We start from the raw sequence: 137728 nt of genomic DNA, 5'->3' as shown, positions 1-137728 counted from the left end.
CTAAAATTAATTCCCGCCTTTGCTAATATACGGACTGCCTCTTTCCTCCCCTTTTTGCCTCTCTTTTCTACCTTTCAGGGGACAGAGAGAGACCTGGGGAACAACAACCACTTCTTGTGTTTCCAGAGAAGAGGGAGCAGCCACAGTTATGCGTCTTTCTCCCCAGTGGAACAGCCCAAAATGGTCGGCTTACCCTGTGCCTTAGCTCCGCACTGAGGTTATCGGGCTCAGTGTGGGATCATACAAGCCTTTGCAGGCAGTGGCAGAGCAAGCCGATTGGGCACCTGGGGTGGTGCTCATGCCCTGCACACAGGGGTGGGGCCAGCTGCCCATGGGACTGGGCGAGCCAGGGCAGGATGTTCCATGGGGCCTCCGATGAATCTGTCAGACTTGCGTTCGGCTGAGCTATTCCTCCGGTCGAGCCCTCCGACGTTGATTAACGACCTGAGCCTTTGATGAGGCTCCAGGCACGTTCTCCCATTACGCAGAGTATACAGCAGCATGTGGAAGGACGAGAAATATGAGCTACATGCTAAGAGTTTTATTTTCTAACTACGCAGACAGAAAAGAAAAATACATCCTCTCTCTGTGAGAGCAGAGAGGCAACTGGGACAAAGGAACAGGAAACCAGTAATATAAACATCCGTCTCCCGTGAGACTTCCAACAGCCTGGAGTCTCTGGAATGTAAACAGAGTCTTGTGACTCCAAGCACTGCACAGTGGCAATAAGTAGAAACCTATCAGAATCTGCCTGCCTCCTCCCATTCAGCAGCCCTACAGCTGAGGGGGAGGCAGTGGGCGGACCGTTTGGGGCAGCACGGAGCCCGTGGGTGCCCAAGCCACCATGTCACTCCCAGGAGAGATGTGTGGCTCAGGCGCACTGCAAGCCCTCCGGTGAGTGCCGCATGCCATTTTGTCACCCCCCTCAGTGGTGACACCTGGGGCGGACTGCCCCCACCGCCCCCCTTCATCCTCCCCTGCTTGCAGGGATTCAGTCTTTGTGTTTCAACCTTTTTTTTGCCACCCCCAAGCCCTGCCCAGTGATGCCGGAGAACTCTGCCCAATACAGAAAAGGAATCGGAAATTGCTTCAGCTCCTGAGATCATCTGTGGTCAGGAACAGCAACCAGTAAAGCAAATGTGATCGATATTAGTCCACATCGCAGTAAATTTTTTTAAGTTCACAAATGATATGAAACGATGTTTGTGAGGTTTTCCTTTTTTCCTTTTACATTGTTTTGATGTTTCCTTTACATTGGCATGGATATAAGTTGCATAAATAGTTACACAGCTGACGCTAAACAGCGGACAGCAAGAGGTACGACAAATACTGAGACGGAACTGCAGCAGAATGGAAACAAGTCTGCTTGCAAGGAATGCAGGCTGTAATGGAAATCGCTGCTATCTTACATTCCCAGTCCTGCCCCGTTCCTGCTGGCCCAGAAGGGGTGCCCTTTCCCTTATTGGCTTGCTCTTCCTTCCAGTAAAATACATTCTAGGCCAGTGGAGAATCCTTTTCTCCCCAGAGTCTGTGGCGGTGCTGACCTGTTTTCTCGAACCGTTTCTCTGCTAGGAAACGCAAGACTGTTTTGAGGGTTGCAAAGGCAAAGGGATAGATGGGTCTCACCTGCGTCCTTCTCTCCTACTGTCTTGCTGTGGCTGATTTGGAGTCGAGGGCGATTCTTGCAGCCTGTGCAAGGTGCTGTCCACCCCTGAGCATATTTATAGGACCAGGACAATGCAGTAGGGAGACAAAGGTGAAGCCAACAAACCCTACACAACTGACCACAAAGCAAACAGGGTTGGGTGATGAGCCATTGGGTGTCTTTTCATGAGCCTGACAGATGATAAATGAAGGTGTCAAGAGGTCATTAGCCCAGGGAGATAGGGTGGGGTTCAATTCATTTATTTGATTTGATTGCATAGACTTTTTTCTAATAACCCTTGGCAACCCAACCACCACAGCCCAGGGATAACGAGAATCAAGAAGTCATTGCCTTGTTCCTTGTGTTGGAGGAACAACACAGTACTTTGTGCTGTTGCTGGCTTTGTGGTGGTTTTCTTCTTCTACTTCACTATTGAGACCTCTGACCAGATATTTGCACTGGGGCTCTGTCTATGTTTCCATGGCATAACCATTCAAGACATGACAGTTCTGGACACCCAAGTTACGAGAAGTAGCAGGCAAGCAACAGAGGCAATACAGTAAATCAAAATTAATGAGCCGTGCCTTCAGCAACAACACTTGCCTTTGTCTGCCTTTGGTCTTCCAACATTCGGTTTTGTTTGATACCAGGCATTCTAGTTTTAGTAGAAAGGCAGAAAAGCTGTTCTCTATCCACTTTCTCTTTAGCATTCATAGTTTTACAAATTTCTATCCTGTTACCTCTTATTTGCCTTTTTTTCCAAACTAGAAATTCTCATATGCACAACCTTTGTTATTTATTATTTATACCCCGCCCATCTGGGGGTTGTATTAAAATACAATAAAACATCAGACATTAAAAACTTCCCTAAATAGGGCTGCCTTCAGATGTCTTCTAAAAGTCAGATAGTTGTCTATTTCTTTGACATCTGATGGGAGGGTGTTCCACAGGGCAGGCACCACTACCGAGAAGGCCCTCTGCCTGGTTCCCTGCAACCTCACTTCTCACAGGGAGGAAACTGCCAGAAGGCCCTTGGAGCTGGACCTTGGTGTCCGGGCTGAACGATGGGGGTGGAGACGCTCCTTCAGGTATACTGTGCCGAGTGGTTGTGGAACAACTCCAGGCATGGACCTGGAGAATGTGGACCATTTGAATCCCTTCCAGTCGGGATTCAGGCCTCACCATGGGACTGAAACTGCCTTGGTCGCACTGGTCAATGATCTCTGGTGGGCTAAGGACAAAGATGAAAGCTGTTTCCTAGTTCTGCTGGATCTCTCAGTGGCCTTTGATACCATAAACCATGACATCCTTCTGGACTGTCTAGAGGAGCTGGGGGCACTGTTATACAGTGGTTCCGCTCCTTCCTCCTGGGCTGTGTCCAGAAAGTGGTGTTGGGGGGATGAGTGTTCGGACCCCTGGGCTCTCACTTGTGGGGTGCCTCAGGGCTCCATCCTCTCGCCCATGCTTTTTAACATCTATATGAAGCTGCTGGGAGAGATCATCAGGGGGTTTGGGCTGGGTGTTCATCAGTATGCAGATGATACCCAGCTCTATCTCTCCTTTAAATCGGAACCAGTGAAGGCGGGGAAGGTCCTGTGTGAGTGTCTGGAGGTGGTTGGAGGATGGATGGAGGCTAACAGATTGATGCTGAATCACGACAAGACAGAAGTACTGTTTCTGGGGGGGGGACAGGGGACTGGAGTGTGGGGGTGACTCCCTGGTCCTGAATGGGGTAACTGTGCCCCTAAATGTCCAGGTGCCCCTGAAGAACCAGATCTGCAGCCTGGGAGTCCACCAGGGAAGTGATAGCATGGATGTTAAAATCCCCTAGGACAACCAAACTAGGTGTTTCCAGGAGCACATCCTCCACGACCTGAAGCAGCTTGGCCAGGAAATCCTTGGTGCAATGGGGAGGTCGGTACACCAGAAGGCATCCTGTACTGCTTCTATTGCCCAACTTCCAGAACATGCAATCTGAAAACTGGGTCTTCCCAATAGGATGCCCGGTATAAACTTGTTGTTTTTGTTGTTGTTTAGTCCTTTAGTCGTGTCCGACCCAATGGACCAGAGCACGCCAGGTACTCCTGTCTTCCACTGCCTCCTGCAGTTTGGTCAAACTCATGCTGGTAGCTTCAAGAACACTGTCCCACCATCTCGTCCTCTGTCGTCCCCTTCTCCTTGTGCCCTCCATCTTTCCCAACATCAGGGTCTTTTCCAGGGAGTCTTCTCTTCTCATGAGGTGGCCAAAGTCTTGGAGCCTCAGCTTCACGATCTGTCCTTCCAGTGAGCACTCAGGGCTGATTTCCTTAAGAATGGAGAGGTTTGATCTTCTTGCAGTCCATAGGACTCTTAAGTCTCCAGCACCAGAATTCAAAAGCATCCATTCTTCGGCGATCAGCCTTCTTTATGGTCCAGCTCTCACTTCCATACATCACTACTGGGAAAACCATAGCTTTAACTATAAACTAGTGACTTCCTGAAAATCACTGTAACCCCCCCCCTTCCCCGCCCGTATGACCTGGGCTGCTGTGCGTATGAGAAACCCGGTGGACAAGCAGTGGCAAGGGCAGGCCCATCTGCTTCATCCAACCCCGTTTCCATCACACATGTCATAAGGGAGTCTTTCGATCATTTTGTAGATAACATGCACGGCACAATCTCAATTCTCAATCACCTAGGTACTGGTCATTTCTATAGGTTTTTTTTATAGAAGCTACATTGGAGAATGCAAAAGGGGATTGGGAAGGAATGATGCTACTTCTTGTATGCCATTTGACTGTTCACAATATCTATGAATTCATTTTATCATCCTGTTGTATTAGCATTCCACACAGCCATCTCCACAGAAACGTGTTTTAAGCCATGTACCTGAACTAATAATCTTCATTAGCATCTGGTATCTGCACAAGTTAATCCCTAGCATTAGCTGAAAATACATACTTTGTCATAAAGTTAACCATAAGTCTGGGCATGGAATGTTTCCCCATTTTAAGGGTCAACACCTAATACAGTGAGGGGGGAAATGTATTTGATCCCCTGCTAAACTTGTCTGTTTGCCCTCTGGGGGGTTTCTGGGGGTGGGGGTTTCCTGTTGTTATTCTGTCTCTCACAGCTACAGTAAACCTACCATTAAAATTATGGACTGGTCATTTCTTCGTCAGAGGGCAAACAGGCAAATTTAGCAGGGGATCAAATACTTTCCCCCCTCACTGTGTATACAAGTAGAAAGCATTTCTGTTGCTCCAGCAATCCAAGACATAACCCAGACTCTGACTCACAGATGGATTCACTGACTGACTAATGAGCAGATTTGCCTTAATCATTTATATAGCAACTGGCTTGGCTGATCTTGAACAGGTTGGCTTATATCAGACACAGGGTGATTTGTGCCCAGGAAAGCGATTATCCACTTCCTCTGTGTTCAGTTCCTCCAAAATAATAATAATAATAATAATAATAATAATAATAATAATAATAATAATAATAATGAATTGTTATTATTTATTATTTATACCCCACCCATCTGGCTGGGCCTCCCCAGCCACTCTGGGCAGCTTCCAACAAAACACTAAAATACAAAGATATAGAGCGCATTGCAGTAGCCCAAGCGAGAGATAACTAGAGCATGCACCACTCTGGCGAGACAGTCCATGGACAGGTAGGGTCTCAGCCTGCGTACCAGATGGAGCTGATAAACAGCTGCCCTGTACACAGAATTGACCTGCACCTCCATGGACAGCTGTGAGTCCAGAATGACTCCCAGGCTGCGCACCTGGTTCTTTAGGGGCACAGTTACCCCATTCAGGACCAGGGAGTCCTCCACACCCGCCCGCCTCCCGTCCCCCAGAAACAGTACTTCTGTCTTGTCAGTATTCAGCCTCCAACATAAAAATAAGAATCAAGCACAGAAGCCTCCAAGATCAGCTGACTCCTCCATGCCCTTTTCTAACAACCAGGGTGAGCTCAAAACCACTCATCAGAGCAACAAAGGATTAACAAATTAAAACACTTCCTGGTATAAAATAAATATATAAGAGAGGGGATGTTGGGAGCTGTAGCGCAGAGCTCAGGTCTCCAAGAGGGGTGGGGTGAGGGTGCTGCTGACTGGTGATGGGGTTGGGGGGCAGGCTTGGTAAGAAGAGCCGGCTGGATCAAGCCAACGTCCCATCAGGTTCTGAGCACCAGAGCAACGCTCTCTCCTCCTGTGGTTTCCAGCAGCTGGGATTTGGAAGGAGCTGTGGGGCAGAACATAGTCTTCATGGCTAGTAGCCATCAATACCCCTTCCAAGATTCAGCTCTGTTGGACGCTCATGAGTTCTAATGTCATGAGAGAGGGGGGAAACTTTCCCCGATTCGCTCTCTCAATGCCCTGTGTAATTTCATGAACTTCGATCACATCATTACTCGCCTGTTCTCTAAAGTGAAAAGTCCTGAATATTTCTCCCTTTTGTCATAGGGGATCTGGAAGCTGAGCCTTATGAGGAATGGTCGAAGGAGCTGGGTATGTTTTGTGTGGGAAAGGGCTGTCGTGTGGAAAAGGGAACAAGCTTGTTTTCTCCTGCTCTGGAAGGGAGGACTTGATCCAATGGCTTCCAGTTACAAGAAAGGAGATTCCAATGACAGTGGTACCTCTGGTTACAAACGCTTCACCTTACGATTGTAACCCGGAAGTAAGTTGTCCAAGCTCTCAGAGGCTGCCGCCGCCTGGCAGCAAACCCGGACATCCACAGGGCCTACTGAGCTCTCTGAGGCCTCCGTGAATGCTGGGAACCAAGCCGATTGTGATTGTAGAAGAGGACCCTGAGTCCCCTCCAAACAATGAGTGCATGTAAGAAAAGAAATAAATGTTATTTTTTTCATGTAAAATACTGTCTTATTTATTTTATAGTACAGCACATTGATTATTGCCTTCATTTTATGGGTCAATGAAGAAGAAGAAGAAGAGTTTGGATTTGATATCCCGCCTTTCACTCCCTTTAAGGAGTCTCCAAGCGGCTCACATTCTCCTTTCCCTTCCTCCCCCACAACAAACACTCTGTGAGGTGAGTGGGGCTGAGAGACTTCACAGAAGTGTGACTGGCCCAAGGTCACCCAGCAGCTGCATGTGGAGGAGCGGAGACACGAACCCGGTTTCCCAGATTACGTGACTACCACTCTTAACCACTACACCACACTGGCACTACACCACAATGGTCTCATTGGGCATTAAATTAGTGTTAAATTGCTGTTTTTTTTGGGGGGGGGTTCATTATCTGGAACGGATCAACCCACTTTCCATTACTTTCGATGGGAAAGTCCGCTTCAGGTTAAGAACAGACTTCCGGAACCAATTAAGTACTTAACCTGAGGTACCACTGTAAACATCAGGAATAATTTTCTGACAGTAAGAGCCGTTCAGCAGTGGAACAGACTCCCATGAGAGCTGGTGAACTCTCCTTCCTTGGAGGTTTTGAAGCAGAGGCTGGATGGCCAGTTGTCCTGGATGCTTTAGCTGAGATTCCTGCATTGCAGGGGGTTGGACTAGATGACCCCTTCTGACTCTACAATTCTGTGATTCTATGATAGGGGAGTTGCTACATGCCCTAAGGATTTATTGGTTTGTTTATTTGCCTCTTTCTGCAGGCTGGGGTTCAGCTTGCTTACTTCAGTGATCTGGTGTGGGCATCAGAGAACAGTGAGAATTAAGGTGAGTGGTCTCTCCTCTCCTCTCCCTCTTTCTCTTGGTGAGGCATGTTTGAATAGTCTGGTATGTTTTCAGGGAAAGCCCCAGGTAAAATTTTATTAGGCAAATTATTTCAACGGGACTTTGATGTGAGTGGTTGGGACAAGTCTGAGTCATCCACTCACTCAGTTAATTGCCTACCATTGAGACGAACCAAAGGTTTTTCAGGCCACATTTCAGGAAACTATGAGTAATAATAATAATAATAATAATAATAATAATAATAATAATAATAATAATTAATTATCTGTCTGGGTTTCCCGAGCCACTCTGGGCGGTTTCCAACAAAAGATTAAAAATACATTAAAACATCAGTCATTAAAAACTTCCCTAAACAGGGAACGTTATTCATACACTCGTGTTTGTACAACATAAAACTCGTTTGAAGCACACTATTGTTCCACTACAAGCAAAATGTTTCTTTATTTCTGGGTCATGTTTGCCCTTAAACAAAAGACAATTGTGTCCTTTTGTGCTCCCTCCTATCTATGCAAATGCAAACCCACTAGACTCTCACTAAACTCTCGAGGGGATATAAGTGACTCAGAACTGTTTGTTTTTGTCTCAGGAGAAGCGTGAGTTGCCACACCAGCAGATACATCATCCATTCATCCAGGTGGACAGGTGAGTAGCCAATCTGGTCCCTTTGTCCAGGGTTCAACAGGAGCCAAATCCCTGGAGAAGAATCCTACTGCCCTGTGCAAGTGAATTCTCTCAACATGGGTATGACTTTTGGGGACACCTCAATGCCCTAAGATCAATGGTTTTCAACCAGTGTGCTGTGGCACCCTGGGGTGCCTTGAAGGATGGTCGGGTTTCCCGGGCAACACTGGGCTCTGTCTATCTGTCCTTCTCTTCCTCCTCGGATGCCCTCTCGCATCTCTGCCTCCCAAAGGCTTGCATAGCTGTTTGTTGCAGCAGCCGTGGCTACAAGATCCACAGGCTAATGGTGCCTCTGGGGCTGGCCAGGGGGTGCTGGGAGCCAGGAGCTGAGGTGGCCTCAGAGTAAGCAAGCAAGTGGGTGAGGGAGCCCAACCAGCCAGTCCACCAGCCCTTGCTGTTGTGAATGGATACAGAAGTCCCAGGCCCCTGTGGGGCAGTGTGAGGAGGCACCTCTCCTTGGGGCAGGTGGGGCAGCTCAGAGACCAGGGATGGCAGCAGCAGCACACAAACGCTGGCTCCCTCAGCCTGAAAGCGAGATGAGAGCAGCAACCCATAGTCACCTTTGTCTGGACTTAACTGTCCAGGGGTCCTTTACCTTTACCCTTTTTCTCCCTGTAGCAGGAACCCCCCCACCCCAATCATTCTGTTTGCACAAACTTCACACACACTCACACTCACACACTACATAAGCCACATTTCTGTTATAAATTCATAGAAAATCAACCATACATCGGATTTGCACTGTTCCATTTTTTACTCCATGTGACAAAGACTATCAAAGGATCAAAGGGGGGTGCTTGGTTTCTGGTCAGCCATAATCTCTTCAGCATACCAGCACATCCACAGGAGCCCTGCCCAGTTGCTATGTCAACCCTGATAATCCCAGACAGAAGACAATCAAAAATCACAAAGAACAGTGGATTCACCACAGGCTGAAACAAAGGACAATGATCAGATTTTCCCTCTGGGGGCAGGAAACTGCAAACTCCCCATTGTCACCTGGAAAGTACTCATGGGGAGGGGGAAAGGAGGAACCAGCCAGGTGACTGGACACTCAGGTTACCACCACAACTCCTCCCTCAACCCCTCCTTTCTGTAATGTATGCATGATGTCAACCCCTTCTGTAATGTATGCATGATGTCAACCCCTCCTTTCTGTAATGTATGCATGATGTTTCTGGGGGTGGGCTTGACCTGGAGGAGGGGAATTTCAAAAGTTTTTATAAGGTCTTGCAGGCCATTGTTCTGGGTCTTTCCTCTCTCTTGCTAGTGAGGGAAACACCCTGTTGCAACAGATCAATAAAGGCCAAGCCTACAGGCTGCTGTTTTGCTCCAAGTTATCCTGGTTGGTGTCTTTACTTTTTGTCCAAGAGAGCCCTCAGATTTTTCCGTTAACAGTTGGCGACCGCGACTCAGGGACGCTTGGTTCTCCTGTAAAGGTGAGAGGGGAGATAGAAGGGATCGGGCGCCACTGGGCAACCTTAGCCCAGGGATCCTTCTTCCTCTCCCTGCCTCCTCTTTGCGGGCGGTAATCAATCGTCACCAAAAGCTCAACCAGGGGAGCAAAGGCGAGGTCAAGCCGGCTAAAAAGAAAAGGATCCTGAGATTCGCGGGGGACATCTTCGAACGTGAGTATGGTTTGAAGTAAATACATTGGGAGGGGGGTGGAAAATAACGTCTCCACAACAGCCAGATCTTTCTCCTTTATTTCCAACGTTACACCTACAAATCTTGCCTCTCCTTTTCTCTTTCTCTCCCCGTTTTCCCTTTCGGAAGTGTGGCCAGGAAAACGTGGTGCTTATTGTTTCTCTGGCGTCCTTTTTCGGAGTCGGCCAAAGGCGTCCCCTACAAATCTCTCTCTCTCCTTTTCTCCCCCGTTTTCCCTTTCGGAAGTGTGGCCAGGAAAACGTGGTGCTTATTGTTTCTCTGACGTCCCTTTCGGAGTCGTCCAGGGGCATCCTTACAAACCTCTCTCTACTTTCTCTGCTTATGCAAATGAAGCCGCCCCTCCTGCCCGGCGACCTTTGTTAGGGATGACCCGGGTACGTGAGAACGCAAGGTCATTTGCTTCCTTTCAAAACTTTGTTTTTCTCGGAGCCCGATCTGGCACTGCACTGTGCAGGCGTTCAGTAGGGAATCCGAACTTAGTCTAAAGGTTAGGCAGGAGGCTGTTGTGGAGGTAGAGGGAAGGTTCACAATTGGGGCCCCACACTAGGGTTAGTCTTGAAACAGTACTGTGGTTTAGGTTTCCAGGCAGAGACCCGTGGTTTAGGTTTCCGGGCAGAGACCCGTGGTTTAGGTTTCCGGGCAGAGACCCGTGGTTTAGGTTTCCGGGCAGCGACCCGTGGTTTAGGTTTCCGGGCAGAGACCCGTGGTTTAGGTTTCCGGGCAGAGACCCGTGGTTTAGGTTTCCGGGCAGAGACCCGTGGTTTAGGTTTCCGGGCAGAGACCCGTGGTTTAGGTTTCCGGGCAGCGACCCGTGGTTTAGGTTTCCGGGCAGAGACCCGTGGTTTAGGTTTCCGGGCAGAGACCCGTGGTTTAGGTTTCCGGGCAGAGACCCGTGGTTTAGGTTTCCGGGCAGCGACCCGTGGTTTAGGCTTCCGTTCAGGCTTGAGGTTTTTAGCAAATAGCTCGTGGTTAAGAAACAAGTAGGGATTGCGCTAAGTCAAGGATATTCCAAATACTGAAAGAATCTTTCTTCTACCCCTTTCTTTCCCATTGCCCCTCCTCCCTTGTGTGTGTGTTTCCACTCTTTCTGTCTTTAGCGTACTTCGTTAACGAAAAAAAAAAAAAAACCCCAATAATAACATATGAGAGAATGGGAGCTCACTAAACACCCTAGCTGGACTCCTCCTGGCAACAAAGCTTCCATGAAGCCTTTTGCCCCAGAGAGGACTCTAATATGCCCCTCCAGCTTGTCATCTCCAATTAGAGAAAAAAATAGAAATAAAATAAAGGGGCAAAATGGTCTTTCCAAGTACAAAGTACGAGACCGTTGTAACTTTTAGTGGGTGGCTTAGGCCCACCACCTAGAACCCAGGGCACAGTGGCCACCTCAGGGATCCTTCAACAAAATCAGGGTGTGAACTCTTAGGGAGAGCTGAACACATCAAATTTGTGTTGTTAAACTATAATCTAAAGCTAGAACATGAAACTGTAAACTTAATGGTGCTCAGAGGCAAAAAAAAAAAATGAATAAGAGATGTATTCAAAGATTTAGAAATATTTCAAGGGTTTGTATTTACATTGGCCTTGGCATCCACAGACTGTTCTTAAATGCACATAGTTTTAAATTGCAAGCTTGCTTCAAAATTTTAAATCTAAGGAAGCCATGTTGTGCCTATCGATCTTAAAACAAAACAAAATGGAGAATGGAGTGTGCAAATGTTTGTTATTTGAGAGAGGCTCTAAAAGAGAGTTTCCCTCCCAAGTGGTGAAATCCTGTATACGTGCTACTTGTGTTCTGAAAGGGGGATTACCCCACCTCTTTCTTCTAGTTTTAAGTGAGGATGGTGATTTTAAGTCTAATGGTAAATGTTTTGTTGTAACTTTTGAGTTTGTGAGTACACCTCTGCTCCAGTCTATTCTGGAAGGAGAAGTTAACCAAATGTTTCTGCTGCAAAAGCCTAGTTGAGCCAACTGCTCTCTCAAGCTAAAATGCAGTGTATGTACTTCATTAAGTATATGCCTATGAAAGTATGGTGTTCCTTCTAAGAAAAATATGTGAGTCCAGTTTTAACTTTGATCTGGTTGGACAGAAGAGTTATTGTAAGGCTCCTGATATCAGTCTCTATAAGACGTCCTGGCCTCTTTTCTTAGAAAATGCCCCCCCCTTATTTCATTCTGTCTCTTTCAGGTTTTTTTTCCTTCTCCTTCTTATTCTGTGCCAGGTAAATTTATTCCCGAGTAAGCTTCCTTTAAAGGAAACTGCAAAGGTGGGGGGGCATAGATTAGGCTTACTATTCCTCTGCAAGTTCAGAAAAAAATTGTTCACTCTTGTATTCCTTTTAAATCAAATCTATGGCTGTTTTAACTATGCTTTATAAGAGATCCTCTCCCTATCTTAGGAAAAATGTTCACTTCAGTCTTTAAAGATAATTTATCTAGGAACTTTCACTCTTTAGTCTAAGGAAGTAAAAAACTCTCACTCAAACTAGCTTCAAGATCTGCTAAAAGGGTTGGGTACTTTTATTTTCCTCTTCCTTAGTACATGATAGGCGCATGGTTCGTGATAGGCGCATGGCTTGTGATCTCTTCCCCAGTTGTGTCTGTGTACATAAGTATGTGTGTGTTTCTGGTAGTACAAATCTTGCTATGAACCCTGTATTTTAGGGTTGGACTAGATGACCCCAGGTCCCTTTCAACTTTCCCAATTTGTGGCTGATGAGTTGAAATCCAGCCCAGATTGCTCTTTGTTTTTAAAGGTGAGAGGTGAATGTGTGTGTTTCTGGTAGTACAAATCTTGCTGCGAAATCTTGCTGTGAACCCTATATTTTGGAGGGTTGGACTAGATGACCCCAGGGTCCCTTTCAACTCTCCCAATTTGTGGCTGTGTGGAAGACCATGTGTCTGCAAGCATTGGAGGGTAATTCTTAAATTCTGGTGTGGTAATGGAGTTGAAATTCAGCCTAGCTTTGCTTTTTAGTTTTAAAAGGTGAGAGGTAAAAGCCATGATGTTTTGAAGCACAACTGGTAATATCAAGCATTTGAGTGATTACAGTATTTATCATTTTGTCTACTATTTTTTTTAAATCAAACTTAAAAGTCAATTCAAAGTTTAAGCACATACAAATGAATAATCAAGTACAATTAGCCTTGGCCATTCCTGTAAATTAAGGCGCAGAAAATAATAATATTAATAATAATAATAATAATTTTTTGTCTGCAAATGGTAAGGCTGAAATGACTGAGAATGTTAAAAAAATCCTATGAATTCTAACGCTCTGGCCATTTTTACTCATAAATAAGAGAGCGGTTGACTGTTCCGCGAATGGCCAGAGGGATATTAGCCCTTTCCTGTACATAAAGGAAGCTTGGGCTGAATGGTGAATACTTGAATTGCTGAGTTTCTCTTTTTTGTTTTAAAATCTAAGCCTATTTTAAAAAACCACTCCTTACCTGGCCATTTTTACTCATAAATAAGAGAGCGGTTGATTGTTCCGCGAATGACCAGATAAAATGACCAATAATGATAGCCCTTTCCTGTACATAAAGGAAGCTTGGGCTGAAATTGCTAGCTTTGGTGAATACTTAAATTGCTGAGTTTCTCTTTTTTGTTGTTTTAAAATCTAACCCTATTTTTAAAATCTACTCCTTACCTTTCCCTTCCTTATTCTAATTGAGCCAAAAGATGCAACATTTTCAATGGTATAAAAGGTTTGCTGAGACATGAACTCTGCACATGCACAGAGGCTAGATCAGCTAAAGAAGAGAGAGAGAGGAAGGGGGGAACTGTAAGGGGGGAGAGGAGGTTTCTTCCAAATGTAAAAGAAAACTTGGAACCATTGAGGAACCATTGAGGGAAATCACCCTTAATCTGTCTTTGCCCCAGGGGCTAACAAAAGGTTCGCCTCCCAATGGAATTTAAATTTTATAAGTTTTTGTTTTTGTTTTTGTTTTTTTTGGTGTGTGTGTGTGTATATGCCTATGCATTTTAGGAACAGCACTTCCTGACAGACCTCTCACATGAAATAATTTTCCCTTTTAACAGAGTGTCCTTTCTTTTCTCCCACAGCACAAATGATAATGAGGGGATGCAAACAGTGATTTAAATACTCTATAAAAAGTAATTGCATTTGTTTCTCTTTTGTCTTTCTTCCCTAAAAGCCAAACAGCAACTTTCTTTCTGTTCTGTGAAACAAGTCTGAATCCCTGCTGTATTAGTGACCTCTATCTCTTTGTGCCTTTGACATTTTTTTTAAAGTTACAAATAATCTGTTTTCATTTATTTAATCAGTTTCTCCATGATGTCTATGAAGTTAATCGAAGCACAACCAAACATTGTTTGTGGAATGGTATTTGTTTACCTTTTTGCCTGAGCATTTCTTATTAATTCTGTCATCTTGGCTAGTGCAAGGTACTTGCACAACTTTAAATTGCCATTCATTTTTTTCCTTGGTATTAAGTCATTTTCCAGTATTGTCCTATAGCCGATGTTGTCACTTCAAGAAACACTCTTTTATTTTCATTGTTACTTCAGATTTCTTAAAATTGTGTGTCTTAGCATTTATTTATTTTTCGTTCCTCATAAGTCATTGTGTGTGTTTCATTATTATTTTAACCTTGTATTTTTTACAGTTCTCTTTCTCTCCAAAGTGAAGGAAAGCAAACGAACTTGGCAGATAATAACAGTAGTTATAGGAAAATGTGATAATAATATTGGAATGAATGAAACGCTTAATGTGCTAAGATTTTTTATTATTTGCAGCTTCCCATGAAAACTGGAGGACATCCTTCTTGTCTAACTGTGTTTTTAAGTCGCCCCAAAACCCTGCCCCTTACAGGATATCACTTCTACAGATGTGCAATGATGAAAAGCAGCAACAACCCAACCCCTTCGCCATCACAAGACCTGCAACGCCAGAGTTTTCAAAGTGCCCACAGCTATCTCTTTCAAAGGATATAGACTGATGGGGAGTGGGCCTGACAAAGGGGAGTGGAGTTGACTTGCAAGGACATCTTTTCACTTGAACCTCAAGCCTCTGTGCTCCAGGATTCAAAAGATACATGCGTAAAAGATCACAATTGTGTCAAGATATGCAACTGATATTTAATTAGTTTGTTTTGTATTAAGTGTTATTATGTAGGAATGTTGAAATGTGTCTGACAGTGTGTTACTTCCACAAGGGGGGTATTTTTGTGTGTAATTTTTATGTTTAATGTCTTATTGCTTGCACACCAATTCTCATGCATTTTATACTTTCTGATAGCTCACACTATTGTGTAGTCCAATGTTTAGATAACCACATTTCATTGACCCACCTGGCACTCTGCCAACTTTCCCTATCCATTTTAAAATGTGCAAAAACTTGCTTTACCAAGGAGAAGCTTATAAGATACATGAAGGTGCACATGCTTTGGTTTAGCAGGAATGATCCCTTATAGAGTTAAATTGACTTATTTGGACAAAGTGCCCTTTTAAGAACGGTTTTCCTTTACAGACTGGTTTGAAAGGTTGAGAACCATGGGCACATAAATTCAAATTGGACTCAGTTTGAATTGGGCAAGTGTATCCAGGCTGCAATTAGCTCTCTGATCCTTAAAGTGCAAGTGAGCAACTCCCATGACTGCAAGACCAGAGCCTGTAATAATAATCAGAAATCCCATGGATTTTGGCCAAGGCAAAGACATTTCTCTCAGGACGTGTCCGAAACCTGTGCCAGCTGTGGTGGGTACCAGGCTACATGATAAATATGAAAGCCCTAAGTGGATTCACCAGGGATTGCCACTACTGCGACACCATGCCGATGTGAGACCACAGAAGAGCTACCTTGACACCTGAGAACACACAAATGGCGGGGGGGAAGCAAACTGCACTTTTCAGTCATTAGTGGACCTTCCTGCCTAAATGTAAAGCATAGATCACTATTGAGAAAATATTTCTTCCAAGGTGCTAGAATACCACAAGTAACTGAGCAACAAATTATTAATTTACGTGATATCCTATGTCTAACTATGTGCACTGTTACACCATTATATTTCTATGCAAATATCCTTAAAGTAGCATGATATCCAAGTCCCTTTCAGGTTCACATGGACACACACATCTGGGACGGAGAATACCAGGTTATTATTTACCACCTTAAATTGTGCGGAGAAAAGGATTGCAAAGTAGCCACCTTTGCAATCTTATCTCCGAAGGGGGGAACTGTAGCAGGAACCCCCCCACCCCAATCATTCTGTTTGCACAAACTTCACACACACTCACACTCACACACTACATAAGCCACATTTCTGTTATAAATTCATAGAAAATCAACCATACATCGGATTTGCACTGTTCCATTTTTTACTCCATGTGACAAAGACTATCAAAGGATCAAAGGGGGGTGCTTGGTTTCTGGTCAGCCATAATCTCTTCAGCATACCAGCACATCCACAGGAGCCCTGCCCAGTTGCTATGTCAACCCTGATAATCCCAGACAGAAGACAATCAAAAATCACAAAGAACAGTGGATTCACCACAGGCTGAAACAAAGGACAATGATCAGATTTTCCCTCTGGGGGCAGGAAACTGCAAACTCCCCATTGTCACCTGGAAAGTACTCATGGGGAGGGGGAAAGGAGGAACCAGCCAGGTGACTGGACACTCAGGTTACCACCACAACTCCTCCCTCAACCCCTCCTTTCTGTAATGTATGCATGATGTCAACCCCTTCTGTAATGTATGCATGATGTCAACCCCTCCTTTCTGTAATGTATGCATGATGTTTCTGGGGGTGGGCTTGACCTGGAGGAGGGGAATTTCAAAAGTTTTTATAAGGTCTTGCAGGCCATTGTTCTGGGTCTTTCCTCTCTCTTGCTAGTGAGGGAAACACCCTGTTGCAACAGATCAATAAAGGCCAAGCCTACAGGCTGCTGTTTTGCTCCAAGTTATCCTGGTTGGTGTCTTTACTTTTTGTCCAAGAGAGCCCTCAGATTTTTCCGTTAACATCCCCACAGAAAAGGCAGGAAAACTAAAGATGGGGTGTTTGGCTTTCTTTGGTCTCAGCTTCCTAATTGCTGCTCCTTTTTTGAGAGGTGAGTTCCTTCCTTCCAGACAGAGCTAAGAGGAACCTTAGGCTCCTTGAGGAAAAGGTGGGATAGAAACGCAACAAACAAACAAGCATTTCTGCTCCTGCCCACCTAGCAGTTTGAAAGCACATCAAAGTGCAAGTAGATAAATAGGTACCACTCCGGTGGGAAGGTAAACGGCGTTTCCGTGTGCTGCTCTGGTTTGCCAGAAGTGGCTTAGTCATGCTGGCCACATGACCCGGAAGCTGTCCGCGGACGAACGCCGGCTCCCTCGGCCTACAGAGTGAGATGAGTGCGCAACCCCGGAGTCGTCCACAACTGGACCTAACAGTCAGGGCTACCTTTACCTTTATAGGCATCCTTACATCAGCCTGATGATTCTGGGAAAGTCCAAGAAGGAAGATTTTGCCATCTCCCAAATGATTCACAAGATTATTCCAGAAAATCTCGTGCTGTTGAACTGTCTCTGCACAGCCACCACCAACTATGTGCTGCCACAGAAAGAATTCTGTGGGCACAGGCATCTGCAGGGATTTGCCTCTCAAAACATGGAGAGGGGGGAGCAGGCCAGTTTCTCACACAAAAAATGAGAATAATGGCGCCTGAAACTTTTGCCTCATATCTGAGGTGGCCCCATCCCCGCCAAGGATAATTTCTTTTGAAAGGGCAAGTTTCTAGCATTCCTAAAACATTGCTCTCTCTTCAAACATCCATGTCCTTGGATGAAATTATTAAACTGGAAGAAATTCTTCTGTCCCCACAAGATCACAGGATTCTTCGCTGGTTTCCCTGCACCACTTTCCCGTCTCCTCCACCTGCTTCTGTGCAAACCTGGGTGTCATTCCACGGACAGCCCTCCCTCCCGTATTACGCCAACATCGCAACCCTCAAGAACTGATTCCTTATGTTTCGCTTCAATCTGTGGGGTCCTTTGATGATTCTGGTGATTCCCCATGTGGCCTTTGAGGTTCAGTCGACCTTCACTGGCTGACTGGGTATTTGGTGTGGCAAATCCTGCCCTGTGGAACTCCCTGCCGTTAGAGGCTTGACAGGAACCACCCCTGCTTTCGTCTGAAAACTTTCCCAACACCAGGGTCTTTCCCAACACCAGGGTCTTTTCCAGGGAGTCTTCTCTTCTCCTGAGGTGGCCAAAGTCTTGGAGCCTCAGCTTCAGGATCTGTCCTTCCAGTGAGCACTCAGGGCTGATTTCCTTCAGAATGGATCGGTTTGATATTCTTGCAGTCCAAGACATCTCTTCTTAATCCTTCTCTTGATATTAGACCATTCTTGCAGCTGACCATAATTCTTTCCTTACATACAGCACCTCTGTTATTTCTCATAAATATAAAACCCATTTCACCTGTGTAGTCCTTCATAGATGTTGTTCTCAGACCTTGTCTGCTGAGCCATGTAATTGCTATCTTACTTTGTTCAGTTCACCACAGTGTTTACAAGGTCAGTTCACGTTCCATTCCCTCAGCTGTTTCTCATTTTTAACCAACTGCTATCTGCAGATGTTTCCTTTATGTTTTTAGTTACATTTTATGGATATTTAGGGACTGATTTCATTCCGCTTTGTGTGTCGTGAGCTGCCTAGATACAGATGAGAAAGTGAGGATTGCAAATACCAAGAGAGATAAATGAAAATCAACCCCAGACCAGGTTCTGACTGGGCTTTTCCTTTGACTTCCTGAGCAGGTGCTGAGGCTGCCTGCTGCCACATGGAGTGGTTGCCGTACGGTTCCTATTGCTACAAACTCTTCAGCGATAAAGTGAGCTGGGCTGAGGCAGAGGTAAGTGTGGCCTCTTGGCTTTGGTCAAGAGCTGATGGATTGATTGATCAGTTTACTTATATGCCAGTTTTGCACAACAAGCCCATAATGTCCTGCAGCAAACCTTAAAAACATCCAAACACAGAGCAGTATAAATACAAATATCTTCTTCATAATAATACCTTTATTGTCAATGTACAGTGGTGCCCCGCAAGACGAATGCCTCGCAAGATGGAAAACCCGCTATACGAAAGGGTTTTCCGTTTTTGAGTTGCTTCGCAGGACGAATTTCCCTATGGGCTTGCTTCGCAAGACGAAAATGTCTTGCGAGTCTTGAGATTTTTTTCCGCTCCCCCCCTTTTTGTAAGCTGCTAATAGCCTTTTAGCAGCTAAGCCGCTAAGCCGCTAAGCCTTTAATTGCCACTAAACCACTAATAGCGCTAATCCGCTAAGCCGCTAATAGGGTTGCTTCGCAGGACGAAAAAACCGCTAGACGAAGACACTCGCGGAACGGATTAATTTCGTCTTGCGAGGCACCACTATACAACCTGTGTACAATAAAATTAACTGAGCCCCACCACACAAACACTCCATCTCATGGCACTATGTTTCCTGCTTGGCAGGGGGTTGGACTGGATGGCCCTTGTGGTCTCTTCCAACTCTATGATTCTATGATTCTATGAACACACCAACCCTAAAAGTCAGTTGCACTATATTATTATTTTCTTTTCAGCAGCCTAACAGCCCATGGATAGAAACAGTTTTTTAAAAATAATAATAATAATAATAATAATAATAATAATATTTATTAAAAGTTTAAGAATTAAAGAAAGAAGTAAAAAATAAAAAGAAAAAATAAACAATACAAATCAATACATTACAGTACATATAAAAAAGCAAAAGACACAATACATCAAAACAAAAGCAAAAACAATTAAAAACCCATCCAAAATTTTCATATTTGTATCTTTCATTAACTTGTTTCATCGACCTCCTCATACCTCCCTTTTTGTGTTCTAGTTATTAATTGTTTCAGCAAATCCTTTCCATCTTTCACTGTTTTCTGTCATTTAATTATCTTAATTTATTTTAACCTTATCTTACCATTAAAACCCTAAAACCTATTTGTACTTAACTCCTTATAACATTTCTACTAAAGCCATATAATTTCATTCCAACATTTTTCTAACACTCATTAATTTTGCAACAAGTGTCATTTAACGTTGTTCTTTTGTAAGACCCTGAGGAAATGGAGTCTCTGTTGGGCCTTCCTAACCACCTGAGTTATTACTATTATTGGCAGGGGGGGGGCGGGTCACGTGACGTCAGTGCCCCAGTTAGGTATACGCGCAATTTTAGACAAAGGGCAGGGAAACAAGCTCTGCCGCCAGCATTCAGGGCTTACTCTGAGTTTTGGGGTGGCACGAAAGTGCCCAAGATCCTCTTTCCCACCTGTAAACGCTTTGGGCTTCCATGCATGTTCCCTCATCCCTGCCCTTTACTGAATCCTCCCTGATTTCCTGCTCTTTGGGTAAAAATGACGTTTCTCTTGCCCTCTCTCAGATTGCCTGCCAATATTACTTCCTCGGCGGCCACCTGGCCTCCATCCACAGCGCGGAACAATCTGCCGAGCTGGCCAAGTACATCATTAAATACCGCAAAGATAGAAGTGGTGTCTGGATTGGACTGCGTGACCCCCTGAAGGTGGGTTTGCTGGCTTATTTTAGCTTCTAAGGTGCTTTTGGACTCCAATGCAGGTTGCGGGGGGGGGGGGCTTGTAGAAAGATGCTGAACTTAATAAGAGGGCAGGGTGCCCCCACCCCCAGAATGTCGGTATTTTTCACTCCATAAGATGCACGTGACCATAAGATGCACCTAGTTTTTAGAGGGGGGATGCAAGAAAAATATGTTCTTTAAAGGGCGCACTGAGCATAGTCTGTATGCTTCCCAGGCTCTGCTCAGCACTCCCTTTCACGAGCCGCGTGGAGCATGTGTGTGGCGCTTGCAGGCTTTTCCCTGAGGGAGAAGGACAGCCTGTCGCTGATGGTTTGCCCTTCTCCCTCCTCAGGGAAAAGCCCCCAAGAGCCCCCCACACGCTCTGCGCGCTCCTTAAAGGGAGTGTGGCTCTTGCTGGCTTTTGCGGGAGGTGGTGGAAGGGAGAGAGTGTGACTAAGCCAGAAGCTAGAACAGTGAGAGGGAGTGCTGCGCAGCGTTCCCTCTCACTGTTCTGGCTTCTGGGATAGCTGTGCAGCCTCTTCAGGGCAGCGGGATGAAGACTCCCCCTATCCTGAAGAGGCTGCCCCCGGCTAAGCCAGAAGCTAGAACAGCGAGAGGGAGCGCTGCACAGCGATCCCTCTCATTGTTCTGGCTTCTAGGATAGCTGGGCAGCCTGCATTCACTCCATAAGACGCAAACACATTTCCCCTTACTTTTTAGGAATGAAAAAGTGTGTCTTATAGAGTGAAAAGTACGGTATTTGGAAATTCATTGGGATTCTTCATTGTTGTGAACCATTTTCATATCTATTTATTAGTAGCAGAATAATTTAACTTTTACAAATACAATGCACTGTGGCCACAATGGCCGAGTGGTTACTATTTAATTTATTGCATTTGTATTCCACCTCTCCTCCAAGGAGTGGAAAGTGGTCCCAACTAAAGAATAATGGGAACTTAAGTTGACAGAATATGCGCAGCTTGCAGACTTAACGTATAGAATAAGAGAACAAGAAGGACATACATTTAGAGAAGATTGGAAAACGTTGATTGAATATATGGGAAATAACTGTGTACAGCTGAAAACACTGGCAGCATTAAGATAAATTCAACAGTGAAACAAGTTTTGATGGATGCAATAATGGAATACTGAATGGTACAGTTTCTGTAAAATATGCAGGGCTTTATGATTTGCAGAATGAACCGTGGAAAGAGAAGAAGGGAAGCCATTGACGTCTTAAGGATGTAAACATGAGTATTTTAAATTGTAAAACAGAAAATTTAATTATATATATGTATATGTAAAAAAGAGTGTGAGCAGCTGCTACAAGGAGACTCCAGGTCTCCCATCTGCCTAACGAGAGCCTCGTCTGGGCATCTTTGCTCTCTTCCCTGACAACCAAACTGCTTTTCTGTCCACACAGAACCGGCAGTGGCAGTGGATGGATCGGTCTTCAAACAGCTACAAGAACTGGAATGCTGGAGAACCCAACAACCAAAATAACAACGAGAACTGCGTCGAGCTTTGGGCTGACACAGGTGAGCCCAGAGGGAGAGCTTCCTGCTCTGGCACCCAGAGCAGCGCACATGCAGGGATGTGGCTTGTGCGCGTCTCAGGGGGCGTGGCGCACGTGGGGGGGCGTGGTGAGTGGCATGTATTCCAGGGGCAGCGAGTGATGTCACGCCCCCCCCGAATGACACCCGGGGCAAACCTCACCCCCTGCACACCCCTTCCTCCACCAGTGGGTGAGCCCAGGTGACGTGGGCATGTTGGTGAGAGCAGGGGGAGGGCAATGAACTGAGCAGCCCAGTTGTGGGACCTCCTAGGAATGGAGGGTGTGCTTGCAGAATGAAAGATTTATTTGAATCTTATTAACCATCAAGGTAAAGGTAAAGGTATTCCTGACCATTAGGCCCAGTCGTGGACAACTCTGGAGTTGTGCACTCATCTCGCTCTATAGGCTGATTGGAGCCGGCGTTTTTCCGCAGACAGCTTCTGGGTCCTGTGACCAGCATGACTAAGCTGCTTCTGGCAAACCAGAGCAGAGCACAGAAATGGCGTTTACCTTCACACTGGACTTGGAAGCAGCAGCAGCAGCAGCAAAAACTGGCCACGTTTTTGCTTGAGTTCTCCGATATCCCTAGCAATATTTTAGTGACATCCATTACAATATTAAACCTTGGAAAAATCTCAGAGTGGAGCATGATACACAGGTTCTCTTTTGCTTTCCAGGATACATGAAGTGGAACGATGAGAACTGCAACTTTGCTCGTCGTTCGTACCTCTGTCAGTACAAACTCTAGGATGGAGTCCCCATTTCTCATCACCTGAGAAGGCAGGGTCAGGAAGACACACCCTTCAGATAAAGGAAAGGGGATATTCCTGCAAGGACCCCATCTCTACATCCTTTTATGATCTCTCCTTGTTGATTGGTGGTTAGTTTGCTTGCTTACATCTCCTGGTTGTCGATCAGAAAAATGTAACATCCAATAAACTTCATCTTTATCTCTTTGTTCATTGAATAAGATTTTACTTACTACTTTTTCTGTATTTCAAAGGAGTTGTGTAAGACTTAATCCTTCATGACTTCTAACGTACATACCTCTTATGTATATTTACGTAAAATATAAAATGCTCATTAAAAATACTGAAGGCAAGCCAATTTATCAAATTTATCAAAACAGAAGCAAAACTTGCATAATATATGAAAATGCGTGTTAAAATGACACGTGTGGTTGGCAAATCAAAAGAAGTCTTCAGCCCGGTGAGCAAATGTTGAAAGCCCACGTGGGTCCCCAATAAACCCCCCTTTGAAGGCAGAGGCATTAGCATGCAGCCAGATAACTGTTGCACTGACACCACAAATAATCACCCTTAAGCACTTAAGCCTTAAGGACCCTTAAGTGGGTGGCGCTGTGGGTTAAACCTCAGAGCCTAGGACTTGCTGATCAGAGGGTCATAGAATCATAGAATCCTAGAGTTGGAAGAGACCACAAGGGCCATCGAGTCCAACCCCCTGCCAAGCAGGAAACGCCATCAGAGCACTCCTGACATATGGTTGTCAAGCCTCTGCTTAAAGACCTCCAAAGAAGGAGACTACACTGACTGTTGTTTTAATGTATTTTTAATCTTTTGTTGGAAGCCGCCCAGAGTGGCTGGTGAGACCCAGTCAGATGGGCAGGGTATAAATAGATTATTATTATTATTATTATTATTATTATTATTATTATTATTCATAGCCTTTGGTTTGTCTCAATGGTAGGCAATTAACTGAGTGAGTGGATGACTCAGACTTGTCCCAACCACTCACATCAAAGTCCCGTTGAAATAATTTGCCTAATAAAATTTTACCTGGGGCTTTCCCTGAAAACATACCAGACTATTCAAACATGCCTCACCAAGAGAAAGAGGGAGAGGAGAGGAGAGACCACTCACCTTAATTCTCACTGCTCTCTGATGCCCACACCAGATCACTGAAGTAAGCAAGCCAAACCCAGCCTGCAGAAAGAGGCAAATAAATAAACCAATAAATCCTTAGGGCATGTAGCAACTCCCCTATCATAGAATCACAGAATTGTAGAGTCAGAAGGGGTCATCTAGTCCAACCCCCTGCAATGCAGGAATCTCAGCTAAAGCATCCAGGACAACTGGCCATCCAGCCTCTGCTTCAAAACCTCCAAGGAAGGAGAGTTCACCAGCTCTCATGGGAGTCTGTTCCACTGCTGAACGGCTCTTACTGTCAGAAAATTCTTCCTGATGTTTACAGTGGTACCTCAGGTTAAGTACTTAATTGGTTCCGGAAGTCTGTTCTTAACCTGAAGCGGACTTTTCCATTGAAAGTAATGGAAAGTGGGTTGATCCGTTCCAGATGATGAAAAACACCCCCTAAAACAGCAATTTAACACTAATTTAATGTCCAATGAGACCATTGACCCATAAAATGAAGGCAATAATCAATGTGCTGTACTATAAAATAAATAAGGCAGTATTTCAGATGAAAAAAATTAACATTTATTTCTTTTCTTACATTCACTTACTGTTTGGAGGGGACTCAGGGTCCTCTTCCACAATCACAATCGGCTTGGTTCCCAGCATTCGCGGAGGCCTCAGAGAGCTCCGTAGGCCCTGTGGATGTCCGGGTTTGCTGCCAGGCGGCGGCAGCCTCTGAGAGCTTGGACAACTTACTTCCGGGTTACAATCGTAAGGTGAAGCGCTTGTAACCCGAGGTACCACTGTCGTTGGAATCTCCTTTCTTGTAACTGGAAGCCATTGGATCGAGTCCTCCCTTCCAGAGCAGGAGAAAACAAGCTTGTTCCCTTTCCCACACGACAGCCCTTTCCCACACTAAACATACCCAGCTCCTTCGACCATTCCTCATAAGGCTCAGCTTCCAGATCCCCTATGACAAAAGGGAGAAATATTCAGGACTTTTCACTTTAGAGAACAGGCGAGTAATGATGTGATCGAAGTTCATGAAATTACACAGGGCATTGAGAGAGCGAATCGGGGAAAGTTTCCCCCCTCTCTCATGACATTAGAACTCATGAGCGTCCAACAGAGCTGAATCTTGGAAGGGGTATTGATGGCTACTAGCCATGAAGACTATGTTCTGCCCCACAGCTCCTTCCAAATCCCAGCTGCTGGAAACCACAGGAGGGGAGAGCGTTGCTCTGGTGCTCGGATCCTGATGGGGCATTGGCCTGATCCAGCAGGGTTTTCTTACCAAGCCTGCCCCCCAACCCCATCATCCGTCAGCAGCACCCTCACCCCACCCTCTTGAAGGCCTGAGCTCTCCACTGCAGCTCCCAACATCTTCTCTCTTATATATTTATTTTGTACCATGAAGTGTTTTAATTTGTTAATCCTTTGTTGCTCTAATGAGCGGTTTTGAGCTCACCCTGGTTGTTAGAAAAGGGCATGGAGGAGTCAGCTGATCTCGGAGGCTTCTGTGCTTGATTCTTATTTTTATGTTTGAGGTTGAATCCTGACAAGACAGAAGTACTGTTTCTGGGGGACGGGAGGCGGGCAGGTGTGGAGGACTCCCTGGTCCTGAATGGGGCAACTGTGCCCCTAAAGAACCAGGTGCGCAGCCTGGGAGTCATTCTGGACTCACAGCTGTCCATGGAGGTGCAGGTCAATTCTGTGTACAGGGCAGCTGTTTATCAGCTCCATCTGGTACGCAGGATGAGACCCTACCTGCCCATGGACTGTCTCGCCAGAGTGGTGCATGCTCTAGTTATCTCTCGTGTGGACTACTGCAATGCACTCTATACATTCGTATTTTAGTGTTTTGTTGGAAGCCGCTGGGGAGGCCCAGCCAGATGGGTGGGGTATAAATAAATTATTATTATTATTATTATTATTATTATTATTATTATTATTGAACTGGACACAGAGGAAGGGGATAATCTCTTTCCTGGGCACAAATCACCCTGTGTCTGATATAAGCCAACCGGTTCAAGATCAGCCAAGCCAGTTCCTATATAAATGATCAAGGCAAATCTGCTCATTAGTCAGTCAGTGAATCCATCTGTGAGTCAGAGTCTGGGTTATGTCTTGGATTGCTGGAGCAACAGAAATGTTTTCTACTTGTATACACAGTGAGGGGGGAAAGTAAATTTGCCTGTTTGCCCTCTGACGAAGAAATGACCAGTCCATAATTTTAATGGTAGGTTTACTGTAGCTGTGAGAGACAGAATAACAACAGGAAAAACCCCCAGAAACCCCCCAGAGGGCAAACAGGCAAATTTAGCAGGGGATCAGTTACGTTTCCCCCCTCACTGTATCTGTATCTGCAAAGCTGTATGTATAGATCAACGTCCGGAACTGTATTACTGAAGCCTTATCTTCTGCAGCAGTACACATTTTTGAACCTTAAGCTGCCTCTGTGAGGCGACTGGAAGTGGGGGCAAATTTCTGCTACTTTAGATTCCCAGCACCTTAGGGCTTCTGTTTCATGCACAGTGCTATACAGCAGTGTTTCCCAACCCAGACGTTGCCTGGTGTGCCGTGGGAGGGAGGCGGGCGAGTCGGGCGGCGAGAGGCGGGGCGGCGGCGGCGAGGAGAGGCCGCCCAGTGCGGGGCTCTCGCCGTCTGCCTGCCTGGCTGCCTGCGTGGCGCTGACGTCATGGGGCTGTAACGTGCCCCACATAGGCACACGCGGGGCGGCGAGCTCCCTCCCTCCCACATCCCATCGCCGCTCGCTTCGGCCGGCCTACTGGGCTGTCGCAGGCGGAAGGCCTGCGCATGCGCGAGGTTTTCGCGCCTTCGGGATTCCCTTCATGCCTTCTTCCTCCCGGGTCCTTGAGAGCGCGGGAAGCGGCAGCGCGAGACCTGCGTTGAGCCTCGTAGGTATTGCGCTTGCCAAGGCAGTCATTTGGGAAATGAAAACTTGCAAAGCAAGCAACCAGTTCAATCTGAAGTACGTGTATGCTTAATATCCTGTATTTGAAACCTGTTCTGCCCCCTCTCCCACACTTGGTGCCATTTTCATCTACACATGCAGCAGAGTAAGTTGACCCAGAATAGTACCAATTCAGATGGCAGATGGGAGAATGACAGTGCTGAATGCTTTCCCATGTAGAACAGTCCCTGCAAATAAAAACCTAGCATATTTGGAAGAGGGATGCTAGCCTAACCATTACCTTCTATGCTGTTACTATTTTTTTATTTTTTTTTACATAATGTAAGTAAAAAGTGACCTTTCCCCATCTGGCATGATACAAGCCCATTCTTACAACTCAGAATTTTTTCGACTATTTCAGCTACATATGTCGAATATGCCTTCATTGATTCCTATTAAAGAGAGTTACTTTATATATAGTCAATATAGGCACAGAGTTAATTTTTTAAACATTTTCTAATGGTGGTGTGCCTCGAGATTTTTTTCATGAAACAAGTGTGCCTTTGCCCAAAAAAGGTTGGGAAACACTGCTATACAGAACTGGTTCACCTGACAACATTAATGTCAGGTGAGTGGAAGGTGGGTGCCCTGCCTGTAGGGGCAGGGAAGGTAAAGTTGAAGCCATTTCCAGGTCCCCCTGCACCTAAGAAGAGCCTGGCTGCTGGATCAGGCCAAAGGGGGCCCATCTGGTCCAGCAATCTGTTCTCCACAGTGGCCAACCAGATGCCCGTTATGGCAAATCTGCAAGCAGAACACATGTGCAACATGCCTCAGTTTCTTTAAGGATGGGTAAAACTTTCTACAATGAAAATAGGCGAAATACCTTACATAAGTGCTGTGCAAATAGGTGTGCAATGCTATGATTAGGAATACACAATGCAAAACTCAGGCTGCTGTAAAAAGAGACCTGGGCACTCCTTGGACACCTGCCAGCTTTCCAATCTGAATAGAGGATGCAAAGAACCAACATGCAGAATTGGAGGAGGAAGAAGGAAGTGGCAGTCCCCAAACTCACCAGGGCTTCCCCCACAGGCTTGGTGGCAAGTCCTAATCTCCTGGTCACATTCCTGGTACTCTGCCAATCCTCCCTGAGGCTTGGCATGGTCTTCAGGTGACTTTGCCTGAAAAAGGACACTGTAGAGTTGGAAAAAGTTCAGATATTTATGATCAAAATGATGTGCTCCAGGATCACATTCTTGTAGCACTGCCACTTTTGAAAGACAATCATAATTTTTTCAATCTTCATAAAAAAATTAGGTGTTGACCCTTAAAATGGGGAAACATTCCATTCCCAGACTTGTGGTTAACTTTATGACAAAGTATGTATTTTCGGTTAATGCTAGGGATTAACTTGTGCAGATACCAGATGCTAATGAAGATTATTAGTTCAGGTACATGGCTTAAAACACGTTTCTATGGAGGTGGCTATGTGGAATGCTAATATAACAGGATGATAAAATGAATTCATAGATATTGTGAACAGTCAAATGGCATACAAGAAGTAGCATCATTCCTTCCCAATCCCCTTTTGCATTCTCCAATGTAGCTTCTATAAAAAAAAACCTATAGAAATGAACAGTACCTAGCTGAATGAGAAATGAGATTGTGCTGTGCATTTTATCTACAAAATGATCGAAAGACTCCCTTATGACATGTGTGATGGAAACGGGGTTGGATGAAGCAGATGGGCCTGTCCTTGCCACTGCTTGTCCACCAGGTTTCTCATACGCACAGCAGCCCAGGTCATACGGGCGGGGAAGGGGGGGTTGCAGTGATTTTCAGGAAGTCACTAGTTTATAGTTAAAGCTATGGTTTTACCAGTAGTGATGTATGGAAGTGAGAGCTGGACTATAAAGAAGGCTGATCGCCGAAGAATGGATGCTTTTGAATTCCGGTGCTGGAGGAGACTCTTGAGAGTCCCATGGACTGCAAGAAGATCCAACCTCTCCATTCTTAGGGAAATCAGCCCTGAGTGCTCACTGGAAGGATAGATCCTGAAGCTGAGGCTCCAAGACTTTGGCCACCTCATGAGAAGAGAAGACTCCCTGGAAAGGACCCTGATGTTGGGAAAGGTGGAGGGCACAAGGAGAAGGGGATGACAGAAAACAAGATGGTGGGACAGTGTTCTCGAAGCTACCAGCATGAGTTTGACCAAACTGCAGGAGGCAGTGGAAGACAGGAGTACCTTGCATGCTCTGGTCCATGGGGTCACGAAGAGTCAGACATGACTAAACAACTAAACAACAACAAAAACAAAAACAAGTTTATACCAGACATCCTATTGGGGAGACCCAGTTTTCGGAGTGCATGTTCTGGAAGTTGGGCAATAGAAGCAGTACAGGATGCCTTCTGGTGTACCGACCTCCCCACTGCACCAAGGATTTCCAAGCTGCTTCAGGTCGTGGAGGATGTGCTCCTGGAGACACCTAGTTTGGTTGTCCTAGGGGATTTTAACATCCATGCTATCACTTCCCTGGTGGACTCCCAGGCTGCAGATCTGGTCCTTCAGGGGCACCTGGACCTTTAGGGGCACAGGTACCCCATTCAGGACCAGGGAGTCACCCCCACACCCCTGCCCCCTGTCCCCCCAGAAACAGTACTCCTGTCTTGTCGTGATTCAGCATCAATCTGTTAGCCTCCATCCATCCTCCAACCACCTCCAGACACTCACACAGGACCTTCCCCGCCTTCACTGGTTCCGATTTAAAGGAGAGATAGAGCTGGGTATCATCTGCATACTGATGAACACCCAGCCCAAACCCCCTGATTATCTCTCCCAGCAGCTTCATATAGATGTTAAAAAGTATGGGGTAGAGGATGGAGCCCTGAGGCACCCCACAAGTGAGAGCCCATGGGTCCGAACACTCATCCCCCCAACACCACTTTCTGGACACAGCCCAGGAGGAAGGAGCGGAACCACTGTATAACAGTGCCCCCAGCTCCCAGCTCCTCTAGACAGTCCAGAAGGATGTCATGGTTTATGGTATCAAAGGCCACTGAGAGATCCAGCAGAACTAGGAAACAGCTTTCATCTTTGTCCCTAGCCAACTGGAGATCATCGACCAGTGCGACCAAGGCAGTTTCAGTCCCATGGTGAGGCCTGAATCCCGACTGGAAGGGATTCAAATGGTCCACATTCTCCAGGTCCATGCCTGGAGTTGTTCCACAACCACTCGGCACAGTATACCTGAAGGAGCGTCTCCACCCCCATCGTTCAGCCCGGACACCAAGGTCCAGCTCCGAGGGCCTTCTAGCAGTTCCCTCCCTGCAAGAAGTGAGGTTGCAGGGAACCAGGCAGAGGGCCTTCTCGGTAGTGGCGCCCACCCTGTGGAACACCCTCCCATCAGATGTCAAAGAAACAGACAACTATCTGACTTTTAGAAGACATCTGAAGGCAGCCCTGTTTAGGGAAGTTTTTAATGTCTGGTGTTTTATTGTATTTTAATACAACCCCCAGATGGGCGGGGTATAAATAATAAATAACAAAGGTTGTGCATATGAGAATTTCTAGTTTGGAAAAAAGGCAGATAAGAGGTAACAGGATAGAAATTTGTAAAACTATGAATGGTAAAGAGAAAGTGGATAGAGAACAGCTTTTCTGCCTTTCTACTAAAACTAGAATGCCTGGTATCCAATGAAACCGAATATTGGAAGACCCAAGGCAGACAAAGGCAAGTGTTGTTGCTGAAGGCGCCGCTGATTAATTTTGATTCATTGCCACTGTTGCTTGCCTGCTCCTTCTCGTAACTTGGGAGTCCAAAAATGTCATGTCTTGTGTGGTTATGCCATGGGAACATAGACAGAGCCCCAGTGCAAATATCTGGTCAGAGGTCTCAATAGCGAAGCAGCAGAAGAAAACCACCACAAATCCAGGAACAGCACAAAGTACTGTTTTGTTCCTCCAACACAAGGAACAAGGAAATGATTTGTTCCTGGGCTGTGGTGGATGATCTGCCAAGAGTTATTAGAAAAAAGGCTATGCAATCAAATCAAATAAATGAATTGAAACCCACCCTTTCTCCCTGTGCTAATGACTACCTTCACTTATCATCTGTCAGGTTCATGAAAAGACACCCAATGGCTCATCACCCAACCCTTTTTGCTTTGTGGTCAGTTGTGTAGAGATTGTTGGCTTCACCTTTGTCTCCCTACTGCATTGTCCTCTTCCTATAAATATGCCATGGGGTGGACAGCACCTGGCACAGGCTGCAAGAATCACCCTCGACTCCAGATCAGCCACAGCAAGACAGTAGGAGAGAAGGACGCAGGTGAGACCCACCTACCTCTTTGCCTTTGCAACCGTCAGAACAGTCTTGCAGAACAGTCTTCTCCTAGCAGAGAAACGGTTCGTGAAAACAGGTCAGCAGTGCCACAGACTCTGGGGAGAAAAGGATTCTCCACTGGCCTAGAATGTATTTTACTGGAAGGAAGAGCAAGCCAATAAGGGAATGGGCACCCCTTCTGGGCCAGCAGGAACGGGGCAGGACTGGGAATGTAAGATGGTAGCGATTTCCATTACAACCCGCATTCCTTGCAAGCAGACCTGTTTCCATTCTGCTGCAGTTCCGTCTCAGTTTTTGTCATTCCTCTCGCCGTCCGCTGTTTAGCGTCAGCTGTGTAACTATTTATGCAATTTACATCCATGCCAGTGTGAAGGAAACATCAAAACAATGTAAAAGAAAAACAAACAAAAACCTCACAAACATCGTTTCATATCGTTTTTGAACTTAAAAAAAAATTACTGCGATGTGGACTAATATCGATCACATTTGCTTTACTGGTTGCTGTTCCTGACCACAAACCATCTCAGGAGCTGTAGCAATTTCCGATTCCTTTTCTGTATTTGGCAAAGTTCTCCGGCATCACTGGGCAGGGCTTGGGGGTGGCAAAAAAAAGGTTGAAACACAAAGACTGAATCCCTGCAAGCAGGGGAGGAGGAAGGGGGGCGGTGGGGGCAGCCCGCCCCAGGTGTCACCACTGAGGGGGGTGACAAAATGGCATGCGGCACTCACCAGAGGGCTTGCAGTGTGCCTGAGCCACGCATCTCTCCTGGGAGTGACATGGTGGCTTGGGCACCCACGGGCTCCATGCTGCCCCAAACGGTCCGCCCGCTGCCTCCCCCTCAGCTGTAGGGGAGGAGGCAGGCAGCTTCTGATAGGTTTCTATTTATTGCCACTGTGCAGTGCTTGGAGTCACAAGACTCTGTTTACATTCCAGAGACTCCAGGCTGTTGGAAGTCTCATGGGAGACGGATGTTTATATTACTGGTTTCCTGTTCCTTTGTCCCAGTTGCCTCTCTGCTCTCACAGAGAGAGGATGTATTTTTCTTTTCTGTCTGCCTAGTTAGAAAATAAAACTCTTAGCATGGAGCTCATATTTCTTGTCCTTCCACATGCTGCTGTATACTCTGCGTAATGGGGGAACGTACCTGGAGCCTCATCAAAGGCTCAGGTCATTAATCAATGTCGGAGGGCTCGACGGGTGGAAAAGTGCGGCCGAACGCAAGTCCAACAGATTCCTCAGAGGCCCCATGGAGCACCCTGGCTCGCCCATCCCATGGGCCGCTGACCCCGCCCCTGGGCCCCAGGTCCCCAATCGGTTTGCTCCACCGCTGCCTGCAAAGGCTTGTATGATCCCACACTGAGCCCCATAACCTCAGTGCAGAGCCAAGGCACAGGGTAAGCCGACCATTTTGGGCTGTTCCACTGGGGAGAAAGACGCATAACTGTGGCTGCTCCCCCTTCTCTGGAAACACAAGAAGTGGTTGTTGTTCCCCAGGTCTCTCTCTGTCCCCTGAAAGGTAGAAAAGAGAGGCAAAAAGGGGAGGAAAGAGGCAGTCCGTATATTAGCAAAGGTGGAAATTAATTTTAGGTGTTCCAGAAACAGAAACCAAACTGGGTGACTTTTCCCAGTAGATGTTCTCTTGTGGAATAAAGTACCATATTCAGGGGGTGTAAAAGCCTCTTCTTCCAGTTTAGGGTCCTGGTGTTCAAAATGGTATTGCCCCCAAAAGCATCTGGAGATTTTTCTTACAAACCGCAACACAACTAACTTTGCTTTCCGTATGACTTGGAAAATACTGAACCTGGCTGCTGTGCTGCAGCAATATTTGATGTTGTCAAAGCAGATGAGATAGTTTGGGTCTTATAAGCAACTTAGCATTGCCTGTTTTTTGAATTTTGAATGATCACAAGCTCAAAGCCCAAAAAATACACATACACACCCTGCGCCACACTATGGACCCATCATTTCTGGAAATGCCAGGCCCTTAGCTGGGATGAATGTTGCTGACACTTTCTTTTCCCAGGAGAACCAGAAGATGGGACAAATGGTCTACCTTGGACTCTGCCTGTTGGGCTGCCTGATCCTGAACCCTTTGGCAGAAGGTGAGCATTAGTAGAAGGGGAAGAAGTGTTGGTGCTGACCTTGAAAGCCCTCGGTCCAGTATACCTGAAGGAGCGTCTCCACCCCCATCGTTGAGCCCGGACACTGAGGTCCAGCTCCGAGAGCCTTCTGGTGGTTTCCTCGCTGCGAAAAGCCACGTTACAGGGAACCAGGCAGAGGGCCTTCTCAGTGGTGGTGCCCGCCCTGTGGAACGCCCTCCCACCAGATGTTAAAGAGAAAAATAACTACCAAACTTTTAGAAGACATCTGAAGGCAGTGCTGTTTAGGGAAGCTTTTAATGTTTGACGCACTATTGTATTTTAATATTTTGTTGGAAGCCTCCCAGAGTGGCTGGGGAAACCCAGCCAGATGGGCGGGGTATAAATATATTATTATTATTATTATTATGCAGCTGGAGCTGCATAGACAACACTGTGCTGCAACCATTTTGGCAATAACGTCTGGGTTCCCATAAAGAGGGGTGTCAGCAGGTGGCAGGTCAAGGGGGAAAGATTAGTTTGGAAAGAGCCAGAAGTTACCTCCCGATTCCTAACGCCAGGGCTTCCTCGAGGGGCTCCATCTGTCAAGGAAAGGCTTGGTGGTCTGGGGGATCTATTCCACTCTCAATCCAATTCCTCAAAGGTGCCGCCAATCGCACCCAGAGCGCTCGCGCTCCCTGCCCTGCAGGAGCCCTCTTCTACAGAATGTACTGCTATGAGTATTTTAGCTCCAGCCGCTCGTGGGATGATGCCAACGTAAGTTGGGGGAATGAGAAGAAATGAGAAAGTTACTAGGAACTTCACATAACTAAAGACCAGAAATATACCTTTTGGAAATATTGAATAGTGATATTTCTAGAGAAAATACTAAATTCTTTCAGCGGCGAGAATCCTGGTGGCTAAGTACTGGAAGGGTAACCAGGTACCGACCAAAGAGGAATGGTTATGTAAATTATGTGAATATTTGGAACTGGCCAAATTGACGGATGTAACAAGACTAAAGCCAGTGATTACAGTCAAGAAGGAATGGAAGTGCTTGAATGATTATTTAGAAAGACAAGGTTCTAATGTAAAAATTTGGCTGTGTCTAGAATGACCTCATGAATGTAAAAGGGGAAACATACATATATGCATATCTATATATTAAGATGAAACTAATACTGAAATACAGATAAAATATTAAATGTGAAAGGAAATGTTGTGAGAGTGATAGAAGTCTATTACTACTATTATTTTGTAAAATAGTGTTTATTGCATTGAAATATTATACTTTTCTTTATTCTTTTACTGTTGTCAGGGGTTCAGGAGCAGAGGCAAGGGCAAGGGAGGAAACAGAGAGCGAGGGGGAGGAGGCAGAAGAAAAGATGAGTGATGACGACGACCCAAGATCTCCGAGTCTTTCCAGTGAATCAGAAGATTCACAGAAAGGAGCACCAGTGGCCAGGGCAAGGGGGGAGCCTAGGGGGACACCCCAGGAAGATAGAGCCAGAGGGGACTCAGAGGAGAGCAGTTGGAAATCGGGACCAGCGTCACCGCCAGAGAGCAGGGAAGAGGAAGAGCGCCAGAGATCAAGTGCTGGCAGCTCACAACAGGGGGGAGGGCACGAGTCAGGAGTGGCCACACCTCCATCGGGGAGCGAAGAAACGGTCAGACGGAAAGTGGAAGGTTGGGCGCGCGCGCCAAGTTCAAATGCACAGGAAAGTGACGCAGTAGGCAGCCAGGAAAGGGAGCCAGGTCCTAAAGCCCGGCGCAAGAAGACAGGGAGTTCCGGGGGGTCGGCGTCAGAAGAATCCCGGAAGGAAGAGACCCCGGGGGGCAGAGGGACCCAGAGGAGAACAGTCAGGCGGAAAAGGTGGAGCAGGGCTAGGATATTAAGTTGGTGCACAAGGGGCGGAGACTCAGACGGAGCTTCGCCGATCTAGCCACTAGACGTAGAGTTGCACGCAGCAGCTTGAGAATGGAAACTGTAACTCAATAAAGACTTTTACTTAATGACCGCTGGCTAGCGTGATCCTCTGTGAGCTAGGATCTTGAAGCAGCTCTGACAGTAAGCTCCGTCCCCTAAATTGTGGGCATCTACAGCCTCAAGGAGAGGAGAGAAGCAGGTGCCTACTAGCTAGCTCACGAACGGCAGACAACATGACGGCTGAGCAGCAGATAGAGGAACTCAGAAAAGCAGTGTCACAACTGAATGCCGAGGCTCTCGCATCCAGGAAGAGAGAGGAGGAGGCAGCTGCCGCCTGCAGGGATCTCCAGGTCAGGTTGGACATGCTTACTAAGCAAGGGCAACTGACACCCAAACAGGAGGGAATTGGGTTGGCGAGACGAACAGGCGGTCTGGTCTCTCACTTCGATGGGAACCTGCAGCAGTACCCCAACTTTAGAGCAGATGTAATGTGCGCACTGGAACTGCTGAAAAAAGACTTTAGAGATGAGCAAGAGAGAGTGGGATTCATCATGTCCCATTTGCATGGGGAAGCTAAAGCATGGCTGCGCAATTTGTGGAGGGATAAGGATCCGGCGCTCCAAAATGCGGATGCTTTTATTAAAGCGATGGATGGGTGTTTTTTATCAAACATTGACGTGGATCTTGCTCGGCAGCAGATACATGGACTGAAACAAGGGAGGGCCAGCGTAAGGCAATATCATGCCCGCTTTTTCGCTTTGGTCAGTGCTCTGGAATGGGACAGGGATTCGGCTCCTGTAAGAGACCTGTTTTGGGAGGGATTGCACGGCTCTGTTAAAGATGAAATTGCGAGGGGGGAGAGACCCCGGACCACGCAGGAGATCGTTCAGAGGGCGCTAGCGGTGGGGGTGCGGCTGGAAGAACGTCCGTGGAGCAGAGACGAAGGGCGTGGAGGGCGCGAACCAGCCAGGGGCTCCTCCTTCTTTCCCAGAGAAGCAGCGCGTGCGCAATCCACGCCTCCGTCAGGAGGAGGGGCGGAACCTATGGAGGTTGGAAGTGCAAGGGCTCAGTCAGCAGCCAGAGCCCTAGCACTGACAACAGTGAAAGCGAAGCCTCCTAGAGGGAACAGGAAGTGTTACATCTGCGAGGAGCCAGGGCATATGGCGAAAGAGTGTCCCCGGAGGCTCCACAAGCACACTGCAGCCTCAGCAATGGTAACTGCAGCAATGCAGCAAGGAGGACCACAGCAGGGAAACGACGATGTCTGGCTGGAGGAAGAGGCACTGGGGCCCAGCCAGACGTGTCAATGAAGAAGTCCCCGGAGATTTCACAGCCCATGGACCCCCTCCCGCCCAAACCAGTAGTGAGGCTCACCGCATCGCTCCAGCTGCCCAATGGAATCACCATGGACGTGCCGCTCACCATTGACTCGGGAAGCAATGCGGACTTTATAGGGCAGGACTTTGTAGACCGGCACACTATACAGTTGCTGCCGGCCACGCTGCCCCTGCAGGTGGTCACGGTGGATGGCAGGGAGCTGCTAGGGGGGCAAGTGGTGAAGCAGACGCCACCAATGGTGATGCGCCTTGGGAATCACAGGGAAATCATCAGCTTCAACGTCACTCAACTATCGGACACGCCCATTGTATTGGGCATGAGTTGGCTGGACAAGCACAGCCCGACGCTGGCTTGGTACCAGAGGCAGCTGACCTTCGGCTCTTCCTTTTGTGCTGAACACTGCATTGTGCCCCGGCAGGAAGGAGAGGAAGAGGAGTCACAGCTGCTGCTAGGCACGCTGCAAGCGATTCCCCACAAGTACGCAGAATTTTTGGAGGTTTTCTGCGAGAAGGAGGCAGACAGGCTACCCCCCCACAGACCATATGACTGCAAAATTGACCTGCTGCCGGGGGCGGCGCTGCCTAAAGGGAAGCTGTATTCCATGTCTGAGGACGAACTGCAGGAACTCAAAGAGTTCATAGATCATAATTTGGAGCGCGGTTTCATCCGGGAGTCCAAGGCAGCGGGGGGCAGTCCTGTATTCTTTGTTAAGAAGCGGGACACGCCCCAAAAAAGACTTGTGGTGGACTATCGCGTCTTAAACAGTGTGACCAAGCCATCGGACTTCCCCATGCCCCGAATCGACGACCTCCTCGCAAAGGTACGGAAGGGCAGCGTGTTCACCAAGTTAGACCTGCGAGGGGCGTACAACCTCATTCGCATGCGGGAGGGAGATGAGTGGAAGACAGCCATGTTCACGCCTCTGGGCACCTACGAATATAGAGTTATGACTTTTGGATTGCAAAATGGCTCCCACGTTTTTCAAGCGTTCATGCATCACGTGTTGGCGGGGCTCCTCTACAAGACGTGCGTCTGTTTCTTAGATGACATCCTGATCTTTTCGGAATCGCAGCAGGAGCATGACAGACACGTCAAAGAAGTGCTAAGCAGGCTACAGCAGCATAGGCTCTACGCCAAGCTGGAGAAGTGCCAATTCGACGTGACGGAGGTGGATTTTCTGGGCTACAAGTTGTCTGACAAGGGGCTCGCCATGGACAGCGCCAAGGTTCGAGCGGTGTTGGACTGGAAGAGCCCACGCAACCGGAAGGAGGTCCAAAGGTTTGTCGGCTTCGCGAACTTCTATCGCAAGTTTATCAAAGGCTTCGCTATGCAGACAGTGGCCATCACGGACACGCTTAGCTCCAAGAAAAAGAAGTTCATTTGGACAGAGCAGGCGGAGCAGTCCTTTCAGGCACTCAAGCGTCTCTTCGCGTCGGAAGAGCAGCTGCTTCATGTCAACCCCAGCAAGCCGATGAGGGTGGAGACAGACGCTTCGGACAGAGCCGTGGGGGCGGTCCTGCTGCAGAAAGACCCGCAGGGGGTGTGGCGACCGGGAGCGTTTTACTCCAGGAAGCTCAGCAAGTCCGAGCAGAACTACACCATATGGGACAGGGAGTTGCTGGCCATTCATGCAGCGTTCAAAGCATGGAGGCACTTCCTGATCGGCGCCAAGCACACGGTGCAGGTCTGCACGGACCACAAGAATCTGGAGCACTGGCGCACGGCACAGTTCCTGAACCAAAGGCAGATACGTTGGGCTGAGTTCTTTGCGAACTTCAACTTCCGAATAGAGTATGTCCCGGGGGACACCAACATCATGGCGGACGCTCTCTCTCGTAAGCCACAATATTTGGAGGACGCCAAGCCAGCGGCCGCCATGCACATCTTCGCACCAACAGTGTGGGCGTGCGCTGCGGCAACAGTGGACCTGGAGGCGGTGCGACGAGCGTTGCAGGATGACTCCTTCGCACAAGCAAAGATGGCAGAGGTGCACAGGGGCACGGCAGCGACCGACGAGTTCCAGCTGAGAGATGGATTGCTCATTCGTAAAGGGGCCATCTACGTGCCGGGAGACGAACTTCGCGCCAAGGTTCTGCAGCAGCTGCACGACGCGCCCACTGCCGGGCACTTTGGCAAGGAGAAGACGGTGGAATTAGTCGCCAGGGACTTCTGGTGGCCCGGAATGAGAGGGGAGGTCGCGGACTACGTGGCGAGGTGTGACACCTGCCAGAGGGCCAAACCGGTGCACAGACCGCCGGCCGGACTGTTGGAACTGCTGCAAACTCTGGTCGAACCATGGGAGAGAGTGGCCCTGGACTTTGTCACGGATCTGCCCAGCTTGAGGGGCAAGATGGCCGTGCTGGTGGTGGTGGACTTGTTCTCCAAGATGGCACATTTCATTCCGTGTGCCAAGGTGGCCACGGCGGAGCAAGCCGCCAAACTGTTCACAGACCACGTGTTCAAGGTTCACGGTCTGCCACGGTCTATTCTGTCCGACCGGGGGCGGCAGTTCATCTCGAATTTCTGGCAGAAGCTGATGGGCTTCCTGAACGTCAAGATCAACCTGGCGTCGGCGAGACACCCGCAGACCAACGGGCAGGCGGAGCGGGTCAATGCCATCATGCAGCAGTACCTGAGATGTTATGCGAATCAACAGCCTGCGACGTGGGTGGATTACCTGCCGCTCGCCGAGTTCGCCTACAACAACACGAAGCACGTGTCCACGGGGGTCACGCCGTTCTTCGCCAACAACGGGAGGCACCCCAGGACCTTTCCGGGACTGGAAAGGATGGGGGAGGGGGAGCCGCAGACAGCAGATGCGTTCGCGTCGGAGTTGCAGGAGGTCCACGATCAGCTGCGGCGGCACCTGGAGCTGGCCAAACATGCATACAAGGTGCAAGCGGACAAACACAGAAGGGTTGGCGAAGAGATCCATGTGGGAGACTGGGTCTGGTTAGCAGCCCACGCAGTGCCGGCCAGGTCGTTGGCCAAGAAGAAACTAGGGCATAAGCAACTGGGGCCCTACCAAGTCGAAGAGCAGGTCAACCCGGTGGCTTTCAGGCTGGCGCTTCCGGAGGGTTCCAGAATGCATCCGGTGTTCCACAGATCGGTGCTCACTCCCTACAAGGCACCACACAGGTTTCAGGAACCCGGAACGGCACCGAGTCCGCTCAGAGAAAGAACCGGGCACGCGGGAGTGGCACAGGAGGGACGCATCAACGAAGTCACGGAGATTTTGGACTCCAGATGGGGGGAAGAAGGGGTAGAATACCTTCTCGCCAAGGAGGGCACCCCGGCCAGTGCGAACAGCTGGGTACCGGGCTACGCCTTGGACGAACCTCTGCTCAAAGACGAGTTTCATGCCCTCTTCCCACATAGACCAATGCCAGCAGACTTTTTCGACGACTGGCTTTTCACGCCCACGCTTTCTGCCAGCACGTTCCGGGGGTTCGACTCGGACGAGGACCCGATACGAGACGCCCGTTCCCCGGAGGGGTCACCCTCGGGATCTGCCTCAGAACCTTCGTATTGGTGGGACGATAGACCAGAGGAGCAGTGGCGCAGGAAGTGGCAGGAAGGTCCAGGACGAGCAACGCCGCCAGGGGGAAGTGAGGGAGAGACGGACATGGACGTTTTCGGGGACGACCCTGGTTTCGAGCACGGCGGCACGGAGATGGAAGCGGAGGTGACCGTCGTCGACGAGAGCAGGGAGGAAGAACCGGGAGACTTCAGATGGAGGCCCGCCACGGGCAGCGAACTGTATCCGACGTTCGTCCCTCTGACACAGCAGCACCCAGTTCCCGCACCGGAAGGAGGGGAGGGGGGAACGGGGGGCTTCGAGGGGGGATGGATGTCAGGGGTTAAGGAGCAGAGGCAAGGGCAAGGGAGGAAACAGAGAGCGAGGGGGAGGAGGCAGAAGAAAAGATGAGTGATGACGACGACCCGAGATCTCCGAGTCTTTCCAGTGAATCAGAAGATTCACAGAAAGGAGCACCAGTGGCCAGGGCAAGGGGGGAGCCTAGGGGGACACCCCAGGAAGATAGAGCCAGAGGGGACTCAGAGGAGAGCAGTTGGAAATCGGGACCAGCGTCACCGCCAGAGAGCAGGGAAGAGGAAGAGCGCCAGAGATCAAGTGCTGGCAGCTCACAACAGGGGGGAGGGCACGAGTCAGGAGTGGCCACACCTCCATCGGGGAGCGAAGAAACGGTCAGACGGAAAGTGGAAGGTTGGGCGCGCGTGCCAAGTTCGAATGCACAGGAAAGTGACGCAGTAGGCAGCCAGGAAAGGGAGCCAGGTCCTAAAGCCCGGCGCAAGGAGACAGGGAGTTCCGGGGGGTCGGCGTCAGAAGAATCCCGGAAGGAAGAGACCCGGGGGGCAGAGGGACCCAGAGGAGAACAGTCAGGCGGAAAAGGTGGAGCAGGGCTAGGATATTAAGTTGGTGCACAAGGGGCGGAGACTCAGACGGAGCTTCGCCGATCTAGCCACTAGACGTAGAGTTGCACGCAGCAGCTTGAGAATGGAAACTGTAACTCAATAAAGACTTTTACTTAATGACCGCTGGCTAGCGTGATCCTCTGTGAGCTAGGATCTTGAAGCAGCTCTGACAACTGTCTACTTTTCTTTGCATTTCCCCCCTTTATTTCCCCCCTTTATATTGTTCTTTATGGTTTGGTATTGATGTATTTACTTTGCAATAATAAAAAGGAGCTGTGAAAAGAGAGAAAGAGAGAGGAGCAAGGGCCGACTCCTTGAGAATCCTGGCTCTGGGCAGCATCTCACTGGTTTCCCCCTTTCTTCTCCCTGCAGGTCAGCTGCCAGAGGAGACATGGGTCCCAGCTGGCCTCCATTCTTTCTGCAAGGGAAGCAAATGTGATTTACAGTTACCTGCGACAATATGGCTCCAGCAACGTCTGGATCGGCCTGGTAGCTGACGGTGGTAGCCACCACGTGGTAGGTGCCTTTAGGACTCTCTGAAGATGCTGACTGTATGAGCTCCTCAGCTCCCTTGAGCTCCTTCAGATGTAGATCACCGGCTCTCACTTCCCTCTGAAACCACTTTCTTCCTCAAACGTCAAATCCCATTTGGAGATGGGACTATTTCTCGGAGTGGCTCTGTGGGAGGTTCTGGAACTCCAGCTCCAGATCCTCATTGCCTTTCCTCCTTCCCAACTCTCATTGCGCTATCTATAAAGTCACAGATTCTGTGACATCTCCCCACCACTGTACAAATTGTCAGTCCCCTTTCATCTTTATGGCTCCAGCTGCTGGAGACTCAAATCAACCCCTTGGCTTTGTCAGTTGTGCTGATTCCCCAGCTGTGTCCTCTCTGGGGATATGGGGAGCAATGGGCTTGCATTCCCCTTTTATCACAAGGCCTTCCTTTCTCCTTCTCTCTCTCCAGAATATGATCTGGAAATGGAGCGATGGATCTGTCTTCTCTCAACCCCTCTGGGATGGCCGGAGCATCAGCAACTCAATCTCTTCAGACGAATGTGTCTCCGTTTCTTATTCAGGTATGCAGGAAGAGAGACTGGGGAAGGAACCCAATTCCATTCAAGGAATTGAGGGGAACTAAATCAAAGCCATCCTCAGACACTCTGGATGTTGCAATGCAGTTCTCCAACCAAGTCTGTGCAAAAACACATATACTTGGGTAAAGGTAAAGGTAAAGGACCCCTGACAGTTAAGTCCAGTCGTGAACGACTCTGAGGTTGCGGTGCTCATCTCGCTTTACTGACCGAGGGAGCAGGTGTTTGTCTGCAGACAGCTTCCAGGTCATGTGACCAGCATGACTAAGCCGCTTCTGGCGAACCAGAGCAGTGCATGGAAATGCAGTCTACCTTCCCACCGGAGCTGTATCTATTTATCTACTTGCACTTGGTGTGCTTTCGAATTGTTAGGCTGGCAGGAGCTGGGACCGAGCGACGGGAGCTCACCCCGTTGCGGGGATTCAATCCGCTGACCTTCCGATCGGCAAGCCCTAGGCTCTGTGGTTTAGACCACAGTGTGCTTTTGTAGCAGCCTGCTTGTGGTTAACGCTTAGCTGGAATGAAATATTCAACGCAGCAATAGAGAAATTAAAATAATAATTTATTTGTCAGACAAATAAATGAGAGGCACAGTGGTATATGGTTACCAAGCTCTGGCCTGGCCTCCTGCCATTATGGCCAGCACTTATATTCCCTTAATCCAGCCCCCTTTGCTCCTCCTGTGGCTGCCTCTGTCCAATCAGCCTGGTTGAAATTCCTATTGGCTGATTGCTATAACCAATCCTAAAAGATACACCCATATCCTCCTGTCCTTATATGGAACACAAAGAGCTATATATTGTTACATCTATAAATGACAAATAAGTAGTAATATATCTTACATGTGTCTCAACAAGGAATCTTAATTACCAGCTCACCTCTTGCCCTCCTTGCCCTATGGTTAATAATTTTAAATTTTTATTTGAACAGATGTCAGAGACCTTGGGTTCATATTCTCATGCATCATCAATGAAATATCTCCTTTTGGAGGTCTTTAAACAAAGGCCTGACAACCATTTGTCATGAGTGCTCGATTGGCGTCTCCTGTCTGGCAGGGGGCTAGGCTGGTGGCTGACTTAATTTCAGGATAAATACAACTCTTACAACTATATGAAATAAGAATCTAGCATTTCTTAAATCCTTTGCATAATTACATTTAAGCCAGCATATTTCATACATTATCATAGATAGCTTTTTAGAAGGATAAACTTCCTCAAAGTAAAAGGAAGGAACAGTTTACAGCCTCAAAATAAAATAGGAAAAAAGCCTCTTCCCCTGTTTACACTCCCCCCTTCTCCAGCCAGTTGCTTTGTTTTCCATGTGCTCTTGGCCTTTTGTCCTGTGGCTCAAGTTTAACGGTTTTATTTTACTATTTACTAACTCTTAATTATGTTGGGTCTATGTAACCTTGCTCTTAACCTGCAATTCCCTTTTTACGACTTTGAGAATTGTTTTCTGCTATAAATCAAGGGGGGGGGCCCTTGTCTAGGAGGAAAACATTGCCAAGGTTCTCTAAGCAGCTGGTCTTCTGCCTGGCATGAAACATTTGAAAATCTTTAAGCTCATTTTTAGAATTTTAGGAACCTGATCAAGATATAAGCCAACCTGATCAAGATATAAGCCAATATAAGCCTTGATTAAAAATGCAGTCTATATTCAGATGCCTCATTCCCCCCTTTCAAGCTCAAGGACCTTGCTACCAAGCGTCCTTGATAGCTTGATCTTCATCATATTCCTGAGGTAAAGCTCTGTATAGGGCCATGATATGAGGTAGAGTTTCATTCGGAATCATCTTGCTAATTGTACTTCTAAAACATGAAATGATACATGGCATCATACATAAAACCATCACTACTACCATCAAGAAAAACAAGCAAGACAATAATATCCCTTTGAGTCCCGCAACATTAGGTAACCAATTGGTGAGCCATCCCATATCCCATCCTTCCCATGTTTGTACTGGGACATGTGCTATACTCTCCATCTTTGTGACCAACACACGGATTGCCTCACCATTATCAGAAATGTTAAAGCAACAGGCATTCCCTGTCAAGTTCAAGACTCCACATAGGCCTCCCTGCCTGGCAAGTACATAATCCATTCCCATTTTCAGCTGCAAAATGGCGGCTCTACTTTCATCCAACTGTTGTGCAATAAGTCTCAAACTCTGGGCCGTTGCATTGGTTACAAGTTCCACTACTGCTTGCAATCGAATTATTCTGTTTAGATTATAAATAGGATCCCGTGCCCCTTGTATGAGCTCACCAGGATTCCAGGAGGCAGGATCATAATAGGCTATAATGCGCTCTGGTGGCCAATCATCAGTATCGCTCCAACTTTGGGTACTTCCTCCTGCTATATGAGAAATATCAGCGTTTCTTCGTGTTCGCTTAGCTGAACTAGTGGGCATAATCCACATTGGTGGTAATACCCATCCCAGGAAACAAGTCCCACTCCATTTGGAAGGGAGTTTCTTGTATGCCCATTCTCCACATATCCACCACAACCATCGGGTCTGAGGGTTTTGGTATGTGGAGTGCATAAGGCGAAATATCAAAAGGGGTATAGAGTTTACAATGCAGTATGTTAGATTGCCTTCTTCTGTCACAGTTATGTTCCACACCATTTTCCATGCATGAATAAAAGGAGGTGCACAGGGCAAGGTATTCCGAGTTCGATAGGTAGTACCGTGTGCCCAGGTATGACTATTCTTAATATAATCCCAAGTATAGTGACAATGAGAAGAGCCTATCATGGTAGAATCAGCTGCATCTGATGATTTATGTACACAGAATTCCCCTTGTACAGGTATAACTCGTAATGGTTTAGTTGAGTTCCATCCGGGGAAATTCTGTACTTCTGTTTGGTGTGGCATTTCGCTTACCATACCAATGGCATTTAATGGTATTGGTAATAAGGGCATACCTCCCTCTGAATCATCTGGCCCAAGAGAGCAAACAAGGCAATTGGTCCTATTTGCAACATTGGCTACCATCTCAGCTAAGCCTACCCACATATTGTGGTCATAGCGGAATCCATATTTAGCAAATTTGGTCAGATTCAAGGACCCTTCCCCTTCCCAAGGGATCAGGATTAATAATAAAATCATGTTGATGTCTAGCATATGCATTCCTTCCACAAAAGATTACCTTATTGTGATAGCATAAAACTATTAGTCCCAATATAATTCCCCCAGTGACAGAAATGGGGAACCACCAAGACCAAAACATATATCCCAAGGATCCCCAATGTGTAATATCTCTGATAATTGTTCCACAAGGGGGGGGCAGTCAATTAATTGTATTAGAGAATCTTCCCATTCGCAATCGCTGGTTTAGACGCTCCTCAAGCTTCAGGCGTGCGCAGGTCAGCCAGCTTCCAGGTTGTGGCTGCAGCAGGCCGGTCGTCTAATGTTGCCCGTGACCTAGCCCGTTCCCCGTAGGGCTAGATACAGGGGTTTTTGGAGAGAGTCAGTTTTAAAGGATTAGAGGGGTCACCTTTTGCACGTCCAACTGCCTTCGGACTTCTTCAAATGGGAGTGATGAATCCAGGGGGTCACCTCAGCTACCTTCACCGCTGTTGGAGTAGAGAGCAAGACGGTGTAAGGTCCACGCCACTTAGGTGCAAGTGGATCACGTTTCCACTCTTTCACCCATATGCTATGCCAGCCTGGAGCTGATGAATCGGCTTGGCAATGATGCACGGCGTGCGCTCGAGGGCCCAACTGTTAAGATAAAAAACAAACAAACACGGGAGAGAGACAAAAACACGGGAGAGAGATTGCACTTGTCCCTGTGTCACATGGTCTCCTATTTGTTTGAGGTCAGTTGGAATATCCTGAACAAAGGAGGGCGGCCTCCCATACAGGAGCTCAAAAGGTGACAACTTAAGTCTTTTTGTGGGTGCGCACCGAACACGAAACAGTGTTATGGGTAACACGTCTACCCTCCTGAGACTTTAGACATATTAGTGGGCTTCTGGCATGCCCTGCAGATACCTTGCACAAGCGTCTGGCGGTAGGTGGTAAGCCTGGCCAGGTGAATTGCATTGTTTGGATCCCAATTAGGATCTTCCAAGGGAAAGTTGTCATGGAGATGACGGTCAATATTATAAATATTTCCCACTCTGGCCTGCTCACGCAAATATATCTGTGCCTTTTCAATTATGTCTCTCCTTTCCTCAGTGGTGAAGAGAGTATTCAGGAGCTGGCGACAATCTGTCCAAGTAGGACTATGAGTATTTACTATTGAGGTCACCAAGTCCATCATAGCCTGAGGTTTTTCTGCGAAAGATGGGGTGTGTGTTTTCCAATTCATCAGATCTGTAGTCGTGAATGGAATATATTGCAGGGTCGAAGTTCGAGGTGGCCGTGGTCCAGGTTGCCCATTAACCAGCACAGGCTCCTCAAGTGCATCAAATACTCTTCTGAGAGGGGCTAGTACGTGATCTTTCTCTTCGCTTTGCTCTAGGGGCCTCAAATCATAGGGGATGGTATTTGTCCCAAGGCGTTCTTTTAGCAGCTCTATACGCCTGGCTGTATTGCTTGCTGACCGATCAAGGTCTCCCTGTAACTTCTGTAATAATTCTCTAGGACTTGGATGTACAGGGGTTTGGGGTAGGCAATCAGTTGTTCCACTAAAAGAGACTGTAGATGGAGTTCTACTGGGACTCACAGATGGAATAACCACTTCTGCTTGGGTTTTATTATAGGCCTCCAATGCCTCCTGAAGATATTTATCATAATCTATCAAGGAATCAAGTTCTGTGACTCCAGCCCCATTATTCATTCCACTTTCTTGCCTTGGGGTTACAACTGGTGGAGGGTTTGAATTAGGCTCCCTTCGATGTGGAGCATAGGGTGGAGGTGGAAGCACCTCTTCCTCTGGTCCCTCAAAAATGGGTTTGAGTTTATTTGGCAAGATTCCTTTCCTAGCTTTGGCTTTTACAGCCAATAATTTGCATCGTTGGACTTTGCATTCCCTTATCCATGGAGGATTTTTATTTAATGTGCTCAGCCAAGAATCTATATATGAAAATTGTTCTGGGCACCCTCCAGTTTCTTTGGTGATGTTAGACCAAAGTTTGCTTACTAAATTTATATCAAAGGTTCCCTGAGATGGCCATCCAGTATTTTGCTTCGGCCACTCTAATTCACATAACGTTCTCAGGCGCTCTGGCGTCATTTTGACTCCATATGCCCCTGAGAAGGCTTTCTTAAAATTATTTAACATACATTCAAGAGGTGTATTTTCCCCCTTTGAACCCCCAACTCCCATTGTATGGCCCTGTGAAGTATCCACTCAGTCACTCACACACACACCTTACTGGGAAACGAAGTAGTACTCACTCCACACTTAGGTCAGCTACACATTGTACTTTCTCACACATGCAATGCGCTAGATACTTCAACCACACTCTACCTCCCAATCTTCCCTTTTCCCTACACCAGATCACCATCTGATGTACCCAGCCACCTAGCGTACTCAGTTCCCCTTTACTGAGACGCAGAAGTTTGATCAGGACTTCTCTTCCTCCCAATTAATTGGAGGGCCAAAACCCCTTAGTGCACTTACCCTTAGCTGGTTGCCTGTTTATTTCTCTGGTCCCCCCCGGTCCGTCGCCGTCAGTGGGCAGGGTATCAGACAGACGAGACTGCTGCGTTCCCCTGGAAAAAAATTTCCCAGTGCGCGCTGGGTAGGCAATCAGTTGTCTTCTCTCTTGTACCCTGTCCAGTAAGGCGAAGGGGCTGCGTTCCAGCAGACCACTTATCTGAGTCGCAGGCACCATAAAATGTAGCAGCCTGCTTGTGGTTAACGCTTAGCTGGAATGAAATATTCAACGCAGCAATAGAGAAATTAAAATAATAATTTATTTGTCAGACAAATAAATGAGAGGCACAGTGGTATATGGTTACCAAGCTCTGGCCTGGCCTCCTGCCATTATGGCCAGCACTTATATTCCCTTAATCCAGCCCCCTTTGCTCCTCCTGTGGCTGCCTCTGTCCAATCAGCCTGGTTGAAATTCCTATTGGCTGATTGCTATAACCAATCCTAAAAGATACACCCATATCCTCCTGTCCTTATATGGAACACAAAGAGCTATATATTGTTACATCTATAAATGACAAATAAGTAGTAATATATCTTACATGTGTCTCAACAAGGAATCTTAATTACCAGCTCACCTCTTGCCCTCCTTGCCCTATGGTTAATAATTTTAAATTTTTATCTTGAACAGATGTCAGAGATCTTGGGTTCATATTCTCATGCATCATCAATGAAATATCTCCTTTTGGAGGTCTTTAAACAAAGGCCTGACAACCATTTGTCATGAGTGCTCGATTGGCGTCTCCTGTCTGGCAGGGGGCTAGGCTGGTGGCTGACTTAATTTCAGGATAAATACAACTCTTACAACTATATGAAATAAGAATCTAGCATTTCTTAAATCCTTTGCATAATTACATTTAAGCCAGCATATTTCATACATTATCATAGATAGCTTTTTAGAAGGATAAACTTCCTCAAAGTAAAAGGAAGGAACAGTTTACAGCCTCAAAATAAAATAGGAAAAAAGCCTCTTCCCCTGTTTACACTCCCCCCTTCTCCAGCCAGTTGCTTTGTTTTCCATGTGCTCTTGGCCTTTTGTCCTGTGGCTCAAGTTTAACGGTTTTATTTTACTATTTACTAACTCTTAATTATGTTGGGTCTATGTAACCTTGCTCTTAACCTGTAATTCCCTTTTTACGACTTTGAGAATTGTTTTCTGCTATAAATCAAGGGGGGGCCCCTTGTCTAGGAGGAAAACATTGCCAAGGTTCTCTAAGCAGCTGGTCTTCTGCCTGGCATGAAACATTTGAAAATCTTTAAGCTCATTTTTAGAATTTTAGGAACCTGATCAAGATATAAGCCAACCTGATCAAGATATAAGCCAATATAAGCCTTGATTAAAAATGCAGTCTATATTCAGATGCCTCATTTTAAAATGCTAACATCTGCAAAAGTAACATGCAAAGGTCAGTTGTATATGAGGAAATTGTGTTGCAAAAGTGTGTTGACTGGTTGATAGTAAAGGTAACGGGACCCCTGACCGTTAGGTCCAGTCGTGGCCGACTCTGGGGTTGCGGCGCTCATCTTGCTTTACGGGCCGAGGGAGCCGGCATACAGCTTCTGGGTCATGTGACCTTAAAATGTTGATGAATGTTCAGGAGGAGCTAAATAATCAAACCCACCAAAAATCACAAAATGATGTGGAAATATAGAGAACTCAAGAATGGGGAAATGGGCAAAAAATGAAAAGGACAGACTTACTTATTCCTGTGTGGAAAGGACTTGGCAAGGAAACTGAGGACAGGGAGAGATGGGGCTCCAGAGAGAGAACCCCACTAGTTTCCTCTTTATACTTGGCACTTCGTATCACCTGGGCTGCATTTTTGTTTTAGAACTGTTACCTCCACTGGGGTTGGTGGGCAAAGTCTAGAGTGGTTCTTTGGCCCAGAATAGGGCACAGGGAACTCTGCCCTATGGAAAAAGTTGGAACTTAATTTAAATGCAGAATTCAGCTTTTTGATAGGCGGCTTCAGTGAAGTTTCATTCATGCAGGCATGGGGAATGCTAGAAAACATCTCAAACATCACAAAGATCTCACAAACCAAGGGTTCTGTATGACACAGACAGACAGACAGACACACACCCTACTGGCAAAAGCAGAATGGCTTGTTCAAAATACTTCTGCTTACGTATTTATCAAATCTCTTCGTTGCTTTTCCTCGTAATTGTCCCCCTCTCCAAAACAGGGAAGGAAATACTTGATTTACTCAAAAGGAAGTCTACATTCTCTCCCAACTTCTGGACACTCCCTAACATTCTCTCTCAACCTTCTGCCCTGCAGGTTCCCAGAAATGGATCCAGCGTTCCTGTACGACTACCTTGCCATATCTTTGCAAATACAAGGCCACCTATTAGGCCTGAAACCCTGGACCTGAGAGGAACACCCAAAGACCTCCAGCTTCCCAACAGGTCCAAGGCCAGCCCGCTTTCATAACTACTCTGTCCACCTGCAGGAAATCTATTCCCCCCTCCTCCTCTATTGGCCTGGAGCAGAAAAAACAAGAGGGGCTTCCCCAAGTAAATCCAATTTGGACTCTTGATTCCACTAAGACCTAGCCAAATCCAAAGCTTGAGGGTGTGAGCAACAGTACACCCCCCCCCCAACTGGGAAATTTGCTCCATGAGATATGAAACCTGTCTCCCTTTTCTGCAGAGATGAGATGCTTTTGTGGACTGGTTAGCTGAGTAAACGAAGCTTTCCTTGTGCTTTGCAAAGTGATGGGGCCAACTTTGGAACCCCCTTTCCCAGACCACATCATGGAAATGCAAACCTTTGCAAGCTGTCTGCTCTCCCTCTCTCTGGCCAGCTCCCGTCTTCCTCCGTAGTGACAATAAACCTCATTCTGTGCATGCAATTCTGCGTCCATGCCCTCTGTATTCTTGAAATAGTTGTTTATTGTGACATTCAGATCCCACCTTTCCTCCCTCCAAAGGTCCATGTGGCAGGCATGGTTCTCCCTCAACCCCATTCCATCCTCAGAACTGCCCTGTGAGGTAGGCCAAGCTGAAAGATCATGATTGGTCCAAGATCACCCAGCAGGAGCATCGTAGCTGTGTGGGGATTCGAACCCTCATCTCCCAGGTCCTATGAGTGCTAGAGCCAGAATGGCACTTGGACACAAGCCGTTCGGGTGGGGGAGGTGATGCCAGCCTTAGGATACCAACACAAGAATCTGGGGTCCTGCCTTTGCTGCTTCTGTAGGGATCCCCAACCAGCCATCAATACATTTTAATGTACAGTGGTACCTCGGGTTAAGTACTTAATTCGTTCCGGAGGTCTGTTCTTAACCTGAAACTGTTCTGAACCTGAAGCACCACTTTAGCTAATGGGGCCTCCTGCTGCTGCCGTGCTGCCGGAGCACGTTTTCTGTTCTCATCCTGAAGCAAAGTTCTTAACCTGAAGCAATATTTCTGGGTTAGCGATGTAACCAGAAGCGTATGTAAACTGAAGCATATGTAACCCGAGGTACCGGTGTATTCTTAATCTTTGTTGGAAGCCGCCCAGAGTGGCTGGGGAAACCCAGCCAGATGGGCGGGGTACAAACAATAAATTATAATTATTATCAAACATGCCCTCCTAAGATTCAGGGTTTGGGAGCACTTCAGTCTGAGGAAATGAGGCACTCCAGCAACAACAAAATTCCTTCCACACCAGCCTAGTTGCTCCAAGCTCAGTCTAGCTAAGCGGTGGCGAACCTATGGCATGCATGCCAGAGTGGGCACTCAGAGCCCTCTCTGTGGGCACACTAGCCATCTCCCCTGCAGGGCCATTCCTGGGTGGCTACAAAGTGGGCTCGCCCCCTCAAGCCCCTCTGGGTGGGAATTGCCGCCCACATAATTGTCAGGTGCAGTTCCGCGTCCGCCAATCAGCTGATTTCCAGCTGTTCCGTTCCAACCCCCCATTGTGTTTGGTGTGATTGGTCAGTGCCGCTATCAGGAGATAGTAAGCAACGTTACTGCATGCGTTAGTTGGCTGCGTCAAGGACTTTTCTGTAATACAGTGGTACCTCGGGTTACAGATGCTTCAGGTTACAGATTCTGCTAACCCAGAAATAGTTGTTGTTTAGTCATTTAGTCATGTCCGACTCTTCGTGACCCCCTGGACCAGAGCACGCCAGGCCCTCCTGTCTTCCACTGCCTCCCACAGTTTGGTCAAACTCATGCTGATAGCTTCATATCTTAGTAAGAAATGACAAAGTTGTCCGTGGCGACCCAGCGCCACCCCCTCAGTCCACAGGGTACGCACACCAAATCACAAGTTGAATGACCTTATTCCAGTGGTTTCCAAACTTTTTTCAAAGAGGGCCAGATTTGATGAAGTGAAGGGCCGTGAGAGCCAACCAAAGTTGTTGACCTTTAAAGTTCTTGAGCTTTTTTTTTTTTTTTAGGTTTGAAGTTGTTGAGGTCTTTTTTTTTAGGATTTTACCCCCCAAAATAAACCGCAACAGAGACTGGATTACTTTATTCCTTGCATGGGGGGGAGGGAGCCTCTGCCCGCAAACAGATCAACAGCAGGCCTTGCTTTCGGAGACACAAGGGATAAATTTTACGTGTGTGTGTGCGTGCAAAGGTCAGAGCCCCATTTTTTCCCGTAACACAGGAGTCACAGAGTCCAAGCCGCTGCTCAATGTGCACCAGTACCTAAAACACGGACGGATCTAATCTCGTGGCGTGGGGTGGGGGAGGGAAGGATTTTGCAATGTAAACATTTTGGGGTGCGAGACCCCACTTTGCAAGTGCATTGCCTGGAAAACCTTCCTCTCCCCCCGATTCCTCCCCTCCCGGAACATCATTCTCTCACCCCGCTCCCCACAACCCCAAATTCCGCCCCCATCCGTTGCACCCATTTCTCCTCCTCCTCTTCCTCCTCCCCTCCCAAACTGCCTGCTTCTCCCGCAAGTGGAGCTTCTACGCTGGATTGCTGCTCTACGCCGTAGCTCTAGGGGAGCGCGCTTTCGGAAAGGGGAGGAGAGGACACCCCCCCCCCCCGTGGATGTTGCAGGAAAGGAAAGAAGAATCGGGAGCGAGGACAAAGAGGTAAAGGGGTCGCGGGGGGGGGGGAGAGAAGGATCCAAAGACCCCTCGCCAGCTCCCCAGAGCGCCTTTCGTGGGCCCCACGGGCAGGGCTAGGATCCCTGCATGCGTGCTGCGAAGGGGGTTTTCCTTGGCCCCTTAGGTGCCCTGGCGGGGGCGGACATGGGACACACACCCAGGAGGTCCCTACGAAGACCCCCTTGCCCCGTTTGCCCCACGCAGGGATCCCTGGGGCCCTGTGGGCTCCGCATAGAGAAAGGCGGGTCATGAATGGGTTAACGGGCGGGAGGGACGCCTGGATAGAGACCCCCGTGTGGCTCGTGTGTGTTGGGGGGGGGTGTCCTCTGGACGGAGAGATGGGGCGCGCAGGGCGAGGGGTGAGCCACGCCAATGAGGCCTCCGGCTGCAGGAGAGAGAGAGAAAGGGGGGGGGGGAGAGCGACCAGACTTTAGGGAGAGGTCTCCATTGTGGCGCCCAAGGGGAATCGCCGGAGGGGCCGCCTTGCCTTCTCCCTCCCGCCCAGGAATCGGCCACCCCTTCAAGGCGACCAGAGAGGGATCCCTGGAAAGTGGGGGTTCCAGTCCCCCCACCCCTTCCTTCCTGCAAGCTCCATCCTCTTCCCACCCCATAAGCCCCTGCCCTGTCCAGACGCAGCGGAAGAGGGGAGGGGAGAGCTGTTTTCAGAAGCGGCTCTTTGTTTCCGCAATCCCACCTGGGAAGCAGCCAGAAACCTATTCCTCTCTCTTAGCTTGCCATCTTTGTCTTTCCCACTGCCTGGCTCATTGAGGATGAGGATAATGTACACCTGTCATCAGAAACGGGGGTGCAGAGTCCATGGAATGGCTATCAGGATTGATCTAGAAGTTGCACCTCGAAAGCATTTCTGTTCCTCTTATTCTTTGAAGGTAGTGTCAGAGTGACTGGCAAGCTGAGATTCTTCCCAGTCAAAGGACCCATTTTCATGATAGACAGTGCCTGTGACTGGAGGCTCTATATACAAGGTGTGTCTACACAGGCCAAAAACTGCCAGTATTAGCACAGGTGAGCTGTGTGACCTCCCCAAATTTACAGACTGTATGTGAATGAGAAGTTGTGGGTGGGATTACCGTTTATGGCATCCCTGTGATTTTCTCCACGCATAACATTTTGTGAGTTGATATTGCAGAACAAATTCCAAAATAACTACAAAAAACAACAACAATATAATAAGAAAGATTGTAGTATTTCTAGCTTGCCCACCTGGCTGGGTTTCCCCAGCCACTCTGAGCAGCTTACACTACATATAAAGGTAAAGGTAAAGGTACCCCTGCCTGTACGGGCCAGTCTTGCCAGACTCTAGGGTTGTGCGCTCATCTCACTCTAGAGGCCGGGAGCCAGCGCTGTCCACAGACACTTCCGGGTCACGTGGCCAGTGTGACGAAGCTGCTCTGGTGAGCCAGAGCCGCACACGGAAACACCGTTTACCTTCCCGCTAGTAAGCGGTCCCTATTTATCTACTTGCACCCGGGGGTGCTTTCGAACTGCTAGGTTGACAGGCGCTGGGACCGAGCAACTGGAGCTCACCCCGCCATCGGGATTCGAACCGCCGACCATGCGATCGGCAAGTCCTAGGCGCTGAGGTTTTACCCACAGCGCCACCCGCGTTCCTACAGCGCCACACTACATATAAAAGACAGTAAAACATCAGACATTCAAAACCACCCGATACAGGGCTGCCTTCATCTGTCTTCCAAATGTCAGATAGTTGCCCATTTCCTTGCCCTCTGCCTGCTTCCCTGTAACTTCGCTTCTCATGGGGGGGGGGGACCAGCAGAAGACCCTTGAAGGAGGACCTCAGTGTACAGACTGAGCGATGGGGGTGGAGACGTTCCTTCAGGTCTACATACCTGAGGCTGTTTAGGGCTTTAGTTTGCAGATTTTGCTCCTCCACAATGATCTCCAGAGCAAATACGACATACAATTAGCAGAGCGGGGGAAAAAGCTCAGAGACAGCAAAAAATTCCTGCAGTAAATTAATTTGTGACTGAAGGCATAACAGGAATCTATGCCTGAAAAATGCAACCACAGCAATTTAAAGGTCAGCACCAACAATGTGAATTGTGCTCAGAAATGTACTGGGAGTCAGTGAAGATCCTTTCAGACTGGTGTTATGTTGTCTCAGCGGCTGCTCCCACTCTGTTGTCTAGCTGCCACATTCTGGATTAGTTGCAGTTTCTGGGTCACCTTCAAAGGTAGCCCCATGTAGCGCATGGCAGTAGTTCAAGCGGGAGATCACCAGAGCATGCTCCACTCTGGGGAGACAGTCTCCAGGCTGGTAGGGTCTCAGCTGGCGTACCAGAAGGAGCCGGCTGACAGCTGCCCTGGACACAGAACTGACGTGCGCCTCCATGGAAAGCTGTAAGTCCAAAATGACCCCTAGGCTGCACACCTGGTTATTTAGGGGCACAGTTACCCCATCAGGATCAGGGGGTCCCCCACACATGCCCGCCCTCAGCCCCCCAAAACAGTATTTGTGTCTTGTCAGGATTCAGCCTCAATCTGTTAGCCCCCATCCATCCTCAAACCACCTCCAGGCACCAACCCAGAGCATTCACTGCCTGCACTCCAGTTTAAAAGAGAGACGGACCTGGGTATCATACACATACTGGGAATCACCCAGCCCAAACCCCCTGATGATCTCTCCCAGAGTCTTCATATAGATATTAAAAAGCATGGGGGAGAGGATGGAGCCCTCAGGAACCCCACAAGTGAGAGCCCAGAGGTCTGAACACTCATCCCCCAACACCACTTTCTGAACATGGCCCAGGAGGAAGGAGGGGAACCACTGCACAGCTGTGCCCCCAGCTCCCCTAGAGGGTCCAGTAGGACACCATGGCCAAAGGTCTCCAAAGCCACTGAGAGATCCAGCAGAACCAGGAAAGAGCTTTCCCCTTGGTTTCTAGCCCATCGGAGATCATCAAGCAGTGCAACCAGGGCAGTTTCAGTCCCATGATGAGGCCTGAATCCGAATTGGAAGGATAATGGTGGCAGAAGCTTTCCTGGTCCTACACCTCCAAAAGCTCCAGGCCCAAGACTTTCATTAGTTTTCAAGGGGCCATCAGAGTTGCTGGAAGGAGGTGTGCAGGACACCATCCAACCGTCTTAGAGAGTCCATTCTGGATTTGTGTAGGTTTCCCCCCATAGCCTTCTCTTCTTCTGAAGATAACTCACAAGGCAGCGAAGGTTTAGGATCAGAGCTTTCCTTCTCGATGGGCTTCCTTCCCCAATTGAAAATCACATCAGCCCTTCACTTTCCTCTGCAGCATGGGTGGAATCTGCCTTTTTGACTGTGGGATTCATTGTTGTTCTCCTCCTCTCCATCCACCAGGGTCTGCCTTCACCTGCAGCAGAATTCCCCAACCCACCAAGCGTTTGAGACCCATCAGGTATCCTCCCCTGGTTTCGCCAGCCGGTTCAAGTCGTTCCTGGGATTGTGGCCCCTATTCCATCCTGACAGCTTCTGGAAGCCACAGGTGAGAGCTGAGTACAGGGTGGGGACCAATGGTGGAAAAATTACTCCAGAAGGTGGACTACATTTCCTCCACCAAAAGTAATACCGCTCCCCTAACACCCCAAGACATCCTATAATTATGATATTTAAGACAGATCAGGAAAAAATTCATGTCTCCAGAAATAACGCAGGTTTAGGCCATCAATAAATCTATACTACATATTCAAGGTAATACATCATCCACAAAGTACAGTTAACCTATTTGCCTTGAATATCCTGCTTTTCAGTGTGATTTTAGGATAGTCCTGCGTCAGAAGATGGGCACGAGATCAGACAGCAAACCATTCTATAAAAAATCAAGCTGCTTTATGAACATTGATTGAGGATTTTGAAAGTTGCTCATGAATTACTATCATTTGATGACATTGCAACTTCACTTCCTAAAAATTGGGAACATGGGTAGGAGGTGAGGGAATGTAGGAGACGTTGAAATAGGAGAAGGTGCTAATTGAGCTTGATGTGTTCTCTTTCCTTTAGTTCTCTTCCTGGAAAACCAAACAGGATTTCCTTTCCTCCCACTCTGAAGAAGGAGATTGAGAAGACAGGGTACCTTCAGTTTCATAAGGAATAGAAATTAAAATGTGTGAAATGTGGAATATGCTTCACTGAATGAGCACATATAGTTCACATCAACGAACTCCAACAGGGGAGAAACCATTTAAAGGTATGGAGTGTGGAAAGAGTTTCACTGAGAGTGGAAACCTTAGAACACATCAACGTACTCACACAGGAGAGAAATCTTTTAAATGCATGGAGTGTGGAAAGAGCTTCAGTCAGAATGGTAGCCTTAAATTACACCAGCAGATTCACAAAGGGGAGAAACCATACAAATGTATGGAGTCTGGAAAGAGCTTTAGCCAGAGTGGACACCTCAATATACATCTACAGACTCACACAGGGGAGAAACCATTTAAATGTATGGAGTGCGGAAAGAGCTTCAGTCAGAGAGGACACCTTAAATTGCACAAATGGACTCACACGGATGAAAAACCTTTTAAATGTATGGAGTGTGGAAAGAGCTTTACTTTCAATGCATCCCTTAGAACACATCAGCAGACTCACACGGGTGAAAAACCTTTTAAATGTATGGAGTGTGGAAAGAGCTTCAGTCAGAATGGAGACCTTAAATTACACCAGCGGACTCACACAGGGGAGAAACCATTCAAATGTATGGAGTGTGGAAAGGCCTTCAGTCAGAGTGGAAATCTTAGGAGACATCAACGGACTCACACAGGGGAGAATCCTTTTAAATGCTTTGAGTGTGGAAAGAGCTTCCATCAGAATGGAGACCTTAAATTACACCAGCGGACTCACACAGGGGAGAAACCTTTTAAATGTATGGAGTGTGGAAAGAGCTTCAGTCAGAGTGGAAATCTTAGAATACATCAACGGACTCACACAGGGGAGAAACCATTTAAATGTATGGAGTGTGGAAAGAGCTTGAGTCGAAAGAGAGACATTAAATTACACCAGCGGACTCACATGGATGAGAAACCATATGAATGCATTGAGTGTGGAAAGAGGTTTAGAGATAATGGAACCCTTAGAACACATCAACGGACTCACACGGGGGAGAAACCTTTTAACTGCATAGAGTGCGGAAAGAGCTTTACTTTCAATGTATCCCTTAGAACACATCAACGGACTCACACGGGAGAAACCATTTAAATGTATGGAGTGCGGAAAGAGCTTTAGTCAGGGTGGACACCTTAGATTGCACAAATGGACTCACACGGATGAAAAACCTTTTAAATGTATGGAGTGTGGAAAGAGCTTTACTTTCAATTCATCCCTTAGAACACATCAGCAGACTCACACGGGTGAAAAACCTTTTAAATGTATGGAGTGTGGAAAGAGCTTCAGTCAGAATGGAGACCTTAAATTACACCAGCGGACTCACACAGGGGAGAAACCATTCAAATGTATGGAGTGTGGAAAGAGCTTCAGTCGGAGTGGGAATTTTAGAAGACATCAATGGACTCACACAGGGGAGAATCCTTTTAAATGCATGGAGTGTGGAAAGAGCTTCCGTCAGAGTGGAAATCTTAGAAAACACCAGCAAACACACATGGGAAAAACCATTTAAATTTATGGCGTGTGGAAGGAGCTTCAGTCAGAGTGGAAGCCTTAATTTACCTCAACAAACTCACACAAAAGACAAACCATATAAATGTCAGGAAAGGCGATAGAGGTTCAGTTCTAGTTGAAGTCCTGCATCAACAGACTCATGCACAGGAAGAACTTCAATAGTTGACACCCTACAAACCATCAAGAAACTCAAAGAGGAGAAGCAGTTTAAATGGAAGGATTACAGAAAGAGCTTTAGTTATAATGAAGTGTATAAGAAACATATAGGGACTCTCAGAGCAGAGAACCCATTTAGATGTATGGAGTGCGGGACATGTTCTGCTCAGAGTTCCACTGGTTTATGCACCAAACCCTCTCACCCCCACCACTGCATGATCTCCAAACTCTGCTTCTTCACCAGAATGTCATCCCTGCCCCCTGCGTGTTCTGAAGAAACCTTAAAATACTGTAATTTAACGGGAGATTTTCCCCAAGCCTAATTGCAAGAGGGGGAAGAAGGGGCTGCAGGTACGAGGGAAATCTCCTGTGTTACGATATGGATGCAATGCAGCTGCAAAATGCTAGCTTGAAAACATCACATGATGGAATGTTGGGACTGTTCCGTGGGAAACAGAGGGACAGTCAATTTACAGTGCGAAGCACCGGAATTAGCTCAGAGTGTAATATGAGCTCTTCCTCTTGTTCTTGTACAGGAAGTACAGGAAGTGTTTGTCACTCAACTGCTGGAGTTTGAAGAGAGCAGTCATGTTTTCTGTAATGCTCAAAAGACAGAAATAAAGGCATGTAAATACGTTTCTGTCTATCTCTTTCCCCTCCCAGGGGGGCAGGAAAGAGGGGGGGTGTTCTTCTCACGCTGAGAAGAATCGCCTATCGCGACCTAGCCTGGATCTTGCTGGGGAATGCAGCCAGGGAGGTCAAAAGGAGACCAAGCCGGGTGCCTGGGAGTGTTGCCAGTTACTACTGATATAGGCTTGATTTCCGACATCTGGTAGCATATCTGATGGTTTTGCTACTTGCAGTAGCAAAAGAGGTCGATGGATTGTACTCATCCTCTGCAAGGAGATAAAGGAAGAATGTGGTAGCGAGCGGATGGAAGCTGCAAGGACTGAGCACCGGAGCAGACGTTTTTGCTGATAAGCCAGGAGCAACGGATTCCCTCAAGGTATGGTGATTTTACGGCTGTGAGAGTGAACGCGAATTGAAGCATTCTTTGGTTCACAGAGTGTCTGCTTTTGGATAAAAACAGCACGGAGAAACAGCCCGCATATTTCACATTCCTGAGGCTTGATAAGCTCTGCTATTGCCGGTCAGCCAAGTCCAGTTGCTAAGCAACGAGACGTCAGTACTTTTCTGAGCCAGTTAGCTTTGAAAAGTAAAGAGGAAAATTACAAGCCAACGGAATTAAGGCTGGGACTGTGAGAGGCTGGAAAAACACTGGTGGAAAATTCCAGCATTTGTTTTGCTGTTATCTCACTGCTCTTGGAGGGACTTTCAAGACAGCCTGTGTTTAACTGCCAGGTGCAAGGCAGTAAACAACCAGCTATTGGATTTTACCAGCGTGTGACTGAGAGCTGAGGCCTGGAATGAAGATGGCCTTATTCAGTCAGAAACTGGGTGTGCAAAACTGGGAACAATGGAGTTTTGCAATGGAATATTTGTTAGTGGGAGAGCAACTTTGGCACTTAGTGCAATCCCCAGTGCCTGATGCTGGACATGCACAGGGGAGGAAGGCTGAAGTTCAAAATGAACTGAAGCAGCGTGTAATCAAAATTTTGGCTGAGAATGTGGAAGCTTGTCTTGAGACAATTCTGTTGGGTGCTGAGGAGCCACGAGTTGCTTGGCAATCCCTCCAAAAAGCTTGTGAAGCTGGGATGGGAAGCAAGGGTTGGCTGCACCATCAGAGGGAGAGAGCCAAGAAAGCCATAGCCAGATTCTTGAAAGCTCATCGAAAGCTCAGAAGAGCTTTGACCCCAAAAGGGGGAGTGAAGGAACTGTTGCTGCTGTTGCTGTTCCTGTTCTTGCTGCAACGGATGTTGCTGACAGGGGGAGTGAGGCTCGGAGTTGTAGTGCACCCACTGCTATTGCAGTAGAAGAGCAAGCTGAAGCTCTGAACGTTGTTTGTTGTTGCAATTATGGCCAGCCTGGGCATGTTCAGAGGAACTGTAAGAGGCCACGTCAGCAGAAAGGAGCTAAGGGGAGCTCTGCAAAGCCTGAGGCGTCAGGCAAGACTCATACTAAGTCCCAGGTGGAACCAGCTATGGCTTTGGTGTCACTAAAAGCCACACCAGAAGTGGAAAATGCTTTTGTTTTGGACACGGGTTGCACGCAACACATGACGTCGCTACGAGAACTGTTTTCAACGTTTAAGAAGCCAAGCTTCACTGTGAAACAGGCCAATGGCCAGGAGCTGGAAGCGACCGGGTTTGGAACTCTGTATCTTGAGAGTCTGAACTTGACTATAAACAATGTCTATTTGGTTCCTGATTTAAAGTTCAATCTGCTGAGTGTTTCGCAGATCACAAAGAAAGGACTGATTTTGTCCTATGATAGAGAAAGCTGCAAAATCTTCAAAGATGGAGAGCTGTATCTTTCTGCCAGAGAGAAAGATGGACTGTATTTGTTGACTTTTGATCAAAGTGATTGCATAAATTGTAATGCATCTGAGTCTAACATGATTTCTCTTGCAGGCGTGACGAAGGACGTCCAGAAGGCGGCAAAAGTAACTAAAGCTTTTCAGCGAATGTATGCTGATGTGATTGGTCCTCTAGCACCATCTAGAGGCAATGCAAGATATTATCTTGTGTGTGTGGATTATTTCTCTCATTATGTGTGGATATACTTATTGCAGAAACCACAAGAAGCCTTAGAAAGGTTTAAAGAGTTTTGTGACAAGGTTAAAAATGTTCATGATGCTAACATTGATTGTCTTTTCACAGATGAAAAGCCAGTTTTTCTTTTACAGGATTTTCAGGATTTCCTGGATAAGCGAGGCATAAGGCACAAGAGTGCTGTTTCTGCTGGTGCATGGAACAAAAGTGTCTGTGTGCAAGTGAACAAAGAATTGCAAAATGGGATGAAGGCACAATTGCTGAGTTCACATTTGCCACATGAGTATTGGGCTGAATCTTTATTGTGTTACAGTGGTGCCTTGCAAGACGAAATTAATCCGTTCCGCAAGTCTCTCTGTCTTGCGGTTTTTTTGTCTTGCGAAGCACGGCTATTAGCGGCTTAGCGGCTATTAACGGCTTAGCGGCTTTAAGAAAAAGGAAACAAACTCGCAAGAACTCTCAAGACGTTTTGTCTTGCGAAGCAAGCCCATAGGGAAATTCGTCTTGCGGAACGACTCAAAAAACAGAAAACTCTTTCGTCTTGCGAGGCATTCGTCTTGCGAGGTACCACTGTATTGTTACACTTGGTTGAGAAAGGTTTCAAAAGATTTGGGAAGTTCTCCTTTTGAGAGACTATTCCACAGGAAACCTTCTGTTGCCCATTTTAAGGTTTTTGGGTCTCTTGTGAAGTCTGATGCTCCAGGTGGAGTAAAGAATGCTAGAGGCATTTTTGTGGGTTATGAAAAGGGTCTTTACAGAGTAATTTTGTCTGAATCTGGTCAGGTGATTCTCACAAAATTTCTAGAGAGTGCTCCTGAACAGGAGGGAGTAATTGTTCACACATTTCCCACTGAGGACAATTCAGATGATGATGATGATTTGACTGATTACAATGGTACTGAGAGTGACAGTGATAGCTCAAAGAGCTCAGTTGACACAGTCATTGAGAGGAAATCTCACACAATGGCTAGACCTTCAATAGTGAAGGATGAACCACTGTTCACTATTGGAACTGGTTCTCCAAAGAGTCCTGAAACTGAACCAGTCAGCAGAGAGGATCAGCACCTCATACGCAGGTCTGAGAGAGGTACAAAGGGCGTACCACCCAAGAGGTATTCTAAAGAGTTTGCTAACTCAGTTATTGCATGTGTTACTATTGTTGACAACTCAAAACAGGTTAAAGGTGTGTCCAAGTCAGAGACAAAGACACAACAGGGAGTTGCTGAGCGTAACACCACATTCCCTAGCCAAGGTAATGCAGATGCACTCATTTCTTGGAAGTCAGACAACCAGAGAGGTACACTGGGGAAACCAGTGGCGGGTAGTTCCAAGGGTGGAACTGAAACAACAGGGGATTGTTATATGTATAACAACTGTTTGTTTTCTTCTCTGGATCAAGCTCTGTTCGCAGCGCACATTGAATCATATGGGGGAGTATGTTACGATACTTTCCTGCCAGGGGGGCAGGAAAGAGGGGGGGTGTTCTCACGCTGAGAAGAATCGCCTATCACCACCTAGCCTGGATCTTGCTGGGGAATGCAGCCAGGGAGGTCAAAAGGAGACCAAGCTGGGTGCCTGGGAATGTTGCCAGTTACTACTGATATAGGCTTGATTTCCGACATCCTGGTGGGTCCCATCTTCACTCATGAACCCCATGGAGCAACCCCAGAGCTCCTGCTTATTCTGGGGATTGGAGAAGATAGTACTTTTCCATAGTCCAAGAAGTTATTATTGAGTCATGCTGATAGGGAGTTTTCCTACCAGAGGACCAGACTGCATATTACTATCATACTGATTTTACTGTTTCTGCTTTTGCTGTCATGGACTGGCTGGGTGCGGCGGGGGGGGGGGGGTGAGGCACCAGCTGACGGACCCACAAGGGAAGAAGGCTCAGAGCCTGGGGGCTGGTGTTGGGATGGCGATGAGCAGAAAGAGAGAAAGGAGCAGAATGGAAGGGAGGTGTTGCAAGCTGGAGGAAACCGGGTTTGGTGAGCAGGAAGAGGCTGGGGCAGAGAGCAGTTCAGGCTCAGAGGGAGGAGAGGAGGAGGTCTGGAGACCCAGAGGAGGCCGGCTGATGAAGCATCCAGGGAGACCCCCCCTCCTGCTGCGACCAGCTCCCCTCTCCCCTGGTCTCCTAGAGCACACAAAGAAACCCGGTTCAGACCCCATGATCCTGCACATGATATTAAGAGGGTGTTTCCCTGCCCCCCAACATGCATCACGTTAATCTTGTTGACAATGAACTGTATTTTCAGCCCAATCACCCCGTTTGGAGAGCTCTTTTTGGAGCTCCTTGCAATCTGTCTTTGAACAATCCTGGACAATTTACTGCCACCAGCAAACTTTGCCCCCTCTCTGCTCACTCCTAACTCTAGATCATTTATGAACAAGTTGAAAAGCCACAGGTCCCAATACTGATCTATTGGGGACTCCACTTTCTGCTTCTCTCCATTCACAGGAGTGTTCGTTTAATAATATGTGTTCCTCCCTCCCCCCATCCTTCTGTGCTGTGGAGGTAACCCTGCGGAAATGTTATGGAGGGGTGGTGGGGAAATTGTTATCAGCTCTCCCACTGGTTCGGTAGTGATGCAACCGTTCTTAGGATATGCACGGTGTTGTTGTTCTCGGGGTTGAGTTGCAGTATTTTCCCAATTTCACGGCATCGGCGGTGTTATCTGAATTGCTGGGACCATCGGGGGGGGGGGGGCAAAGACAATTAAATCTACCTCTGGCTTTCTGTGTGTCACATTTCCCTTGGGAGGAGCGTCACTTGGCATTGGCTGATCAGATTCCAACTGGGGTAAAGAGTGGTGAAATTCTGGATCTGCCAAAGGCATAATGGAGTGTCCTATCATTGAATTATCTAGATTGGGCTGGCGTTCTTTGTGTGTTTGGCCTTTTTTGCTCTGATGTTTTCCTCTCCAAGGGAGTGTTACGGCTGGGTTCACCGCACGTATCCATCTTTGACGGCCCTTCCAAATGAATCATGGCCCTATAGCGAAAGCCCTTCGGCAGAGAGGGTGTTGATTGCTTGGGGTCAGTCTGGCAGAAAGAAAAGCAAAGCCTACTCAAAGGGAAGGCGCTTCAACTTCCAGCCAGTCTGCTCCCACAATGGCTGAAGAAGAAGTGCCCTTTGGGAATGGCGGAGCTGAATGGAAGCGGGCAAGGAAGCCCCACAATCGCTCCTGCTGGAGGAATAGGGGCACTGACCCTATACTCAAAGGTGATGGCCACTTCTGGAATCTAGGAAGGAATTCCCCCCACCCTGGTCACATGCAGCTGGGCTCACTTGCCAGAGCCACCTGCAGGGCCTGCCAACAATTCCCATCATTCCTAGTCTTGCTAGCTTGGGATGGTGGGATCTGTAGTCCAAAAACAGCTGGTGACCCAAATTTGGGAAACCCTGTTCTACCTGAAGTACAAAGGAGGATTCACCTGCATTAGAACGTCAGGTGAGCCCTGCAGGATCAGGCCCACGGGGCCCCTGTCCTCCCAGGGGCCAAGTAGGGGCCTCTTCTGGGAAGCCCACCGGCAGCACTTGAGCACCAGAGAAGGACGGCTGCCTCTGACTGGGGAAGCACATTTCTTCTTGGGGCACATTTCTGGAGAAGTTTAGCAAAGTGTTTTAATGTTTAATGCCGTACAGTGGAATAATAATAATAATAATAATAATAATAATAATAATAATAATAATTTATTTATACCCCGCACATCTGGCTGGGTTTCCCCAGCCACTCTGGGCGGCTCCCAATCAAGTGTTAAGAACAGTACAGCATTACATATTAAAAACTTCCCTGAACAGGGATGCCTTAAGATGTCTTCTGAATGTCAGGTAGTTGTTTATCTCTTTGACATCTGATGGGAGGATGTTCCACAGGGCGGGCGCCACTACTGAGAAGGCCCTCTGCCTGGTTCCCTGTAACTTGGCTTCTCGCAGTGAGGGAACCGCCAGAAGGCCCTTGGTGCTGGATCTCAGTGTCCGGGTGAATGATTGGGGTGGAGACGCTCCTTCAGGTATGCAGGACCGAGGCCGTTTAGGACTTTCAAGGTCAGCACCAACACTTTGAATTGTGCTCGGAAACATACTTGGAATGTACCTCGGGTTAAGTACTTAATTTGTTCTGGAGGTCTGTACTTAACCTGAAACTGTTCTTAACCTGAAGCACCACTTTAGCTTATGGGACCTCCTGTTGTGATGTATCGATGACCCTGTTGAAAAATGTATTGTGTTAAATGGGGAGAGGTGTTAAAAGTTCGTGCAACCATATGCAATTGTTGTAAGAATTTTAAGGTCTAATATATACAAAATAAATGTTCTAAGAACACACACACACCACATGTCTGAATCCAATAGAAAATTTTCTGGAACAAAGTAGGAGACTTTGGCATTTAGAAAAATGAGCACGTCACCCTGGCCGTTGGTAACCCTATTTTCCCACACGTTTTAACTACCCTCTTCCCCAAAGAACCATAATAGTACAGTGGTACCCCGCAAGACGAACGCCTCGCGAGACGAAAAACTCGCAAAACGAAAGGTTTTTTCGTTTTCGAGTTGCCTCGCAAGACGAATTTCCCTATGGGCTTGCTTCGCAAAACGAAGCTTGCCCCGGGGACAGCGGGTCTTCTCTTTTGAAGCAAGGGGCAGCGGGGAGAAGCGATCTTCTCCCCGCAGCCCCAGGTCCGGGGACAGCGGGAAGCGCTTCCAGCTGCCCCCGGACCTCTTTTGAAGCAAGGGGCTGCAGGGAGATCGCTTCTCCCGGTGCTCCGAAGCCGGGCGGGGGGGAGGGAACACCTGCCCCCACCGCCCGGCTTCGGAACGCTGCTCCAAAGCGGGGCGGGGGGGCGGGAACACCTGCCCCAGCCGCCCCGCTTCAGAACGCTGCTCCAAAGCGGGGCGGGGGGGCGGGAACACCTGCCCCAGCCGCCCCGCTTCGGAATGCTGCTCCAAAGCGGGGCGGGGGGGCGGGAACACCTTCTGAAGGCAGGCGGGGGGCGAAAGTCTTTGTCCCCCCTGCCTGCCTTCCCAGGGGCTTTTAAATCGCCCCGGACAGCGGAGAAGTCCTCCGCTGTCCCGGGGTTTTTTAAAATGCTGGGGGTGGGAAGAAAAGCCCTTGTCCCCCCCCCCAGCCTTCAGAAGAGGTCCGGGGACAGACTGTCCCCGGACCTGGTCTGAAGGCGGTTTCCCTAGGAACGCATTAATTGATTTTCAATGCATTCTTATGGGAAACCGTGCATCGCAAGACGAAAAACTCGCAAGACGAAGAGACTTGCGGAACGAATTAATTTCGTCTTGCGAGGCACCACTGTATTCGGACATCCCCCCAACTGGAAGGCTTTCCTGCGCTTCTCCTTTGAAGGCATCAGGATTCAATCCGCCACCCCGATGGATTTCTGCCTGGGACGTGCTGCCCTTGATTGCCTCCTGCCTCCTAAGGGATGATGGAGTCAGGGGGAGCCCTGGATCCCCCAATTCCAGAGGAGTCATTGGGCGTATTGGATAGTCGGAGGAAACAGTCCGATTCATGGTATCCGCTTCTTGCTACAATTGTATAGGCTGCTTTTCTGAGCCTCTTTGCTGCTGTGCATGGAAGGTGCCTGTGCAAATGGTCATTGTCCTGGCCTTAGTCCGAGGCTGTGGTGGGGACTTGGGGCGTCGTTTAACCGCCCCCCATTCCTGGTTTGAAGAGCACCAATACCTAAAGCACGGACGCACGCTAGTGGCGAGGGGTGGGCGAGGGAAGGATTTAGCAATGTAAACATTGGGGGGGAACCCCACTTTGTAATTGGATTGCGGGATCAGCCCCTCCCCGCTCTCCTGATCCGCAGATGGAAGAGGGGAGGAGGGAAACCTTCCTCTCCCTCCCCCCTATTCCTCCCCTCCCCTCCCGGCACATCCTTCCCTCACCCCGCCCCCACAATCCCAAATCCCCTCCCCAATATGTTGCCCCTCCTCCTCGCCATCCGACCTCTGTTCCAGGAATAGAACTCTGTTCCCAACCTGCCTGCTTCTCCCGGAAGTGGAGCTTCCACTCCGGATTGCTGCTCTGAGCCGTAGCTCTAGGGGCGCGCGCTTTCGGAAAGGGGAGGAGGGGCAGCAGGCGACAAAGCCCCCCCCCCCCCGTGGATGTTGCAGGAAAGGAAAGGAGAATCTGGAGCGAGGAGAAAGAGGTAAAGGGGTCGGGGGGGGGGAGAACAGAAAAGGACCCAGAGACCCCCGCAAGGTCCCGAAAGCGCCATTCGTGGGTCCCGTCGGCATGGCCTAGATCCCTGGACCTGTGCTGCGCCTTGGCAGCGGCGGACATGGGGCGCCCACCGAGGGGGTCCCAAGAGGGCTCCTTTGCCCCGTTTCTCCCACGCAGGGATCCCTGGGTCCCTGTGGGATCTGCACGGAGAAAGGCGGGTCATGAAAGGGTTAACGGGCTCGAGGGACGCCTGGATAGAGACCCCCGTGTGGCTTCCTTCTTGCAAGCTGCATCCTCTTCACGCCCCCATAAACCCCTGCCCTGCCCAGTCGCAGCGGTTCAAATCCGGAGAGGAAGAGGGGAGGGGAGAGGCCTTCTCAGAAGCGGCTCTTGGTTTCCGCAATCCCACCCGGGAATCAGCCAGAAACCTTTTCCTCTCTCTCAGGCTTCCATCTTTAATGTCTTTTCCACTGCCTGCTTCATTGAGGATGAGGATAATGTACACCTGTCATCAGGAAAAGGGGAGCAGAGTCCATGGAATGGCTCTCAGGCTTGATACAGAAGTTGCACCTCAAAAGCCTTTCTGTTCCTCTTATTTTTGGTAGGGAATGTCAGAGTGACTGACAAGCTGAGATTCTTCCCAGTCAAAGGACCCATTTTCATGATAGACAGTGCCTGTGGCTGGAGGCTCTACATACAAGGTGTGCCTATACAGGCCAAAAACTGCCAGTATTAGCACAAGTGAGGTATTTGACCTCCCCTTATTTACAGACTGTATGTAAATGAGAAGTAGTGGGTGGGATTACCGTTTATGGCATCCCTGTGATTTTCTCCACCCATGACATTTTGTGAGCTGATATGGCAGTACAAAATCCAAAATAACTACAAAAGAATAACAATATAATACGAATGATTGTAGTATTTCATAGAATCATAGAATCATAGAGTTGGAAGAGACCACAAGGGCCATCGAGTCCAACCCCCTGCCAAGCAGGAAACACCTTGCCTAACTGGCTGGGTTTCACCAGCCACTCTGGGCAGCTTACAGTACAAATAAAAGACAGTAAAACATCAGACATTAAAAACCTCCTGATACAGGGCTGCCTTCAGCTGTCACCTAAATGCAGATAGTTGCCCATTTCCTTGCCCTCTGCCTGCTTCCCTGTAACTTCGCTTCTCACGGGGTGTTTTGAACCAGCAGAAGACCCTCGAAGGAGGACCTCAGTGTACAGACTGAGCGATGGGGGTGGAGACACTCCTTCAGGTCTATCGAGAGTGAGGCTGTAGGGCTTCAGGTCAATGATCTTGCTGCTCCACAATGATCTCCAGAGCAAGTCCAACATACAATTAGCAGAGTAGGAAATAAAGCTCAGAGACTGTGGGATTCACTGTTGTTCTCCTCCTCTCCATCCACCAGGGTCTGCCTTCACCTGCAGCAGAATTCCCGAACCCACCTAGGATTTGACACCCATCAGGTATCCTCACCTGGTCTAGCCAGCCGGTTGAAGCCGTTGCTTGGATCGCTGCCTCTGTTGCATGCTGACAGCTTCTGGAAGCCACAGGTGAGAGCTGAGTGCAGGGTGGGGACCAATGGTGGAAAAATTACCCCACAAGGTGGACTACATGTCGCCCACCAAAGGTACTACCGCTCCCCTAACACCCCAAGCCATCCTATCATTATGATATTTAAGACAGATCAGGAATAAATTTATTTTTCAAGAAACAACATAACTTCAGGCTGTTAATGAATCAATACTACATATTCAAGGATGAAGTTTCCATTAAGTACGGTTATCTATTTGCCTTTAGTATTCAGATTTGTAAGTGTCATTTTAGGATAGTCCTGATTCAGGAGACAGGAAAAGATCAGGCTGCACCTCATTATTATAAGGAGCAATGGGGGTGGGTTTTTCCATCTGGGATTCCCATGCGTCAGCTGCTTTCCTTCTTCTCCTTCTCTTTCCATGCAATGCAAGGCATCTAGACGGAGGTCCATCTCCAAGAACAGGAGCTTCCCTGAGCACCCATTCAGCTGACCCGAAGCACCAAGACTTGTCACTAGTTCTCTGACTAACCCAGACCACAGTCCCTGGAAAAGGCATAGACCTAGGTCTCACATAATAGTCCATATGGACCTCCTGAGGCCAATGGGACTGTGCAGGTGATTCATTAAGAGACAGAGGTGGATGGAGGATTATGTTGCAGAGGATGGGAAATGTCCAAAGGAACGATGGACCAGAGAAAGAGAGGGCCTTTTCATGGACAGAGAGCAGCTGCCTTTCCTGGTGAGAAAACAATTGGTTTGAAAAGTCTGCATTCCAATATCATGCTGCTTTATCATGCTGCTGATTGAGGATTATGAAAGGTTGCTGATGCATTACTATCATTTGATGACATTGCATTTTCATTTCCTAAAAATTTGGAACAAGGGTAGGATGCGGGGAAATGTAGGATATGTTGAAATATGAGGTGGTGCTAATGGCATCTGATGTGCTCTCTTTTCCTTTGTTCTCTTCCTTGAAACCCAAAAAGGATTTCTTTTCCTCCCACTCTGAAGAAGGTGAAGGAGAAGACAGTCACAACTTCAGGGGATCGGGCACCTTCAGTTTAATTAGGAAGAGAAATTAAAATGTGTCAAATGTGGAATATGCTTCACTGAATGAGCATACATAGCTCACATCAACGACCTCCAACAGGAAAAACCATTTAAATGTATGGAGTGCGGAAGGAGCTTCAGTTTCAATGGAAGCCTTAGAACACATCAACGGACTCACACGGGTGAAAAACCTTTTAAATGCATGGAGTGTGGAAAGAGCTTTAGGGTAAATGGAAATCTTAGAATACATCAACGGACTCACACAGGAGAGAAACCATATAAATGTATGGAGTGCGGAAAGAGCTTCAGTCAGAGTGGACACTTCAATATTCATCTACAAACTCACACAGGGGAGAAACCATGTAAATGTATGGAGTGTGGAAAGAGCTTTAGTGAAAATGGAAGGCTTAAAACACATCAAAGGACTCACACAGGGGAAAAACCATATAAATGTACGGAGTGCGGAAAGAGCTTCAGTCAGAGTGGACACTTCAATATTCATCTTCAAACTCACACAGGGGAGAAACCATATAAATGTATGGAGTGCGGAAAGAGCTTCAGTCAGAATGGAGACCTTAGATGTCATCAATGGACTCACACAGGGGAGAAACCATATAAATGTATGGAGTGCGGAAAGAGCTTTAGTAAAAATGGAAGGCTTAAAACACATCAAAGGACTCACACAGGGGAAAAACCATATAAATGTATGCAGTGTGGAAAGAGCTTTACTGATAATGGAAGGCTTAGAGCACATCAATGGACTCACACAGCGGAAAAACCATTTAAATGTATGGAGTGCGGAAAGAGCTTCAGTCAGAATGGCGTCCTTAGAAGACATCAACGGACTCACACGGGTGAAAAACCTTTTAAATGCATAGAGTGCGGAAAGAGCTTCAGTCAGCATGAACACCTTAAATTACACCAGCGGACTCATACAGGTGAAAAACCATATGAATGCATGGAGTGTGGAAAGAGCTTTAATTCCAATTCATCCCTTAGAACACATCAACGGACTCACACAGGGGAGAAACGATATAAATGTATGGAGTGCGAAAAGAGCTTCAGTCAGAGTGGACATCTTAAATTACACCAGCGGACTCATACAGGTGAAAAACCATATGAATGCATGGAGTGTGGAAAGAGCTTTAATTTCAATGCATCCCTTAGAACACATCAACGGACTCACACAGGGGAGAAACCATTTAAATGTATGGAGTGCGGAAAGAGCTTCAGTCAGAGTGGACTCCTCAGTATTCATCTACGGACTCACACAGGTGAGAAACCATTTAAATGTATGGAGTGCGGTAAGAGCTTTCATCATAATGGAAGCTTTAGAAATCATCAACGGACTCACACAGCGGAGAAACCATTTGAATGCCTGGAGTGTGGGAAGATCTTCAGTCAGAGTGGACACCTCAATATACATCAACGGACTCACACAGGGGAGAAACCATATAAATGTATGGAGTGCGGAAAGAGCTTCAGTCAGAATGGAAACCTTAAATTACACCAGCGGACTCATACAGATGAAAAACCACATGAATGCATGGAGTGTGGAAAGGGCTTTAATTCCAATTCATCCCTTAGAACACATCAACGGACTCACACAGGGGAGAAACCATTTAAATGTATGGAGTGCGGAAAGAGCTTCAGTCAGAATGGAAGCCTTAAATTACACCAGCAGACTCATACAGGTGAAAAACCTTATGAATGCATGGAGTGTGGAAAGAGCTTTAATTTCAATGCATCCCTTAGAACACATCAACGGACTCACACAGGGGAGAAACCATTTAAATGTATGGAGTGCGGAAAGAGCTTCAGTCAGAGTGGACACCTCCGTATTCATCTACGGACTCACACAGGGGAGAAACCATTTAAATGTATGGAGTGTGGAAAGAGCTTTCTTCATAATGAAAGCCTTAGAAGACATCAACGGACTCACACAGGGGAGCAACCATTTAAATCTATGGCGTGTGGAAGGAGCTTCAGTCAGAGTGGAACCCTTTAATTTACGCCAACAAACGCACCCAAGAGACAAACCATACAAATTTCAGGAAAGGAAATAAAGGTTCAGTCCTAGGGGAGGTCCTACATTTTCCTGCTTGGCAGGGGGTTGGACTTGATGGCCCTTGTGGTCTATTCCAGCTCTGTGAGTCTATGATTCTATGATCAACAGACTCATGGACAGGAAGAACTTTAAGAGTTGAAACCCGACAAACCATCAACAAACTCAAAGCGGAGAAGCAGTTTCAATGGAAGGATTACAGAAAGTGCTTTAGTTATAATGGAGTGTTTAAGAAACATCAAGGGAGTCTCAGATGGGAGAACCCATTTAGATGTATGGAGTGTGGGACATGTTCCTCTCAGAGTCCCCTCTTCTTCACAGCAATGAACTCAGAGGAGATCCGGCTTCCGGCTTCAGGGCCCAGCTGAGTGTTGCCATTATCTTGAACTGGGTAACTCCTGTCTAATCTGCTCTGTGTCTGTGTCTCTCCCTGCTTCTGAGACCAATGGAAACGAGGGGGGCCGTTTCTCCCCCTCCATCTCTTCTTCTGAGGAAAGCTGATCTCCTTGAGAATGGATTCCCCCATATTCGGCTTCAGACCATTCCCTGACAAAACACATTGCCCTGTGTCGTTCCAGCCTCTTGCCTCCCTTGCTCCCTTCTGCTGGTACGTGTACCTGTGTGCTATATTTCTTTAAATGAAGGTAATGTCTCACAATAGTGAGAATAATTTTAGATATAAAGTACCTTTTGACAGGGATGCGGGTGGTGCTGTGGGTTAAACCATAGGCCCGTGGTTTGAATCCCCGTGACAGGGTGATCTCTGATTACTCAGTCCTTGCTCCTGCTAACCTAGCAGTTCGAAAGCATGTCAAAGTGCAAGTAGATAAATAGGTACCACTCAGGTGGGAAGGTAAACGGTGTTTCCGTGTGCTGTTCTGGTTCGCCAGAAGGGGCTTAGTCATGCTGGCCACATGACCCGGAAGCTGTACGTCGGCTCCCTCAGCCAGCAAAGCGAGATGAGCGCCGCAACCCCAGAGTTGGTCACGACTGGACCTAATGGTCAGGGGTCCCTTTACCTTTACCTTACCTTTTGATAGAGAAGGGGAGAGGGTGAATATGGATTGCTGGTGGTGGGTGAGGATTAGGGCTGGGCGATATATTGATATCTTATCCAATGCTGGTTTCTAGACCATATCCCGATAACCTTTGAAAAACCATTGATATGTCAATACACTGCGAATCACAGTGTGTATTTTGGGATGTGCCTGGAAGCAGCCGGAAGAAAGCTTTGCTTCGTGAAGTCCCTGCAGATGCTACGCTGCTGACTTCTCTCCCAGACGACAGGAATCGAAACACACACATCCATTGCCCTGTGTCCTTCCAGCCTCTTTCCTCCCTTGCTCCCTTCTGCCGGATTGTGTGCCTGACTTAGATATCCTGTGTGCTGTATTTTTTTACTGCTGAAACTGGATTTGCTCTCAAGTGCTAAGTTTTGTGCCTCTCTGGGGACCCAGTGAGAACTGTAGGCTTTGAAAGCTCAGTGAACTATTACTGAAGAAGTCCTGCTGCCTCTGTGTGTGTTTTTGTCCTCAGCGTGGGAATTGCTCTACACATGGCCCCTACCCTGCTGATACTTGGCTCATGCCCTGGAGTTGCTCTACTCAAGCATGCAAGACGGGTGCATCTGTGTGTGACTGGTTTTTGCACCAAACTCTCTCACCCCCACCACCGCATGATCTCCAAACACTGCTTCTTCACCAGAACTTCATCCCTGCCCCCTGCACATTCTGAAGAAAACTTAAAATACTGTAATTTATTGGGAGCTAGTCCCCCAAGCCTTATTGCAAGAGGGAGAATGAGGAGCTGCAGGTACCCAACAGAACATTAAAAATACAGAGATTGAGGTCAACAGACAGCGAAGCAAAGTCTACTCCAAGGGAAGCCCTTCAGCTTCCAGCCTGTCCCCTCCCACAAGGGCTGAAGGAGACTTGCCATTTGGGGATGGCAGAGCTGAGTGGAAGCGGGCAAGGAAGCCCCACTATCACTCCTGCCAGAGGAATAGGGTCACTCACCCCTATACTCAAAGCTGATTGACAGGAAGGAATTCCTCCCCACCCTTGTCACATGCAGCTGGGCTCACTTGCCAGAGCCACCTCGAAAGCCTGACTAGAATTCCCATTGATGTACTGTCTATGGAAAAGGAGGCGGCTTCTCTGTTATGTTTCTGTGATTGTTATTAAGAAAATGTATACATTATAGTCCCAAAAGTGTAAAGCCTTGCCTCTAACGTGGCCATGTTGATACCACAAACGTACTGTGTAATGCTTTGAATGTGCTACTGAAACAGACTTTGTAAAACTTTGTACAAAATACATGGAACAAAGTGTAACTGTTGCTGTCATGACAGACCCAGTATAGACAACTCCACACTGCCGTCTACTGGGTCTACAGTATAAAAAACAACAACACACCCATTCATGACTAAGACACTTTTATTGAATAAACCATTCTTCAAACAAAGTAACAGCCATTCACAAATAAAGACTGACGTCTCCCAGTAAGAGTTCCAATCTGACACAAAGATGGGAGCATCTTGTGGGAATGTTCAGGGTGGCAGGATAGGATATATTGTTTGTTAATAAAAGGCGAAAGATTTATATGATCTGAGGTGAAACCAGAGTATATTCTGAACAGAAGGACAAGTTAATTGTAAATAATGTGGTAACTGAAGAATTTAAAATAGAAAAAGGAACATGACAGGGGTGCCCAATTTCCCCATTACTTTTTATATCAGTCCTGGAGGTTTTGCTAAACATGATTAGAAGTAACCAGCTGGTTAAAGGGGTTCAGGTCGGAGCCAAACAGTATAAGTTAAGGGCCTTCGCAGATGACTTGGTACTTACTTTACAAGAGCCAGACACTAGTACGAAAAGGGTTTTAGTGCTAATTCAAGAATTTGGTCAAGTTGCTGGATTCAAACTGAATAAACAAAAGGGGGTGAGGCTCAGGTGGGACAGAGTTGAGAAGGAAAATATCCCGGGGTGCTGATTTACTCCGCTGCCCAGTTCGTAAGGGTGCCACTCCCCGGGGGTCCCTCCGGTCAGCAGAAGAAGGAGAATCCAGCCAAGTTAAAGATGCAAAGGGCGGTCAGTTGACCTGATCTTTATTTGTTGCAACAAGGTTCAAACACACCAAGAGTAGGAACCCCGAGAAGATGGTTGCATGCATTTTTAAGACCTCTCCCCATTTCCCACAATACATTTTTCCATAGCATCTTTGATGCATCACAGATTTGTCACAAAGTAGGAGTCTTTGGCATTCAGAAACATGGACCAATCACCCACCCCTGTCAACAGCCCCAGTTTCCCACACCTTTCCCCCAAAGTACCAGAATAATCCATAATCCGATGGATTTCTGCCTGGGGCATGTGCTGCCCTGGATCGCCTCCTGCCTCCTAAGGGATTATGGAGTCAGGGGGAGCCCGAGATCCCCGAATTCCAGAGGAGTCATTAGTCGTGGGAACCAGGAAATCGATCAAACCGTTGAATTGGGGCGAATAACCTTCCTCCCCGCCCCCTCTCAATTCTTTCCCTCCCCTCCCGGCACATCCTCCTCTCACCCCGCCCCCACAACCCCAAATCCCCTCCCCAATATGTTGCTCCTCCTCCTCCTCGCCACCCGACCTCTGTTCCGGGAATGGGGGGGGGGATGAACCCTCCTCCCAAACTGCCTGCTTCTCCCGGAAGTGGAGCTTCCACTCCGGATTGCTGCTTTGCGCCGTAGCTCAAGGGGGGCGCGCTTTCGGAAAGGGGAGGAGGGGCGGCAGGAGAGGACACCCCACCCCCACCCCCCGGGGATATTGCAGGAAAGGAAAGGAGAATCGGGAGCGAGGACAAAGAGGTAATGGGGTTGCGGGGGGAGGGGAGAAAAGGACCCAGAGACCCCCGCCAGCTCCCCAAAGCATATTTCGTGGGCCCCTTAGGCGCCTTGGCAGCGGCGGACATGGGCCCCCCACCCAGGGGGTCCCCACGAAGGCCTCCTTGCCCCGTTTCCCCCGCACAGGCATCCCTGGGGCCCTGTGGGATCTGCACGGAGAAAGGCGGGCCATGAAAGGGTTAACGGGCGCGAGGGACGCCTGGATAGAGACCCCCGTGTGGCTGATGTGGGGGGGTGTCCTCTGGATTGGGAGATGGGGGCGAGGGGTGAGTCCTGCCAAGGCGGCCTCTGGGTGCAGGGGAGACTCAGGGAAAGAGGGAGGGGGTCGAGGAAGTCGGGGGGGGGAGCATCCCTGGGGCGGGGAAGGGCAGCATTGGCGTGGGGGGGGGGGAGAGAGAGATACAGGAAGAGCAGTCCTTGAGGAGACGTCTTCATCGTGGCGCCCGCGGGGAATCTCTGAAGGGGCCTCCTTTGCTTCTCCATCCGGCCCAGCAATCGGCCACCCCTTCAAAGCGACTTGAGAGGGATCCCTGGAAAGTGGGGGCTCCTGTCCCCCCTTCCCTTCCTTCCTGCAATCTCCATCCTCTGCCCGCCCCCATAAGCCCAGACGCAGCGATTCTGCCCAGTCCAACAATTGGTCCCCTGGAGAGGAGAGGAAATTCCAAGAGGAAGAGGGGAGGGGGGAGGCTTTCTCAGAAGCGGCTCTTTGTTTCTGCAATCCCACCCAGGAAGCAGCCAGAAACCTTTTCCTCTCTCTCAGGCTTCCATCTTTAATGTCTTTTCATTGAGAATGAGGATAATGTACACCTGTCATCAGAGACAGGGGTGCAGAGTCCATGGAATGGCTCTCAGGCTTGATACAGAAGTTGCACCTCAAAAGCATTTCTGTTCCTCTTATTTTTGGTAGGGAATGTCAGAGTGACTGACAAGCTGAGATTCTTCCCAGTCAAAGGCCCCATTTTCATGGTAGACAGTGCTTGTGGCTGGAGGCTCTACATATAAGGTGTGCCTATACAGGCCAAAGACTGCCAGTATTAGCACCGGTGAGGTGTGTGACCTCCCCTAATTTACAGACTGTATGTGAATGAGAGTTTGTGGGTGGGATTACCGTTTATCGCATCCCTGTGATTTTCTCCACCCATAACATTTCATGAACTGATATTGCAGTACGAATTCCAAAATATCTACAAAAAAATCACAGTATAATAAGAATGATTGTAGGATTTCTACCCTGCTATCTGGCTGGGTTTCCCCAGCCACTCTGGGCAGCTTACAGTACATATAAAAGACAGTAAAACATCAGACATTAAAAACCTCCTGATACAGGGCTGCCTTCAGCTGTCTTCTAAATGTCAGATAGTTGCCCATTTCCTTGCCCTCTGCCTGCTTCCCTGTAACTTGGCTTCTCATGGGGGATCGGGGTGGGGGTGAACCAGCAGAAGACCCTCGAAGGAGGACCTCAGTGTACAGACTGAGCGATGGGGGTGGAGACGCTCCTTCAGGTCTACAGAGAGTGAGGCTGTAGGGCTTTAGGTCAATGATCTTGCTGCTCCACAATGATCTCCAGAGCAAGTCCAACATACAATTAGCAGAGTAGGAAATAAAGCTCAGAGACAGCAAAAAATTCCTTCAGCAAATAAATTTGTGACAGAAGGCATAACAGGAATCTATGCCTGAAAAATGCAACCACAGCAATTTAAAGGTCAGCACCAACAATGTGAATTGTTCTCAGAAATGTACAGTGGTGCCTCGCAAAACGAAATTAATCCGTTCCGCGAGTCTCTTCGTCTTGCGGTTTTTTCGTCTTGCGAAACACGGCTTTAGCGGCTATTAACGGCTTAGCGGCTATTAACGGCTTAGCGGCTTTAAGAAAAAGGAAGCAAACTTGCAAGAACTCGCAAGACGTTTTGTCTTGCAAAGCAAACCCATAGGGAAATTCGTCTTGCAGAACGACTCGAAAAACGCAAAACCCTTTCGTCTAGTGAGTTTTTCGTCTTGCGAGGCATTCGTCTTGCCGGGCACCACCGTACTGGGAGTCAGTGAAGATCCTTTCGGACTGGTGTCATGTTGTCTCAGTGGCTGTTCCCATTCTGTTGTCTAGCTGCCACATTCTGGATTAGTTGCAGTTTACGAGTCACCTTCAAAGATGGCCCCATGTAGCGCATGGCAGTAGTCCAAGCGGGAGATCAAAAGAATATGCACCACTCTGGGGAGACAGTCTCCAGGCATGGAGGGTCTCAGCCAGCGTACCAGATGGAGCTGGCAGACAACTGCCCTGGACGCAGAATTGACTTGCGCCTCCATGGACAGCTGTGAGTCCAAAATGACCCCCAGGTTGTGCACCTGGTCCTTTTGGGGCACAGTTACATACATCAGGTCTAGGGCGTCTCCCACACCTCCCTGCCCCCTTTCCCCCTGGGAAAGTATTTCTGTCTTGTCAAGATTCAACCTCAATCTGTTAGACACCATCCATCCTTCAACTGCCTCCAGACACTCATACAGTACCTTCACTGGTTCCAATTTAAAAGAGAGGTAGAGCTTGGTATCATCCACATACCGGGGAACACCCAACCCAACCCCCCTGATGATCTCTCCCAGCGTCTTCATATAGATATTAAAACGCATGGGGGAGAGGATGGAGCCCTCAGGAACCCCACAAGTGAGAGGCCAGAGGTCTGAACACTCATCCCCCAACACCACTTTCTGGACATGGCCCAGGAGGAAGGAGGGGCCCCTAGCTCCCCTAGAGGGTCCAGTAGGACTCCATGGCCAAAGGTCTCCAAAGCCGCTGAGAGATCCAGCAGAACCAGGAAAGAGCTTTTTCCCCCTTGGTCTCTAGCCCATCGGAGTTCATCAAGCAGTGCAACCAGGGCAGTTTCAGCCCCATGATGAGGCCTGAATCCGAATTGGAAGGATAATGGTGGCAGAAGCTTTCCTGGTCCTGCCCCTCCAAAAGCTCCAGGCCCAAGACTTTCATTAGCTTTCAAGGGGCCATCAGAGATGCTGGAAGGAGGTGTGCAGGACACCATCCAACCGTCTTAGAGAGTCCATTCTGGATTTGTGTAGGTTTCCCCCCATAGCCTTCTCTTCTCCTGAAGATAACTCACAAGGCAGTGAAGGTTTAGGATCAGAGTTTTCCTTCTCGATGGGCTTCCTTCCCCGGTTGACAATCACATCAGCCCTTCACTTTTCTCTGCAGCATGGGCGGAATCTGCCTTTTTGACTGTGGGATTCACTGTTGTTCTCCTCCTCTCCATCCACCAGGGTCTGCCTTCACCAGCAGCAGAATTCCCCAACCCACCAAGAATTTGAGACCCAGCAGATATCCTCACCTGGTTTAGCCAGCCCGTTGAAGCCGTTGCTTGGATCGCTGCCTCTGTTGCATGCTGACAGCTTCTGGAAGCCACAGGTGAGAGCTGAGTGCAGGGTGGGGACCAATGGTGGAAAAATTACCCCACAAGGTGGACTACATGTCGCCCACCAAAGGTACTACCGCTCCCCTAACACCCCAAGCCATCCTATCATTATGATATTTAAGACAGATCAGGAATAAATTTATTTCTCAAGAAACAACATAACTTCAGGCTGTTAATGAATCAATACTACATATTCAAGGATGAAGTTTCCATTAAGTACAGTTATCTATTTGCCTTTAGTATTCAGATTTGTAAGTGTCATTTTAGGATAGTCCTGATTCAGGAGACAAGAAAAGATCAGGCTGCACCTCATTATTATAAGGAGAAATGAGGGTGGGTTTCTCCGTCTGGGATTCACATGCGTAAGCTGCTTTCCTTCTGCTTCTCCTTCTCTTTCCATGCAATGCAAGGCATCTAGACGGAGGTCCATCTCCAAGAACAGGAGCTTCCCTGAGCACCCATTCAGCTGACCCGAAGCACCAAGACTTGTCACTAGTTCTCTGACTAACCCAGACCACAGTCCCTGGAAAAGGCATAGGCCTAGGTCTCACATAATAGTCCATATGGACCTCCTGAGGCCAATGGGACTGTGCAGGTGATTCATTAAGAGACAGAGGTGGATGGAGGATTATGTTGCAGAGGATGGGAAATGTCCAAAGGAACGATGGACCAGAGAAAGAGAGGGCCTTTTCATGGAAAGAGAGCAGCTGCCTTTCCTGGTGAGGAAACAATTGTTTGAAAAGTCTGCATTCCAATATCATGCTGCTTTATCATGCTGCTGATTGAGGATTATGAAAGGTTGCTGATGCATTGCTATCATTTGATGACATTGCATTTTCATTTCCTAAAAATTTGGAACAAGGGTAGGATGCGGGGAAATGTAGGATATGTTGAAATATGAGGTGGTGCTAATGGCATCTGATGTGCTCTCTTTTCCTTTGTTCTCTTCCTTGAAACCCAAACAGGATTTCCTTTCCTCCCACTCTGAAGAAGGTGAAGGAGAAGACAGTCACAACTTCAGGGGATTGGGCACCTTCAGTTTAATTAGGAAGAGAAATTAAAATGTGTCAAATGTGGAATATGCTTCACTGAATGAGCATACATAGCTCACATCAACGACCTACAACAGGAAAAACCATTTAAATGTATGGAGTGCGGAAAGAGCTTCAGTTTCAATGGAAGCCTTAGAACACATCAACGGACTCACAAGGGTGAAAAACCTTTTAAATGCATGGAGTGTGGAAAGAGCTTTAGGGTAAATGTAAAACTTAGAATACATCAACGGACTCACACAGGAGAGAAACCATATAAATGTATGGAGTGCGGAAAGAGCTTCAGTCAGAGTGGACACTTAAATATTCATCTTCAATCTCACACAGGGGAGAAACCATATAAATGTATGGAGTGCGGAAAGAGCTTCAGTCAGAATGGAGACCTTAGATGTCATCAATGGACTCACACAGGGGAGAAACCATATAAATGTATGGAGTGCGGAAAGAGCTTTAGTAAAAATGGAAGGCTTAAAACACATCAACGGACTCACACAGGGGAAAAGCCATATAAATGTATGCAGTGTGGAAAGAGCTTTACTGATAATGGAAGGCTTAGAGCACATCAATGGACTCACACAGCGGAAAAACCATTTAAATGTATGTGCGGAAAGAGCTTCAGTCAGAATGGCGTCCTTAGAAGACATCAACGGACTCACACGGGTGAAAAACCTTTTAAATGCATAGAGTGTGGAAAGAGCTTCAGTCAGAGTGAACACCTTAAATTACACCAGCGGACTCATACAGGTGAAAAACCATATGAATGCATGGAGTGTGGAAAGAGCTTTAATTTCAATGCATCCCTTAGAACACATCAACGGACTCACACAGGGGAGAAACCATTTACATGTATGGAGTGTGGAAAGTGCTTCAGTGAGAATGGAAGCCTTAGAACACATCAACGGACTCACACAGGGGAGAAACAATATAAATGTATGGAGTGCGAAAAGAGCTTCAGTCGGAGTGGACACCTTAAATTACACCAGCGGACTCATACAGGTGAAAAACCATATGAATGCATGGAGTGTGGAAAGTGCTTCAGTGAGAATGGAAGCCTTAGAACACATCAACGGACTCACACAGGGGAGAAACCATTTAAATGTATGGAGTGCGGAAAGAGCTTCAGTCAGAGTGGACTCCTCAGTATTCATCTACGGACTCACACAGGTGAGAAACCATTTAAATGTATGGAGTGCGGTAAGAGCTTTCATCATAATGGAAGCTTTAGAAATCATCAACGGACTCACACAGCGGAGAAACCATTTGAATGCCTGGAGTGTGGGAAGATCTTCAGTCAGAGTGGAAACCTCAATATACATCAACGGACTCACACAGGGGAGAAACCATATAAATGTATGGAGTGCGGAAAGAGCTTCAGTCAGAATGGAAGCCTTAAATTACACCAGCGGACTCATACAGGTGAAAAACCATATGAATGCATGGAGTGTGGAAAGAGCTTTAATTTCAATGCATCCCTTAGAACACATCAACGGACTCACACAGGGGAGAAACCATTTAAATGTATGGAGTGTGGAAAGAGCTTCAGTCAGAGTGGACAACTCAATATACATCAACGGAATCACACAGGGGAGAAACGATATAAATGTATGGAGTGCGGAAAGAGTTTCAGTCAGAATGGAAGCCTTAAATTACACCAGCGGACTCATACAGGTGAAAAACCATTTAAATGTATGGAGTGCGGAAAGAGCTTCAGTCAGAGTGGACACCTCAGTATCCATCTACGGACTCACACAGGGGAAAAACCATTTAAATGTATGGAGTGTGGAAAGAGCTTTCTTCATAATGGAAGCCTTAGAAGACATCAACGGACTCACACAGGGGAGCAACCATTTGAATGCCTGGAGTGTGGGAAGAGCTTCAGTCAAAGTGGAAATCTTAGAAAACATCAGCAGACACACATGGGAGAAACCATTTAAATCTATGGCGTGTGGAAGGAGCTTCAGTCAGAGTGGAACCCTTTAATTTACGCCAACAAATGCACCCAAGAGACAAACCATATAAATTTCAGGAAAGGAAATAAAGGTTCAGTCCTAGGGGAGGTCCTACATTTTCCTGCTTGGCAGGGGGTTGGACTCGATGACCCTTGTGGTCTATTCCAGCTCTGTGAGTCTATGATTCTATGATCAACAGACTCATGGACAGGAAGAACTTTAAGAGTTGAAACCCGACAAACCATCAACAAACTCAAAGCGGAGAAGCAGTTTAAATGGAAGGATTACAGAAAGTGCTTTAGTTATAATGGAGTGTTTAAGAAACATCAAGGGAGTCTCAGATGGGAGAACCCATTTAGATGTATGGAGTGCGGGACATGTTCCTCTCAGAGTCCCCTCTTCTTCACAGCAATGAACTCAGAGGAGATCCGGCTTCCGGCTTCAGGGCCCAGCTGAGTGTTGCCATTATCTTGAACTGGGTAACTCCTGTCTAATCTGCTCTGTGTCTGTGTCTCTCCCTGCTTCTGAGACCACTGGAAACGAGGGGGGGCATTTCTCCCCCTCCATCTCTTCTTCTGAGGAAAGCTGATCTCCTTGAGAATGGATTCCCCAATATTCGGCTTCAGACCATTCCCTGACAAAACTCATTGCCTTGTGTCGTTCCAGCCTCTTGCCTCCCTTGCTCCCTTCTGCTGGTATGTGTACCTGTGTGCTGTATTTCTTTAAATGAAGGTAATGTCTCACAATAGTGAGAATAATTTTAGATATAAAGTACCTTTTGACAGGTATGCGGGTGGCGCTGTGGGTTAAAACATAGGCCCGTGGTTTGAATCCCCGTGACAGGGTGATCTCCGATTACTCGGTCCTTGCTCCTGCTAACCTAGCAGTTCGAAAGCATGTCAAAGTGCAAGTAGATAGATAGGTACCACTCAGGTGGGAAGGTAAACGGTGTTTCCGTGTGCTGTTCTGGTTCGCCAGAAGGGGCTTAGTCATGCTGGCCACATGACCCGGAAGCTGTACGCCGGCTCCCTCGGCCAGCAAAGCGAGATGAGCGCTGCAACCCCAGAGTTGGTCACGACTGGACCTAATGGTCAGGGGTCCCTTTACCTTTACCTTACCTTTTGATAGAGAAGGGGAGAGGGTGAATATGGATTGCTGGTGGTGGGTGAGGATTAGGGCTGGGCGATATATTGATATCTTATCCAATGCTGGATTCTAGACCATATCCCGATAACCTTTGAAAAACAATTGATATGTCAATACACTGCGAATCACAGTGTGTATTTTGGGATGTGCCTGGAAGCATCCGGCAGAAAGCTTTGCTTCGTGAAGTCCCTGCAGATGCTACGCTGCTGACTTCTCTCCCAGACAACAGGAATTGAAACATACACAACCATTGCCCTGTATCCTGCCACCCTCTTTCCTCCCTTGCTCCCTTCTGCTGGATTGTGTGCCTGACCTAGATATCCTGTGTGCTGTATTTTTTTACGGCTGAAACTGGATTTGCTCTCAGAAACAAAGTTTTGTGCCTCACTGGAGACCCAGTGAGAACTGTATGCTTTTAAAGCTCAGTAAACTATTACTGAAGAAGTCCTGCTGCCTCTGTGTGTGTTATTGACCTCAGCATGGGAATTGCTCTACACGTGGCCCCTACCCTGCCGATACTTGGCTTATGCCCTGGAGTTGCTCTACTCAAGCATGCAAGACGGGTGCATCTGTGTGTGACTGGTTTTTGCACCAAACTCTCTCACCCCCACCACCGCATGATCTCCAAACACTGCTTCTTCACCAGAACTTCATCCCTGCCCCCTGCACATTCTGAAGAAAACTTAAAATACTGTAATTTATTGGGAGATAGTCCCCCAAGCCTTATTGCAAGAGGGAGAATGAGGAGCTGCAGGTACCCAACAGAACATTAAAAATACAGAGATTGAGGTCAACAGACAGCGAAGCAAAGTCTACTCCAAGGGAAGCCCTTCAGCTTCCAGCCTGTCCCCTCCCACAAGGGCTGAAGGAGATTTGCCATTTGGGGATGGCAGAGCTGAATGGAAGCGGGCAAGGAAGCCCCACTATCACTCCTGCCAGAGGAATAGGGTCACTCACCCCTATACTCAAAGCTGATTGACAGGAAGGAATTCCTCCCCACCCTTGTCACATGCAGCTGGGCTCACTTGCCAGAGCCACCTCGAAAGCCTGACTAGAATTCCCATTGATGTACTGTCTATGGAAAAGGAGGCGGATTCTCTGTTATGTGTCTTTGATTGTTATTAAGAAAATGTATACATTATAGTCCCAAAAGTGTAAAGCCTTGCCTCTAACGTGGTCATGTTGATACCACAAACGTACTGTGTAATGCTTTGAATGTGCTACTGAAACAGACTTTGTAAAACTTTGTACAAAATACATGGAACAAAGTGTAACTGTTGCTGTCATGACAGACCCAGTATAGACAACTCCACACTGCCGTCTACTGGGTCTACAGTATATAAAAAAACACCCATTCATGACTAAGACACTTTTATTGAATAAACCATTCTTCAAACAAAGTAACAGCCATTCACAAATAAAGACTGACTTCTCCCAGTAAGAGTTCCAATCTGACACAAAGATGGGAGCATCTTGTGGGAATGTTCAGGGTGGCAGGATAGGATATATTGTTTGTTAATATCCTTCCAAACTTGCGGCAGCAATTTCCTTTATGAAGCAGAGCGCATTCCCCTTTTTACATGCACAGCAGATAACTGGTTGCAGGCTCGTGTGAGCCTCTCACTATTATACAATTCAATCTGTCTCAGATTGACTTGTACAGATTGACTTGTACTGCTTCTGATGGATCACATTCCACACATCTTAGCACAACAGTGGGAACTGTGAACGCCCATACATGCACTGCTTGTTGCTTCCAATGCTGTTTCCTCTGTCCATTCCTGCAGCATCACAAAAGGGACAGCCATTAACAGAATGGGTGCAGCCCAGACCCCAGCACCAGGTACTTTGCAAACACATGAATAATGTCACTATCACCATCCACTTCACAAACGATCCTCACCTGTAACCTCACCCTGCGGCACCTCCTTCCTGACTTCCTCCATGACAGATCTACAAGGGTGGGAAACGGTGGGGTGGAAATTTATAAAAGTATCGTCTTTCTTTTGTTCAGAGTTCCCCCCTTCCTTCTGCGTGAGTGGCTTCAGACCCTGCTGCAGAAGGTCTATTAATAAAAGATCGGGGGGTGGGTGGGTGGCGCTGTGGTCTCAACCACAGTGCCTCATGGTCTTGCTGATCGGAAGGTTGGCAGTTTGAATTCCCACACCGGGGTGAGCTCCCGTTGCTCTGCTCCGGCTCCTGCCAACCTAGCAGTCTGAAAGCACACCAGTGCAAGTAGATAAATAGGTGGCGGGAAGGTAAACAGTGTTTCTGTGCGCTCTGGTTTCTGTCATGCACCAGAAGCGGTTTAGTCTTGCAGGCCACATGACCAGGAAGCTGTCTGTGGACAAACACCAGCTCCCTCAGCCTGAAAGCGAGATGAGAACTGCAACCCCATAGACATCTTTGACTGGAGTTAACCGTCCAGGGTTCCTTTACCTTTCTTACCTTAATAAAAGATCAGGCATAGCAGCCGCTTTGATCCAGCGTTACTTTGGTTGGTCTCTGTTAGTTTCTCTGACTGTTGGGAGACCGACTGTTTCCTAGACGGGCTCCTCGTGCATCCCGTAAGGAGAAGGAGCTGTTTTACGATCTTTTCCACCATCATCCCGGGGTTGCTTTGCTCTGGGGGGGGGTGTCCTATTTTGTTTGCTGAGGGCAGGAGTCACAATCCTGTCACATTGTGTTGTGTCTGGCTTTTAGGTAAGGGGTGAGGCTCAGGTGGGACAGAGTTGAGAAGGAAAATATCCCGGGGTGCGGATTTACTCCACTGCCCAGCTCCTCAGGGTGCCACTCCCCGGGGGTCCCTCCAGTCAGCAAAAGAAGGAGTCTCCAGCCAAGTTAAAGAAGCAAAGGGCGGTCAGTTGACCTGATCTTTATTTGTTGCAACAAGGTTCAAACACACCAAGAGTAGGAACCCCGAGAAGATGGTTGCATGGATTTTTAAGACCTCTCCCCATTTCCCACAATACATTTTTCCACAGCATCTTTGATGCATCACAGATTTGTCACAAAGTAGGAGTCTTTGGCATTCAGAAACATGGACCAATCACCCACCCCTGTCAACAGCCCCAGTTTCCCACACCTTTCCCCCAAAGTACCAGACTAATCCATAATCCGATGGATTTCTGCCTGGGGCATGTGCTGCCCTGGATCGCCTCCTGCCTCCTAAGGGATTATGGAGTCAGGGGGAGCCCGAGATCCCCGAATTCCAGAGGAGTCATTAGTCGTGGGAACCAGGAAATCGATCAAACCGTTGAATTGGGGCGATTATCGGACGTTTCTACAGTTTTCTATATTGGATACTCGGAGGACAAGGTACGATTCATGGTATCCGCTTCTTGCTACAGTTGTATAGGCTGCTTCTCTGAGCCTCTTTGCTGTTGTGCATGGAAGGTGCCTGTGTCCACGGTCATTGTCCCGGCCTTAGTCAGAGCCTGTGGTGGGGACTTGGGGTTTTGGGGAGTCGTATAACTGTCCCCCTTCCTGGTTTGAAGAGCACCAATTCCTAAAGCACGGGCGCACGGCTCAAGGCGTGGGGTGGGCGAGGGAAGGATTTTGCAATGTAAACATTGTGGGGTGGGGGACCCCAATTTGTAATTGGATTGCCAGCATCAGCCCCTCCCCCGCTCTCCTGATCTACAGGAGGAAAACGGGAAGGGAATAACCTTCCTCCCCGCCCCCTCTCAATTCTTTCCCTCCCCTCCCGGCACATCCTCCTCTCACCCCGCCCCCACAACCCCAAATCCCCTCCCCAATATGTTGCTCCTCCTCCTCCTCGCCACCCGACCTCTGTTCCGGGAATGGGGGGGGGATGAGCCCCCCCAAAAACTGCCTGCTTCTCCCGGAAGTGGCTCTTCTGCGCCGGATTGCTGATTTGCGCCGTAGCTCTAGGGGCGCGCGCTTTCGGAAAGGGGAGGAGGGGCGGCAGGGGAGGACACCCCACCCCCACCCCCGTGGATGTTGCAGGAAAGGAAAGGAGAATCGGGAGCGAGGACAAAGAGGTAATGGGGTTGCGGGGGGGAAGGGAGAAAAGGACCCAGAGACCCTCGCCAGCTCCCAAAAGCAACTTTCGTGGGCCCCTTAGGCGCCTTGGCAGCGGCGGACATGGGGCCCCCACCCAGGGGGTCCCCACGAAGGCCTCCTTGCCCCGTTTCCCCCGCAAAGGCATCCCTGGGGCCCTGTGGGCTCCGCTTGGAGAAAGGCGGGCCATGAAAGGGTTAACGGGCGCGATGGACGCCTGGATAGAGACCCCCGTGTGGCTCGTGTTGGGGGGGGTGCTCTGAATGGAGAGATGGGGCGCGCCGAGGCAGCCTCTGGGTGCAGGGGAGACTCAATGAAAGAGGGAGGGGGTCGAGGAAGTCGGGGGGGGGGAGCATCCCCGGGGCGGGGAAGGGCAGCATTGGCGCGCGGGGGGAGAGAGAGAGATACAGGAAGACCAATCCTTGAGGAGACGTCTTCATCGTGGCGCCCGCGGGGAATCTCTGAAGGGGCCTCCTTTACTTCTCCATCCAGCCCAGGAATCGGCCACCCCTTCAAAGCGACTTGAGAGGGATCCCTGGAAAGTGAGGGGTCCTGTCCCCCCTTCCCTTCCTTCCCGCAATCTCCATCCTCTGCCCGCCCCCATAAGCCCAGACGCAGCGATTCTGCCCAGTCCAACAATTGGTCCCCTGGAGAGGAGAGGAAATTCCAAGAGGAAGAGGGGAGGGGGGGGCCTTCTCAGAAGCGGCTCTTTGTTTCTGCAATCCCACCCAGGAAGCAGCCAGAAACCTTTTCCTCTCTCTCAGGCTTCCATCTTTAATGTCTTTTCATTGAGGGTGAGGATAATGTACACCTGTCATCAGAAACAGGGGTGCAGAGTCCATGGAATGGCTCTCAGGCTTGATACAGAAGTTGCACCTCAAAAGCATTTCTGTTCCTCTTATTTTTGGTAGGGAATGTCAGAGTGACTGACAAGCTGAGATTCTTCCCAGTCAAAGGACCCATTTTCATGATAGACAGTGCCTGTGGCTGGAGGCTCTACATACAAGGTGTGCCTATACAGGCCAAAAACTGCCAGTATTAGCACAAGTGAGGTATTTGACCTCCCCTTATTTACAGACTGTATGTAAATGAGAAGTAGTGGGTGGGATTACCGTTTATGGCATCCCTGTGATTTTCTCCACCCATGACATTTTGTGAGCTGATATGGCAGTACAAAATCCAAAATAACTACAAAAGAATAACAATATAATACGAATGATTGTAGTATTTCATAGAATCATAGAATCATAGAATCATAGAGTTGGAAGAGACCACAAGGGCCATCGAGTCCAACCCCCTGCCAAGCAGGAAACACCTTGCCTAACTGGCTGGGTTTCACCAGCCACTCTGGGCAGCTTACAGTACAAATAAAAGACAGTAAAACATCAGACATTAAAAACCTCCTGATACAGGGCTGCCTTCAGCTGTCACCTAAATGCAGATAGTTGCCCATTTCCTTGCCCTCTGCCTGCTTCCCTGTAACTTCGCTTCTCACGGGGTGTTTTGAACCAGCAGAAGACCCTCGAAGGAGGACCTCAGTGTACAGACTGAGCGATGGGGGTGGAGACGCTCCTTCAGGTCTACAGAGAGTGAGGCTGTAGGGCTTTAGGTCAATGATCTTGCTGCTCCACAATGATCTCCAGAGCAAGTCCAACATACAATTAGCAGAGTAGGAAATAAAGCTCAGAGACAGCAAAAAATTCCTTCAGCAAATAAATTTGTGACTGAAGGCATAACAGGAATCTATGCCTGAAAAATGCAACCACACCAATTTAAAGGTTAGCACCAACAATGTGAATTGTGCTCAGAAATGTAGTGGGAGTCAGTGAAGATCCTTTCAGACTGGTGTTATGTGGTCTCAGCGGCTGCTCCCATTCTGTTCTCTAGCTGCCACATTCTGGATTAGTTGCAGTTTACGAGTCACCTTCAAAGATGGCCCCATGTAGCGCATGGCAGTAGTCCAAGCGGGAGATCAAAGGAATATGCACCACTCTGGGGAGACAGTCTCCAGGCATGGAGGGTCTCAGCCAGCGTACCAGATGGAGCTGGCAGACAACTGCCCTGGACGCAGAATTGACCTGCGCCTCCATGGACAGCTGTGAGTCCAAAATGACCCCCAGGTTGTGCACCTGGTCCTTTTGGGGCACAGTTACCTACATCAGGTCTAGGGCGTCTCCCACACCTGCCTGCCCCCTTTCGCCCTGGGACAGTATTTCTGTCTTGTCAAGATTCAACCTCAATCTGTTAGCCACCATCCATCCTTCAACTGCCTCCAGACACTCATACAGTACCTTCACTGGTTCCAATTTAAAAGAGAGGTAGAGCTTGGTATCATCCACATACCGGGGAACACCCACCCCAAACCCCCTGATGATCTCTCCCAGCGTCTTCATATAGATATTAAAAAGCATGGGGGAGAGGATGGAGCCCTCAGGAACCCCACAAGTGAGAGCCCAGAGGTCTGAACACTCATCCCCCAACACCACTTACTGGACATGGCCCAGGAGGAAGGAGGGGAACCACTGCACAGCTGTGCCCCTAGCTCCCCTAGAGGGTCCAGTAGGACACCATGGTCAAGGGTCTCCAAAGCCGCTGAGAGATCCAGCAGAACAAGGAAAGAGCTTTGTTCCCTTTGGTCTCTAGCCCATCGGAGTTCATCAAGCAGTGCAACCAGGGCAGTTTCAGCCCCATGATGAGGCCTGAATCCGAATTGGAAGGATAATGGTGGCAGAAGCTTTCCTGGTCCTGCCCCTCCAAAAGCTCCAGGCCCAAGAGTTTCATTAGCTTTCAAGGGGCCATCGGAGATGCTGGAAGGAGGTGTGCAGGACACCATCCAACCGTCTTAGAGAGTCCATTCTGGATTTGTGTAGGTTTCCCCCCATAGCCTTCTCTTCTCCTGAAGATAACTCACAAGGCAGTGAATGTTTAGGATCAGAGTTTTCCTTCTCGATGGGCTTCCTTCCCTGGTTGACAATCACATCAGCCCTTCACTTTCCTCTGCAGCATGGGCGGAATCTGCCTTTTTGACTGTGGGATTCACTGTTGTTCTCCTCCTCTCCATCCACCAGGGTCTGCCTTCACCTGCAGCAGAATTCCCCAACCCACCAAGAATTTGAGACCCAGCAGATATCCTCACCTGGTTTAGCCAGCCCGTTGAAGCCGTTGCTTGGATCGCTGCCTCTGTTGCATGCTGACAGCTTCTGGAAGCCACAGGTGAGAGCTGAGTGCAGGGTGGGGACCAATGGTGGAAAAATTACCCCACAAGGTGGACTACATGTCGCCCACCAAAGGTACTACCGCTCCCCTAACACCCCAAGCCATCCTATCATTATGATATTTAAGACAGATCAGGAATAAATTTATTTTTCAAGAAACAACATAACTGCAGGCTGTTAATGAATCAATACTACATATTCAAGGATGAAGTTTCCATTAAGTACAGTTATCTATTTGCCTTTAGTATTCAGATTTGTAAGTGTCATTTTAGGATAGTCCTGATTCAGGAGACAGGAAAAGATCAGGCTGCACCTCATTATTATAAGGAGCAATGGGGGTGGGTTTCTCCGTCTGGGATTCCCATGCGTCAGCTGCTTTCCTTCTTCTCCTTCTCTTTCCATGCAATGCAAGGCATCTAGACGGAGGTCCATCTCCAAGAACAGGAGCTTCCCTGAGCACCCATTCAGCTGACCCGAAGCACCAAGACTTGTCACTATTTCTCTGACTAACCCAGACCACAGTCCCTGGAAAAGGCATAGGCCTAGGTCTCACATAATAGTCCATATGGACCTCCTGAGGCCAATGGGACTGTGCAGGTGATTCATTAAGAGACAGAGGTGGATGGACGATTATGTTGCAGAGGATGGGAAATGTCCAAAGGAACGATGGACCAGAGAAAGAGAGGGCCTTTTCATGGACAGAGAGCAGCTGCCTTTCCTGGTGAGAAAACAATTGGTTTGAAAAGTCTGCATTCCAATATCATGCTGCTTTATCATGCTGCTGATTGAGGATTATGAAAGGTTGCTGATGCATTACTATCATTTGATGACATTGCATTTTCATTTCCTAAAAATTTGGAACAAGGGTAGGATGCGGGGAAATGTAGGATATGTTGAAATATGAGGTGGTGCTAATGGCATCTGATGTGCTCTCTTTTCCTTTGTTCTCTTCCTTGAAACCCAAACAGGATTTCCTTTCCTCCCACTCTGAAGAAGGTGAAGGAGAAGACAGTCACAACTTCAGGGGATCGGGCACCTTCAGTTTAATTAGGAAGAGAAATTAAAATGTGTCAAATGTGGAATATGCTTCACTGAATGAGCATACATAGCTCACATCAACGACCTCCAACAGGAAAAACCATTTAAATGTATGGAGTGCGGAAGGAGCTTCAGTTTCAATGGAAGCCTTAGAACACATCAACGGACTCACACGGGTGAAAAACCTTTTAAATGCATGGAGTGTGGAAAGAGCTTTAGGGTAAATGGAAATCTTAGAATACATCAACGGACTCACACAGGAGAGAAACCATATAAATGTATGGAGTGCGGAAAGAGCTTCAGTCAGAGTGGACACTTCAATATTCATCTACAAACTCACACAGGGGAGAAACCATGTAAATGTATGGAGTGTGGAAAGAGCTTCAGTAAGAATGGAGACCTTAGATGTCATCAATGGACTCACACAGGGGAGAAACCATATAAATGTATGGAGTGCGGAAAGAGCTTTAGTGAAAATGGAAGGCTTAAAACACATCAAAGGACTCACACGGGAAAAACCATATAAATGTACGGAGTGCGGAAAGAGCTTCAGTCAGAGTGGACACTTCAATATTCATCTTCAAACTCACACAGGGGAGAAACCATATAAATGTATGGAGTGCGGAAAGAGCTTCAGTCAGAATGGAGACCTTAGATGTCATCAATGGACTCACACAGGGGAGAAACCATATAAATGTATGGAGTGCGGAAAGAGCTTTAGTAAAAATGGAAGGCTTAAAACACATCAAAGGACTCACACAGGGGAAAAACCATATAAATGTATGCAGTGTGGAAAGAGCTTTACTGATAATGGAAGGCTTAGAGCACATCAATGGACTCACACAGCGGAAAAACCATTTAAATGTATGGAGTGCGGAAAGAGCTTCAGTCAGAATGGCGTCCTTAGAAGACATCAACGGACTCACACGGGTGAAAAACCTTTTAAATGCATAGAGTGCGGAAAGAGCTTCAGTCAGCATGAACACCTTAAATTACACCAGCGGACTCATACAGGTGAAAAACCATATGAATGCATGGAGTGTGGAAAGAGCTTTAATTCCAATTCATCCCTTAGAACACATCAACGGACTCACACAGGGGAGAAACGATATAAATGTATGGAGTGCGAAAAGAGCTTCAGTCAGAGTGGACATCTTAAATTACACCAGCGGACTCATACAGGTGAAAAACCATATGAATGCATGGAGTGTGGAAAGAGCTTTAATTTCAATGCATCCCTTAGAACACATCAACGGACTCACACAGGGGAGAAACCATTTAAATGTATGGAGTGCGGAAAGAGCTTCAGTCAGAGTGGACTCCTCAGTATTCATCTACGGACTCACACAGGTGAGAAACCATTTAAATGTATGGAGTGCGGTAAGAGCTTTCATCATAATGGAAGCTTTAGAAATCATCAACGGACTCACACAGCGGAGAAACCATTTGAATGCCTGGAGTGTGGGAAGATCTTCAGTCAGAGTGGACACCTCAATATACATCAACGGACTCACACAGGGGAGAAACCATATAAATGTATGGAGTGCGGAAAGAGCTTCAGTCAGAATGGAAACCTTAAATTACACCAGCGGACTCATACAGATGAAAAACCACATGAATGCATGGAGTGTGGAAAGGGCTTTAATTCCAATTCATCCCTTAGAACACATCAACGGACTCACACAGGGGAGAAACCATTTAAATGTATGGAGTGCGGAAAGAGCTTCAGTCAGAATGGAAGCCTTAAATTACACCAGCAGACTCATACAGGTGAAAAACCTTATGAATGCATGGAGTGTGGAAAGAGCTTTAATTTCAATGCATCCCTTAGAACACATCAACGGACTCACACAGGGGAGAAACCATTTAAATGTATGGAGTGCGGAAAGAGCTTCAGTCAGAGTGGACACCTCCGTATTCATCTACGGACTCACACAGGGGAGAAACCATTTAAATGTATGGAGTGTGGAAAGAGCTTTCTTCATAATGAAAGCCTTAGAAGACATCAACGGACTCACACAGGGGAGCAACCATTTAAATCTATGGCGTGTGGAAGGAGCTTCAGTCAGAGTGGAACCCTTTAATTTACGCCAACAAACGCACCCAAGAGACAAACCATACAAATTTCAGGAAAGGAAATAAAGGTTCAGTCCTAGGGGAGGTCCTACATTTTCCTGCTTGGCAGGGGGTTGGACTTGATGGCCCTTGTGGTCTATTCCAGCTCTGTGAGTCTATGATTCTATGATCAACAGACTCATGGACAGGAAGAACTTTAAGAGTTGAAACCCGACAAACCATCAACAAACTCAAAGCGCAGAAGCAGTTTCAATGGAAGGATTACAGAAAGTGCTTTAGTTATAATGGAGTGTTTAAGAAACATCAAGGGAGTCTCAGATGGGAGAACCCATTTAGATGTATGGAGTGTGGGACATGTTCCTCTCAGAGTCCCCTCTTCTTCACAGCAATGAACTCAGAGGAGATCCGGCTTCCGGCTTCAGGGCCCAGCTGAGTGTTGCCATTATCTTGAACTGGGTAACTCCTGTCTAATCTGCTCTGTGTCTGTGTCTCTCCCTGCTTCTGAGACCACTGGAAACGAGGGGGGCCGTTTCTCCCCCTCCATCTCTTCTTCTGAGGAAAGCTGATCTCCTTGAGAATGGATTCCCCCATATTCGGCTTCAGACCATTCCCTGACAAAACACATTGCCCTGTGTCGTTCCAGCCTCTTGCCTCCCTTGCTCCCTTCTGCTGGTACGTGTACCTGTGTGCTATATTTCTTTAAATGAAGGTAATGTCTCACAATAGTGAGAATAATTTTAGATATAAAGTACCTTTTGACAGGGATGCGGGTGGTGCTGTGGGTTAAACCATAGGCCCGTGGTTTGAATCCCCGTGACAGGGTGATCTCTGATTACTCAGTCCTTGCTCCTGCTAACCTAGCAGTTCGAAAGCATGTCAAAGTGCAAGTAGATAAATAGGTACCACTCAGGTGGGAAGGTAAACGGTGTTTCCGTGTGCTGTTCTGGTTCACCAGAAGGGGCTTAGTCATGCTGGCCACATGACCCGGAAGCTGTACGCTGGCTCCCTCAGCCAGCAAAGCGAGATGAGCGCCGCAACCCCAGAGTTGGTCACGACTGGACCTAATGCTCAGGGGTCCCTTTACCTTTACCTTACCTTTTGATAGAGAAGGGGAGAGGGTGACCTATTTGGGAGGAATCCTTCTTGATCTTTATGTATCAAATTTACTAGGCATTTTTTGAGTCTGTTTGCCATCACCTCTGCGAAAATTTTGTAATCGTTGTTTAATAGTGATATAGGTTGATAGTTTTTGATGTTTAATTTATCCGTGTCCGGTTTAGGGATCATCGAAATGTGGGCCTCTTTCCATGTCTCTGGTATCCTACCTCCTCTTAATATATTGTTCATGATGTCACATAGTACTGGCATTAGTTGATTTTCTAGTACTTTATAATATTTAGCTGACAGTCCATCTGGTCCCAGGGCTTTCCCTGGTTTCATCTTCCTTATCGCATCCTGGATCTCTTCTGCTTTTATAGGTTTATTTAATTGAGTTCTTTCTTCCTCTGTTATGGTCTTCCCAATGTAGTCTTCTAAATATTCTTCTATCCGGGTTATCTATTCGTCTTCCTTTTTGTACAATTTGTCATAGAATTTGAGGAAATTTTCCTTTATTTCTTTTGGATCTTCTATCAATTGTTCCTCTATTTTTATCTTATTTATTACATTTTGTTTTTGCCTTTTTCACAGTTGCCAAGCTAATAGTTTACCTGTTTTGTTAGCTGATTCAAAATATTTTTGTTTCATTAACTTAATTTTCCATTCAATTTCTTGACTTGTTAGCATTGAATACTGTGTTTGTAACATTTTTGTTATTTGTATGTTTTGTTCGTCTTTTGGGTTTGTTATTAATTTTTTCTCACATTCTCTTAGCTGACTAAGGATTTCCTCTTTCTTTTGTTCTCTTACTTTCCTCTTATAACTATTTTGCTGAATAAGAAACCCTCTTAGAACCACCTTGCTGGCATCCCGGACTACATCTATACTTGTTTCTTTATTGAGATTTAGACTGAAATAGGTTACTCAAGGACAATCTAAGGCATATTATAAACATCATTGAATATCTGGAGTGTAAGAATGAGGTACCTGCGGCGCTGATTTTCATCGATGCAGAGAAGGCATTTGATAATGTCTCATGGCTGTTCTTACTAAAAAGTATGGAGAAAGCGGGGCTAGAGGGCGAATTTATGGAAGGAATAAAATCGATTTATTTGAACCAATCTGCTAAACTGATTATAAAGAATATTCTAACAAACTCATTCAAAATTGAAAAAGGAACAAGACAGGGATGCCCTCTATCCCCGCTTTTATTCATTATGGTATTAGAGGTAATTACGAACAAAATAAGAGCAACACCAGAGATTCGAGGGATCAAAGTTGGAACGAAGGAATACAAACTAAAAGCGTACGCAGATGATTTGATGCTATCCCTAGAAGAACCGCAGAAAAGTGTTAGTAAGGCCTTGGAGATATTAGAAGAATATGGCAAACTATCCGGTTTTAAATTAAACAAATTAAAGACAAAAATGTTGACCAAAAATTTGGGAAAAGATGAAAGAGAAAAACTGGAGATACAGAATGGAATCAAGGTGGCTAAAAAAATAAAATATCTGGGAATTTGGCTAACCACAAAAAACATAAATTTAATTCAGGATAATTACTTCACAACATGGAAGGAGATCAAAAAAGATCTAGATACGTGGAACAGAGTAAAACTTTTGTGGGCGGGAAGGATGGCGGCAATAAAAATGAACATACTCCCAAGAATGATATTTTTGTTTCAAAACATCCCAGTGATTAGAGGTTCCTCAATGTTTAAAGATTGGCAAAAAACTCTTTCAAAATTTATATGGCAAGGGAAAAGACCAAGAATTAGATTCAAATTACTTACAGATCGGAAAGAAAGAGGGTGATTCTCGGTACCTAATCTGTAATTATACTTTGAGGCCTCCTGCCTCTGCTGGATTAGAGATTGGATTAATTTGGAAGACACCGATCTGTTAGATTTAGAGGGCTTCAACAACAGATTCGGGTGGCATGCCTATTTGTGGCTAAATAAAGAAAAGGTACACAAAGGTTTTTCAAACCACATTATCAGAGGGCCACTAGATGAAGTTTGGGAGAAAAATAGAAAACTCCTGGAATGGAAAACACCCTGGTGGTTATCTCCAATTGATATTTTAACAACCAAAAAAGCAAATATGGAAGGAGAAAGACTGACATATGAAGACCTACTGATAAGATCAGATAGTGGATGGAAATTGAGAACATATGAGGAGTTGAAAGACAAATTAACAGGCTGGCTGCAATTTCATCAAATAAACGCAGTATGGAAGGAAGACAAAAAAGCAGGGATAAACGAGAAAAAATCTAAATTCCAGATAGAAATAATTGAAGGTAAATCCAAGTTATTATCTAAAATGTATAACATACTATTAGATTGGGACACTAAAGATGAAGAAGAAGAAGAAGAAGAAGAAGAAGAAGAAGAAGAAGAAGAAGAAGAAGAAGAAGAAGAGGAGGAGTTTGGATTTGATATCCCGCTTTATCACTACCCTAGGGAGTCTCAAAGCGGCTAACATTCTCCTTTCCCTTCCTCCCCCACAACAAACACTCTGTGAGGTGAGTGGGGCTGAGAGACTTCAAAGAAGTGTGACTGGCCCTAGGTCACCCAGCAGCTGCCTGTGGAGGAGCGGGGAATAGAACCCGGTTCACCAGATTACGAGACTGCCGCTCTTAACCACTACACCACACTGGAAATAAAGGAGGTCGTGACAAAATGGGCAATGGACGTGGGATACAATAGAGAATATGATAAGTGGTTGAAATTATGGACTAGTGGAATGAAATTCATGGCATGTGTCTTACTCAGAGAAAATTTGGAAAAAATGATGTATAGGTGGTACATCACACCGGCAAAACTAGGGAAAATGTACAAAACAGGAAGTAAGGCTTCCTGGAAGTGTAAAATCAAAGAAGGCAATTTCTACCATATGTGGTGGACCTGCGAAATAATGAAGAAGTTCTGGGAACTTATTTATAATGAGTTTAAAAAAATATTTAAATATACCTTCCCTAAAAGACCAGAGGCCTTCTTACTAGGAATAATTGGGGATGAAATAAAAAAAGAAGATAAGATATTATTCCAATATGCCACAGAATATTAATTGCACAAAATTGGAAAAGTCCAAATATCCCAACAATCAGAGATTGGCAAACAAAATTATATGAATATGTTGATTTAGCAAAAATGACACAAAAAATCAGAAACCAAAAGAATACAAAGTTTATTAGTGACTGGAATAAATTGATGGTATACATTGAAAGAAATTATAGAGACCTAAAAACTATAGCAGGTTTGATATAAGTCTTACAACGAGTAATCCATTAACAATTAATAGCTGCAGAAAAAAGGAAGAATTTTTATTAAGAAGCCTGAAATCGGGAGGGAAGGAGGTCAATGGGTGTGTAGAGGAAAGGTTTAAATATCTAAAGATATAAAGATTCAAGGAAGAAGACAAAGAACTGTAATGGATGTTATTTTTGTGCTATGTATGGATACTTCTTTTGAATTTGTTGATTTGTTGTTTTTTTCTTATGGTTTTTTTTTACGAGAAACTCAATAAAAAGAAAGTAAAAAAAGAGAGAGAGAGAGAAGGGGAGAGGATGAATCTGGTTTGCTGGTGGTGAGTGAGGATTAGGGCTGGGCGATATATTGATATCTGGTCCAATACTGGTTTCTAGACCACATCTCGATAACCTTTGAAGAACAACTGATATGGCAATACACCATGAATCACAGTGTGTATTTCTGGGATGTGCCTGCAAGCAGCGGCAGAAAGCTTTTCTTCGTGAAGCCCCTGCAGATGCTGAGTTGCTGACTTTCCTCCCAGGCGACAGGAAGCGAAAGACACACATCCATTGCCCTTTGTCCTTCCAGCCTCTTTCCTCCCTTGCTCCCTTCTGCCGGTGTGTGTGCCTGACTTAGATATCCTGTATGCTGTATGATTTTACCGCTGAAACTGGATTTGCTCTCAGGAGCTAAGTTTTGTGCCTCACTGGGGTCCCAGTGAGAACTGTATGCTTTGAAAGCTCACTAAACTATTACTGAAGAAGTCCTGCTGCCTCTATGTGTGTTGTTGTCCTCAGCATGGGAATTGCTCTGAATGTGGTCCCTACCCTGCTGCTACTTAGCTCATGCCCTGGAGTTGCTGTACTTAACATCAAGACGGGTGCATCTGTGTGTGACTGGTTTTTGCACCAAACTCTGTCACCCCCACCACCGCATGATCTCCAAACACTGCTTCTTCACGAGAACTTCATCCCTGCCCCCTGCGCATTCTGAAGACTTAAAATGCTGCAATATAATGGGAGCTAGTCCCCCAAGCCTTATTGCAAGAGGGAGAATGAGGAGCTGCAGGTACCCAACAGAACATTAAAAATACAGAGATTGAGGTCAGCAGAAAGCGAAGCCAAGCCTACTCCAAGGGAAGCCCTTCAGCTTCCAGCCTGTCTGCTCCCAGAAGCGCTGAAGGAGACTTGCCATTTGGGGATGGCAGAGCTGAATGGAAGCGGGCGAGGAAGCCTCACAATTGCTTCTGCCAGAGGAATAGGGTCACTCATCCCTATACGAAAAGCTGATTGACAGGAAGGAACTCCTCCCCACCCTTGTCACATGCAGCTGGGCTCACTTGCCAGAGCCACCTCGAAAGCCTGACTAGAATTCCCAATGATGTACTGTCTATAGAAAAGGAGGCGGATTCTCTGTTATGTGTCTGTGATTGTTATTAAGAAAATGTATACATAATAGTCCCGAAAGTGTAAAGCCTTGCCTCTAACGTGGTCATGTTGATACCACAAACGTACTATGTAGTGCTTTGAATGTGCTACTGAAACAGACTTTGTAAAACTTTGTACAAAATAACTGCAACAAAGTGAAACTGTTGCAGTGTGCAGTATAGACAACTCCACACTGCCTTCTACTGGGTCTACAATAAAAAAAACACCCATTTATGACTAAGACACTTTTATTGAATAAACCATTCTTCAAACAAATTAACAGCCCTTCACAAATAAAGACTGACTTCTCCCAGTAAGAGTTCTAATCTGACACTAAGATGGGAACATCTTGTGGGAATGTTCAGGGTGGCAGGAGAGGATATATTGTTTGTTAATATCCTTCCAAATTTGCGGCAGCAATTTCCTTTATGTAGCAGAGCGCATTCCCCTTTTTACATGCACAGCAGATAACTGGTTGCAGGCTCGTGTGAGCCTCTCACTATTATACAATTCAATCTGTCTCAGATTGACTTGTACTGCTTCTGATGGATCACATTCCACACATCTTAGCACAACAGTGGGAACTGTGAACGCCCATACATGCACTGCTTGTTGCTTCCAATGCTGTTTCCTCTGTCCATTCCTGCAGCATCACAAAAGGGACAGCCATTAACAGAATGGGTGCAGCCCAGACCCCAGCACCAGGTACTTTGCAAACACATGAATAATGTCACTATCACCATCCACTTCACAAATGATCCTCACCTGTAACCTCACCCTGCGGCACCTCCTTCCTGACGTCCTCCATGACAGATCTACAAGGGTGGGAAACGGTGGGGTGGAAATTTATAAAAGTATCGTCTTTCTTTTGTTCAGAGTTCCCCCCTTCCTTCTGCGTGAGTGGCTTCAGACCCTGCTGCAGAAGGTCTATTAATAAAAGATCAGGGGGGATGTGGGTGGCGCTGTGGTCTAAACCACAGTGCCTCATGGTCTTGCTGATCGGAAGGTTGGCAGTTTGAATCCCCGCGGCGGGGTGAGCTCCCCTTGCTCTGTCCCAGCTCCTGTCAACTTAGCAGTCTGAAAGCACACCAGTGCAAGTAGATAAATAGGTGGCGGGAAGGTAAACGGTGTTTCTGTGCGCTCTGGTTTCTGTCATGCACCAGAAGCGGTTTAGTCTTGCAGGCCACATGACCAGGAAGCTGTCTGTGGACAAACGCCAGTTCCCTCAGTCTGAAAGCGAGATGAGAACTGCAACCCCATAGTCATCTTTGACTGGAGTTAACCGTCCAGGGGTCCTTTACCTTTCTTACCTTAATAAAAGATCAGGCATAGCAGCCGCTTTGATCCAGCGTTACTTTGCTTGGTCTCTGTTAGTTTCTCTGACTTTTGGGAGACCGACTGTTTCCTAGACGGGCTCCTCGTGCATCCCGTAAGGAGAAGGAGCTGTTTTACGATCTTTTCCACCATCATCCCCGGCCACTGGTCTTGCTAGCTAGGGGTGATGGCAGCTGTAGTCCGAAAACAGCTGGAGACCCAAATTTGGGAAACCCTGTTCACCTTGAAGGAGAAAGGAGGGCGCACCTGCATCTGGAGGAATGCCAGGTAAGCCCTGCAGGATCAGGCCCAAGGGGCCCCTGTGCAAGGGCCACAGCTTCCCCACAAGTGAAGAAGCTGTAGGAAAGGAGGAGAGGCAGGAGGAGGGGGTGGGGGAGGAATAACTGAGAAGGAGCTTCTGGAGCCTGGGCAGCCCCCTCCCCGCCTGCTCCCGGAAGGTTTCCCAAACCCCTCCCCTTTTCATTTCAAGGACTGGGGGACCTCAGCACCCCGGTGTTGCTTTGCTCGGGAGGGGGGAGGGAGAGCTATTTTGTTTGCTGAGGGCAGGAGTCACAATCCTGTCACATTGTGTTGTGCCTGGTAAGGGGGTGAGGCTCAGGTGGGACAGAGTTGAGAAGGAAAATATCCCGGGGTGCTGATTTACTCCGCTGCCCAGTTCGTAAGGGTGCCCCTCCCCGGGGGTCCCTCCGGTCAGCAAAAGAAGGAGTCTCCAGCCAAGTTAAAGATGCAAACGGAGGTCAGTTGACCTGATCTTTATTTGTTGCAACAAGGTTCAAACACACCAAGAGTAGGAACCCCGAGAAGATGGTTGCATGAATTTTTAAGACTTCTCCCCATTTCCCACAATACATTTTTCCACAGCATCTTTGATGCATCACAGATTTGTCACAAAGTAGGAGTCTTTGGCATTCAGAAACATGGACCAATCACCCACCCCTGTCAACAGCCCCAGTTTCCCACACCTTTCCCCCAAAGTACCAGAATAATCCATAATCCGATGGATTTCTGCCTGGGGCATGTGCTGCCCTGGATCGCCTCCTGCCTCCTAAGGGTCCAGTTACAGATGGGTAGCCGTGTTGGTCTGCCATAGTCAAAATAAAAAAAATTCCTTCCTGTAGCATCTTAAAGACCAACTAAGTTAGTTCTTGGTATAAGCTTTCGTGTGCATGCACACTTCTTCAGATACACACAGTGTGCATGCACACGAAAGCTTATACCAAGAACTAACTTAGTTGGTCTTTAAGGTGCTACAGGAAGGAATTTTTTTATTATGCCTCCTAAGGGATTATGGAGTCAGGGGGAGCCCGAGATCCCCGAATTCCAGAGGAGTCATTAGTCGTGGGAACCAGGAAATCGATCAAACCGTTGAATTGGGGCGATTAACGGACGTTTCTACAGTTTTCTATATTGGATACTCGGAGGACAAGGTACGATTCATGGTATCCGCTTCTTGCTACAGTTGTATAGGCTGCTTCTCTGAGCCTCTTTGCTGTTGTGCATGGAAGGTGCCTGTGTCAACGGTCATTGTCCTGGCCTTAGTCAGAGCCTGTGGTGGGGACTTGGGGTTTTGGGGAGTCGTATAACTGTCCCCCCTTCCTGGTTTGAAGAGCACCAATTCCTAAAGCACGGGCGCACGGCTCATGGCGTGGGGTGGGCGAGGGAAGGATTTTGCAATGTAAACATTGTGGGGTGGGGGACCCCAATTTGTAATTGGATTGCCAGCATCAGCCCCTCACCCGCTCTCCTGATCTACAGGAGGAAAACGGGAGGGGAATAACCTTCCTCCCCGTCCCGTCTCAATTCTTTCCCTCCCCTCCCCGCACATCCTCCTCTCACCCCGCCCTCACAACCCCAAATCCGCCGAAATGGAAAACCTTAGAATACATCAACGGATTCACACAGGGGAGAAACCATTTGAATGTCTGGAGTGCGGAAAGTTCTTCAGTCAGAATGGAGACCTTAAATTACACCAGCGGATTCATGCAGGGGAGAAACCATATAAATGTATGGAATGTGGAAAGAGCTTCAGTCAGAGTGGACACCTCAATATACACCAGCGAACTCACACAGGGGAGAAACCATATAAATGTATAGAGTGTGGAAAGAGCTTTACTGATAATGGAAACCTTAGAATACATCAACGGATTCACACACGGGAGAAACCATATAAATGCATGGAGTGTGGAAAGAACTTTAGTGTGAATACAAACCTTAAATTACACCAGCGTACTCACACGGGTGAAAAACCATATGAATGTATGGAATGTGGAAAGTGCTTTAGTTTCAATGAAACCCTTAGAAGACATCAACGGACTCACACAGGGGAGAAACCATTTAAATGCATTGAGTGCGGAAAGAGCTTCAGGCACAGTGGAAGTTTTAGAAAACATCAGCAGACCCACATCGGAGAAGCCATTTAAATGTTTGTCCTCTGGAAGGAGCTTCAATCAGAGTGGGACCCTTGATTTACATTAACAAACTCACACAAGAGACAAACCATATGAATGTAATGAAGTTAGTGAGAGGTACAGTGGTGCCTCGCAAGACGAAATTAATCCGTTCCGTGACTCTCTTCGTCTTGCGGTTTTTTTCGTCTTGCGAAGCACGGCGGTTAGCGGATTAGCGCTATTAGCGGCTTAGAACTCGCAAGACATTTTCGTCTTGCGAAGCAAGCCCATAGGGAAATTCGTTTTGCGAAGCACCTCAGAAACGGAAATCTCTTTTGTCTAGCGAGTTTTTCGTTTTGCGAGGCATTCGTCTTGCGGGGCACCACTGTATAGGTCCAGTTCTAAATCAACAGACTCATGCACAAGATGCACAGCATTTAGATGTATGGAGTGTGGGACAAGTTCCTCTCAGAGTCCACTCTTCTTCACAGTAAGGAACTCAGAAGAAATCCGTATTCCTGCTTCAGTTCCAGCTGAGTCTGTTTCTCTTGTCCTTTTCTCTTAGCTAGGTAACTCCTGTCTAATCTGCTCTGTATCGGTGTCTCTCCCTGCTTCTGAGACCACTGGAAAAGAGGAGGGTCAATTCCCCCCCTCCAGCTCCCAGGAAAGCTGATCTGCCTGAGAATGGATTCCCCAATACTCCGCTTCAGACCACTCCCTGACGCATCACGAGAACCCTTAAAAAACAAGTAAACAAGTAAAATGAAAATCAGATAAGTGGGGAAGCCCACTTCACAATGTATAGGAAAATAAGGATATGACAAGAATTTGTTTCTATCGTTCGTTTTTCTGTTTGTGGGCGATGGGCTCTGCGGGGTGGTGAATGCTTCCCTCTGTGAGGGAGCCTTCCCGCTGAAAGAGGCGGTCATTAAACCGCTTCTTTAAAAAACATCTTTAGACCCAGCCAATTTGGCCAACTATCACCCAGTCTCAAATTTACCATTCTTGGGCAAGGTGATTGAGCGAGTGGTTGCTGAACAACTCCAGGCACGCCTGGAAGAAGCGGACCATTTGGATCCCTTCCAGTCGGGATTCAGGCCTCATCATGGGACTGAAACTGCCTTGGTCGCACTGGTTGATGATCTCTGGCGGGCTAGGGACAAAGGTGAGAGCTGTTTCCTAGTTCTGCTGGATCTCTCATCCTTCTGAACCGTCTTGAGGGGCTGGGAGCTGGGGGCACTGTCATACAGTGGTTCTGCTCCTTCCTCCTGGGCCGTGTCCAGAAAGTGGTGGGTGGGGATGAGTGGTCAGACCCCTGGGCTCTCACTTGTGGGGTGCCTCAGGGTTCTGTCCTCTCCCCCATGCTTTTCAACATCTACATGAAGCCGCTGGGCGAGATCATCAGGGGATTTGGGCTGGGTGTTCATCAGTATGCGGATGATACCCAGCTCTACCTCTCTTTCAAATCAGAACCAGTGAAGGCAGTGAAGGTCCTGTGTGAGTGCATGGAGGCGGTTGGAGGATGGATGGCGGCTAACAGATTGAGGTTGAATCCTGACAAGACAGAAGTACTGTTTTTTTTTGGGGGGGGGACAGGAGGCGGGCAGGTGTGGAGGATTCCCTGGTCCTGAATGGGGTAACTGCCCCTGAAGGACCAAGTACACAGCGTGGGAGTCATTTTGGACTCACAGCTGTCCATGGAAGCACAGGTCAAATCTGCACCCAGAGCAGCAGTTTACCAGCTCCATCTGGTACGCAGGCTGAGACCCAATCTGCTCGCGGACTGCCTCGCCAGAGTGGTGCATGCTCTAGTTATCTCTCGCTTGGTCCACTGCAATGCACTCTACGTGGGGCTACCTTTGAAGGTGACCCAGAAACTACAACTAATCCAGAACGCGGCAGCTAGACTGGTGACTGGGAGCGGCCGCAGAGACCACATAACACCGGTCTTGAAAGATCTACATTGGCTCCCAGTACGTTTCCGAGCACAATTTAAAGTGTTGGTGCTGACCTTCAAAGCTCTAAGCGGCCTCGGTCCAGTATACCTGAAGGAGCATCTCCACCCCCATCGTTCTGCCCGGACGCTGAGGTCCAGCGCCGAGGGCCTTCTGGCGGTTCCCTCATTGCGAGAAGCAAAGCTACAGGGAACCAGGCAGAGGGCCTTCTCGGTGGTGGCGCCCGCCCTGTGGAATGCCCTCCTTTCAGATGTCAAAGCAATAAACAACTACCTGACATTCAGAAGACATCTTAAGGCAGCCCTGTTCAGGGAAGTTTTTAATGTGTGATATTTTAGTGTATTTTTTGTTTCTATGGAAGCCGTCCAGAGTGGCTGGGGAAACACAGCCAGATGGGCGGGGTACAAATAATAAATTATGATGATGATGATGATGATGTTTGCATTCTAAGTTCGACTTGGCAAATCTTCCCTGGAAAGGCTAATTTATGGTGCAACATGCCTGGGAAAATTAATGGGCAAACACCTAGATTTTATTTCATCGGAACTGAAAAAGATGGCGTCTGCCGCCCGAGCAGGACTTTTGGATCAGCATGTGAGGATTTATTGCAAACAAAAGACTTACCAGCTTTTAAAAAAGGGAGAGCCTTACAAAGTTCACACAGAAGCATAATATAGCTTACTTTAATTCGTCTGTGGAAACAACTCAGAGGCTATTAAGAAGAAAAAGGAAAACAACAGGAAGATCCAAAGATGGGACTGGTGAACACTAAAAGCAGCAGAAATATGAGATTATTGGACCCGACTGAACTCGAAGCATGGGAACCCCCGACAAAAAATTATAATTTGGCAAAATATTTGGACTTTATGATATGTATTGGTATAATTTGGAATAATTAATGTGATATGATTGGATTGTTAAATGGAAAACTTAATAAAAATTATTTTAAAAAAAGAATATGAAAGATATGTGATTGAAGTATAATGATATTCTGATGGAAGTAGGGGACCAATTTAGATTAAAATCTTATGATCCGTTGAAAAATAAATTAGATGATTGGTTCCAGTACATCCAGATAAATGAAGTGTTTAAAATGGATAAGAAAATTGCTTTTCAAAGAGAGAAATCCAAACAGGAAATGGAATTATTAGATACAAAAACAAAAAACCTATCTAAGATGTACAATTTATTGCTGGAATGGCGTACAAAAGATGAACAAGTGAAATCTGTAATGATTGAATGGGCCAGGGATGTGGGGCACAATATCATGATGGTTAGATTGGGAGAAATTGTGGCAAAAAGGAATCAAATTTACAGCTTGTAAAGTATTAAGAGAAAAATTGGTGAAAATGATGTATAGATGGTATTTAACACCAGTGAAGTTAGCAAAAATGTATCATACTCATTATAATAAATGCTGGAAATGCAGAGAAAAAGAAGGAACCTTTTACCACATGTGGTGGATGTGCCCCAAGGTAAAAGACTTCTGGGAAAGGATTTATAATGAACTGAAAAAAGTGTTGAAAAACACATTTATTAAAAAACCAGAAGCCTTTTTACTTGGTACTTTGGGGGGTGAAATCCCCCCCAAAAGGATGTTATTTTTTTCTGTATGCCACAACAGCTACGTGAATATTGCTAGCGAAGAATTGGAAGAAACAAGATTAACCAACTATCAAAGCAGGGCAGATGAAGATGATGGACTATATGGAACTTGCTGAACTGGCCGGGAGACTCTGACACCAGAGAGAGGAGATGGTGGAAGAAGATTAGAAGTTTAAGGAATATTTGAAAAAAATATGTTAATATTTAAATCTTAGAATAGCTTTGGAAGTGGATAGAGGCTGTAGGCTTAGAAGTAGAAGATAGTGTATTTTAAAATAGTATTATTTGTAAGTGATAAAATATGAAGTTATTTTAAGTGTGATATAAAAAAAATATGGTTAGAAACGATGATATATGTAAACTGCTAAAGATGAAGTAAAATGAAAATCAGATGGGTGGGACTTGGAGAAGCCCACTTAACAATGTTTAGGAAAATAAGGATATGACAAGACTTTGTTTGAATTGTTTGTTTTTCTGTTTGTGGTCTTTATTTGTGTTATAAAATGAATTATTATTTTTTTTTAAAAAAACCTGATATGGCAATACACCACAGATCACAGCGTATGTTTTTGTGTTGCATGTTTTCCTGGAAGCTGCCAGCAGAAAGCTTTTCTTTGTGAAGCCCCTGAATATGCTGAGTTGCTGAGGAAGCGAAAGACACACATCCATTGTCCTGTGTCCTTCCAGCCTCTTTCCTCCCTTGCTCCCTTCTGCCGGTTTGTGTGCCTGACTTAGATATCCTGTGTGCTCTATTTTATTTACTGCTGAAACTGGATTTGCTCTCAGGAGCCAAGTTTTGTGCCTCACTGGGGACCCAGTGAGAACTGTAGGCTTTGAAAGCTCAGTAAACTATTACTGAAGAAGTCCTGCTGCTTCTGTGTGTGTTTTTGACCTCAGTGTGGGACTTGCTCTACATGTGGCCCCTACCCCACCGATACTTGGCTAAGGCCCTGGAGTTACTGTACTCAAGCATGAAAGATGGGTATTTTTGTGTCAGAGTGGTTTTTACACCAAACTCTGTCACCCCCACCACCGCATGATCTCCAAACATTATTTATTCAACAGAACCTCTTCTTAAAATTTAATGGGAGATTCCCGCCCCCCCCGAAGCCTAACTGCAAGAGGGGGAAGGATGGGTTGCAGGTACCAGGAAAGTCTCCTGACTGGCCCATCTTCACTCATGAACCACTTAGGGGAACCCCAAAGCTACTGCTTATTCTGGGGTTTGGGGAGGATAATATTTTTCCATAGTCCCAGAAGTTATCAGTCAATCATGCTGCTAGGGAGTCTTCCTGCCAGAGGACCACAGTGCATATTGCTATCCTACTGATTTTACTCTTGTTGTTGCTGTTGCTGTCATGGACTGGAGGGGTGCGGGGGGCGGGAGGCACCAGTCTGGGGTACCCACAAGGGAAGAAGGCTCAGATCCTGGGGACTGGTGGTGGGATGGCGATGAGCAGATAGAGGGAGAAAAGGGAGCAGAGGGGGAGGGGAGGTGTTGCCAGCTGAGGAGGAAACAGGGTTTGGTGAGCAGGAAGAGGCTGGGGCAGAGAGCAGTTCAGGGAGGAGTGGGGGGGGGTAGGAGACCCAGAAGAGGAGACCATCAGCTGAAGCATCCAGGGAGACTCCCCCTCCTGCTGCGATCACCTCCCCTCTCCCCTGGTCTCCTAGAGCACACAGAGAATCCCAGTTCAGACCCCATGATCCTGCACATGATATTAAGAGGGTGTTTCCCTGCCCCCCAACATGCCTCACTTTAATCTCGTTGACAATGAACTGTATTCATTGACAATCACCCCGTTTGGAGAGCTCTTTTTGGAGCTCCTTGCAATCTGTCTCTGTTTCAACAACTCTGGACAATTTACTGCCATCAGCAAACTTTGCCCCCTCCTTGCTCACTCCTAACTCTAGATCATTTATGAACAAGTTGAAAAGCCCTGGGTCCCAATACTGATCTATAGGGGACTCCACTTTCTTCTCTCCATTTATCGGAGTCTCCGTTTATTACTATGTGTTCCTCCCTCCTCCCATCCTTCTGTGCTGCAGAGGGAACTCTGCGGATAAGTTCTGGGGTGAATTGTGCTTCCCCACACATCAACTGCCCTGGACACAGAATTGACCTGCACCTCCATGCATATTGCTATCCTACTGATTTTACTCTTGTTGCTGCTGTTGCTGTCATGGACTGGAGGGGTGCAGGGGGGGGAGGCACCAGCTGGGGGACCCCCAAGGGAAGAAGGCTTAGAGCTTGGGGGCTGGTGGTGGGATGGCAATGAGCAGAAAGAGGGAGAAAAGGGAGCAGAACGGGAGGGAAGGTGTTGCAAGCTGAGGAGGAAACGGTTTGGTGAGCGGGATGAGGCTGGGACAGAGAGCAGTTCAGGCTCAGAGGGAGGAAAGGAGGGGGCCAGGAGACCCAGAGGATGCCGGCTGCTGAAGCATCCAGGGAGACCCCCCCCCCACTGTGACCAGCTCCCCTCTCCCCATGTCTTCTAGAGCACACATAGAAACCTGGTTCAGACCCCATGATCCTGCACATGATATTAAGAGGGTGTTTCCCTGCCCCCCAACATGCATAACTTTAATCTTGTTGACAATGAACTGTATTTTCAGCCCAATCCCCGTTTGGAGAGCTCTTTTTGGAGCTCCTTGTATTCTGTCTTTGTTTGAACACTCCTGGACAATTTACTGTCAACAGCAAACTTTGCTCACTCCTAACTCTAGATCATTTATGAACAGGTTGAAAAGCCAGGGGTCCCAATACTGATCTATAGGGGACTCCACTTTCTGCTTCTCTCCATTCACAGGAGTGCTCATTTATTACTATGTGTTCCTCCCTCCCCCCATCCTTCTGTGCTGCGGAGGGAACCCTGCAGAAAAGTAATGGAGTGAATTTCACTTCCCCACACATCCAACACTGCTCAGCATTCAGGGAAATGGAAGAGGAAAGCTGGCCACAATCCAAGAGACTGAGGTCAGCAGAAAGCGAAGTAAAGCCTACTCAAAGGGAAGCCACTTCAGCTTCCAGCCCGTCTGCTCCCACAATGGCTAAAGAAGAATTGCCCTTTGGGAATGGCGGAGCTGAATGGAAGCGGGCAAGGAAGCCCCACAATCGCTACTGCTGGAGGAATAGGGGCACTGACCCCAATACTCAAAGGTGATGGCCACTTCTGGAATCCAGGAAGGAATTCTCCCCTCACTGGTCACATGCAGCTGGGCTCACTTTCCAGAGCCACCTGCAGGGCCTGCCAACAATTCCCTTCATCCCTAGTCTTGCTAGCTTGGGATGGTGGGATCTGTAGTCCAAAAATAGCTGGAGACCCAAATTTGGGAAACCCTGTTCTCCCTGAAGTACAAAGGAGGATTCACCTGCATTAGAACGTCAGGTGAGCCCTGCAGGATCAGGCCCACGGGGCCCCTGTCCTCCCAGGGGCCAAGCAGGGGCCTCTTCTGGGAAACCCACTGCCAGCACTTGAGCACCAGAGAAGGACGGCTGCCTCTGATTGGGGAAGCACATTTCTTCTTGGGGCACATTTCTGGAGAAGTTTAGCAAAGTGTTTTAATGTTTAATGCCGTACAGTGCGATAATAATAATAATAATAATAATAATAATAATAATAATAATAATAATAATAATAATAATAATAATAATAATTTATTATTTATACCCCGCACATCTGGCTGAGTCTCCCCAGCCACTCTGGGCGGCTCCCAATCAAGTGTTAAAAACAGTACAGCAGTACATATTAAAAACTTCCCTGAACAGGGCTGCCTTAAGATGTCTTCTGAATGTCAGGTAGTTGTTTATCTCCTTGACATCTGATGGGAGGGTGTTCCACAGGGAGGGCGCCACTACCGAGAAGGCCCTTTGTCTGGTTCCCTGTAGCCTCACTTTTCACAATGAGGGAACCACCAGAAGGCCCTTGGCACTGGATCTCAGTGTCCGGGTGAATGATGGGGGTGGAGATGCTCCTTCAGGTATGCAGGACCGAGGCCTTTTAGGACTTTCAAGGTCAGCACTAACACTTTGAATTGTGCTCGGAAACATACTTGGAATGTACCTCGGGTTAAGTACTTAATTCGTTCTGGAGGTCTGTACTTAACCTGAAACTGTTCTTAACCTGAAGCACCACTTTAGCTTATGGGACCTCCTGCTGTGATGTATCGATGACCCTGTTGAAAAATGTATTGTGTTAAATGGGGAGAGGTGTTAAAAGTTCGTGCAACCATATGCAATTGTTGTAAGAATTTTAAGGTCTAATATATACAAAATAAATGTTCTAAGAACACACACACACCACATGTCTGAATCCAATAGAAAATTTTCTGGAACAAAGTAGGAGACTTTGGCATTTAGAAAAATGAGCACGTCACCCTGGCCGTTGGTAACCCTATTTTCCCACACGTTTTAACTACCCTCTTCCCCAAAGAACCATAATAGTACAGTGGTACCCCGCAAGACGAACGCCTCGCGAGACGAAAAACTCGCAAAACGAAAGGTTTTTTCGTTTTCGGGTTGCCTCGCAAGACGAATTTCCCTATGGGCTTGCTTCGCAAAACGAAGCTTGCCCCGGGGACAGCGGGTCTTCTCTTTTGAAGCAAGGGGCAGCGGGGAGAAGCGATCTTCTCCCCGCAGCCCCAGGTCCGGGGACAGCGGGAAGCGCTTCCAGCTGCCCCCGGACCTCTTTTGAAGCAAGGGGCTGCAGGGAGATTGCTTCTCCCGGTGCTCCGAAGCCGGGCGGGGGGGAGGGAACACCTGCCCCCACCGCCCGGCTTCGGAACGCTGCTCCAAAGCGGGGCGGGGGGGCGGGAACACCTGCCCCAGCCGCCCCGCTTCAGAACGCTGCTCCAAAGCGGGGCGGGGGGCGGGAACACCTGCCCCAGCCGCCCCGCTTCGGAATGCTGCTCCAAAGCGGGGCGGGGGGGCGGGAACACCTTCTGAAGGCAGGCGGGGGGCGAAAGTCTTTGTCCCCCCTGCCTGCCTTCCCAGGGGCTTTTAAATCGCCCCGGACAGCGGAGAAGTCCTCCGCTGTCCCGGGGTTTTTTAAAATGCTGGGGGTGGGAAGAAAAGCCCTTGTCCCCCCCCCCCCAGCCTTCAGAAGAGGTCCGGGGACAGACTGTCCCCGGACCTGGTCTGAAGGCGGTTTCCCTAGGAACGCATTAATTGATTTTCAATGCATTCCTATGGGAAACCGTGCATCGCAAGACGAAAAACTCGCAAGACGAAGAGACTTGCGGAACGAATTAATTTCGTCTTGCGAGGCACCACTGTATTCGGACATCCCCCCAACTGGAAGGCTTTCCTGCGCTTCTCCTTTGAAGGCATCAGGATTCAATCCGCCACCCCGATGGATTTCTGCCTGGGACGTGCTGCCCTTGATTGCCTCCTGCCTCCTAAGGGATTATGGAGTCAGGGGGAGCCCTGGATCCCCCAATTCCAGAGGAGTCATTGGGCGTATTGGATAGTCGGAGGAAACAGTCCGATTCATGGTATCCGCTTCTTGCTACAATTGTATAGGCTGCTTTTCTGAGCCTCTTTGCTGCTGTGCATGGAAGGTGCCTGTGCAAATGGTCATTGTCCTGGCCTTAGTCCGAGGCTGTGGTGGGGCCTTGGGGTGTCGTTTAACCGCCCCCCATTCCTGGTTTGAAGAGCACCAATACCTAAAGCACGGACGCACGCTAGTGGCGTGGGGTGGGCGAGGGAAGGATTTAGTAATGTAAACATTGGGGGGGAACCCCACTTTGTAATTGGATTGCGGGATCAGCCCCTCCCCGCTCTCCTGATCCACAGATGGAAGAGGGGAGGAGGGAAACCTTCCTCTCCCTCCCCCCAATTCCTCCCCTCCCCTCCCGGCACATCCTTCCCTCACCCCGCCCCCACAACCCGGAATCCCCTCCCCAATATGTTGCCCCTCCTCCTCGCCATCTGACCTCTGTTCCGGGAATAGAACTCTGTTCCCAACCTGCCTGCTTCTCCCGGAAGTGGAGCTTCCACTCCGGATTGCTGCTCTGCGCCGTAGCTCTAGGGGCGCAAGCTTTCGGAAAGGGGAGGAGGGGAAGCAGGCGACACCGCCCCGCCCCCGCCCCCGGATGTTGCAGGAAAGGAAAGGAGCATCTGAAGCGAGGACAAAGAGGTAAAGGGGTCGCGGGGGGGGGGGAGGACAGAAAAGGACCCAGAGACCCCCGCAAGGTCCCCAAAGCACCTTTCATGCGTCCCGTCGGCATGGCCTAGATCCCTGGACCCGTGCTGCGCCTTGGCAGTGGCGGACATGGGGCGCCCACCGAGGGGGTCCCAAGAGGGCTCCTTTGCCCCGTTTCCCCCACGCAGGGATCCCTGGGTCCCTGTGGGATCTGCACGGAGAAAGGCGGGTCATGAAAGGGTTAACGGGCTCGAGGGACGCCTGGATAGAGACCCCCGTGTGGCTTCCTTCTTGCAAGCTGCATCCTCTTCAGGCCCCATAAACCCCTGCCCTGCCCAGTCGCAGGGGTTCAAATCCGGAGAGGAAGAGGGGAGGGGAGAGGCCTTCTCAGAAGGAGCTCTTTGTTTCCGCAATCCCCCCCCCCCGAAGCAGCCAGAAACCTTTTCCTCTCTCTCAGGCTTCCATCTTTAATGTCTTTTCCACTGCCTGCTTCATTGAGGATGAGGATAATGTACACCTGTCATCAGAAACAGGGGTGCAGAGTCCATGGAATGGCTCTCAGGCTTGATACAGAAGTTGCACCTCAAAAGCATTTCTGTTCCTCTTATTTTTGGTAGGGAATGTCAGAGTGACTGACAAGCTGAGATTCTTCCCAGTCAAAGGACCCATTTACATGATAGACAGTGCCTGTGGCTGGAGGCTCTACATACAAGGTGTGCCTATACAGGCCAAAGACTGCCAGTATTAGCACAGGTGAGGTGTGTGACCTCCCCTAATTTACAGACTGTATGTGAATGAGTAGTTGTGGGTGGGATTACAGTTTACGGCAGCCCTGTGATTTTCTCCACCCATGACATTTTGTGAGCTGATATTGCAGTACAAAATCCAAAATAACTACAAAAGAATAACAATATAATACGAATGATTGTAGTATTTCTACCTTGCCTAACTGGCTGGGTTTCACCAGCCACTCTGGGCAGCTTACAGTACAAATAAAAGACAGCAAAACATCAGACATTAAAAACCTCCTGATACAGGGCTGCCTTCAGCTGTCCCCTAAATGTCAGATAGTTGCCCATTTCCTTGCCCTCTGCCTGCTTCTCTGTAACTTCGCTTCTCAATGGGGTGTGTTGAACCAGCAGAAGACCCTCGAAGGAGGACCTCAGTGTACAGACTGAGCGATGGGGGTGGAGACACTCCTTCAGGTCTATAGAGAGTGAGGCTGTAGGGCTTTAGGTCAATGATCTTGCTGCTCCACAATGATCTCCAGAGCAACTCTGACATACAATTAGCAGAGTAGGAAATAAAGCTCAGAGACAGCAAAAAATTCCTTCAGCAAATAAATTTGTGACTGAAGGCATAACAGGAATCTATGCCTGAAAAATGCAACCACAACAATTTAAAGGTCAGCACCAGAAATGTACTGGGAGTCAGTGAAGACCCATTCAGACTGGTGTTATGTGGTCTCAGCGGCTGCTCCCATTCTGTTCTCTAGCTGCCACATTCTGGATTAGTTGCAGTTTAGGAGTCACCTTCAAAGATGGCCCCATGTAGCGCATGGTAGTAGTCCAAGCGGGAGATCAAAAGAATATGCACCACTCTGGGGAGACAGTCTCCAGGCATGGAGGGTCTCAGCCAGCGTACCAGATGGAGCTGGCAGACAACTGCCCTGGACGCAGAATTGACCTGCGCCTCCATGGACAGCTGTGAGTCCAAAATGACCCCCAGGTTGTGCACCTGGTCCTTTTGGGGCACAGTTACCTACATCAGGTCTAGGGCGTCTCCCACACCTGCCTGCCCCCTTTCCCCCTGGGACAGTATTTCTGTCTTGTCAAGATTCAACCTCTATCTGTTAGCCACCATCCATCCTTCAACTGCCTCCAGACACTCATACAGTACCTTCACTGGTTACAATTTAAAAGAGAGGCAGAGCTTGGTATCATCCACATACCGGGGAACACCCAACCCAAACCCCCTGATGATCTCTCCCAGCGTCTTCATATAGATATTAAAAAGCATGGGGGAGAGGATGGAGCCCTCAGGAACCCCGCAAGTGAGAGCCCAGAGGTCTGAACACTCATCCCCCAACACCACTTTCTGGACATGGCCCAGGAGGAAGGAGGAGAACCACTGCACAGTTGTGCCCTTTGCTCCCCTAGAGGGTCCAGTAGGACACCATGGCCAAAGGTCTCCAAAGCCGCTGAGAGATCCAGCAGAACCAGGAAAGAGCTTTTTCCCCCTTGGTCTCTAGCCCATCGGAGATCATCAAGCAGCGCAACCAGGGCAGTTTCCGTCCCATGATGAGGCCTGAATCCGAATTGGAAGGATAATGGTGGCAGAAGCTTTCCTGGTCCTGCCCCTCCAAAAGCTCCAGGCCCAAGACTTTCATTAGCTTTCAAAGGGCCATCAGAGATGCTGGAAGGAGGTGTTCAGGACACCATCCAACCGTCTTAGAGAGTCCATTCTGGATTTGTGTACATTTCCCCGCATAGCCTTCTCTTCTCCTGAAGATAACTCACAAGGCAGTGAAGGTTTAGGATCAGAGTTTTCCTTCTCGATTGGCTTCCTTCCCCGGTTGACAATCACATCAGCCCTTCACTTTCCTCTGCAGCATGGGCGGAATCTGCCTTTTTGACTGTGGGATTCACTGTTGTTCTCCTCCTCTCCATCCACCAGGGTCTGCCTTCACCTGCAGCAGAATTCCCCAACCCACCAAGAATTTGAGACTCAGAAGATATCCTCACCTAGTTTAGCTAGCCCGTTGAAGCCGTTGCTTGGATCGCTGCCTCTGTTGCATGCTGACAGCTTCTGGAAGCCACAGGTGAGAGCTGAGTGCAGGGTGGGGACCAATGGTGGAAAAATTACCCCACAAGGTGGACTACATGTCGCCCACCAAAGGTACTACCGCTCCCCTAACACCCCAAGCCATCCTATCATTATGATATTTAAGACAGATCAGGAATAAATTTATTTTTCAAGAAACAACATAACTTCAGGCTGTTAATGAATCAATACTACATATTCAAGGATGAAGTTTCCATTAAGTACAGTTATCTATTTGCCTTTAGTATTCAGATTTGTAAGTGTTAATTTAGGATAGTCCTGATTCAGGAGACAGGAAAAGATCAGGCTGCACCTCATTATTATAAGGAGCAATGGGGGTGGGTTTCTCCGTCTGGGATTCCCATGCGTCAGCTGCTTTCCTTCTGCTTCTCCTTCTCTTTCCATGCAATGCAAGGCATCTAGACAGAGGTCCATCTCCAAGAACAGGAGCTTCCCTGAGCACCCATTCAGCTGACCCGAAGCACCAAGACTTGTCACTAGTTCTCTGACTAACCCAGACCACAGTCCCTGGAAAAGGCATAGACCTAGGTCTCACATAATAGTCCATATGGACCTCCTGAGGCCAATGGGACTGTGCAGGTGATTCATTAAGAGACAGAGGTGGATGGAGGATTATGTTGCAGAGGATGGGAAATGTCCAAAGGAACGATGGACCAGAGAAAGAGAGGGCCTTTTCATGGAAAGAGAGCAGCTGCCTTTCCTGGTGAGGAAACAATTGGTTTGAAAAGTCTGCATTCCAATATCATGCTGCTTTATCATGCTGCTGATTGAGGATTATGAAAGGTTGCTGATGCATTACTATCATTTGATGACATTGCATTTTCATTTCCTAAAAATTTGGAACAAGGGTAGGATGCGGGGAAATGTAGGATATGTTGAAATATGAGGTGGTGCTAATGGCATCTGATGTGCTCTCTTTTCCTTTGTTCTCTTCCTTGAAACCCAAACAGGATTTCCGTCCTCCCACTCTGAAGAAGGTGAAGGAGAAGACAGTCACAACTTCAGGGGATCGGGCACCTTCAGTTTAATTAGGAAGAGAAATTAAAATGTGTCAAATGTGGAATATGCTTCACTGAATGAGCATACATAGCTCACATCAACGACCTCCAACAGGAAAAACCATTTAAATGTATGGAGTGCGGAAAGAGCTTCAGTTTCAATGGAAGCCTTAGAACACATCAACGGACTCACACAGGAGAGAAACCATTTAAATGTATGGAGTGCGGAAAGAGCTTCAGTCAGAGTGGCCACCTTAAACGGCACAAACGGACTCACACGGGTGAAAAACCTTTTAAATGCATAGAGTGTGGAAAGAGCTTCAGTCAGAGTGGACACTTAAATATTCATCTACAAACTCACTCAGGGGAGAAACCATATAAATGTATGGAGTGCGGAAAGAGCTTTAGTGATAATGGATACCTTAAATTACACCAGCGGATTCACACAGGGGAGAAACCACATAAATGTATGGAGTGCGGAAAGAGCTTTATTAAAAATGGAAGGCTTAAAACACATCAACGGACTCACACAGGGGAAAAACCATATAAATGTGTGCAGTGTGGAAAGAGCTTTACTGATAATGGAAGGCTTAGAGCACATCAATGGACTCACACAGAGGAAAAACCATTTAAATGTATGGAGTGCGGAAAGAGCTTCAGTCAGAATGGCGTCCTTAGAAGACATCAACGGACTCACACGGGTGAAAAACCTTTTAAATGCATAGAGTGCGGAAAGAGCTTCAGTCAGAGTGAACACCTTAAATTACACCAGCGGACTCATACAGGTGAAAAACCATATGAATGCATGGAGTGTGGAAAGAGCTTTAATTCCAATTCATCCCTTAGAACACATCAACGGACTCACACAGGGGAGAAACGATATAAATGTATGGAGTGCGAGAAGAGCTTCAGTCAGAGTGGATACCTTAAATTACACCAGCGGACTCATACAGGTGAAAAACCATATGAATGCATGGAGTGTGGAAAGTGCTTCAGTGAGAATGGAAGCCTTAGAACACATCAACGGACTCACACAGGGGAGAAACCATTTAAATGTATGGAGTGCGGAAAGAGCTTCAGTCAGAGTGGACTCCTCAGTATTCATCTACGGACTCACACAGGTGAGAAACCATTTAAATGTATGGAGTGCGGTAAGAGCTTTCATCAAAATGGAAGCTTTAGAAATCATCAACGGACTCACACAGCGGAGAAACCATTTGAATGCCTGGAGTGTGGAAAGATCTTCAGTCAGAGTGGACACCTCAATATACATCAACGGACTCACACAGGGGAGAAACCATATAAATGTATGGAGTGCGAAAAGAGCTTCAGTCAGAATGGAAACCTTAAATTACACCAGCGGACTCATACAGATGAAAAACCATATGAATGCATGGAGTGTGGAAAGAGCTTTAGATCCAATTCATCCCTTAGAACACATCAACGGACTCACACAGGGGAGAAACAATATAAATGTATGGAGTGCGGAAAGAGCTTCAGTCAGAATGGAACCCTTAAATTACACCAGCGGACTCATACAGGTGAAAAACCATATGAATGCATGGAGTGTGGAAAGAGCTTTAATTTCAATGCATCCCTTAGAACACATCAACGGACTCACACAGGGGAGAAACCATTTAAATGTATGGAGTGCGGAAAGAGCTTCAGTCAGAGTGGACACCTCAGTATTCATCTATGGACTCACACAGGGGAGAAACCATTTAAATGTATGGAGTGTGGAAAGAGCTTTCTTCATAATGGAAGCCTTAGAAGACATCAACGGACTCACACAGGGGAGCAACCATTTGAATGCCTGGAGTGTGGGAAGAGCTTCAGTCAAAGTGGAAATCTTAGAAAACATCAGCAGACACACATGGGAGAAACCCTTTAAATCTATGGCGTGTGGAAGGAGCTTCAGTCAGAGTGGAACCCTTTAATTTATGCCAACAAACGCACCCAAGAGACAAACCATATAAATTTCAGGAAAGGAAATAAAGGTTCAGTCCTAGGGGAGGTCCTACATTTTCCTTCTTGGCAGGGGGTTGGACTCGATGGCCCTTGTGGTCTATTCCAGCTCTGTGAGTCTATGATTCTATGATCAACAGACTCATGGACAGGAAGAACTTTAAGAGTTGAAACCCGACAATCCATCAACAAACTCAAAGCGGAGAAGCAGTTTAAATGGAAGGATTACAGAAAGTGCTTTAGTTATAATGGAGTGTTTAAGAAACATCAAGGGAGTCTCAGATGGGAGAACCCATTTAGATGTATGGAGTGCAGGACATGTTCCTCTCAGAGTCCCCTCTTCTTCACAGCAATGAACTCAGAGGAGATCCGGCTTCCGGCTTCAGGGCCCAGCTGAGTGTTGCCATTATCTCAAACTGGTTAACTCCTGTCTAATCTGCTCTGTGTCTGTGTCTCTCCCCGCTTCTGAGACCACTGGAAACGAGGGGGGCCGTTTCTCCCCCTCCATCTCTTCTTCTGAGGAAAGCTGATCTCCTTGAGAATGGATTCCCCAATATTCGGCTTCAGACCATTCCCTGACAAAACACATTGCCCTGTGTCGTTCCAGCCTCTTGCCTCCCTTGCTCCCTTCTGCTGGTACATGTACTTGTGTGCTGTATTTCTTTAAATGAAGGTAATGTCTCACAATAGTGAGAATAATTTTAGATATAAAGTACCTTTTGACAGGGACGCGGGTGGCGCTGTGGGTTAAACCATAGGTCCGTGGTTTGAATCCCCATGACAGGGTGATCTCCGATTACTCGGTCCTTGCTCCTGCTAACCTAGCAGTTCGAAAGCATGTCAAAGTGCAAGTAGATAAATAGGTACCGCTCAGGTGGAAAGGTAAAGATAGTCCCCCAAGCCTTATTGCAAGAGGGAGAATGAGGAGCTGCAGGTACCCAACAGAACATTAAAAATACAGAGATTGAGGTCAACAGACAGCGAAGCAAAGTCTACTCCAAGGGAAGCCCTTCAGCTTCCAGCCTGTCCCCTCCCACAAGGGCTGAAGGAGACTTGCCATTTGGGGATGGCAGAGCTGAATGGAAGCGGGCAAGGAAGCCCCACTATCACTCCTGCCAGAGGAATAGGGTGACTCACCCCTATACTCAAAGCTGATTGACAGGAAGGAATTCCTCCCCACCCTTGTCACATGCAGCTGGGCTCACTTGCCAGAGCCACCTCGAAAGCCTGACTAGAATTCCCATTGATGTACTGTCTATGGAAAAGGAGGCGGATTCTCTGTTATGTTTCTGTGATTGTTATTAAGAAAATGTATACATTATAGTCCCAAAAGTGTAAAGCCTTGCCTCTAACGTGGTCATGTTGATACCACAAACGTACTGTGTAATGCTTTGAATGTGCTACTGAAACAGACTTTGTAAAACTTTGTACAAAATACATGGAACAAAGTGTAACTGTTGCTGTCATGACAGACCCAGTATAGACAACTCCACACTGCCGTCTACTGGGTCTACAGTATATAAAAAAACACCCATTCATGACTAAGACACTTTTATTGAATAAACCATTCTTCAAACAAAGTAACAGCCATTCACAAATAAAGACTGACTTCTCCCCGTAAGAGTTCCAATCTGACACAAAGATGGGAGCATCTTGTGGGAATGTTCAGGGTGGCAGGTAGAGGATATATTGTTTGTTAATATCCTTCCAAACTTGCGGCAGCAATTTCCTTTATGAAACAGAGCGCATTCCCCTTTTTACATGCACAGCAGATAACTGGTTGCAGGCTCGTGTGAGCCTCTCACTATTATACAATTCAATCTGTCTCAGATTGACTTGTACAGATTGACTTGTACTGCTTCTGATGGATCACATTCCACACATCTTAGCACAACAGTGGGAACTGTGAACGCCCATACATGCACTGCTTGTTGCTTCCAATGCTGTTTCCTCTGTCCATTCCTGCAGCATCACAAAAGGGACAGCCATTAACAGAATGGGTGCAGCCCAGACCCCAGCACCAGGTACTTTGCAAACACATGAATAATGTCACTATCACCATCCACTTCACAAACGATCCTCACCTGTAACCTCACCCTGCGGCACCTCCTTCCTGACGTCCTCCATGATAGATCTACAAGGGTGGGAAACGGTGGGGTGGAAATTTATAAAAGTATCGTCTTTCTTTTGTTCAGAGTTCCCCCCTTCCCTCGTGAGTGGCTTCAGACCCTGCTGCAGAAGGTCTATTAATAAAAGATCGGGGGGGGGGGGTGGCGCTGTGGTCTCAACCACAGTGCCTCATGGTCTTGCTGATCGGAAGGTTGGTAGTTTGAATTCCCACAACGGGGTGAGCTCCCGTTGCTCTGCTCCGGCTCCTGCCAACCTAGCAGTCTGAAAGCACACCAGTGCAAGTAGATAAATAGGTGGCGGGAAGGTAAACGGTGTTTCTGTGCGCTCTGGTTTCTGTCATGCACCAGAAGCGGTTTAGTCTTGCAGGCCACATGCCCAGGTAGCTGTCTGTGGACAAACGCCAGCTCCCTCAGCCTGAAAGCGAGATGAGAACTGCAACCCCATAGTCATCTTTGACTGGAGTTAACCGTCCAGGGGTCCTTTACCTTTCTTACCTTAATAAAAGGTCAGGCATAGCAGCCGCTTTGACCCAGCGTTACTTTGGTTGGTCTCTCTTAGTTTCTCTGACTTTTGGGAGACCGACTGTTTCCTAGACGGGCTCCTCGTGCATCCCATAAGGAGAAGGAGCTGTTTTACGATCTTTTCCACCATCATCCCTGACCACTGGTCTTGCTAGCTAGGGGTGATGGCAGCTGTAGTCCGAAAACAGCTGGAGACCCAAATTTGGGAAACCCTGTTCACCTTGAAGGAGAAAGGAGGGCTCACCTGCATCTGGAGGAATGCCAGGTAAGCCCTGCAGGATCAGGCCCAAGGGGCCCCTGTGCAAGGGCCACAGCTTCCCCACAAGTGAAGAAGCTGTAGGAAAGGAGGAGAGGCAGGAGGAGAGGGTGGGGAGGAATAACTGAGAAGGAGCTTCTGGAGCCTGGGAAGCCCCCTCCCCGCCTGCTCCCGGAAGGTTTCCCGAGCCCCTCCCCTTTTCATGTCAAGGATTGGGGGACACAGCATCCCGGGGTTGCTTTGCTCTGGGGGGGGTCTTATTTTGTTTGCTGAGGGCAGGAGTCACAATCCTGTCACATTGTGTTGTGTCTGGCTTTTAGGTAAGGGGGTGAGGCTCAGGTGGGACAGAGTTGAGAAGGAAAATATCCCGGGGTGCTGATTTACTCCGCTGCCCAGTTCGTTAGGGTGCCACTCCCCGGGGGTCCCTCCGGTCAGCAAAAGAAGGAGTCTCCAGCCAAGTTAAAGATGCAAACGGAGGTCAGTTGACCTGATCTTTATTTGTTGCAACAAGGTTCAAACACACCAAGAGTAGGAACCCCGAGAAGATGGTTGCATGGATTTTTAAGACCTCTCCCCATTTCCCACAATACATTTTTCCACAGCATCTTTGATGCATCACAGATTTGTCACAAAGTAGGAGTCTTTGGCATTCAGAAACATGGACCAATCACCCACCCCTGTCAACAGCCCCAGTTTCCCACACCTTTCCCCCAAAGTACCAGAATAATCCATAATCCGATGGATTTCTGCCTGGGGCATGTGCTGCCCTGGATCGCCTCCTGCCTCCTAAGGGATTATGGAGTCAGGGGGAGCCCGAGATCCCCGAATTCCAGAGGAGTCATTAGTCGTGGGAACCAGGAAATCGATCAAACCGTTGAATTGGGGCGATTAACGGACGTTTCTACAGTTTTCTATATTGGATACTCGGAGGACAAGGTACGATTCATGGTATCCGCTTCTTGCTACAGTTGTATAGGCTGCTTCTCTGAGCCTCTTTGCTGTTGTGCATGGAAGGTGTCTGTGTCCACGGTCATTGTCCTGGCCTTAGTCAGAGCCTGTGGTGGGGACTTGGGGTTTTGGGGGAGTCGTATAACTGTCCCCCCTTCCTGGTTTGAAGAGCACCAATTCCTAAAGCACGGGCGCACGGCTCATGGCGTGGGGTGGGCGAGGGAAGGATTTTGCAATGTAAACATTGTGGGGTGGGGGACCCCAATTTGTAATTGGATTGCCAGCATCAGCCCCTCACCCGCTCTCCTGATCTACAGGAGGAAAACGGGAGGGGAATAACCTTCCTCCCCGTCCCGTCTCAATTCTTTCCCTCCCCTCCCCGCACATCCTCCTCTCACCCCGCCCTCACAACCCCAAATCCCCTCCCCAATATGTTGCTCCTCCTCCTCGCCACCCGACCTCTGTTCCCGGAATGGGGGGGGGGGGGATGAACCCTCCTCCCAAACTGCCTGCTTCTCCCGGAAGTGGCTCTTCTGCGCCGGATTGCTGATTTGCGCCGTAGCTCTAGGGGGGCGCGCTTTCGGAAAGGGGAGGAGGGGCAACAGGAGAGGACACCCCACCCCCGTGGATATTGCAGGAAAGGAAAGGAGAATCGGGAGCGAGGAAAAGAGGTAATGGGGTTGCGGGGGGAAGGGAGAAAAGGACCCAGAGACCCCCGCCAGCTCCCAAAAGCATCTTTCGTGGGCCCCTTAGGCGCCTTGGCAGCGGCGGATATGGGACCCCCACCCAGGGGGTCCCCACGAAGGCCTCCTTGCCCCGTTTCCCCCGCACAGGCATACCTGGGGCCCTGTGGGATCTGCACGGAGAAAGGCGGGCCATGAATGGGTTAACGGGCGCGAGGGACGCCTGGATAGAGACCCCCGTGTGGCTCGTGTTGGGGGGGTGCTCTGAATGGAGAGACGGGGCGCGCCAAGGCAGCCTCTGGGTGCAGGGGAGACTCAATGAAAGAGGGAGGGGGTCGAGGAAGTCGGGGGGAGCATCCGTGGGGCAGGGAAGGGCAGCAATGAGAGAGAGAAAGGAAGACCAGTCTGTAGGGAGAGGTCCGTGTTGGGTTGACATAAACCACAGACGAGTGGTGGTGTCATAGATGGGAGGCATCCTCTCGAGCATGTCTCGGGGAGTCCCTTTTATTGAATATTACAGCATTGCCACATATGTGCTTGTTGCTGATTGGTTAACACAAGTACAAAGCAAAGGTTACAGATAGGTCCGCGTGGCGGACGCGGGGAATCTCCGGAGGGGCCGCCTTGCCTTTTCCCTCCCGCCCAGGAATCGGCTACCCCTTCAAGGTGACCAGAGAGGGATCCCTGGAAAGTGTGGGGTCCAGTCCCCCCACCCCTTCCTTCCAGCAAGCTCCATGCTCTTCCCACCGCATAGACACCTGCCCTGTCCAGACGCAGCGGTTCAAATCCCGAGAGGAAGAGGGGAGGGGAGAGCCCTTTTCAGAAGCCGTTCTCTGTTTCCGCAATCCCACCAGGAAGCAGCCAGAAACCTTTTCCTCTCTCTCAGCATTCCATTTTTATTGTCTTTTCCAATGCCTACTTCATTGAGGATGAGGGAAATGTACATCTGTCATCAGAAGCATTTCTGTTCCTCGTAGTGTCAGAGTGACTGACAAGATTCTTCCCAGTCAAAGGAGACATTTTCATGATCGACAGTGCCTGTGGCTGGAGGCTCTACATACAAGGTGTGCCTATACAGGCCAAAGACTGCCAGTATTAGCACAAGTGAGGTGTGCGACCTCCCCAAATTTACAGACTGTATGTGAATGACAAGTTATGGGTGGGATTACAGTTTACAGCAGCCCTGTGATTCTCTCCACCCATAACATTTCGTTAGCTGATATTGCAGTACAAATTCCAAAATAACTACAAAACAATAACAATATAATAAGAACGATTGTACTATTTATATGCTGCAATCTGGCTGGGTTTCCCAGCCATTCTGGGCAGCTTACAGTACATATAAAAGACAGTAAAACATCAGACATTAAAAACCTCCTGATACAGGGCTGCCTTCAGCTGTCTTCTAAATGTCAGATAGTTGCCCCTTTCCTTGCCCTCTGCCTGCTTCCCTGTAACTTCGCTTCTCATGGGGGGGGGGGGTTCAACCAGCAGAAGACCCTTGAAGGAGGACCTCAGTGTACAGACTGAGCGATGGGGGTGGAGACAAATTAAAGGTCATCACCAACAATGTGAATTGTGCTCAGAAATGTACTGGGAGTCAGTGAAGATCCTTTCGGACTGGTGTTATGTTGTCTCAGCGGCTGCTCCCATTCTGTTGTCCAGCTGCCGCATTCTGGATTAGTTGCAGTTTACGAGTCACCTCCAAAGGTAGCCCCATGTAGCACATGGCAGTAGTCCATTTCCTTGCCCTCTGCCTGCTTCCCTGTAACTTCGCTTCTCATGGGGTGTGTTGAACCAGCAGAAGACCCTCGAAGGAGGACCTCAATGTACAGACTGAGCGATGGGGGTGGAGACGCTCCTTCAGGTCTATAGAGAGTGAGGCTGTAGGGCTTTAGGTCAATGATCTTGCTGCTCCACAATGATCTCCAGAGCAAGTCCAACATACAATTAGCAGAGTAGGAAATAAAGCTCAGAGACAGCAAAAAATTCCTTCAGCAAATAAATTTGTGACTGAAGGCATAACAGGAATCTATGCCTGAAAAATGCAACCGAGGCAATTTAAAGGTCAGCACCAACAATGTGAATCGTGCTCAGAAATGTACTGGAAATCAGTGAAGATCCTTTCGGACTGGTGTTATGTTGTCTCAGCGGCTGCTCCTATTCTGTTGTCCAGCTGCCGCATTCTGTTTTTTTTTTTAAAAAAAAATATTTTTTATTGGTTTTACAAAATTTTTTATAGACAATACAAACAAATAAAGAAACAAACAAACATGTATAATTTTGTATCTTTTTCATAAACCTCACTTCTCCGACTCCCCCAAACCTCCCCTTTCTACATCCCAATTTCCAAAATTATTTCAGCAAATCCTAAACTTATTTTTATCAAATTTGTCCCTTATTTATTCTTTTCTTTTACTTAATCTTTTGCCGCTGTAATCTCCTTTTTTTCTAAAACCTCAACATTTTAGCATTCATCAATTTTATAATATTTCTTAAGATAAATTTTAAATTTTTTCCAATCTTCATCCGTCGTCTCTTTCCCCTGTTCACGAATTCTGCCGGTCATTTCAGCCAGTGCCATATAGTCTATCACCTTCATCTGCCATTCTTCCAGAGTGGGTAGATCTTGAGTCTTCCAATGCTTTGCAATGAGTATTCTTGCTGCTGTAGTAGCATACATAAAAAAAGTTCTGTCTTTCTTTAACACCAATTGGCCGACAATGCCCAAAAGAAAGGCCTCTGGTTTCTTAGGGAAAGTACATTTAAGTACCTTTTTCATTTCATTATATATCATTTCCCAGAAAACCTTTATCTTCGGGCACGTCCACCAAAGGTGATAGAAAGTACCTTCAGTTTTTTTACACTTCCAACACTTATTGTCAGGCAAATGATAGATTTTTGCTAGCTTGACTGGGGTCATGTACCACCTATAGATCATTTTCATAATATTTTCTTTTAAGGCATTACATGCCGTAAATTTTAAACCGGTGGTCCACAACTGTTCCCAGTCAGCAAACATAATATTATGACCAATATCCTGTGCCCACTTAATCATAGCTGATTTAACTGTTTCATCTTGTGTATTCCATTTCAGCAACAAGTTGTACATTCTTGACAAATTCTTAGCATTGGGTTCTAACAGTTCTGTTTCTAATTTTGATTTCTCCACCTGGAAGCCAATTTTCCTGTCTTGTTTATAAACCTCCATTATTTGATAATAATGGATCCAATCTCGTACTTTAGTTTTCAATTTCTCATCACTCTGTAGTTTCAATTTATCACCCTCTTGTTCCAAAATTTCCCAATACTTTGGCCATTTGGCCTCCATATTGAGTTTTTTCACAGCTTTAGCCTCCAAAGGCGACAACCATCTAAGAGTTTTGTTTTCCATCAAGTCTTTATATCTAGTCCAAACATTATATAGTGCTTTTCTAACAATGTGATTTTTAAAGGCCTTATGCACCTTAGCTTTGTCATACCATAAATATGCATGCCATCCAAATGCATTATTAAAACCTTCTAAATCCAAGATATCTGTATTCTCGAGGAGCATCCACTCTTTCATCCAGCAGAACGCTGCTGATTCATAATACAATTTTAAGTCCGGCAGGGCAAATCCCCCTCTTTCTTTTGCGTCCGTTAATATCTTAAATTTTATTCTGGGCTTTTTGCCCTGCCGGACAAATTTCGAAATGTTCTTCTGCCACCTCTTGAAACAGTCCATCTTGTCAAGAATTTGCAATGTTTGAAACAAAAATAACATTCTAGGCAATACATTCATCTTTATAGCTGCAATTCGGCCTAACATTGAAAGCTTCAAATTTGACCATATTTCTAGATCCTTTTTAACTTCTGACCAACATTTCTCATAATTATCTTTAAACAAATTCAAATTCTTAGATGTCATATGAACCCCTAGATATTTCACCTTCTTAACCACCGTCAAGCCTGTTTCATTCTGGAACTTCTCCCTTTCCATGACTGTTAATTTTTTCCCCAAAACCTTAGTCTTTTGTTTGTTCAATTTAAATCCGGCAACGACCAAATTCTTGAATTAACTCTAAAACCCTTTTTGTACTAGTGTCTGGCTCTTGTAAAGTAAGTACTAAATCATCTGCGAAGGCCCTTAACTTGTACTGTTTAGCTCCGACCTGTATCCCTTTAACCAGCTGGTCATCTCTAATCATATTTAGCAACACCTCCAGAACTGATATAAAAAGTAATGGGGAGATTGGGCACCCCTGTCGTGTCCCTTTTTCTATTTTAAATTCTTCAGTTATCACATTATTTACAATCAGCTTAGCCTTTTGTTCAGAATATATTGCACCCATACCATTCTCAAATCCTTGGCCTACCCCCATCCCGTGAATATTCTTCTTCATAAAACTCCAAGAGATATTGTCAAAGGCTTTCTCTGCGTCCACAAATATCAAAACTGCTTTAGTGTTTATGTTCACCTCTAATAATTCCAAAATGTCTATTATGTTCCTCACATTATCTGACAAATGTCTTTTTGGGAGAAAGCCTGCTTGGTCCTTATGAATCTCTTCCATCAGCACTCTTTTCAATCTTTTTGCCAAAATGTCTGCAAAAATTTTGTAATCCACATTAAGTAATGATATAGGGCGGTAGTTCTTAAGCTGAGTCTTTTCAGTCTCTGTTTTTGGTATGAGTGTAATATACGCTTCTTTCCACGATTCTGGTGCCCTTTTCCCCTCCAAAATCTCATTGCAGACTTCCTTTAACGGTTGTACCAACCACTCCTTCAAAGCTTTGTAATATCTGGAAGTCAACCCATCTGGTCCTGGAGATTTGCCCAGTTGCATGTTTTGGATGGCACCCTCTATCTCTTGTTCTGTTATTTTCTGGTTTAGATCCACTTTACTTTGGGTAAGAGATTTTTTGTAATCCATATTGCTTGAGAAACTCATCTATATCTTCTTCCTTCTGCGGCCCTTGTGAGTATAATTTTTTAAAATATCTCAGAAAGCAATTTCTAATCTCATTAGGTTTGTATATATTCTTTCCATCCACTTCTAGGCTTGTAATCGTATTCAATTTCTGTCTTTTCTTCAATTGCCAAGCTAGAAGTTTGCCACATTTATCTGCAGATTCAAATGTCTTTTGTCTCATTTGTTTAATCTTCCATTCAATCTCTTGATTCGTCAATTCCATATATTGTGTCTGATGTAGCTTAATCTCTCTCAGAATCTCCTGGGACTTTGGTTTAGATCTCAGTTTCTTCTCTCCTTCTTTTATCTTTTCCAGAATCTTGACCTTCTTTTCATTTTAGTTTCTCTTTTTTATTGAATTTTGTTGTATTAGGAATCCTCGCATCACAGCTTTACTTGCGTCCCAGATTACTCTTTTTTCCACATCTGTTTTAAGATTTATTTCAAAATAGTCCTTCAAAGTTTTTTGGGCCTTTTTGTGGATAATAATAATAATAATAATAATTTATTATTTGTACCCCACCCATCTGGCTGGGTTTCCCCAGCCACTCTGGGCAGCTTCCACAGAAACCAAAAAACACTAAAATATCATACATTAAAAGCTTCCCTGAATAGGGCTGCCTTAAGATGTCTTCTGAATGTCAGGTAATTGTCCATCACCTTGACATCCGATGGGAGGGCATTCCACAGGGCGGGTGCCACCACCGAAAAGGCCCTCTGCCTGGTTCCCTGTAGCTTTGCTTCTCGCAATGAGGGAACCGCCAGAAGGCCCTCGGCGCTGGACCTCAGTGTCCAGGCAGAACGATGGGGGTGGAGACGCTCCTTCAGGTATACTGGGCCGAAGCCGTTTAGGGCTTTAAAGGTCAACACCAGCACTTTGAATTGTGCTCGGAAACGTACTGGGAGCCAATGTAGGTCTTTCAAGACCGGTGTTATGTGGTCTCGGCGGCCGCCCCCAGTCACCAGTCTAGCTGCCGCATTCTGGATTAGCTGTAGTTTCCGAGTCACCTTCAAAGGTAGCCCCACGTAGAGCGCATTGCAGTAGTCCAAGCGGGAGTTAACTAGATCATGCACCACTCTGGCCAGACAGTCCGCGGGCAGGTAGGGTCTCAGCCTGCGTACCAGGTGGAGTTGGTAGACAGCTGCCCTGGATACAGAATTGACCTGCGCCTCCATGGACAGCTGTGAGTCCAAAATGACTCCCAGGCTACGCACCTGGTCCTTCAGGGGCACAGTTACCCTATTCAGGACCAGGGAGTCCTCCACACCAGCCCGCCCCCTGTCCCCCCAAAACAGTACTTCTGTCTTGTCAGGATTCAACTTCAATCCATTAGCCGCCATCCATCCTCCAACCACCTCCAGGCACTCACACAGGACCTTCACCGCCTTCACTGGTTCTGATTTGAAAGAGAGGTAGAGCTGGGTATCATCTGCATATTGATGGACCCCCAGTCCATACCCCCTGATGATCTCTCCCAGCGGCTTCATATAGATGTTAAAAAGCATGGGGGAGAGGACGGAACCCTGAGGCACCCCACAAGTGAGGGTCTCCTCATCTCTAAATAGGGTGTCATTCATCCTCCATCTAAATGAACCAGCTGTTGTAAATTTCATCTCCATCTTTATGGCATTATGGTCGGAGCAAGTCTTTGGGCAGATTTCCACTTTCTTAATCTTTGGAGCCATCCCACTAGTAATCCAAATTTGGTCGATTCTAGTCCAGGTCATCATAGCTTCAGAAAAGAAAGTACCCTCTCGAGAGAGAGGGTTCTTTGTTCTCCAAATATCAATCAAGTCCATGTTTTCAGTCATTTCAAAAAAGGTCTTTGGTAATCTCCCATCTTTGGAAATTACCTGTCTTTGTGCTTTGTCCATATTTGTAGATACTGCTCCATTCATGTCTCCCATCATAATTAGATTATAATCCAAATAGTCCAATAATGTCTCATGCAACTTCTTAAAGAATTCTGACTTCCCTTCATTGGGTGCATAAATCCCTAATATCAAAAAAATTTCACCTTGGGCTTGAATTTCAATTGCCAAATATCTCCCTTGTTCATCTTTAAACATAAATTTCGGGAAAAGTTTTTCCTTTGCATAGATTACCACTCCTCTTTTCTTAACTTTATCTGATGAAATAAATTCTTGGCCTAATCTCTTGTTGATGAGTAGTTTCCTATGCAATCTTGTCACATGGGTTTCATGTAGACAAATCAAGTCCAAATGTTCTTTTTTCAATAAGTGAAACACATTTCTTCTCTTTCGAGGGAGGTTCAGACCATTACAATTCCAGCTTAAAAGTTGCAGAGCCATCTTGAAACTATTTGCCTCCTGTTGCTCCGAGTAGCTGTTCTTCTTCTGTCGGTGATTTAAGTCCAAACGTCAAATTTAAGATGTCTGTTGCTTCTTTTGACTCTGATGTTAATTCCACTCCCACTGCTCCTTTCAGGAGATCTTCCCCGTAATCATTCAAAAATTGGTCTCTGTCTTGAACTGATCTTATCCTGATTTTCCCACCTTTAAATTTAAAGGATAGACCTTGAGGGAATTCCCACCTGAAAGGTATTTCATTCTTTCTCAGTAGACCGACCAACTCTTTATATTGTGTTCTTACGTCCAAAATCTGTTTTGGTATATCTTTAAAAATCTCCACAAAAGAATCTTCAATCTCGAGGGTTCTTTGGTAATGCAAATTCAGTATTTTATATCTTTCCTCTTTTGATCTTAAGGTTATCAGGCAATCCCTTGGCTTTTTCCTGCCTTGCGCTCTGCCCAATCTGAAGGCAGTCACTATCTTAATTTCTTCCTTCTCCAGCTCCTGTTGCCAAAAATCTGAAAATTCTTTAGAAAGGCAGTCCGCCAAATTGTCTCTTTCGCTTTCAGGGACTGCTCTCAATCTTAAGTTCCTTTCCTTCCTCTGCAATTCAAGCATGGACAGGGCTAATGCATGATCTTCTAACTTTTTGCAAACTGGTACTATTTTTTCCTGGGTGGCATCTGCAGAGACTTTGGCCTCCTCAGCAGAAACTTTAGCTTCTTCTGCAATTTTGCGTATATTGGCAGAGTCCTCTAAAATTTTATTAATAGATTCTGTATTAGAAGTCACTCTTTTCCCTAATTCATTAGCACTTTGTGTATTCTGATCAAGTTTTATTGAGAGCTCTGTCAATTTTTTGCTGTTTTCCGCTCCCTGCTTTGTCAGAGATTCCAAAGACTCATTTATTTTGACTAAAGCTTGTGTCACAGCATCTGATGTCATTGTTGTTTGTATCTGGCCAGTTGCAGCTGGTGCCACTGGGATGCCTGAAGCTGAAACTCTACGCGGTTGTAAAGATTTTGTCTTGTATGGTCTACCAGATCTAGTTGTTGTCTCTTCTGGTGCACCACTCATGTCCCAGCCAAGGTCACTCTCACGTCTGTAAATTGTTTTTAAAAGGAAATTTCCACTGCCTTGATAGTTACAATCCAATTTGCAACAATTACCACAATGTCCTCTAGGGGGGGAAAGTTTCCAAAAGTTCTAAAACAAAATGTCTTATAATCAATCCCCCTAGAGTTTTCAGAAAGCCAATTGCAACAGTTTCCTGTATTTTCAGAGTTTAGCAGGCCAGTAATTTAGTAACTCTCCAGAGCCCAATAACTTAAAAACAAAGTAGCTTTCCAAATAACCATTTAACTCACTGACAGTTCTCTTTCCGGCATCCTCACTTAGGCAGTCTGTTTCAGGGGTATTTGACACAGCGGTAAAAAATTTTTAAACCCCTTTTCCAGCAGGTTTAAAACACAAATTCAACCCCCTTTTGCTCCTGCCAGCCAAAAGGGGGAATTTTAAGGCCAATGTCTAGTTCACTTAGTTCTTTAAGTTCTTTCAAAGGTTGCAGCTTTTAACCTTCTTTGCTGTATGCTTTTTGCAGTCCGGGAAAGGCTGACTTCCTTGCTTTAAAACCAATTCCGTTTTCAGCCAAAATTCTTTGAGGTAATTGTAAATCCCAAATTAGTTTTCAGTCCTACTCACAGGTTTTAATTTGTAATCCAAATTTCAGGAAGGAATCGGTCCTCTCCAGCTATGGCGATGCCGCTTCGCTTCAGCTGGGTGACGACTCTCAACACCGCGCTTCACCCCCGCTGCCGTTCCGGCGCCTTTAAAAAGGCTCCCTTGCGATTTCGGGGGGCGCAATGGTGCCCACCGAGTCTCCTTGTTTACAGGCTTCCGCGCCTGTAATTTTTGAGGGCCCCCGCTTCGCCGTAGCGGCAGGACTCGAACTCGCAAAGCAGACTCCCTCCGGAGCTCGGAGGGAAATCCGCCATTAACCGATGGCGCCGACCGGAAGTCACTGCCGCATTCTGGATTAGTTGCAGTTTACGAGTCACCTCCAAAGGGAGCCCCATGTAGCACATGACAGTAGTCCAAGCGGGAGATCACCAGAGCATGCACCACTCTGGAGAGACAGTCTGCGGTCAGGTAGGGTCTCATCCTGCATACCAGATGGAACTGGCAGACAGCTGCCCTGGACACAGAATTTACCTGTGCCTACATGGACAGCTGTGAGTCCAAAATGACCCCCAGGTTGTGCACCTGGTCCTTTTGGGGCAGTTACCCCCATCGGGTCTAGGGAGTCTCCCACACCTGCCTGCCCCCTTTCGCCCTCGGACAGTATTTCTGCCTTGTCAAGATTCAGCCTCAATCTGTTAGCCACCATCCATCCTCTAACTGCCTCCAGAAACTCACACAGGACCGTCACTGCCTTCACTGGTTCCAATTTAAAAGAGAGGCAGAGCTTGCTATCATCCACATACTGGGGAACACCCAGCCCAAACCCCGTGAAGATCTCTCCCAGTGTCTTCATATAGATATTAAAAAGCATGGGGAGAGGAAGGAGCCCTGAGGCACCCCACAAGTGAGAGCCCAGGGTCAGAACACTCATCCCCCAACACCACTTTCTGGATATGGCCCAGGAGGAAGGAGGGGAACCACTGCATAGCAGAGCCTCCAGCTCCCCTAGAGGGTCCAGTAGGATACCATGGTCAAAGGTCTCCAAAGCCACTGAGAGATCCAGCAGAACCAGGAAACAGCTTTCCCCTTGGTCTCTAGCCCATCGGAGATCATCAAGCAGTGCAACCAGGGCAGTTTCCATCCCATGATGAGGCCTGAATCCCAATTGGAAGGATCATGGTGGCAGAAGCTTTCCTGGTCCTGCAGCCCACAAAAGCTCCAGGCACAAGACGTTCATTAGCTTTGAAGGGGCCATTGGATAATTGGTGGTCTTTTCTTCAAAAGACAAATATTTTGAATAACTTTACAGTGATCTATGATGTAAATAGCACTTCTGTTTTCCAGAATTCCCCAGTCCGCCAAGGATTTGAGACCCATCAGGTATCCTCACCTGGTTTAGCCGGCCGGTTGAAGCCGTTCCTGGGATTGTGGCCCATTTTGCATGCTGACAGCTTCTGGAAGCCACAGGTGAGAGCTGAGTGGAGGGTGGGGACCAATGGTGGAAAAATTACTCCAGAAGGTAGACTACATTTCCTCCAACAAAAGTACTACTGCTCCCCTAACACCCCAATGTTGGCTATTTGCAGTATGGTAGCGCTGCAGAGAGCTTGCTGGGGAGACCATGCATTAAAAAGGGACTCAAAAATAACAAACAAGGTTTTAATCACAAAAACTCCATTTACACTACAAACATCAACAACAAACCAGACACAACCACCAACCCATCCCCCAGGGTAATGGGAGAGCTAGGTGCTGCTCCTTATATACTACACCCAAATGCCGACACACCTTAATCAGTACAACTCAGCAGCACCTGCTATGTTTCACAGCTGTAAAGCTGGGTCTCGTTATTTTGCTCTGGCCCTTTTTCTGGCCCCTTAAAGACATACACATCGGGTGGAACAATGATGAACCTTTACATTTAAAGAAACCATTCAACACCCAAGGCATCCTATAATTATAATATTTAAGACAGATCAGGAATAAATTAATATCTCAAGAAATAACACTATTTCAGGTTGTTAATGAATCAGTACTACATATTCAAAGATGAAATTTCCACTAAGTACAGTTATCCATTTGCCTTTAATATCCAGCTTTTTCAGTGCCAGATTAGGATAGTCCTGTGTCAGGAGACGGGCACAAGATCAGGCAGCACATCATTATTATAAGGAGCAATGGGGGGGTGTTTCCCATTTGCCAGCTGCTTTCCTTCTGCTTCTCCTGCTCTCTCCATGCAATGTGAGGCATGTAGACAGAGGTCCATCTCCAAGAACTGGAGCTTCCCTGAGCACCCATTCAGTTGACCCCAAGCACCAAGCCTTGTCACTAATTCTCTGACTGACCCAGACCACAGTCCCTGGAAAAGATGAAGACCTGAGTCTCACAAAATGGTTCATATGGACCTCTTGAGGCCATTGGGACTGTGCAGGTGACTCATAAAGATCTAGAGGTGGATGGAGGATTATGATGCAGAGGATGGGGAATGTCCAAAGGAATGATGAACCAGGGAAAGAGAGGGCCTTTTCATGGAAAGAGATCAGCTGGCTTTCCTTTGAGGAAACAATTGATTTGAAAAGGCTGTTTTCCAAGATCATGCTGCTTTATTAACGATGACTGAGGATTATGAAAGGTTACTGATGCATTACTATCATTTGGTGACATTGCATCTTCGTTTCCTCAAAACTGGGAACATGGGTAGGAGGCAGGGGAATGTAGGAGAAGCTGAAATAAGAGAAGGTGCTAATGGCGCTTGATGTGTTCTCTTCCCCTTTCTTCTCTTCCTTGAAACCCAAACAGGATTTCCTTTCCTCCCACTTTGAAGAAGGTGATGGAGAAGACATTCAGAATTCTGAGGGATGGGGCACTTTTGTTTCATTAGGTATAGACATTAAAATGTGTGAAATGTGGAATATGCTTCACTGAATGAGCACACATAGCTCACATCAGTGATCTCAAGAAGGGGAGAAACCATTTAAAGGTATGGAGTGTGGGAAAAGTTTCACAGATAGTGGAAAACGTAGAACACATCAGTGGATTCACATGGGCAAGAAAGGATTCCAATGCAGGGAGTGTGGGAAGAACTTCACTCAACATGGACACTTAAGTTTACATCAACAGTTTCACACAGGGAAAATACCTTTTAAATGTCTGGATTGTGGAAAGAGCTTCAGTTGGAGTGATACACTTAGAACACATCAGAGGACTCACACAGGGGAGAAACCATATAAATGTATGGAGTGTGGAAAGAGCTTTACTGATAATGGAAACCTTAGAATACATCAACGGATTCACACAGGGGAGAAACCATATAAATGTATGGAGTGTGGAAAGAGCTTTACTGATAATGGAAACCTTAGAATACATCAACGGATTCACAAAGGGGAGAAACCACATAAATGTATGGAGTGCGGAAAGAGCTTCAGTCAGAATGGAGACCTTAAATTACACCAGCGAACTCACACAGGGGAGAAACCATATAAATGTACGGAGTGTGGAAACAGCTTTAGTAATAATGGAAGCCTTAGAATACATCAACGGATTCACACAGGGGAGAAACCATATAAATGTATGGAGTGTGGAAAGAGCTTTAGTCGAAATGGAAGCCTTAGAATACATCAACGGATTCACACAGGGGAGAAACCATTTGAATGCCTGGAGTGCGGAAAGTTCTTCAGTCAGAATGGAGACCTTAAATCACACCAGCGGATTCATGCAGGGGAGAAACCATATAAATGTATGGAATGTGGAAAGAGCTTCAGTCAGAGTGGAGGCCTCAATATACACCAGCGAACTCACACAGGGGAGAAACCATATAAATGTATGGAGTGTGGAAACAGCTTTAGTAATAATGGAAGCCTTAGAATACATCAACGGATTCACACAGGGGAGAAACCATATAAATGTATGGAGTGTGGAAAGAGCTTTAGTCGAAATGGAAACCTTAGAATACATCAACGGATTCACACAGGGGAGAAACCATTTGAATGTCTGGAGTGTGGAAAGTTCTTCAGTCAGAATGGAGACCTTAAATTACACCAGCGGATTCATGCAGGGGAGAAACCATATAAATGTATGGAATGTGGAAAGAGCTTCAGTCAGAGTGGACACCTCAATATACACCAGCGAACTCACACAGGGGAGAAACCATATAAATGTATGGAGTGTGGAAAGAGCTTTACTGATAATGGAAGCCTTAGAATACATCAACGGATTCACACACGGGAGAAACCATATAAATGCATGGAGTGTGGAAAGAGCTTTAGTGTGAATACAAACCTTAAATTACACCAGCGTACTCACACGGGTGAAAAACCATATGAATGTATGGAATGTGGAAAGTGCTTTAGTTTCAATCAAACCCTTAGAAGACATCAACGGACTCACACAGGGGAGAAACCATTTAAATGCATTGAGTGTGGAAAGAGCTTCAGGCACAGTGGAAGTTTTAGAAAACATCAGCAGACCCACATCGGAGAAGCCATTTAAATGTTTGTCCTCTGGAAGGAGCTTCAATCAGAGTGGGACCCTTGATTTACATTAACAAACTCACACAAGAGACAAACCATATGAATGTAATGAAGTTAGTGAGAGGTACAGTGGTGCCTCGCAAGACGAAATTAATCCGTTCCGTGACTCTCTTCGTCTTGCGGTTTTTTTCGTCTTGCGAAGCACGGCGGTTAGTGGATTAGCGCTATTAGCGGCTTAGAACTCGCAAGACATTTTCGTCTTGCGAAGCAAGCCCATAGGGAAATTCGTTTTGCGAAGCACCTCAAAAACGGAAATCTCTTTTGTCTAGCGAGTTTTTCGTTTTGCGAGGCATTCGTCTTGCGGGGCACCACTGTATAGGTCCAGTTCTAAATCAACAGACTCATGCACAGGATGCACAGCATTTAGATGTATGGAGTGTGGGACATGTTCCTCTCAGAGTCCACTCTTCTTCCCAGCAATGATCTCCGAAGAAATCCGTATTCCTGCTTCAGGGCCAGCTGAGTCTGTTTCTCTTGTCCTTATCTCTCAGCTAGGTAACTCCTGTCTAATCTGCTCTGTATCGGTGTCTCTCCCTGCTTCTGAGACCACTAGAAAAGAGGAGGGTCAATTCCCCCCCTCCAGCTCCCAGGAAAGCTGATCTGCCTGAGAATGGATTCCCCAATACTCCGCTTCAGACCACTCCCTGACGCATCACGAGAACCCTTAAAAAACAAGTAAACAAGTAAAATGAAAATCAGATAAGTGGGGAAGCCCACTTCACAATGTATAGGAAAATAAGGATATGACAAGAATTTGTTTCTATCGTTCGTTTTTCTGTTTGTGGGCGATGGGCTCTGCGGGGTGGTGAATGCTTCCCTCTGTGAGGGAGCCTTCCCGCTGAAAGAGGCGGTCATTAAACCGCTTCTTTAAAAAACATCTTTAGACCCAGCCAATTTGGCCAACTATCGCCCAGTCTCAAATTTACCATTCTTGGGCAAGGTGATTGAGCGAGTGGTTGCTGAACAACTCCAGGCACGCCTGGAAGAAGCGGACCATTTGGATCCCTTCCAGTCGGGATTCAGGCCTCATCATGGGACTGAAACTGCCTTGGTCGCACTGGTTGATGATCTCTGGCGGGCTAGGGACAAAGGTGAGAGCTGTTTCCTAGTTCTGCTGGATCTCTCAGCAGCGTTTGATAACATCGACCAAAACAT

General features: G+C 47.2%; 6 protein-coding genes across 13 annotated transcripts; all 6 read left to right on the top strand.

Moving 5' to 3' along the window:
- Positions 1 to 7857: 7857 nt before the first annotated feature.
- Positions 7858 to 22776, top strand: LOC308595477 (C-type lectin lectoxin-Thr1-like). Its single transcript, XM_081209621.1, has 6 exons — positions 7858 to 7991; positions 16692 to 16769; positions 18462 to 18556; positions 20099 to 20239; positions 21675 to 21789; positions 22484 to 22776. The coding sequence occupies exons 2-6, from the start codon at positions 16712 to 16714 to the stop codon at positions 22552 to 22554; spliced, it is 480 nt and encodes a 159-aa protein (XP_081065747.1). The 5' UTR covers positions 7858 to 7991; positions 16692 to 16711; the 3' UTR covers positions 22555 to 22776.
- Positions 22777 to 32603: 9827 nt separating this feature from the next.
- Positions 32604 to 50270, top strand: LOC308595813 (lithostathine-like). The gene is made up of 5 exons (XM_081210543.1): positions 32604 to 33040; positions 33681 to 33793; positions 41088 to 41231; positions 41683 to 41794; positions 49697 to 50270. The coding sequence occupies exons 1-5, from the start codon at positions 32932 to 32934 to the stop codon at positions 49768 to 49770; spliced, it is 552 nt and encodes a 183-aa protein (XP_081066669.1). The 5' UTR covers positions 32604 to 32931; the 3' UTR covers positions 49771 to 50270.
- Positions 50271 to 53421: 3151 nt separating this feature from the next.
- LOC308596855 (uncharacterized protein) lies at positions 53422 to 72126 on the top strand (the record flags this gene model as incomplete). The annotated part of the gene is made up of 6 exons (XM_081212162.1): positions 53422 to 53490; positions 55817 to 55961; positions 67703 to 67838; positions 68515 to 68659; positions 69630 to 71387; positions 72080 to 72126. Exons 5-6 carry the CDS (start codon positions 69812 to 69814, stop codon positions 72124 to 72126), a joined length of 1623 nt encoding a protein of 540 aa, XP_081068288.1. The 5' UTR covers positions 53422 to 53490; positions 55817 to 55961; positions 67703 to 67838; positions 68515 to 68659; positions 69630 to 69811.
- LOC308595675 (uncharacterized protein) lies at positions 66913 to 137314 on the top strand. 8 transcript variants are annotated; one of them, XR_014012103.1, is made up of 4 exons: positions 66913 to 67083; positions 78903 to 79047; positions 79465 to 79773; positions 80020 to 80175. XR_014012103.1 is itself a non-coding variant. In XM_081210275.1 (3 exons), the coding sequence occupies exon 3, from the start codon at positions 135027 to 135029 to the stop codon at positions 136530 to 136532; it is 1506 nt and encodes a 501-aa protein (XP_081066401.1). In that variant the 5' UTR covers positions 66913 to 67083; positions 115427 to 115571; positions 134844 to 135026; the 3' UTR covers positions 136533 to 137314. The 8 variants fall into 8 exon arrangements, 6 of the variants coding, with proteins under 6 accessions (XP_081066401.1, XP_081066397.1, XP_081066402.1 ...); XR_014012102.1 differs by lacking the exon at positions 79465 to 79773; XM_081210275.1 differs by lacking the exons at positions 78903 to 79047; positions 79465 to 79773; positions 80020 to 80175 and adding exons at positions 115427 to 115571; positions 134844 to 137314.
- Positions 80848 to 94024, top strand: LOC308596886 (uncharacterized protein; the record flags this gene model as incomplete). Its single annotated transcript, XM_081212190.1, has 3 exons — positions 80848 to 81774; positions 92492 to 93272; positions 93940 to 94024. The coding sequence occupies exons 1-3, from the start codon at positions 80871 to 80873 to the stop codon at positions 94022 to 94024; spliced, it is 1770 nt and encodes a 589-aa protein (XP_081068316.1). The 5' UTR covers positions 80848 to 80870.
- LOC308595838 (uncharacterized protein) lies at positions 88569 to 90932 on the top strand. Its single transcript, XM_081210583.1, has 3 exons — positions 88569 to 89322; positions 90293 to 90437; positions 90852 to 90932. The coding sequence occupies exons 1-3, from the start codon at positions 89174 to 89176 to the stop codon at positions 90909 to 90911; spliced, it is 354 nt and encodes a 117-aa protein (XP_081066709.1). The 5' UTR covers positions 88569 to 89173; the 3' UTR covers positions 90912 to 90932.
- Positions 137315 to 137728: the final 414 nt, after the last annotated feature.

The sequence above is a fragment of the Podarcis bocagei genome, assembly GCF_964188305.1.
Source record: "Podarcis bocagei genome assembly, chromosome: 10".
Classification (NCBI taxonomy): domain Eukaryota; kingdom Metazoa; phylum Chordata; class Lepidosauria; order Squamata; family Lacertidae; genus Podarcis; species Podarcis bocagei.
The sequence above is the reverse complement of the archived record's forward strand: the minus strand, read 5'-3'. Positions and strand labels throughout refer to the sequence as shown.

Coding starts and splice junctions, on each gene's coding strand:
- LOC308595838 (XM_081210583.1), top strand. CDS start 89,174: ATGGCAGTAGTCCAAGCGGGAGATCAAAGGAATATGCACCACTCTGGG. Junction 89,323..90,292: donor CTGCGCCTCCATGGACAGCT/GTGAGTCCAAAA, acceptor TCCATCCACCAG/GGTCTGCCTTCACCTGCAGC. Junction 90,438..90,851: donor ACAGCTTCTGGAAGCCACAG/GTGAGAGCTGAG, acceptor ATGCAATGCAAG/GCATCTAGACGGAGGTCCAT.
- LOC308595675 (XM_081210275.1), top strand. CDS start 135,027: ATGGAGTGTGGGAAAAGTTTCACAGATAGTGGAAAACGTAGAACACAT.
- LOC308595477 (XM_081209621.1), top strand. CDS start 16,712: ATGGGGTGTTTGGCTTTCTTTGGTCTCAGCTTCCTAATTGCTGCTCCT. Junction 16,770..18,461: donor TGCTGCTCCTTTTTTGAGAG/GTGAGTTCCTTC, acceptor CTTCCTGAGCAG/GTGCTGAGGCTGCCTGCTGC. Junction 21,790..22,483: donor CGAGCTTTGGGCTGACACAG/GTGAGCCCAGAG, acceptor TTTGCTTTCCAG/GATACATGAAGTGGAACGAT.
- LOC308595813 (XM_081210543.1), top strand. CDS start 32,932: ATGAATGTTGCTGACACTTTCTTTTCCCAGGAGAACCAGAAGATGGGA. Junction 41,232..41,682: donor ACGGTGGTAGCCACCACGTG/GTAGGTGCCTTT, acceptor CTCTCTCTCCAG/AATATGATCTGGAAATGGAG. Junction 41,795..49,696: donor TGTCTCCGTTTCTTATTCAG/GTATGCAGGAAG, acceptor TCTGCCCTGCAG/GTTCCCAGAAATGGATCCAG.